The following is a 144,179-nucleotide window of genomic DNA, read 5'->3' as shown; positions in this document are numbered from 1 at the left end:
GGGCAAACCCAGCTGCACTCCACACTCTCAGCTATAACACACGCTGCTGTCCCTGTGCCACATACCTGGCAGGATTTCAAGATGCTCTGAACTTGTATGACCCCCAAGAGACCTGTGGAGAAACTGTAAGAAGTCAAAAGAGGGACTGAAAATATCAAATGCCTTCCTACCTGATGAGCTGCTGTTTAACAGATGTAATTTAAAATGAAAATCAAAGGACGTTTTCTCCAATGGACAAGCTCTAGGGAAATTCTTAAATAGAAAACATGAAGCAAACTCACGTAAACAGTCTAAGATTAGAAAAAAAGCTGGGGAGTGGGGCATATTAGAAGAAGGATTGTTTTAAAAACCTTGGTTGTCTCTTTATATTATAAATATTTATTAAACACACACCAGGTGCCGAGCATTTTGCTAGGAGTCCTTGAAGAACTTGCCTTGTGGCAGAGATGGAAAACAGGCAATCATAAAACAGTGAGGGAAATTTGTGCTGGGGAAGTGAAAATGGGATGATGCAATAAGAGTTGAGGAGGGGCACTCAGCTCTATGGTGTCAGAGGAGGAGAAAGAAGATTGACCCAAGAGTAGGGGTGTAGCTCAGGGGTAGAGGGCTTGCCTAACATTTTCAAGGGCCTAGCTTTGCAAGGCCCTGGGTTCAACTCCAAGTATCTTAAAAAAAAAAAATCTTAAAAAAAAAAAGATTAACCCAAATGACCAAAAATGTAAAAGGGAGATACAGCTGTGCCTCCTAGATTGCACCCCCAAAGTGCATCCTCCTCTTGCTACCAAAACCTGGAATAAGCCATTCTTCTCTGTACCTCCCTTCTCCAAAGAAGGCTCTTGGGCTGAGCGATCAGCCTAGGAATCCCGTGAACCCTATGGGCAGACAGTGGTCCTTGAGTCCTCTCATTCTTGATTCTTCCCCTGCAGACTATTAGAATTGCCCATTGGCACCACCTTCAAAGTATATATCCAGACTCTGTCCTCCTCACTCTCCCTCTTCCATCTATCACAACCACCATGATATGGCCTGAACCAACATCACCTCCCATCTGGATCAATACGGTAGCCCCCTAACAAGTCTGCCTCTGCTCTCCATGCTTCAGGATGCCCAAAAAGCCTAAAAGACTTAATATCTAGCCCTTTGCTGATAAAATTTGCCACCTCTGTGCTAGACAACCAGAACATAAGACCCAGAAAAGCAAAGACTTTATTTCATTCATCGCCATCTCCCCAGGACCTATAATTGTGTCTGGCACATAGTAGGTATTCAAAAAGTATTGGAGTAACTCAGAGGTTTTCAAGTTGCTCCACTGAGCCCTTGAGTAGGTCATATAACAGTTTCAGTAGCTGAGAGAAAGTATACATGCAAGATACTATCCTGCGTGCTGACCTTACAGTTTCCTTTCTCTAATCCTCACGATAACCCTATGAGGTAGGATCTGTTCTTATCATCCCTACCTCATAAATGGAGAGACTAAAGCACAAAATGGCTAAGTAACTTGTTCATCCAGTAAGTGGGAAAGCTTGGGATCTGAACCCACAGTTCATCCACTTAACGACTGCTCCACGCTGCCTCTCAGCTGGTCAGAGGGGCTAGGGCAGCTGCTGTTTGTCACAGAAAGGCTTCTACATAGGTCTTTCTGTAAAGAAGGTATCTGTGGATTTTTAAAACTTTGAAAACCACTGAACTCATCTGATTAATAGTCTAAAGTCTAAAATCTACTTCCAGCAAGAAGTACTCTAAAGAAAAAAAAAAAAGTTTAAAGATTGCAACCTGCCACCCTGACCTCCTCCTCACAAGCCAAAGATAACCTTGCTCAGGTCCACTACAGGATTCGCCAAAACTGCAGGAAATGGAGAAGGATAATGGCTTCTGAAAGAAAGAGTAACTCAAAAAAAAAAAAAAAAGAATCAATTATATTTACATCCATTGCACTCCCCAAAAAAAAATACAGGAAAGAAATTGAAGGGACTCAAAAATCTAATTTAACTTTTAATTGTTTCACTGATGGCAAAAGCAGAAAGGATGAGCTGGAAAGGTGAAAAATACATGCAGAATCCCAAAGACCAAATCTGCAACTAATATAACCATGGAGTGGCATGAAATTTCACTCCAAATTCCATGGCTACTGCTCTCATCCCTAAACCGCTCTTAGTTGTCAGCATGTGAGCACATATTTTTCCAACACAGAGACATCAATAAGTCAGGCCAAGGATAATTTCTAGGTCATTAATTAAACCCTGTGTACAGGCATGCACACGATATCATCGTACATAGCATACGGAGCCATAAACACTGCGTGGAACCAGCAACTATAAATTATGAGCATATAATTCCCTTGAGCTTCATAAACCATAAAAATGAAGCTCAAGTGGTTTGTGTAGTCATTTGAATCCCAGAAGGAAATAGAGCGCTGTGATTCAAAAGTTGCTTATTGTTTATTTTTATATAATGGATGGATCCTACTTCTCAATTCACGTGTATCCTCCTCCCAGTGGGGCCGTCCATCCACACACTGACTGACGCTCCCTTTCAGACATCCCTCCCCACCTGATTCCCCCAAAACTCTCCCCTCTTACCAAAAAAGGTCCCTCCGTGGCAGGGGCAGAAACAGCAGCCTGATGGGAGTTCCAGTCTGCTTCTCATCTCATTAGCAAATTTTAATAATTCACGAGAGCAATGTAATTCTTGTGAATAATCAGTGGGGACTTTTTTTTTGCATTTCATGCAGCATATTTAACACTGCATTCCGTGTATTATAACATACTTTTAGATTCTAAAAAACAATGGTACTTGAGCACTGATTTATTTGTTAAAGTATTATTTAACTTATTGCTTTCTATCCCACATTCTCAAACTCAAATCCCCCTGTCATTTCCTTGAATCCCATATATTCATTCCCTGATGGACCTAACAATGAAAGATCAAGTAGATAGAGACCACTTTGTGCTTAGAAATTTGCAGTAATCAGAAGGAAGTTTTCTTCCTCAAGAATATGTGATCTAGTAAAAAGGTAAAATAAAACAGAATACGCTATACAATGTAAACAGCATGGGAATTGGAGCCGGGTAAACCAAGGTTTCATTTAAACTCAGCTGCTTCTTAACTGTGTGATATTAGATATACCATGTGATATCTCTGAACAATAATTTTCTCATCTGAATAACTTAAGATGATAATATCTGCTTTTCTGGGTTGCTGGGAGAGTTAATAATATGCACCTCTTACTAGCTGGGTGTTCTTGGGTGCGTGACATAACTGCTCAATGCCTTCATCTCTTCATCTGTAAAATGGAGCTATTAAAGATCCTTTTCATGAGGTTATTCTAGGGATTAGATGTGTTACCATATGTAAAGATTGCAAAATAGTGCCTAGCATATAGTAAGTGCTCAATAAGTGTTAATGGTTATGGTTGTTGCTAGACATGAATTTCCTGTCTCACATCACATTGTGGATGTTCAAACATATTATGAATAATATCAGCAAGACAGAGGACAATAAATGACTTCATACCAAATTGTGTAACATAAATTTAAGTCCTAAGTTTAAGGACTTAAACAGGTATTTCTTAAAGTCCTTAAACTTTCAGTACTAAGTGTACATTCATGTTCACAGCAGCATTATTCTCAAAATAGGTGGAAGAGACCCAAGCATTCATCAACAAATGAATGGATTAATAAGAGGTAATACATATATACTAGAGGATATTATTCAACCCCCCCAAAAAAGGAAATTTTGACAAATATTACAACATGGATAGAATTTGAAAACTTTATACTAAATGAAAAAAGCAAGTCACAAGAGGGTAAATATGATTCCACCTATATTAGACACTTAGAGTAGTCCAGTTGTTAAAGACAGAAAGCAGAATGATGGTTACTGGGGGCTGAGGGAGGTGAACCAAGGAGTTAGTGTTTAATGGGCACAGGGCTTCTGCAGGGGAAGGTGAAAAGCTTCTGAGATTGATGGTGGTGGTGATGGCACAATTTGTAAATGAACTCAATGCCACTGGACTGTACATTTAACATGGCTAAAATGACTGGGCTGCGACTGTAGCTCAGTGGCAGAGTGCTTGCCTAGCATGTGTGAGGCACTGGGTTCCATCCTCAGCACCACATAAAATTAACAAATAAAATAAAGGCATCCTATCCATCTACAACTACAAAAAAATTTTAAATGGCTAAAATGATAGTTTCTCTTGTGTATATTCTACTTTTTTCAAAAAGGTCAGAAACAGAGCACTGTGAAGAGGGTAAAAGAAGTCTAGGAAGACTCTTAGAGCAGATGATATTAAAATTGAAAACTAAAGTCAGGAAGGTCTAGGGAAATGGCATAATCCAAGTGAGGGAAACCTGTGAGTGAGGGTCCAGTACAAGAAGAAACCAGAAGGCAGGAGGTGGGCGTGAGGCCCTCTGCTGAGAAGCTGCCAACCACTGTCTGCCTCTTTCCTACCCATCAAGTCTTACTTATAGCCACTCCTACTCACGTGATCCAGAAAGACTTGAGAATTCATGCCAATTCTCAACAGGTGGCTCTTTCATCTCTCTTTACACACTTACTTCTTGAAAATCCCTTTCATATGTTAAATTCTACTTCCACAAGACCAGGTTCTAAGATTACCTCCTTCATAAAGCCTTCCCCAACTCCAGAACTTCCTTGTACGCTCTGTATCTTCTCTTCTACAATAATCGATGGTCACTGAAGGTAGAGCTTGTGTCATTTTCTTATAACCAAGCTCTAGCACCAGGGTGGATGCATTGCTGATACTCAATAAGCACATGTAGAGTAGATGAGTTGTAGAATTGAGACTTCATGTATTGGATACTTTTTGTAAGTCCTAGACTGGAAGGGCTAAGAGACTGAGGTCAAGGAAGCAAGCTAGGAGGACCATGCTAAAGCCCAGGCAGGAAGTAATAGGGGCCTTTATTAATTATGCTGAGAATGGAGAAAAACTTTTGAAAAGAAAAATCTATTACAGTTGCTTAATGATTGAGAGTGAAAAGTCAAGAGCATAGACAGATTTTTTTTTTAATGGTTTAAAGTTTTTGCTGTGGGTGACTTATATGATTTCATCAATTGAGACCTAGAATTGATAAGACAAAGATGCATAATTGGCAGTTCTCATGAATCCAACCTTTGGTTCATAGGAAGAAAGAAGAACACAGTAAGAGGAGAGGGTGGAACTCCCTGCTGGATAAACTCACAGCAGTTTCCTAGGCTGCTACTTTACCACTCTTTAGTGAACCCTTTCCATTGTTTTCCCCAGCTGGAAGGGTCCTGTCTTCACAAAATGAAGAGGCTATTTTTCAAAGCCACTCCATTATCAGGACAGGACTTTCAAAAGAGAAAAAGACAAGAAGTTCAATTATTCATTCAGAAGAAATAACTAGAATGAAATTTCCACATAATGAATTTACCATGCCTCTTTGAGGGGAAAAAGTAACCTGGTATAAACATCAGAGGACTGCCTTTTAAGGTCCCTGTGTGACTTTAAACAAAGGGAGACATGTCCCTAACCCAACCTTTTCTCGCTGTGGTGTACCTTCGGGCCAAGACTAACATTGGCCTCTTGCCTCACAAAATGGACTGACAAGGAAAAACCCAAAGCTTAGAGGATTCGCATGTGCTAAAAGGAATAATGTAAGGTGCTTTCTAGTTTCCTCTTAAGGGACATTTATTATTATGCCACTCTATGCATTACAACTCTGCATAAAAAATTATGGTTTCAGCTAATGGAAGCTCATACTGTAAATATACATTGCTACTGAGCCCAATTACATTTGAGAATCATGATAGGGCAGAAGGAGGCTCTTATCTATCCCTCCAGGAGGTAACTGTGGTTGTTATCATCCTCCCAAACACAAAGCAGAAAACTGAGTCCCAGAAAACAGGCTTTCACACTCAAGTGCAGACTGATTCACATAGGCAGCCCTAAGCCTGCTGGCTCCATGTCACTGAGCACTCTCAGAACACAGAAAGGCTAAGCGTGGTCAAAAAGCTATGAAAATAAATAAATAAATAAATAAATAAGCCGAATTGTTTAACAATTAAATCAGTGCTATGTCATTGCTGGACTTCCTCCGGGGAAAAATTATTTCTCAGACAATCAACAAATAATTTTAGATGGGTGGACTACCCGCCGACTGATAATAGAGATTTTCACAAAACTCAAGTCATAAAACTCCAGGAAGTGAAATTAAAAAGCAAGGTAAATCACCACCAGTTTATTTATGTTATTCATACCATTCTAATTGTAAAACTCAATCTAGAGATGATATTCTCAGCAGGGTGATGAAGGTTCCATCCCAGTGCTCCCCACTGTTTGCAAAGGCACATGCGCTCTTTCATGCTCTCTCTCCAGCCACGCAGGGCAGCTCAGCCAGCCTTCTGGAAAGACAGTAAGGAGCTGTTCTTCCCCTTGAGCCCTGAATCCACAGCACCATTTGACGTGAGGCTCTCAGAATATCAAGCAAGCTCAGGAGAGTACTGACCTAACAGTTCTCGCCCAGAAAATATAAACAAGAATCATAGAAGGTAATTCTGGAAAAGATTCACTGGTTTCTAAATGCCAGTCCTGGGACCTGAGACCACCGGAGATGATGTTTTATTTTTTTGTTTTTAATCAACCCAAAGAAACGTGAAAAAAATAAGAACAATGAGATGAGAGTTCCACATAGTAAACTCGTTGCATTTTTAAAAGAACTCATTTTTGATAATGTATGCTTTTTATACTTTATGCATTCGAATGTCATTTTATTCATAAAATACTTGATCTTAAAATGTCCTTAATAAATATAACTTGTCGATTCCCAAACCTTGTTTGTGCTACGTAACTAGTTGATGAAGTTAAAAAGATGGGGACCATTTGCTTGGTCCTGCTCTCTGTTTCTGTTTCTTTGTTGTAATTTGGGGGGGTCTCAGGTGAAGAGAGTTGATAACCCTCCTCACTCACAATGCATGATTATCCTCAGTCCTCAGTGTCCCCTCTATTCTATTCACTTCCCCTCATCCCTGAGCCACACTCCATTCCACTCCCCTGCATAAGTAGGTACCTCCTAGTGATAAGTAGAAAAATAATAGTCTATGTTCAACAAAAGTCTATTTACACACATGCAGCATAGTGTATTTTATGTATATCCCTACAAATCCAAGTTCCTCTACCAGTTCTCTCATTCTACAGAAGAAGTCATCAAGAATTGGAGAAGTGAAGTGACTTGCCCACAGCCACAAAAAGGCTACGTCAGAACTGAGCTAAAATCCAATACATCTTATGCATTTTCTGTTTTTCAGGGAGGTTGTTGGCTGTCTCCTAAAAGACAATACACATGTACATTCTGGAAAAAAAATTTTGGAAGAAAATAAAATGAATCACATATAAAAATAATCATAAGATCTCAAAACAAAAATTCTCTGAGTGTAGCTATTTCTAGAAGATTCTATTGGATCAAAAGCTCTTCTAGTCTTGAGCAATCTCGGACATTAAGAATTAGAAGACAATTCATCCATCATATTTGAAAGAACATGAACCCCTGCTCCACTGTATGATCTACACAAATTCCCTTGGGGATCCTCACAGGTGATTTTGTTAAGAACAGGGAGCCTATTAACCAAAATAATCTAAAAACTTGTATGGGATACCTTTTATTATTTTTAGATATACATGACAGTAGAGTGTATTTTGACATATTATTACATACATGGAATATAACTTCCAATTCTCATGGTTGTTCATAATGTGGAGTTACACTGGCTATAAATTCATATATAAACATAGAAAAGTTACATCCAATTCATTCTACTGTCTTTCCTATTCCTATACCCACTCCCTTCCCTTTATTCCCCTTTGTCTAATCCCATGAACTTCTATTCTTCCCTCCTCCTGCCTTATTATGTGTTAGCATCTGCATATCAGAGAGAACATTCAGGCTTTGCTTTTGGGGGGACTGGATTATTTCACTTAGCATGACAGTCTCCAGTTCTATCCATTTACAGGCAAATGCCATAATTTCATTCTTCTTTGTGGTGAGAAATATTCCATTGTATATATTTGTATAGGATACTTCTGCACTCACCCTTCCCTTCCAATTCTCAAGCCCTATATTCCCTAATTGCTTCTTTCCAGATCCCAAAGGGAGCACAATTTCCTCAAGTTCCTTTACTCACAGTCTGTTTTTGCCTTCAAGGTTGATAGGGGTAAGTGTCTCTTTTGTGTGAAGCAGCATCTATCAGAGCCTAGGCAGACCCTCTTGTGGAAATGTCCTGCAGAAGCCATAAACTGGGGTACGGCACAGTTATTTTAATCAATATTAGTATCATAAAGTGACTGATTCTAGTATATGCCTTCAAAATATTTTGTTACTTCCAAGTATAGTCATAGGGCAGTTTCATCTATTTAACAAAATACTGTAAAATAGTATCCTATTATAACATGTATTTCTTCCAAAAGAAACACGGCCTTCACGGAAGGTCACTCTGGCCCTGAAGACTCTTAACACTGGAGGCTTATGTATTTCTTACTGAACGGTGGGAATAGTGTCACACTCTTGGCTTGGAGATTCCAAATTCAAACGGAAATGCCTCCAGAGCCAGTAACCAATTCTATTACCTAACAGAGCCCAGCAATATATCATTATAAGTCTGTAAAGCCAAGGGCTGCCTTGAACAGCCACACTATCTGAAAAGCTTTAGTACTCCTTGGTTGAGAAGTGTCCCAAGAATTATGTTCTCCAATCACCAACTTGAGACTGACATTGTATAGTTTATTTCAGCACAAATGATATTTGCACAGCTAGGATGGCTTTCACTGCTGTATGAAATAAGACTTCCTTGCATCTAACTATTTGCATCCAGCACTAATTATAGCTCTCCTACTTCTTTCTATGAACCACTGTGATCTCAGTGGGACTATCCATCTACTTAAATGCCTATTTCTTAGATTCCTCCTTCTTTGAATTTTCTTAAACCTTACTCTAATGAAGTCTGTGTTAGTTTCTCACACATTGCTTTCACTGTACTTGAATAAGATATATCTTCAGATATAGCACTTTTATGTTTTAAAAGACAAAACAGCCTTAAAATAACAATTCACAACTTTCTCATAGAACTTAATAGTTTACTAAAATCACATAATCACTGGTCTGGTCCCTGTACTAATTACAAAGAGTGTTTCTCTGTCTATCAGCTTTGACAATTTATTAGAAGGGAGGACAGAAGGAAGGAGAGAAGGAGGGAGGAAGGACAACACTAAGTCATAAAGAGAAAGGTCAAACTCAAATAATAAAAAAAAAGAACGAGTTTAAAATGTATTCTGTGGATAGAATTAAATATATCAAAATTAATGATCAGTTTCCTTCCTTCTAGATTATCACAAAATAGCTGCACACAAAATGTATATGTCTCTATACACACACTTATGTATGAGTATATATATTTTGCTTTATACATTCCAGTATGCCTGTCACAGCACAGGCACAATTCAAAGCAAGGCACTGGAGTCATCCTTCACATTTCCTACACACTGAGATCCACTAGCTCTGAGACCCTGAGAAAGCTACTTGTGACCTTGACAATAACTTAAATGTCTCTGAACCTCAGTTTCCTCATCTATTAAAGGATAATAATTATTCCTAGCTACTAGGGTTGTTGTGACGATCACATGAGATAATGTTTGTAAGTTCTTTAAGTGCTAATCATCCCAACACTACTACTATCATCATCGTCTTTCTCATTATTAAGTTTTACTACAGTTGGAAGCAGAACTATCAAAAGGAGTGATGTGTTTGAGAAAATCCTCCAAGGAAATTCTTTCTCATAGCTTCTTGCTCTCTGTTTCCATCTTTTGTGGCAGGTAAATTCTCCCAAGTACATAATTTGCTTCAGTCTCCTGGAGAAGTGCTGAATCCTTCTGAGAAAGCCTGTAGACATTACATAGTGATCTATAGAGGGCTCCCTACGAATATCACTAGGGGAGTTGCTCAATTTCGAAGGTCAGCAGGCCACTCCAGTTATCAATGGAAAAATCTCTGACAAGTGTGGCTCATGTACAATTCACCATATCAGATTTAACAGCATACCCAAAAAAGATAAAATCTATGTTCTATGCTCTCAAAGACTTTAAAAACTATCTTGACTAGTTAAAGATATAAAAGATAAACTTAATCAGTAGTGTATAGCAATATATAAAAAGTATGCACCACATTGTGGGCATGGTTAGTCAGGGAGGGTTTCCAAATAGATAGAATTCAAGATTCATCTTGAAGGAGACAGGAAAAGGTATTGGCAAGAACTTCACAATTATCATCTCATTTAATCCTCACGGCAACATGGAGAGTGATATGATCATCCATACTTTATACACAAGAAACTGAACACCATAGATATAAAATCTATAGATATAAAATCTCCTACTTACCGAGACACTAATGAGAATGAGAGTTGTGCTTTAAAGCTCAAATTTAGGGTTTTCACCCCAGCCTACACCCTGGTCACCTTTGGATGGTTTAGTCATCCAAATTAGTAATTTACCTTGAGTCAATTACACCAACTCTAATAATGAAAATTACTATTTCCACATGGGCTTTCTTTCCTTCCTAAAATTTGTTCTTGACTTTTGAAAAATTAGACTGGCATTAATTGTAGTGACTAAAAAGTACCAAAAGAATTAAGTGGGGTAACTGTATAGGAGGCCATAGAGAAATATTGAGTGTTTAGGAAATAGTTATGATTGAAGTCCCTTGAAATATTTTTTATAGCCCACCTCAACCTCCTGGGGCGCGAAGGTGGGTGTAATATCTCCATTTGAGCTACCTGGCACTCTTCCCCCATGCCCAATTGAACCTCAGTACACTTGCCAGGGAAGGAAACCATAGGCCCAATACATATCTGGAGCTCCAGAGAGGCACCTGGGGGTCCAGAGAGGTCTGCAGGTTCGTGGTTCCTGACTTCTCTGCCTCTGCATCCACAACTTTCCCAGTATGCACAAAGCTGCAACATCAGGAATGGTTGTCTTTGCTTTGCAGGCTGCTGCCAGGCTTGAGAATCAGTGAGCCAGAGAACAGAAGGGAAAGGAACAGAATGGCATAGGATAGGATAGGATAGGATAGGATAGGATAGGATAGGATAGGATAGGATAGGATAATACAGGACTTGACCCCTCTTTGATTAAATAGAAAAAAAATTATTAAAACAGTGCCTCACAACCTTATTATTCTTCCCTCCTCCCCACTCCCTTTTCTCTTGTCCTTCAAGTTACAAACAACATGGATACACCTTTAGCCTAAAATGACATGTGACTTCAGAGAAGGTAAAATGCCACCTGATTCTCCCTAAGATAAATGATTGTGAAAAACAGATAGGCGTGGATACTGAGGAAATGTAATTTTCTTCCTAAAAAAAAAAAAAAAAGGAGAGCGAGAGAGAGGGAGAGAGGGAGAGGGAAGGGAGAGAAACAAAGAAACATTGCCGGAGTCCTCAGTGACCCACACATATCAAATTATACAGGATGGGGTAATATGATTGCCCATTCTCAAATCAGCCAGCAGATGTGCTGCTGCATTCTGCATGAGCAGCAAGTGACAGAAAAGCCCTGCTGGAAGTCCTACTAAAAGAGAATTACAATAATCAAGCCTGTGCTCCATCAGGGCATGTGTTACTGCAGCAAATTAAATACAGAAGCACACCCTGCCTCAGGCCTAAGAAGCACGAGACCATTGTCTTCACCTTCCAAACATTTCATTGAGAGAAAGGGTATAGTTTTTTAAATTTAAAAAAAAATGAGATCAAGCAGGGCAACATAATTTATTTTCATTTTAGCCCCAATAAATCATTGGCTCTCTCCACCTTGCTCTGTCTTGCTCCTGATGTCCTTTTCCCTTGTTGTATTGTCCCCTCCATCTTGACTTTCAATCATGAAATGCCAATCATGAGATTGAAAGTCAAGGATTTAGAAATTATTTCCTCCATAGTACACTTTAAATAAAACATGTGGCAAACAGTTTTATCTACCTTGATAAACACACTTCCATCATCCAAAATTGTCTTATGAATGTGATCAATTCAGCCAAATCATTGTTTTGTGTCCGAAAATTTCAGTCCAATTCTTTCCTACCCTCTGTAGATTAGTGATTTCTGATCACTGTTGAACCAGGTATCAGTACGGCAGAGGGCTCCCCAGAAATGCGGGTAAGGACAAGAAGAGAACAGCTCCTACACTCAGCCCTGCCAGTTCCTGGGGCTCAGTCCACCCCAACCCCACCTACTGCTCCTCTGTCAGCACCTGGCACAGCCACTGTCTTTCACCCAGACCAGAGCAGAAACCTCTTTCCCACTCACTCTCCTTGCTTCTCCTGCCCTTGTTCCTCATACAGCAGCCCCAGAATTCTGTTCAAAACATATAATAGCTTCTATTTCTCACCTGCCCAAGTTCCTTGAAGGGCTTCCCACTTCATTTCAAATAAAACCCAGACTCCTTGCCTCACCTTAAAAGAACCTGCATAGCATCACATGCACCTCCCCATCCTCCCGGTTTGTGACATTCTCTGCCTTGCTCCCAAAAGCTCCAGCCATGAAAGAAAATCTTTTTCTTTCTGTGCCTTGAAATACCAAGATCCTTTGCATCTCGAAGAGTTCAGACCTCAAGGTCTTTGCTAATGCTCTTTCCTTTGCTTGATTTTCTGCTCCATCTCTGAATGGCTGGTTTTTCCACATCTTCAGTCTGAACTTTGACATTCCCTCCTCAAAGCTGCTGTCCCTGAACATCCTAAGTAGTTTTCTCCTTGGCACAATGTCTATCATTGTACCCTGTTCACTTCCTGCATAGCAGTTGTTCAATGTTTAATAATAAAGTTAGGGGTTTTTTTAATTTACTAATAGACTGACTCTATCCCCCATTATATTGAATTCCACAAGACGTGTATGTTAACTTCCATTCACATGTCCCTTGTGGGCTAAGACACTGCCTTATTTCATCATTAGCTCATAGCAAAATGATAATGCAAATTAATGTTTGACAGCTAAAGAAAGGAAGAGAGGAAGGGAGGGAAGGAGGAGGAAAGGGATGAAAAACTCAACCCATGTGTAATGAACACTAAAAAACAGAATGACATGTAACAGATTCCTAACCATGCAATCATGTCATTAAGGTCTGAACTAAGTTGAATTGAATACTGCACAATCTGAACTGCTTCCTTGCATGCCTTTTCCAACATCCTCAGGGAAGCAGACGAGGAAGGAATTAGGAATAAGTTTTGGACCTGGTTCTCCCCACCCCAATGAGCCTTGCCTCCTGTTTGATGGTGTAAACTAATGCAAGCATCTGGAGGCTCCTGGGCCTCCCCTTCCAGTAACTTTGTGTGTGCTTGATTTATACAGCAATCCGACCTATTGGCTCACAGTCCCTCCTCGTCAGTGGCTCAGGCAGCATATTCCACACTTCCTACCCTATTCTGCAAGGTCTCCTGGAGCACATATAACATCTGGCAGCATCCCGAAAGCACACATCTGAATGCTGCAAAGGTATCTCCATATATTACCTTCCTGCTCTGCAGGGAGAAACATTATTTTTGGTTGAAATCACTTTTTCATTTATCCCAGGTCAAAGGAAGTTCATCCTTCCCATTGTTCAATTTACCTGATTCAAATTTTTAAATTTTGTCTCATTTTAAAATAAACTATGTTTAAATGTAGTATTTTGTATAGATATGTATCTAAAGGCAAAAACGTATGATTGAGTATAATTTTATACACACACACACATACATATATATATAATACAACACGACAATAAAGTCTTATTTTAAATTGTAATTCACCATGTATAGTCAATGATTTTTTCCCCAAACACAGTTTACCAATATACTTATCAATTTTTCAATGTCAAAGATAATTGATTCAATTTGTCCCTCATATTGGACAGAAACTCAACTACCAGAAAGTTAACTCAGTACTAAAAAGAAAAAAAATTTATTGTAAAAATTCTAGCACCAAGTCACAGAACAACTTTCACAAATTATTTATTTTAATTTTAATTTTATTTTTAAATTATTATTTTAGTTATACAAATTTATGGTGTATATTATGATAATTTAATATATGTGTGCAGTATGTGGTGATTAAATCTGAATAGTTAATACTTCCATTTCCTTAAACATATTTACAATTTTCTGATTAACAAGTAGTACATATTATGGGACATAGTGTGGTATGTCAGTAAAGATATACAATATATATACTGATCAAATCAAGGCAATTAATGTTTTCATCTCCTATCATTACTTTGCGTTTGGAGCCTTCAAGTTCCTCTCTTCCAATTATTCATAAAATATATGTAGTCATCCCACTACTCTGTAGAACATTTGAATTTATTACATCTATCTAACTAGTTTTGAGGACTAGTTATCTAACCTTACACTATCCTCTCCCCAGATCCGCCCAGCCTTTAGTGTTCATTATTATATGTTCCAATCAACCTTAACACCCACTACTAAGTTCACTTAACATAATGTCCTCCAGCTCTGTCCATTTTGCCACAAATGATAGAATCGCATTCTTTTATGGTTAAATAATACTCCATTGTGTGTGTGTGTTTGTACATATTTTCTCTATCCATCTGTTGAACATCTAGGTTGATTTCATATCTTAGCTATTGTGAATAATGCAGCAAAAAACATGGGCATGCAGGTGGCTCTTTGATATGTGGATTTCATTTCCTTTGGCTATATATATATACCCATTAGTGGACAATGGGATCATTTGATTTTTTAAAGAACTGCCATACTGCTCTCCATAATGACTACTAATTTACATTCTCCCCAACAGAGTAGGAGAGTTCCCTTTTCTGTGCATACTCACTAGTATTTGTTGTTTTTTGTCTTTTTGATAATAGCCATTCTAACTGGAATGAGATGACGTCTCACTGCAATTTTGACTTGAACTTGCCTAAAAAACTAATAAAGCATTTTTTCATAAATTGGTTGACTCTTTGAATTTCTTCTTTTGAGAAGTATCTGTTCTTATCCTTTGCCCATTTTTATTGGATTGTTTGGGATACATTGTTAGTGCATGTTGTAAGTTTTTCATGTATCCTGGATTTAACCCTTTGTCAGAGGAACAATTTGAAAAAGAAACACCACTCTATGTCTCCACTCTTTTGGTTCCTTTGCTGTATAGAAGCTTGTTAGTTGGATATAATCTCATTGGTCTATTTTGCTTTTATTTCCTATGCCTTTGGGTTCTTATCCAAAAAATCATTGCCTATACCAGTGTTTCCCTTATGTTTTCTTCTAGTGACTTCATAGTTTTGGGTTTTATATTTAGGTCTGTGATCCATTTTGAGTTGATTTTTGTACAGAATGAGAGATAAGGGTCAAGTTTCTCTCAAGTTTGGTGTGTGAATATTGTTTTCCCAGTCCCATTTGTTGAAGAGGTTGTCCTTTCTCGATGTTTTTTGTTTGTTTGTTGCTTTTTTTTTTTTTTTGGTGGAAGTGGTTTTGGCAAGAATCAATTGGTTGTCAATGCATTGTATTCTGTTCCATCGGTCTGTGTGTGTCTGCTCTTACGCCAATGCTGTTTTATTATTAAAGCTTTGTAGTACATTTTGAAGTCAGGTAGTGTGATACATCCAACTTTGTTCTTTCCCCTCAAGATTGCTTTGGCTATTTGAGGTCTTTTATGCTTCCATATGAATTTTAGAATTGTTATTTCTAGTTCTGCAAAGGCCATTGTAATTTTGATGGGGATTGCATTGAATCTGTAAATCATTTTGGGTACTATGGACATTGAAAAAATATCATTAAAATCCAGGAAAATGGGAGGTCTTTCCATTTTTAATGGTCTCAATTTCTTCCATCAGAGTTCTGTAATTTTCATTATAGAGGTCTTTCACTGCCTTGCTTAAATCTATTTGTTGGGTTGCTTTTGTCTTGCTTCGTTTTGTAGATATGGTGAACAGGATACCTTTTATACTTTCTCAGCAGTCTCATTATTGGTATGTAAAAATGCTACTGATTTTTCTCTATTTGTTTTGTATCCTACAACTTTACTGAACTTATCAGCTTTGATAGTCTTAGTGGAATCAATAGGTTTTTCTATATGTAGAATCATGACATTTGCAAACAGGGACAATGAATTCCTTCCTTTTTATTTGTATGCCATGTAGTTCTTTCTCTTGTCTAATTGCTCTGGCTAAGACTCCCAGGACTATGTTGAATAAGAGTGAGAGGGCATCTTTATATTGTTCCAGATCTCAGAATGTGACCTCAGTATGATGTTGGCAGCTGGATTGTTACATATTTCCTTTATTATGTTGAAATATCTGCCTTCTAGACCAACCTTGTTCAGAATTTTTATCATGAAGAAATGTTGAATTTTTTTGAATATTTGTTCTGTATCTATTGAGATAACTACATAATTTTGCCTTTTTGTTGATATTATGCATGTTGAACCATTCTTACATGTTGGCATAAATCCTGCTTGTCTATGAGGACTGATCTTCTTCATTCAATTTGCTAGTGTTTTATTAAGAATTTTTGCATCTATGTTCATTAGAGATATTGTTACATTTTTTGTTTATGTTGTATCTTTGTCTGGTTTTGGTATCAAGGTAATGCTGGTCCCATAGAAAGTGTTTGGAAGAATTTTTGTCCTTTTAAAATTTTTGGCCAATTTGAGAAGAATTGGCATTATTTTGAAAGTTGGATATAATTCAGCAATGTAGCCATCCAGCCATGGACTTTTCATTATTGGGAGACATTTTGTGCTAATTCAATCATTACTTGTTGTTGTCTTCCTGGGTTTCCTATGTCTTTATGATTCTCTTTCATTGGGTTCTGTGTTCCGAAATTTATCCATTTCTTCTAGGTTTTCTAATTTGTTAGCATGTACTGTTGAAAATAATCTCTAATGATTCCTTTTCTTATTTCTGTGGTATCAGTTGTAAGCTCTCCTTTTTAAGCTCCAATTTTATAAGAGTCTTTTATTAGCCTAATCAAAAGTTTGTAAATTTTATATTTCAAAAAAACTCTTTGTTTCATTGATCCTTTTGTATTTTTAAAATCTCTATTGTTTTTTCTTTGCTTCTATTAAATTTGGGGATGGGTTAGTCTCACTTTTCTAGGTCTTTAGATGCATTACTTATTTGAAATCTTTCTGTGTTTTTATGCAATTGTCTACTGCTATGTATTTCCCTCTTAATACTGCTTTTGCTATATCCCATAAGTTTTAATATGCTGTGCTCCCACATTCATTTGTTTCAAGAAATATTTTAATTTTCCTTTTTATTTCTTCAGTTACCCGTTACTTGTTCAGTAGCATGTAGTATGTTGTTCAGTATCTTTGAATTTGTAAAATTTATGAAGATTCTTCTGTTGTCTATTTCTATTTTTGTTCCATTGTGGTTAGAAAAGAAAAAAGTGATAAAATTTCAAATGTTTTGGATTTGATAAGGTATGTTTTGTGGTCTACTCTAGAGAGTGTTCCACGTGTTGATGAAAAGAAAGTGCATTCTTTAGGTATTGGATGGAAAGTCCTGTAAGTGTTTGTTAAATCCATTCAATCCAAAGTATACTTTAACTCTGATATTTCTTTGTTGACTTATTGTCTAGATGATCTGTCCATTGATGAAAGTGGTATATTGAAGTCTCCCACTATTATTGTATTGGATTCTACTCTCCCTTTATATTTAATAATGTTTGTTTGATAAAATTGGGTGCTCTGGCATTAAGTATATATACATTTACAGTTGTTATATTTTCTTGTCTAATTGATCCTTTGATACTTATACAAGTATCTCTTTTTACATGTTTTTCTTTGGGGCTATTTTATCTGGTGTAAGAATAGTTATTCTTGCCTGCTCTTAGTTTGTATTTGCAGTTAATATCATTTTCCATCCCTTCACTTTCAGTCTCTGTGCTTACTAGTAAAGTGAGTTTCTTGCAGGCAGAATTATCGCCATGTCTTGTTTTGGTATCCGTATTTCAGCCAGTTCATATCTTTGAGTTGGGAACTTAGTGGTTTTACAATCAAGGTTATTATTGATCTAAGAACTTACTCCTGTCACTTTGTTAAATTTCCTGTATTTGTTTTGAATATCCTTTGTTCTATTCTTTCTCTTGTACATTTTTGTGGTTTGGTGGTTTACTATATTAATAAGATTCAATTTTCTTCCTATTTCTCTTTTGTGTATCTACCTTCCCAGTAAGTTTTATCTATGCTTTCATACTGATAATTATCTTTCTTTCCCTCTGGATAAGGAACCTCTTTAGCATCTTTTGTAAAGCCCATCCACTGGTGATGAATTCCATCAGATTTTTCTTGTCTTAAAAATCTTTATTTGTTCTTCATTTGTGTAGAATGGCTTTGAGGTACATATTCTTGATTGACAGATATTTTCTTTCAGGAATTGTAATTTGTCATTCCATTCCCTCGAGTTTCTGTTAATGTTAATCTTAAAGGTTAGTCTGTTAATGGTAATCTTAAAGGTTACCCAAAGGCCAGTGTTGAAGGCTTTGTCATTGGCCTATGGCACTATTGGGAGTCAGTAGAACTCTTAGGAGGTGGAGCCTAATAGGAGGAAGTTAGGTCATTGGGGGAATGCTCCTGCAGGAGATATTGGCACCCTGGCCCCTCCTCTCTCTTTCTTTGCTTTCAGACCCCCCATGAGGTGAGCACTTTGTTTCACCACACACTCCTGCCCATGATATGCTGCCTTGCCAAAGGCTCCAAATCAACAGGACCAAGTAACCATGGACTGAAACCTCTAAAACCATGAGCCAAAATAAACCATTCTTCCATGTAAGTTGTTTATCTCACAGATCTTGTCAGTGACAGAAATCCAACTAACATATCTGAGAACACTGCTGTTTAATGGAAGTGCCCTTAAATGTAATTTTGTGTTTTCTCTTAAAATTTATAGAATTCTTTGTCTTATACTTTTGACAGTTTAACTATAATACAACATGGTAAATATACTTTCTGGTCATGTCTATTTGGGTGTTATGGGCCTCCCGTATCTGGATGTCCTTATCACTCCCAATATTTGGGAAGTTTTTAGATGTTATTTCATTTAATAGGTTTTCTATACCTTTCCCCTTTCCTTCCCCTTTGGGAATAACAAAAATGAAACTATTTTTTTTTTATTTAGTGATGCTCCAAAGGTCTCAAGTTCTGTATTCATTCTTTCATGTTTTTCTTCCTTTTTCTTTCTTTCTTTCTCTTTCTTTCTTTTAATCTGACTAGGATATTTCAAAAGGTCTGTCTTCAAATTCAGATTTGTTTCTTTTGCTTGATCTAGTCAGTCACCCAGATTTTCAATTTTATTTTTATTTCACTTATTGCACTTATTTTTCCAAGATTTCTATTTCATTCTATTTCAAGCTCTGTCTTTGCTGAATTCCTCATTCATATATGCATTGGTTTCCTAATTTGGTTCAACTCTGTATATTCTCATGAAAACTTTCCTTCAGAATTGAAGATGAAGTAAAAAACCTTCCATGATAAGCAGAAAATAAAAGAATTCATAACCACTAAGCCTGCACTACAAAACATACAAAATTATTTCATGCAGAGGAGATGAAAAATAAAAATAAAGCCAGCATAGGAATGAATCACACTAGAAGAACAGTCAATTAAAGGAAAAGCAACTCTGAATTAAGCATCAGAAATAAATCAAAATGGCAGGGAAAAAACCCATCTCTCTATAATAACACTGAATGTAAATTGTCTAAATTCTCTAATCAAAAGACTCAGATTGGCAGATTGGATGAAAAAACTAGGACCCAACCATGTACTGTTTATAAAAGTTTCACCTCACAGGCAAAGACAGCTACAGACTGAAGGTGAAAGAATGGGAAATGATATACCATGAAAAGGAAACCAAAAGTAAGCAGGGATAGTCACTCTTATATGATACAAAATAGACTTTGAGTCAAAATTAATCAAAAGAAACAAAGAAGGTCACTTCATACTGGTTAGGGGAACCATCAAACAATATATAATGATTGTAAACATTCATGCCCCAAACAGTGGGGCATCTATGTACCTAAAATAAACTCTGCTAGTATGTTATTATTAATAGAAAATAAACCTCAAAAAAACTCATAAAGTATAAAAAAGAATGATAATTGCAGATCTCTTAAATATTTAAGTTAGAATCAACATAAATAAGTTTTGTTGTAAATAGTGAATATTTAATTTAAGCCCCCAAACAGTCTACTTAGGAGACTATCTGGTGATCAGTCTCAGCTCCATTATAATTATTTCTTAATTCTTTCTCTTTATTTTTTTCTAACCTATGCATATTTTTCCTTAATTTCTTTAATTTTAATTGCATATGTCCTTTCTCTATTTTTCCACTTTTTTATTGCTTCCTGCGGATAAGGTGTTTAGCTTAGAGCAAGGGAAGGGTTCCTCTGGGCAGAGTTTTCTTAGCTCATATGATGAATAGTAAGTGCCAAAATATTTACTGTTACAATCAGGCACTGGCAAAACTGGGGTCTGGGTATGCTTCCTTGAGCAGACTCTCATCTCCCTTTTTCCAGTGTTCTCTATAGTTTTAGGACACCTCCCCCAGAACACCCACTCCATATGCCAACCTTGACCTATTACTTCAAGAATTGTCCTTTTCTTTCCAAGTGCTGCTCAAATATTGCTTGATCACTCTCTACCTCCTTACTCACAATTATTTTGCAGCTCAATCTTCCAGAAATTGCTTCTCCAGGAGACATTGAGCCTAAGTGGAAAGTACAAGGGCTTTGGAGCTCAAAAATGTTGAATTTGACGTATGAAAAAACATTCAACATCTCTAGTAATTTGAGAAATGCAAATCAAAAGTACTGTAAGATTTCATCTCATGCCAGTCAGAATGGGAGTTATCAAGAATACAGACAACAATAAATATTGGCGAGGATATGGGTGAAAAGGCACACTCATACGTTGCTGGTGGGACTGCAAATTAGTGCAACCAATCTGGAAAGCAGTATGGGGATTCCCTAGAAAACTTGGAATGGAACCACCATTTGACCCAGCTATCCCACTCCTCAGTCTATACCCAAAGGACTTAAAAACAGCATACACATAGTAACACAGTCACATCAATGTTCATGGCAGTTTAATTCACAATAGCTAAATTATGGAAACAACCTAAATGCCCTTCAATAGATGAATGAATAGAAACTGTGGTATATATACACAATGGACCATTACTCAGCATTAAAAGAGAATAAAATTATGGTATTTGCAGGTATGAATGGATGGCATTAGAGAATATCATGCTAAGCAAAGTAAGCCAATCCCAAAAAACCAAAGGCCAAATGTTCTCTCTGATAAGTGGATGTGGATTCATAATGGGGGAAGCATGGGGAAAATGGAGTAATTTTGATAGGGCAAATTGGAGGGAGTGGTGGGAGGGGTCATGGGGGCAGAAAAGATGGTGGAATGAAATGGACATCATTACCCTAGGTAGAAGAAAAGTCCTTCACCTAATCTACAATAAAGGAAAGATCTGAAGAAGACAACACCTGAGCTACTTTTAAAAAATGAATCAAAATTATCTATGCAAAGAAACACTGAAGGATAAATATCACAAGAAAAATTAACTACTTGAAGAGAAGCATGAAAAATTAGGGTGTACCAAGCACTATCCAGCAGGAAAGTGTTATTCAAACATCAAATGTGCAGGAAGATTGACAGGAAATGTGAACAGTGTATAAACTGAGGCCAGAATATGGAGGGTTTTGTCTATTGTGCTAAGAAGTGTAGCCTTGGTTCACCTCCTTGGAGAGCATATTGAGAGCGACTGAACTGATGTGGATGGATCTGGTTTCAAAGAATCATGCTGGCTGTGGTGTGGAGTTAGTGGGGAAGGAACTCAAGAGTGGAAGCGGAAATACAAGTTAAGATTGTACTGAAAAATCTAAGAGGACAACAAAGGCTTGAGCTGGGCAATGATATAAGAGGGCAAATTCAAGAAATGTGTAGAGGGTAAAAACAAAAGCCTGCTCATAAAACCATGAAGAAGTAATGAACAAATAAAGAAATATCAAGATGTCAGCCTCTCACTAATGGTTTGCAAATACTGAAAGTAGTCAGTAATGCATAAAGTACCTAGATTAACTGTTGCTCCTGATTTGTCATCTATGAATTGATATCTTTACTTGCTAAACCAGGTTCACCTGTTTAATAAAATATTTTAAATGACTAATGTCAATATTTAAGCAGAACATTAAACTTTGGAGCTAGACACATTGCTAGGTACCAAAGTGATGCTCCCTTCAAGTTCTTTGTTACATTAGGTATTATTTCTTTGCCAATAATTTTTTAATTAATCAGTGCAAGTATAAAACTATTATTTGACAATCTTAAATGAAATGGACACGGGGCGTGGTGGCACTTGCCTGTAATCCCAGTAGCTCAGGAGGCTAAGGAAGGAGGATGGAGAGTTCAAAGCCAGCCTCATCAATTTAGCAAGTCCCTGAACAAGTCAGCAAAATTCTGTCTCTAAATGAAATATTTAAAAGGGCTGGGGCTGTGAGTCAGTGGTAAATAGCTCCTGGGTTCAATCCCTGGAGAAAAGAAAGAAAGAAAGAAAGAAAGAAAGAAAGAAAGAAAGAAAGAAAGAAAGAAAGAAAGAAAGAAAGAAAGAAAGAAAGAAAGAAAGAAAGAAAGAAAGAAAGAAAGAAAGAAAGAAAGAAAGAAAGAAAGAAAGAAAGAAAGAAAGAAAGAAAGAAAGAAAGAAAGAAAGAAAGAAAGAAAGAAAGAAAGAAAGAAAGAAAGAAAAATGTTTTTGATCAAATAATTATTTTTACCAGTGTTGTTAAAAATTGACTAGATTCATCTATCCAAGCAAGATAGTTTAATTAGTTGTCCTATTGATATATTTCTCACTTAAAAAATGATCTGTAATTTATAATTAGCAAATGCTTTTATACATTAGAGTTTGTTGCATTTAAAAAAATCCAAAGCTATAGTGCCTAACCAAGTAGCTTTAAATGTTAATGAGTGGTGGTAAATTTTATAATAAGTTAAATTCCATCAAAAATTGGTTAATAGCATTCTCTGACATCAACATTCACACCAATGGATGGAGATGTTCTATAGTATTCACTATTTTAAAATACTGGAGTGCTGAGTGCCAGCCAATAGGTGAGTAATAGAAAATGGGTACAAAGATTCTTTGGGAGGTAATGGAAATATTCCACAATTAGAATGTGGTAGAGTTTACACAACTGTAGATACAATGAATGGCATTGATTTGTACATTTAAAACAAGTAAATTTTATGGTACATAAATTACATTCTCAATAAAGCTGCTCAGGAATGCCAACAGTAAAAGCACTGTGTTAAAACACAAGCCTGTCCTCTCTCTGAATTAGGGAAGAGGGAGGAGCCCCCAAGTAAACAACCACATGGTGTTCCCCCACCCACCCGAACCCACCCCCCACCCCACCCCCGTCTCTGAAAGGAGCAGTCATCAGAATTCTCAGGGAGATGACAAAGCCATCAACAGCAACAACACCATGATGGGTGATCTGCAGAAGGTGATCGACATCCTCCTCAGCCTTCGTGAGTGTGAAATGTTCTTGCAGACATAGCAGTAGGTCACATTAGGCCAAAGAATACAAGAAAAGTCACAGAATATTCTTTAGAGATGCCAGCAAAGAACTTCTATCAGGAAAAGGGCCACATGGCTGCTTTGAGGGGAAGCACTGGGGACTTGCCTCATGCAACTGCGCAAAGTGAATTTGTGTAGGCACAAACAAAACTAGGGCAGAGATGGCATGAACAAAGGCCAAGAGATGGAATGACCACAGAAGGAGGTAGGAGTCGAGAGGAGGTGTGATGCCCTGAAACAGCCCTGTCATTGCAGCAATGATTGGGCCAGCTGCATCAGGTTTTTATAAACTACCAGCAAATTCTGTATTTGCTCTTACTAGCAACAGGGTCTAAGATCTATGTTCTAGACAAGAAAAAATAAAAATAAGAGTTGTAGATGGACTAATTTAAAGTTGACCTGCCTGATCCCTTGTAAGGGTGAGATATTTACAGCATTTATTTTAATGACCCCAAAGAAGAAACATTTCAGAGGAAGAATTTAGTAACCATAGAGGTTGAAGAGAAGAACAAACGAGGGGGAAGTTTCCAAATGTCCACTGATTTTTTAGCCTACAGGAAGAAGCAGAAATAAAATTAAGACATTTCATAGTCTGGAAGAGAGAAGATTGGTTTATGTCTGAGATGTTAAAACTGAAGACAGAACATCTGAATAAAACTGTTCCATCAAATAATGAGTGCTTATGAAAAAAAAATGAAAGGAAGGGGAAAAAAAGAGGAAATATTGCCTGTATCCTTAGCTTTCCTGTCTCATTCTTAGGTATAAGAAACTCAGTCTGGCTCCCAGAAAAGTCTCTAAGTTCTCATAACTATAGCTTTTAAGGATATCTGTTTTCTTCAAGGATGTTGAGTTATAAAACAGTTAAAGTATGAATTAACAAGAATTCCAATGTCTTGAACATATAATTCAACAACTACATGTTATTGCTAGTTAGAGTGATTTTCAAGGCGTGCAGTATTAGTTCTGCAGGAAGATTTGCTTCATGTGTTTTTCTTCTAGAAAAATTAATAATTCTGGCAATGTGTTTGTGATGTTCTTTCTAACATGTGTTGTAGAAGGATATTGTTGCAACTGCTGCTTTGTGTATTCTGGCTCACAAAGATGATTTCTCACTTACTAAGTTTGAAATCTAAATCATAGGTTTACTGTTGCCAGACAGAAATATAGTAAAGGTAAGATGAAGTTAAGAAATTCATGTTGTCGTTTTGAATTTTTAACTTTATGCAGAATAAAAAGCCTGTGCAATGTCAAAATTGCAGGCATGTGAGGTGTAGACTCATAGATTGCCTCAGATGAACAGTTTTTGCTAGTTCTGAAAGATCTGCAGGGCCTGTGCTACTGAAACAGCTCATTTCCAAACAAAGCAATAAATCTAGGATTGACAGTTACACAAATCCATCATCAAGTCAGGGAGGTATTGTGCACAATGCGAAGGCATTCAGGTAATTGGAGAATAAGAAGGAAACGGTGGAATGACAGGACCATCCTGTTGCGATAGATGGCAGAGATCATTTCTAGATTATAACCTGCACAAAATCACCAGATCTGAGACTATATGAGAAATCTTCGAGTGTTTTTAATGCTAATCACAGAAATCATTAAAAATTTAACCTATTTCCTAAAACATACGTTAGCCTCTTAAATAACAGCCCCAAGAACTGATGGATTTTTTTTCCAAGTAAAGACATTTCCAAGAAAAGCCAATGTGATTTACAGTTTTGTGAAAAGCTCTGAGTTTTAAAAACCTTTTAATGAAAGTTAAAACCCTCTTTATTCCAATTTATACATTAAGGTTTTTGGCTTTAAATGGCATTTGCTCAGATACTATCCCCCCACCCACTCCAGTTTATTTTTTTTAAATCTATATTTAGTAAAATAGATGAAACTGGATATTGGGAACATCAGTCACTAGAATTGAAAAATATTATTAGTGACAAGACAAATTTCTTTTCAATTCTTCATAATTTTGTTTTCCATAAAAATTCTTAAGACACCACTCATGAAGGCACCTTTTTTACATTTTTACAAAAAGGCAGGCAGATATTTCTGATGACAGTATATTTTGTATGTCTACAACAGAAATGTGTATATCTGCTATATAATGTTCCCTTTGGCTTATTGGCACAATAGCACTAGGGAAAAACTGGAAAACTGTTTTCAGAAAACTGACTCTCAGTCATATCCTTTCAGATTAAAGGCTGTCTCCTGACTTAAAGAGAGGGAAATATACAAAGGCAAAAAAATCAAATGGGTGAGACAATTTGAAAAGTTTTCTTTAAAACCTATGTTTGTATGAGAACTGGAAAAGTTTAGCTGGAAGATATTGTTAATTATACAAACTTTTTTAAAAAAATTCCCTTTTCCAAAAGGTGTCATCTCAATACTTCATGGAGGATGACATGATTGAATGAAGATCTCTTAAGGCAAGGAGCTAGTTCCTCCCACCAGCAGCATCAAAATCAGAAAATGACTCTTTTACAGAAATACATAAAATGGGGAAGCACTGTTTGCATTTTTTACATAAATTTGTGAAATTACTGCCTAGAAGATGTGATTACAAACAAGTCAAAATCAAACGTATCCAACTCGAAGGTGGTTCAACATAGAATTTGATATATGAAACCTGAAAACACTGATAAATGGACTATAGGAAAGAGCTTTTAAATGGTAAAACAGCAACATCTACTGTCTGGAAATGAAACAGCAAGGGAAGCCATTTCATCCACTACGTGCAAAGCCCCCGGGAAGGTGGGGAGGCTGTGCACAGGTGCAGCTCAGCCTGCAAACTAGAAGGAGGCTTGCCTGGTGAGACCCGGAGCACTTTGCAGAGACTGAGGAGGAGGAAGGGAAGAAAAAGCAGAAACGGGGAGAGCCCCCAAGCACAGCAGTGAACCTGTAAAACTACCAGGCAAAGAATGAGGAAGGCTGGAGACTAGGGAAAGGGTCATGAGCAAGAATGATTTTTCCCCTGAGCACTTAGGGCTCTTTGCAGAGAAACTGTTGTTCCTATGCCATTTACTTTCTTTCTCTTCTCTCTATCCTGTTGTCCTCCCTAATTAGACCCCCTACAAATCTTTCTGAACTGGAAATCATCTACAAATGTAGAAACACCTCTCTGTATTTTTTTTAAATATTTTTTAGTTGTCAGTGGGCCTTTATTTTATTCATTTATAAGTGGTGCTGAGAATCGAACCCAGTGCCTCATACACGCCAGGCAAACACTCTGTCACTGAGCCACAACCCCAGCCCCCACTTCTCTGTATCTTTATGCAACTCTCTGCCCTTGTTGATGATCCAGTATTTTTTCAGTTCCTTTATAAATCAAGAGATTTCTGGGAGAATAGATGAACTCTAGATAGGGCAGAGGGCTGGGAGGGGAAGGGAGGGGACAGGGGGTTGGCAATGATGGTGGAATGTGATGGACATCATTATCCAAAGTACATGTATGAAGACCATGAATTGGTGTGAACATACTTTGTGTACAATCAGAGATGTGAAAAATTGTGCTGCATATGTGTAATAAGAATTGTAATGCATTCCGCTGTCATTTATTTTTAAAAAAATAATTAAAATTTTTTTAAATAAAAATATAAAAAATTAAGAGATTTCTGGCTTTGAGAAAATACAATTAATACTTAAAATACAATTAATATTCACTAAAGTGATCCTTACAGCCCATCTAGTCTCTACATAAACAGAGGAGGAAACTGAAGGAGGAAAATTGCTGTGTCCTTGAGGTCACCCAGCCTGTGAGTGACAAAACCCAGATGGTGTAATAGGTTTCCTCACAGATAGGGCTCAGTGAGAATAAATTTATCCTGTGAGGTAGTTACACCTACCAAGCACTCCTCACAAGTTTCCTTAACTCAAGTCTGTTTTTGTTTTGCATCTCTTTAGAATTTCAGCAGCTTTAATAAAATTCTACATTTTCCTCATTTTGAATCATTTTGAGGAAAATTAGAATTTAATAGGACTACGTAGCTAAAAGAGAAAATAAAATGAACAATTATCTCTAAGTCAAAGTATCTAGCACAGTACATTTCTGAAAAAAAAACCCAACTCATTGTAAATTTTATATTTCATGGTCTCTTAACACAATATAAGCAAATAAAACACCTTTTAACTCTCTTTTTGTGCAATTTTCTGCTGTAACACTGTCATTCATTGTAGAATGAAATTTTTAGAAGATCAATAAGCAGTCTTTAATTTTCCTATAATGCAAGTTACTTAGGATGTGTTGAATGCTTACCTTTATGGTAAACTTTCTAAACATTAATTTTCATAATCAATGTTCTAAAGATCTTCTTCTATACTTCATATTTTTTGCAACTATGCAATGCCTCTGCAAGTCAGCTACCATACAAACCAGCAAATTGTATCCCCCAGAATGTACTTTATCTGCATATATAAATTTCCAAAACACCTTTTTAGTTTCACTTTTTAATTTGAATTAAATACTTTACATAGTCTCCTTTTTTTCCAGAAATATCCTGGAAAAGGATATTTCAAATGCCAAAATTAACAGCCATCTGAATGTTTCATGTTAATCCTTCTATTAAAAAAAAAAAAGAAAGAAAGAACAAAGCCACAGTGTTTTCCAAATCCTTTTAAGATTTAGAAACTAATAATGTGAGATTTTACCTGAGCCCTCTGCTGGAAGACACAAGGGTTAAAATGATCCTTCCACCAAGTTTGTGCAAAATGGCTCACTACAAAGAATCACCCTTTCTGTAGGACTTGGATAAGACTTATGTAAGCCCCGTGTTTACCTATGACAAGGTCAAAGGCAGACCCTTCAAATTACCATTCTTTGGCACATAAATAATTAGTTGAATCCCTTGTTCTCTTGATCAATGGAAACAATTGTTAACCAAACCTTGGTCAAGCTTCTCTCCTCCTCTATCTTATGTGCCACGCCTTCATCTTACTTCTCTACCCCAGTTCTTTCTAGCCTCATTCTCTCCTCTTATAAAGGAAACATCCTTTCCCCTTACACCTGAGATGCTCCAAGCTCTTATGGTCACAGCATTCTCCCTACTGCAATAATTTTTTGAATAAAGTTTCTCATTACCATTTGTTTTTTATTTGACAAAATCAAGAATTCTAATTAAAGTGGAGGGAAATAGACTAAATAAAAGAGATCAGAATTAAAAGATAAAATATTCTTGCTTTAGAAGCAAAATCAGGTAAAGAATATGCATATTTTTCTTATTTTATTTACTCCAAAATAAAAATGCAAACCCTTTACAAAAGCAGGACTATTCAAAAGAATGAAAGGTAAAATTATTCTATTTCATATTTTTACAAATTTTTCCAAAAATCCCAGTGTTTTCCACATTTTGTCTGGTTTCCAAGTTCTCCAAATTTTGTCCAGATCCAATCTTTCAATGAGTAAAAGAAATACTGTTTTCATATTCACTTACTAAGTCTCCTTACAACTCACTATTTTGCAGCAGGATAAGAAATCTAAGTATCTTTATTCAAAATTCTTGTCAGGGCTGGGGTTGTGGCTCAGAGGTAGAGTTGTCACCTAGCATGCGTGAGGCACTGGGTTTGATCCTCAGCACCACATAAAGTAAAATAAAGACATTATGTCCACCTATAACTAAAAAAATAAATATTTTTAAAAAATTCTTGCTAACATGCTCAGTACTCAGTTGTTTTCCAGAAAAGGAATCTGATTTTTTAATGACAAAAACCACAATGTGAGGGCCAATGCTACAGCAAATCTTAAGGACATTGCTATGGCCAGAACTGACCAATACCATATGCCACATTATGTAAACAAATATGTACCAATGGGCTCAACTGTATAAGCCACAGGAGGAAACAAAAATGATGAGCTGAACAGATGTCTTTGAAGCATAATCATTTCTCTGGCAACCCAGGAGACAAAGACCCTTGGCTATGTGGAAACAGGTTGGAAATCTTTATAGACCCTCGTTTTATTTTTTAAAAATATATATAGGTAAACACCAATTAAACAATTAGTTGGCTTTCATAAACATAGCAGATCCAGGTAAATGTGAATTAATTTAGCAAGTGCCTTTCCACACATGTTGGGGAAAAACACTCATTTCCCTTGACATTAGTGCTAGGCTCAGATCCAGTGCCTATATACTCTGATTCATTTCTGCTATGTTTTTTGAATGCTGTTATCTATTTGTTTCTTAACAATATTTAAAGTCATTAAATATTTATTGGTCTCCTACTGTGTGCTAAGCACTAGGGACAATCATGACAAAAGAGACAAAAATCTCTGTCCTCATGGAACTTACAGTCTAGGCAGAAAATAAACCAGATAAATGAGTAAAAACTATAGAATGCTAGATGAATTTTGTGCTAAGGAGAAAAACATAAAGCAGGAAAAGGGGCTCTGAAATGTCTGTGGGACAGGAGTGTTTCAGACAATGAAAACGTGATTTTTGAGTGAAGATCTCAAGAGAATGAGGGAGCCAGCCATGCAGAAGTGTGGGAAGAAAACACTCCCTGAAAATCAAACAGCAAGTGCAAAGGCCAAGCGGTGGGAATCCTGCCACGTGCAAAGCTAAGCACGCAAAGGATGTAAAGCTGTAGAAGCTCAAAAGAGTTTAAAATCTGGTAAAGAGGCTTTGAATACAGATTTTTCTAAAACAAATACCAAATAGACTGTTTTAAAAGTTGGAAGAGAGGCAGAAGCATCATCTCACAGCAATTCAGAAAAGGAAATGAAAGTAAAATTGGTCAGCCTCAGCAAGCAAAGTGAGGCAGAACGACCTCAAATTTGAGAGCCATCTGTACAAAGTATGTGCACCAATGCAGCAGTACCCAGGGGACCAACTTAGGTTAGGACCAAAAAAGGGGGAAATGTGCAAATATCAAAACTTTTATAGATACATATAAATATATGAAAGATGGATATATAAATTATAGAAATATTTATAGCATAAAAAGTGTTTGGACAAATGCTGAATATATACTTCACTGTGCAGAGGGATTTCCTTGGTATATGTAATATGGACTTCTTCACATATTTGTTAGTTGAAAAAAAAAAGAAATTTTTTTTTTTTGTCAAATATTAATGCCCTACTAATAGGTGCGGGAAGAGTAAGAGAAATGGCATCAGAAGAGAATCCACAAGAGTCAGGTTATTATTTTCTCTCACTTTGGCAAAAGACAACCATTGTGCAATATCATGAGATGTATCCCTCTCTTTGTGGGTCCCTCCTTGCCAGCTCCAGGCCTCTGATTTTACCATAGTCACCCTCTCTTCCAGAATCCATGCCTGCCTCCCCTTCCCCAGAAGCAAACATCTCTCATCCTCTTTGCCCTCAAGGACTCCCTTTATTTCAGGAAATCTATACCAGGCATGTGCTAGGGTCTGGGAGATTCAATGATGAACAGGACACGGTCCTTGCCTCAACATGGGGGCTAAGACAAGTAATCAGGCAATCACTAGACATAGGAGGACAGCTATTCAATGACACCCCTGGGGCTGCAGGAGCCGACAGAGAAGGGAAGGGCCCAAAGGAAGGGGTTTATAAGACCTGGAGGATGAGCCCTAAGAGAAAGGCTGAATCCTCTCTTTTCTCAAGAAACTTCACCAAGAAAAGAAGTTATCCCAAAGCATAAATAAAGTTTGCTGGTATAATTCCTTCAAGCCTATTTCCTTTTCTGTGTCTTTCTTCCCTCGTGGCTGCTTAGAGTTCTTTTCCACTTGGTGCAAAGCAAATGGTTTCCAGGTGTTAGGAGAGCACGCATGGCTTCTGTGGCAGAGTGATGTCCTCTAGACTTCCTTCCTACTCTTTTGTGTACTTCCGGGTTTTATAGCATGTGGCTCCTCTTTTAAAATCACGAAAAATGGCTTGCAAGAGAATTGTTCTAAATAAAAGAAAACGATCCCAGATGGTAGTCACATGAAAAGACATGCTTTGGAGCAGGGTCATTTTAGGGATCACCATAAGACCCCCTGGAAGGGGTGAGCCCCTGCAGCACATAACCCAACCTGAAGAAGGGCTGAACGGGAGCTGGGGCTTCTGCAATCGCCCGTAGCCCAGGGTGTGCAGTTTACCCTGGGTTCTGCCCCCACCTCCCCTGGGCACCCGCTGCCCTGGCATAGTCACCCTCAGTCCTCTCCAAGGGGAATGCTTATCCTCGATGCTTTGGATTAGTATCTGCAAGACAGCAAATAAAGAATTATGAATCTCCTCACCTTTAAACTCATAGTTGCCAGGATGCTAGGGATGTTGTCACAATTCCAGTTCTTTCTATTTGATTTAAAGAAATTAGATCTAAGCCTTTCCCACTAAATTTGTAAGAATTAATAAGTTTCTATTTATTAACATTCCTTAAAGACCAAATGCCCCACTCTCTATCCTATGTATTACCCCTTTCAAATGTTCTAATGCTATCCCCCAAATCTCTATTTAAAGTATGTAATTCATATACCCTTTTTTATAGCTTAGAAAACATAAAATAAAATGTAAGTTGGTGGCCATTGTTTTCATACCACTTTCTTCCTTTTTTAAATATTTGTAAAAGTATTATATATACTTGAATTTTAAGTTCTATTATTAATTAAAAATATATTAGCATCAATACCCATTTTATTACATTTTCTAGTTTCAAAAAGAGATTTTAAAATATTTCTAAGGAACACACATATTCCAGCATCTTAAAATATTGTAAAATCAAAGTGGAAAGATATCAGTGATTGATATTTAGATCAACATTCAGATCAAGATGATATTAGTCTATAAATTTATTATTTTAAAGTGATTTTTAATACTTTTATTTTATTTATTTATATGTGGTGCTGAGGATCGAACCTAGAGCCTCTCATGTGCTAGGCAAGTGTTCTACCATTGAGCCAAAATCCCAGCCCCTTAAAGTGATATTTTTAAATAACATCAGCACAAAAGTAATTAATTTTATTCGAAAATAATAAATAAAATATCTGGTAAGACTTCCATTGTCTTATTTTGGTTCCTGTTAACTACAATTAAACAGAAAAGCTATCACTGACTTTTTTTTTCCCATTTGCTAGATGCATAGTTGAAAAGCAATCATTTGCTGCCCCCTGGCTGTAAGGAGATTCCTTATCAGTAACACTGTCTAAATTCTGAGCATTCATACAGTGGTGAATTTGGAGGATTTATTTCCTCCCATAGATATCAGGATACTAATTAATATTGATTTATTTCCTCCCATAGATATCTGGGTACTTATTAATATTGATTAAGATCCTGAACTTTTAAATCAGAATGCCTAGATTCAAATCCCAGCCCTACAACAGACTAGTTCATACCCAGCTTAACTGAACCCCTATCATCTTCATTTCCTAATATGTATGAGAATAATGAGAATAATACCTATTTCATGTGGTTGGTATGAGAATTAAATGAGCTCAAAAGTGCCTAGACAGTTTGACTCAGATGTCAGATATTAAAAAATCCTATGCTTAAAAGCGACAACAAGGGGACTGGAATATTCAATCGTGAATAAGCACTCTTGGTCTCTGAACTTGCTCTGTTTCTCTCTTTTGTTGAGCACTTATTGCCTTCTAACATACTAAAGAACTGTGGCTTTATTATGTCTGTTATCCTTTGCTTGTATCTTATCACTAAAAAGAATCTAGGGATCTTTGTTTTGCTCACTGATACATGCCCAGCACCCTGTCAAATCTCCACCATAGTAGACAATAAATATTTGCTAGTGAATGAATTCTCTGCCCATTAATTTCCTTAATATTCATAAAACCTTAAATTCATAAGGCTGCCATGAATTTTAAAGGACAGCACAAACCCTTTTTGTGTTTGCAACTGTGAGAAGAAAAAAAATAAGGGAGACGCTTCAACATTATATAGGCACAGGCGAAGACTTCCCGAATAAGAACAGGAATCAGTAAATGAAAATGGTAAAAAATTTAAAAGCTTCTGCACAGCAATGGAGTCAACAGAATGAAGAGAAAACCTAATGAGTGGGAGAAAATTTTTGCCAGGTATTCTTCTGATAGAGGATTAATATTCAAAATATATAAAGAACTCAACTTGACATTTAAAAAAATAACCCAATCAATAAATGGGTAAATCAACTCAAAACACACTTCTCAATGGCCAAGAACTTTATGGGAAAAAATCACCATTTTTAAGCCACTAGGGAAATGTAAATTAAAACTACATTGAGGTTCTATTTCACTCCAGTTAGAATGGCAATCATTGAGAATATAAATAACAAGGATATGGAAAAAGAATTCTCATACACTGTTGGTGGGAATGTAAATTAATATAGCCACTGTGAAAATCAGTATGGAGGGTTCTTAAAAAGCTAAATATAAAACTACCATATGATCCAGCTATACCATTCTTGGTATTTATGCAAAACAATAAAATAGGCACACTTTAGAGATATATGAATACCCATGTTTATCACAGCACAGTTCACAATAGCCAAGTTATGGAATTAGCCTAGGTGTTCATCAATAGATGGGTGGATAAAGAAAATGTGGTATAATATACACAATGGACTATTATTCAACCATAAAAAAGAAGGAAATTATGGCATTTTCAGGAAAATGGATGGAATTGGAGACCATCATTTTGAGCATAATAAGTCAGACTCAGAAATAAAAGTAGTGTATGTTTTCTCTGATATGAAGAAGTTAGAGTGTGGGAAAAAGGATGCCATGAAAGTAGAAGCAAGACCATAAAGGTGGAGGAAGGGAGCCGGGGGAGAGAGGAGGAAAGGGTGGGGAAGATACTGGGAAGTGAACTTGATCAAATTACATTTTTATGCATATGTAAATATGACACAATAAAACCTGTCTCTATATAATTAGTATGAACCAATTTTTTCAAAATTTTTAAACCTTTTAAACCTTGTAGACTCACTCTGTGGATGATGTCCAAGGCACATGGTACACAAAATGATTAATGCGCAATTTGTGATCAAGGAGTAAGTGGAAGGACAAAAACATATCATTTCAATACAAGAAACAGTAAAAGATTTCAATAAGATGTTAGGAATTGAAAACAAGACAGTGTGCATCTCTCCAGGGAGAGAGAGAAAAAAGAGGTAAGAAGAGAGGCACTTATTGCCTTCTAACATACTATAGAACTTTCTGGGCAGAAGTGCAGGGTATGTTCAAGTTCAGGAACAGCTTGAAACAGAGCCACAAAAGAACAAACTGTCTGGAGGACATAGAAGAACCTAGGGGCTTCTCACAGGGAAGATTTATTGCTGTAATTATTGGAAGAGACACCCTTAGATAGATACAGTCCCTATTTTTTAATATGGTTGTTATTCAGTTTTGTTTTGGCTTTAAGCAGGCGTGGCTGAACACTGAGAAGTTAGGATATCCAGAGGGACTGGAACCAAGCAAGGGAGGCCAAGATATAACCAACAGACACCAGAATCAGGCAAGCAAGGAGTCAGTAAATACAAAACACAGTCAGAGAAAATCATGAGCAAGATGTCAAGGAGATAACCATGGATCTCTCCTGAGTGAGACTTCAAAGTAGCATAAAGTCTTCTGTGAAATTAAAAAGAAAAGTTGTTATGCATCAGTGTGTCAGAACAACCAGTACCAGAAATAGATGGAGACCAGCCAGAGATGTGATGACAGAAGAAAAGGGCTCAGTCGTGGGCCAGAAGAAAGCATATATAAAAACCCATATAGGGTAAATGATAAATTCTCCTGGGAGAAGCTGTGTTACAATAAAAGATGCTTTACAAAAAAAAAAAAAACAGGAAGCAAGTTGCATTGTTTTCCAGCCCCTAATCTAGAGGGTGGTTTTCTCTCTTGACTTACCTTAGAGTGAATTTTAAAATATATTAGCACATTATATATCAGCCTAATTTTTAAGGAAATATATATTAATCTACTATATAGATATATTATAATTTTGCTATTATAAATAGCAACAGTGAATTATATTTTACATATTTCTTCATGCAAATGTATGAACATATATGTTAGATAAATGTCTAAAAGTGAAAATATGCAGTTTAAATTGATATTGCCAAAATGCCCTCTAATTTTGCCCCCCACCAACAATGTATGAGACAAAATGTTCTAGCTCCACATGGCATTATATGGGTATAGTAGTAAATTGTGATCCACTCTTATTATTTTATAGTTCTACAGATGGGTGTTCAGTTGTCCTAAGATCATTTATTACATTATCTTTACCCACTAATTTGAAATGTTATCTGATTAAAACCTTCTGCCTTTAATACCAGCCAAGAAAAATGTTCCCTATTGACTTACCAAATTAAGAAGTTAAATTTGAATGATGTTTTTATCAAAGCTGCCTCTTTTCCTTTCCTATTCAAATCTAAGAAGAAGCAATTTTACTTTTTATTTTTTTTAATCAATCTATAAAAGAAGTACAGAGATCAATATAGATATACCCATCATCTATGGTCTCATATTGAAAATAACACAACTAACTCTTGATACAGTAAGCATGAGAAGCAAATAGTTACATGTGTATGTTTTCTACTAAAAGGTTACTGTATTTTCTCATCCATCTTAAAATTCTGCAATTCTATGTAAAAAGTATATAAAGATCTGAGGTTATGTCAAAGTCAAGTCTTATGGAGAGAAGAAACCCTTTTCTGGGGTATTTGCTCTATGGCAACTGACATTGAGTAATTCAAAGCATAAAGATAGATTATCTACATTATCATTCTAGATCTTCACTGCCCAAAATACACACATTATTTTGAGTACTAGACCATATGATAGCCATTAGCCCCATGTAGCTCTAGGGCATCTGAAACTTGGATAGTTGAAATTAAAATGGACTATTAAATACACAGCAGATTTCTAAGACATAATAAAATGTAAAATATCTCAATAATTTTTATATTATTTACAATTTGGAGCTGGTGGAGCATGCCTGTAATCCCAGCAACGTGGGAGACTGAGGCAGGAAGATCACAAATTCAAAGCCAGCATCAGCAATTTAGCAAGGCCATAGCAACTTATTGAGATTCTGTCTCAAAATAAAAAATAAAAAGGACTGGGAATGTGGCTCAGTAGTAAAGCAACCCTGGATTCAATCCCTTGTACCAGAGAGAGAGAGAGAGAGACTCATTGAAGACGTGGTATAGGACTATTACTATCACTAATAAGAGAGAGATGGGCCTAGAGTTGTGACTTGGTTGTGGAGCACTTGCCCAGCACATGTGAGGCACTGGGTTCAATCCTCAGCACCACATAAAAATAAAGAAATAAAGGTATTGTGTCCATCTACAACTAAAAAATTTTTAAAAAGAGAGTGATGGCCAACATAAACCTCCAGACATGATATTTTGAAAATGAAAACCATCAGCTATGCACTTCATTGTTCCATCTCTTTCAAGAAAACAATGGACAAGTACAAAATGATGAATACTCTATGAAAAAAGTGGGACAGGAAGAGTGGGAACTAGATATTCTCAAAGAAGGCAGCTGAGGAATTATTCCATTCTGAAATGGACTGGAGAAGAAAGATAATTGAGTGCAATAACTTATCCTAGATTGGAGTTTTTACTGAAGGGGAATAAATGCCACCAAAGACATTTTTAGGTCAACAGACAAAACTGGAATACTAATGGTACATACAAGTATTATACCAATGTAAATTTGTGGAATTGAGATTATTTAAGAGCATTTATATTCTTATCAAATATACACAGAAATATTTAAGAGTAAAAGGCTATAATAGATGTAATCCTCAAATATTTGGTAAAAAAAATTGTGTACACACACACAGACATGTATACATATATGATGGGAACAAATGATAATGTAAATGGATAAGATGTTAGCAACAGAGAACCTGGGTATTCTTTTTATATCTGTAGCTTTGGGCAAGCTTGAAATTTTTTTCCAAATAAAATATTTTAAAATATCCCAAAAACTTGGGGCCCTTAAAAAGATGCTCAATTTCACTAATATTTTAAAAAATTTAATGTAAATAGTGAGAGAATTATTCACTATTGGCAACAATTTAAAAGATAGTTAATATTCACTAATGGTAAAAAGATAAACTAATATTCTCTCTCAAACAAGTGCTGAGGAGAATGCACATCTTTTTTGAAGGACAGTTTGGCCTTACTAATCTGTACTTTAAACCTAACAATTATAATGTCTTGGAATTTGTCTTATAGAAATGAACACATTTGTATACATTGATAAGTTATGATACTTCAGCGTTATTATAATAGCAAAAATTGGTAAACAGCCTAAATGTCCAATGATAAGTTAATGACTAAATCCATAGTGGAAAGATCACACCACTGCATACTATATCGTCATTAGACAGAGTAAGATAGATGTAGGTGTTCCGTCATAGAAGAATTTCCAAGATACATTATCAATTTTTTATTTTTCATTTTTTAAATTTGTTCTAATTAGTTATATATGACAGTAGAATGCATTTTGATGCACTGACATTATCAATTTTTTAAAATTTACAAGACACTCTGTGTAGAGCAATCCCATTAAAAAAATAATTGTGTTATCATATGTTTTTATGTTCATAGAAAAGAGTGTGTGTGTGTGTGTGTGTGTGTGTGTGTGTAGAGAGAGAGAGAGAGAGAGAGAGAGAGACAGACAGAGAAAAATCTTTTTCACAGGTATACATATAACATGTATGAATATATAACTATGCATCTGTGGTAATTATTCCATCCAAAATTCTAGCAGAAAAGAAATATTTACCAAAAGAAAATTTTGAGACCAAATAAGAAAAATGACCAACATAACACAGAGGCTGTTTGTGTTAATCAGATTTTTACCCTGTGACCCAAATATCTGGCAGGAACAACTTAGAGGAGTAGAAGTTTCTTTTGGCTCATGGTTTCAGAGGTTTCAGTCCATGGAGGGCCCAGTCTACTGTTCTGAGCCCAAGGTGAAGCAGAACATCATGGTGGAAGGGTAGTGGCAAAGGAGCACTGCTCTGCTCATAATGACCAGGAAGAAGATAGAAAGGGGAAGAGGCAGTAGTGAAGATGAACCCCTTTAAGACATGCCCCCAGTAGCCCACCTTCTCTAGTCATATCCCTATTTGCCTTCAGTTACCACCCAGTTACTCCATTCAAACTAGGATGGACTAATGAGGTTGAGCTCCAATAGTCTAATCATTTCACCTCTAAATATTCCTGCATCCAACACAGAATCTCTTGGGGGACACCTAATATCCAAACCATAACAATGGTAGAGTAGCCAAGTTGTATAACTTGGCACTCAGTTCTCAGAGGACCTTTATGCAGAAGAGAACTTAACAAGGCATACTAAGAAACAAGCATTGGGAAGCCACATGGCAGTGGCATACAGAAATACTCATAAAGATGTCACCAGGACCATGAAGTCCAGAATATCAGGGTGGAACTTGGACAGCAAGGCAACTTTGGGGAAGCCAAATAGAGCTTCCAACGTTGTGAGAGGGAGAGATGATGGTAGAAATCATCACCTGTTAATCTTTCTAAAAAGGATCTCAAATAAAATTTTGTTCAATAGTTTTTTAAAAAAACAAGTCCCCAGGACTGGGGTTGTAGCTCAGTGGTAGAGCACTTGCCTTGCAAGTGTGAGGCACTGGGTTCAATCCTCAGCACCACATAAAAATAAAGACATTGTGTCCATCTACAACTAAAATATATATATATATATATATATATATATATATATATATATATATATATATATATATATATAAAATAAGTCCCCAAGGACTCTGACCTACCTCATTGTTCACTAATGGATTTTGTGGCCATTTTAAGAAAAGTCATAGAAACGTAAATTCAGAATCCACCAAAGTCTACTATACAAACAGGAAGGTATACAAACTTCCTAGATATTTTCCATTATCAAATAATAGCAATGATAGTGTGAGAGACTCCATTCCAGAGTGGCTGAATCCAAGCCTATATAAGAAAGATTCTTGGATAATTTGCACACAATGAAGGATATAAAGAATTCAACAACCTACTAGCTGACAGCAGACTTACTGATTTACCATAGCTTTCAGTTTAACTACTCTTAGTTACATGCCATCTTTCTATGCCCTCCCTCCTGGCACTTAACTCACTTCAGTCTAATTATCTGTCAATCTATTTGTAGCACCACTAGAATACAAGCTCTCAGATGTTCATTATTATCATGTGTCTCCATTGCCTAGCTCAGTGCATAGGACATTAGATCCTTATAAATATTTGCTGAATAAATGAATGAACCTTGAGAGGAACAATATAACCATTCAGTTCTGGGGATACTTAAGACCCAAATGACCAGGCATTTCTGCAGAGAGGTGCAATTTACTCATATCCTTGATAACTAGCCACCCATAAGAATTTCTTTTTTTAATTTTTTTTTTATTTTTTTTATTGGTTGTTCACAACATTACAAAGCTCTTAACATATCATATTTCATACATTAGATTGAAGTGGGTTATGAACTCCCAATTTTTACCCCAAATGCAGATTGCAGAATCATGTGGGTTACACATCCACAATTTTACATAATGCCCTATTAGTAACTGTTGTATTCTGCTACCTTTCCTATCCCCTACTATCCCCCTTCCCCTTCCCTCACATCTTCTCTCTCTACCCCATCTACTGTCATTCATTTCTCTCCTTGTTTATTTTCCCATTCCCCTCACAACCTCTTATATGTAATTTTGTATAGCAATGAGGGTCTCCCTTCATTTCCATGCAATTTCCCTTTTCTCTCCCTTTCCCTCCCATCTCATGACTCTGTTTAATGTTAATCTTTTCTTGATGCTCTTCCTCCCTGCTCTGTTCATAGTTGCTCTCATTATATCAAAGAAGACATTTGGTATTTGTTTTTTAGGGATTGGCTAGCTTCACTAAGCATAATCTGCTCTAGTGCCATCCATTTCCCTGCAAATTCCATAATTTTGTCATTTTTAATGCTCCATAATATTCCATGGTGTATAAATGCCACATTTTTTTATCCATTCATCTATTGAAGGGCATCTGGGTTGGTTCCACAGTCCAGCTATTGTGAATTGTGCTGCTATGAACATCGATGTGGCAGTATCCCTGTAGTATGCTCTTTTAAGGTCTTCAGGGCAATATTCATATTGCCAAGAGTCATGCAACCCTTTGAAGGAGAATGGTGAGAGTTCATCTCCAAAAGAGGTTGAAATAGCAACCCTAAAGCTATAATGGGCTGACTACGACAGTTAGAACTGATATAGTTAAAGAGTGGTGCATTAACAGTCTTGCTTCATAAGAGACTCCCCAAAAAATCACAGCAGGAAAATATGAGTATAGAGACTGTAGACAAATTAATGCAAGTCTAGAAACAAGAGACCAGTTGAGTATAGGCCAATACCCTAGGGGATACATGCAGAAATGCCCAGAAACATGAACAAGAAAAAACAGATCTTACTTCTAAAACTCCAAGTTAAGAGTATGAGTTAAATCATTAGCTCAAACTCAGGATGGAGAAGTCTTCCCCAAGTGGGGTTTGCTCAGCTAAAGAACTGGGGAAGAAACTAGAAGTCTTCTAATCTCATAATGAAGAATAATAGATACTGAATCAAGGAGGATATTAGTTTAAAAGAGTCAACCAGCCATTGCTATGTGAGACTATCCCAAGTGATGTGGCTGTCTGTACTTGGAGTAAAGACAGCAGCTTCATTCTGGAATATGCTAACAGCCCAGTGGCCTGGACCTGGCCAGTAACGCTCTCACAATCATATCTTACCTGGAATGGAAGGTAAAACCTACATCATAGGAACCACTTTAAATGATCTTTAGGAACTCCTGATGCTTTTGAAAAAGAATTCCAAGTAAATACAAACTCCCCAAATAACAGAAAAGTCCATGAAGCAGAAAGTCATACAAAGAATCTGAAAATTAGTAGGAGAAGCAGAAAACACTGTTGTTCTGGCCAGACTCATTGCCCCCTCTTTATTAATAGAATCCCAGTGTTTCCACACAAGCAAGGTTCTCTGCTAGACCACATTTTATCCAGATAAACAATGTTTTGCACGACAAAAGGATAGGGTCAAGAAGCAATTTTAAGTTCTGGTGTTCTATTGCATGGTAAGCTGACCACAGTTAACCATATTGAATTATATATTTCAAAATAACTAGAAGAGAAGAAAATGACTAGAAAGAAATTATCAAGTCTGAGAAGATGGATATGTTAAATAACTTGATTTGATTATATACAATGTATACATGTATCAAAACATCACCCTGTACCACATAAGTATGTACAACTATGTATCCATCAGAAACAAAACTAAAATAAATAAATAAAAGTCTATAGTTAAAAATTAAATAAAAAGTTAAAATACCATTTTTTAATTGTAATTTAAGATTCTGCTTCCATTTCTAGACAAACACTTTAGAGAAGTCTCTATGAGACCAATAAAAGGGAAGGAAATACATGGGGTCCCAAATTATAAAGGAAGCTATACATTATTAAACCAAGAGTACTGGGAATGGTAAGTACTTAGAGAAAGTATATAACACTGTTTCAACACAATGTAGAACGAGTAAGTTTTAAATGAGTTAAAAATGATTTGCATCAAATGAGACCTTATAAAGTTATAGGGGAGAAAAGGTAAATGCTTAATTGATCTCAACTTGGGAAAAAGGCTTTCAAAAATATAAAAGCAAATTACAGTGTTAGATACCACTAAAATGGACCACATAAATATGATTGTCTGCTTTTTTGAAAACATAAAGCTAAGAGGCAAATCACAAATTGGGAAAACATATATATGTATTCAGAAAATATTATGCATTCAAGAAAAATAGATTGACCACATATTACATTTGCTCTGTTCACCCTCTGATATATTCACATACAGTCATGGTATCTGCACAGACTCAATCCACAAATCAGCAGGACCCAACCAGATATTTACTTACACTTGTAATCATCACTATGGAAAAGGAGAAGATGTCAGATAGCATCCAACAGTGGATCTACATGTTCCAGTTTATTTTTTAAAAGCAAAAAATATATATGGAAATTTTAAGAAAGTAAGAATTTTAGCCTCCCTCCCTCCCTCACCCCTTCTTTCCCTCTCCCCTCCCCTCTCTCTTGCAGTACTGAGGATTGAACCCAGGAACACTCTACCACTGAGCTTCATCCCCAGCCTATTTTTATATTGAGACATGGTCTTGCTAAGTTGCCCAAGATGGCCTTGAACTTGCAATCCATCTGCCTCAGCCTTGCAAATAGATGGAATTATAGGCATGCACTACCATGCCCAGCATGAAAAAATATATTTGGGCATGAAGAAAATATATATATGGCATGAAAAAATATATTTCTTTTTTCTATAATATTATAACATCATCTGGATAAAAAAGCATGTTTTAAAAATGTTCAGATGTTTCACTTACTTCCAGAATATAGACCTAGACTATAATAAATCTCTGCATTTTTCACTTCATGGCATTTGTCATATAAGCACTGTGTTTATTAGTTTCTGCTATCACAATGAGAAGTATATCTAAAAACTGGTAATCTGAAGAAATATTACTCTTTCTTCCCTTTAGACTAACCCTGTAAATATTATACGTCATAAGTGTCTCCAATACAAGTAAAATGTATTATTTCAAATAGACTAGTCTAGAATTTTAGGCTTTTGGTAAAAAGTATAAAAGCACAAAGAGCTATAATTTAACCCGGATTTTTACTGTGATATTCTGTTGTTAAAAATATAAACATACTGTTTCATTGACCATTGATATGGTGCTTCGACTCTTTATTCAGCAGGCTAACTATTCTCAAAACAATCTCAGAGAGATTGCTTCAATGAGGAACTTTGAATTTTCAGTTTAAAATGGTGCTCACTGTTCCAAGTGTTCAGCAGGGAAGGTACAAAGTGAGCCTGACAACTCAGGTAGAATACAGGTATTCCTGTAACACCAACTTGGTTCATCTTATAAATCTACCAGGTTTCTCTTGGTCTTGAGTCATTTAATCCTTTAGAATATTTTATCTCTAGTTAAAATGATTTAGTATTGGCACAGAAATAGACAAACAGAACAATGGAATAGAATGCCCCCAAACCTACAAACCTATGCAGAGAAACTGAGTTATATGATCAAAGTAGTAATAAAAATCAACTGGGGATGAATAATTCAATAAATTCATTTGGCATAAATGGTTATCCACATGGAAAAAGATAAAATTAGATCCTTACCTCATGGCCTATACAAAAAATAAATTCTAACTTGATCTAACTTAATTAAAATTAATAACTCCTATCCTGCGAAAGTTATTACAAAGAACATGAAAAGACAATCTGTATAGATACTCTAGAGAAAAATCAAGAATATACATACTATAGCATATTTTGTAACAAAAATTGAAAACAAACAACATCAGTACTGTGATTCATTCCTACAATACAAATCTAAACTGTACTAAATGTAAAAATACAGATAAACCTCTAAAACATCATGTTATAGTTAAAAAAAATTCAAAAAGATATGTAAAATATTGTTCCAGTTGCAAAAAGTTTAAAAACAACAACAAAAACCCTGTATCATTAATGCATATAAAGCAAAAATACAAAAACAGGCATGAGAAGAATATACACCAACTTGAAGAAAGAAACTATCATGAGAAAAAGTACTGGTCAGAGGAGTACTTTTTATCCTGAGGGGAAAAAAAGGGGTGGAGCTTTAACTTAATCCGGAATTTGATTATTAAAAGTCTGAAACAAATACAGAAAAATATACCTAGTTTGTATATAAGTCTGTTAACTATTTTCTATATGTTTGACATTCTTCATAATGTAAATAAATCCTGTAATGCCAAAGGAGAAATACATATAAAACCCTACTTTTATAAGACTGACTTTGTGTTTATTATATATTATATATATTTTCTACCTCTTACTTCAGGTAGGTAGATAATACAGATGCAAATAGACAGATCAGCCTACGGCAATCTTTACCTAATATTAACATACCATTTTATTATGATAGCATTGGCATTTTTTTCCTTTTCAGTATTAATAAGATCTATCTATCTATCTATCTATTTATCTATCTCAGCTAAGTACAGTAGATTATTGATGGTATGTGATAAAGTAGAGCTCCCTAAGCTCCTCACCTTTTCTCCTCCAGGGGGTCTGGGATGAAAACTGGAAGGAGGGAAGATTCTGTGAGTTGGGGCAGGGACTCTCCAGCTGCTGAAAGTCCCTCTATTCCTTTCATGGCTTGAGGTGGGTGATCCAGGGCTTTTCCTTGGAGGCCATGCTAAAGTCTACCACCCTGTTGCCATACAACATTTTCATACCAGGAAATGAGCTTGACAAAGTGCTTGTTGAGAGTAATGCCAGCCCCAGCATCAAAAGTAGAAGACTGGGTGTCACTGTTAAAGTCACAGGAGACAACCTAGTTTTAGACGTGGCCCAGGATGCCCTTTGGGGGGCCCTCTGATGCTTGCTTTGCCATCTTCTTGATGTCATCATATTTGGTAGATTTCTCCAGGTGGCACGTCAAATCCTTGACCAACATTTTGTGGGTGGGCCCACAGAAGGCCATGCTAGTGAGCTTTCCAGTCAGCTCAGGAATGACCCTGCCCACAGCTTTGACAGCACCTGTGGATGCAGGCATGATATTCTGGGCATCCATGGCCATCACATCCCAGTTTCCCAGAGGAGCAATTCATGGTCTTCTGGGTGTCAGTGATGGTATTGACTTTGGTCATGAGTCCCTCCATAATGCTCCAAAAGTCCCTCCAAAGTTGTCCTAATGACCTTGGATAAGGGGGCTAGGCAGTTGATGGTGCAGATTATCTTGAGGGAGTTGTCATACTTCTCATGGTTCACACCCATCACAAATATGGGGTCATCAGCAGAAGGGGCTGCCTTCAGGTGAGCTCCAGCAACCTTCTTCATGGCAGTGAAGATGCCAGAGGACTGCACTACATATTCAACATCCAGCATCACCCCATGTGCTGTTGGTGGGATCTCACCCCTAGAAGATGGAGATGGGTTTTCCATTGATGACAACCTTTCTGTTCTCAGCCTTGACTGTGCCATTGAATTTACCATGAGTGGAATCATACTGGAACATGCAAACCATGTAACTGAGGTCAATGATGGGGTCAATGATGGGGTCATTGATAGTGACAGTATCCACTTTGCCAGAGTTGAAAGCAGTCCTGATGACCAAGAGCCCAATATGGCCATTTCTGATCTTCACCAAGGTGAGACATGGTTGGTACTGCATGAGAAGATGTAACTATCTGTCAAACAGGGAGAAGCACAGAGTCTCCACTTCTAATAAACATGTATCGATTTTTTCTAAAAGTTAAAAACATTTGCTTTATTTTTTCATACTTTATTCACATTTCCTTAGTTTTTACCTAATGTCCATTTTGTTTTCCAGGACCTCATCTGAGACACCACATTGCACTTGCTTCTCATTTCTCCTTAAGCTCCTCTTGGGCATGATAGTTTTTCAAACTTTCCTTTGTTTTTTATAATCTTGACAGTTTTGAGGAATACTAGTCAGGTTTTTGTAAAATATCTGTGATTTATTTGATGTTTTTCTCATGATTACACTGAAATTATGGGCTTGGGTGAGGAAGACCACAAGTATAAGATACCATTTTTATCATGTCATAAAACGGTTACACACTGGAAATGATAATTACCACTTTCAGTATTGACCTTGACCATCTGCTTAGTACTGTTTGTCATGTTTCTCCACTATTAAGCTATTTTTTTTTCTTTTTGTCAGTGCTGGGAATAAAACCCAGGGTTCTCCACCTGATAAGCAAGCATTCTACCATGGAAGTATCATCACAGCCACAAAGCTATTCTTTTTTTCCCATTTCCATGCTGTATGTTTTTATTTTTATTTATTTATTTGTTTGTATTTTGTCCACACTTAAGGAATGGGCAGTTTTATTCCATCTCCTTGAGGATACTGTGTCTATATAAATCATTTGGAATTCTTCTGCATAGGAGATTTGTCTCTTTTCCATCTATTTCCTTATTTATTCATTCATTCAATCATTGATTTATCTCAGCAAGGATTCAGGAATATTAACCTTTTGCTCTAGGTTATATTCCTTTACTACTTTATTTTGTGGCTCAATTGTTTCAGCTTTGGCCATAGCTCTTTCAATTGACTTCTGTATCTCTTTGACACAATACCCCCATGTGTGTTTTTATCCTACTCTGTATCAATTTTTCAAATCAATGTGCAAAAAGATTAATATATAAATAATTAGAGAAATGGGTATATTAGTAGTGTTTATACTATGAAAAGCACAAATACCTTAATGATAAATAAAATCGCTAATAAAACTTAGCTAACAATATTAGCTCGACAACATTATTTAAAAGTTCCATCTTATATTTTGAATTTTTCAAATTACAAAACACTGATAACTCTATAATATTAATAGAAAAAACTTTATGGAGTATTTACTATGTCAGGTATCACACTAGGCACTCAATATCTAATATTCCATTTAATCCTCCTAAACCTTGTAAAACTTAGTTTGGTCCCTGAATCATCAGAATCAATATCACCTGAGAAAGTGCTATATGTCCACATTCAAAAGCATTTCTTGGTCCTCACTCCAGCCCCACTGAATCAGAAAATCCAGGGCTTGGGCCAAGAAAGCTGTGTTTTAACATTCACTCCAGATGCTCCAGATGCATTCTAATGCTTCAGAGAGAGACAGCATCAGACCTTAAATCCTGGTACTAGACATCAAAGCCAATCAAATCCCATGTGCTTAATTACTTAGTCATATTCCCTCTCTATTAAAAAGAACCGATTACAGGTGATTTCTACCTAAAAACTTGCCATAAAAGAGACCTCTAGGGCAATTTCATGCTTTCCCTTGGCTTCTAATATTTGACCAAATAAGTTTATGTATGAAATTCACCACTAGAGGGAGTTCCTACATCCAGCCCCTCATATGACAGTCATTAAAAGGCAAAAAAGTGAACAAAACCAAACAAAAAAATTAAAACTTGTTGAAGAAAAGTTTTAGCTCTGTGTATTAATATTAAACAATTGCTCCATTTATTTATCACTGAGAAGCTGCATTTGAAGTTATATTGTTAGGCATGAACTCACTGTTAACATAAATACAATATAGCATATGATTGGTCACTTAACATCTACTTTATGTGTTCACATCTACTTTATGTGTTTGTTTGTGGTGCTGGGATTGAAGACAGAGCCATGGACATGCAAAACAAGTGCTATACCACTGAGCTCCACTCCCAGCTCCCAATTGTTCATTTCTAAAATGGGACTGGGGAGAAGAGAAAGCTCAGAGTATCAAAATAATATTTAAACAAAATAATCTATTTTGAACTGCATCATCACCTCTAAAGTCCCAAAGAAGACAGACTGGGAAAGAATTCAAAAAGGATCCAGTTGTATGTGTTCTCTTCCACCTTTCTCAGAGAACTTGAATTCAGGAATGGTAACTTCAGCACGTGGTACGTGACAAGTGCTCATTAACAAATGCTGAAAAAATGAATCAGTGTAACTCTTTGCCCCCTCTCAAGTCATTCCAAATAAATTGGAATTCATAATGTTACATAAAATAATACATGCTGTTTTCATAATATGCAAATATCATGTAGTAGTGTAAGAAAATTCAAAGCCTATAATGTTTGAAACTTGAAATAATAATTCCATGGATTTTGGAATTCTATATCCAAAAAATGAGTGGAATCTGACATAAAACTTCCTCCTTTTTTCCCATTCAGAGACCAGATCTACCACTGAGCCCTATCCCCAACCTCTCTTCCCTTTTTAAAAAAAAAATTTATTTGTTCTTTTTAGATATAAATGACAGTAGAGTGTATTTTACATATTATACATACATGCAAGTGCCGCAGTCTGGCTGGGCACAATTCAGGAGCCACTTGTCAAAAGAAACGAACTTTATTTTTAGAACCACACAGGCCAAACAAAACAGCTCCTCAGGAAAAACCCTCAGAGCCCAACTGCCACCACAGGCTTCCCACAAGCCTCTCCCTCAACCACCAGCCTCCACCTCCCACAATCCTCCTGCTCTTGAGGCTGATTGGCTGGGTCGTGTGGGTGGAGCCAAAAAAGTCCCCCAATGAGCAGCTCCGTGGTCTGAAAGGGCAGGGAAACAGCCCGATGAGCATCACCGCAGAGGAGCCAATCAGCTAGATGTTGCTGGGGCCGCTGTGAGCCAATCATCAGCTGGCAGTCTGAAAGGGTGGGGAAACAGCTCAATGAGCATCTCCAATGAGCATCACCACAGAGGAGCCAATCAGCTAGATGTTGCTGGGGCCGCTGTGAGCCAATCATCAGCTGGCAGCTGGAAGTTTGCTGGCAGCTGGAAGTTTGCTGGGGCCCCTTCGGCTGTGGCTCTCAACATCTCCCCCATGTTAATGGAGTATAACTTTCCATTCTTGAGGTTGTGCATGATGTGAAGCTATACTGTCATGTATTCATATATGAACATAAGAAAGATATGTCCAATTCATACTACTGTATTTCTTATTCCCATCTCCCCTCCCTTCCCTTTATTCCCCTTTGTCTAATCCAAAGAACTATTCTTCCACACCCCTCTTATTGTATGTTAGCATCCACATATCAGAAAGAACATTCAGCCTTTGGTTTGGGGGGAATTGGCTTATTTCACTTAGCATGATAGTCTCCAGTTCCATACATTTACAAGCACATTCCATAATTTCCTTTTTCTTTATGGCTGAGTAATATTCCATTGTGTATATACCACATTTTCTTTATGCATTCATCTTTGAAGGACATCTAGGTTGGTTCCATGGCTTAGCCATATTGAATTGAGCTGCTATAAACATTGATGTGGCTGCAGCACTATAGTATGCTGATTTTAAGTCCTTTGGGTATAAACCAAGCAGTGGGAAATTATGTCAAATAGTGGTTCCATTCCAACTTTTCTGATGAAGCGTCATACTGCTTTCCAGAGTGGTTGCACCAATTTACAATGCCACCAACAATGTATTAGTGAACCTTCCCCCCCACATCTTAGCCAACATTTATTGTTACTAGTATTCTTGATAATTGCTATTCTGACTAGAGTGAGTTTTGGGAGTTCTTTATATATTCTGGAGATTAATGCTCTATCTGAGGTGCAGATAGCAAAGATTTTCTCCCATTCTGTAGACTCTCTCTTCACATTCTTGATTGTTTTCTTGTTGTAAATAAGCTTTTGAGTTTAATACTATGTCATTTATTGATCCTTGATTTTACTTCTTGAGCTTTAGGAGTCTTGTTGGTTCCTAAGTTGACAAGATGGAGAGTAGGGCCTACTTTTTCTTCTGGTAGGTATGGGGTCTCTGGTCTAATTCCTAGGTCCTTAATCCATGTTTTGAAATATCTGTTGATAAGAAAATAAGATCAAGGAGTCCAGATCTTAGAACTGAGTTCCCGAAGTCTATTCTTTTCATATCTGAGTGGAGACTAATAATGCCTGTTTGTTCAACAATTTCTATACTACACATGAGACATTTGTTAGAAGCTTTATGTTACATGGTGAATAAAATAGCCCTTGCTCTGTCAATACCTTCATACTGATACTAAAATAAGAATTGTGATAATTTTATACATTGCATGACTGGGCCACAGATGCCCAAATGTTTTGCCACAAATTATTCTGAGTATGACTTTGAGGATGTTTCTGAATGATATAATCATTTTAATCTGTAGAATGAGCAAAGCAATTTGCCCTCCCTAATGTGAATAGCTCTCATGCAATTAATTGGAGATCTGAATAGAACAAAAAAGATTGAGTAAAGAGGAATCACTCCTACTGGCTGCATGACATGGGACACCAGCCTTTTCCAAGCTTCTGACTAGGACTGAGGCATAGGCTTTTGGGGGTCTAAGTGCCTCCAGATTTCAGACTAGAACTTACACTATCAGCTCTCTTAGTTCTCAGGCCTTTGGACTCTGAGATTCCACATTGGCTCTCCCGAGTCATCTGTGTTAGGACTGCAGATTTTCTTTAATCACTTGAGCCAACTCCTTATAATAAAACTATGTTATATTAGACACATACGTGTACACACTATTGGTTCTGTTTCTCTGGAGAACCCTGACTCATACAAGAACCAAATTCCAAACTCCTTAGCATGGCCAAAATGGCCTTTATGATCTGAACCCTACCTACCCCTCTCCAACTACATCCCATAGCTGCCCCCTCATTCCAGCTTCAGTGGCTTCCTCTCGTTTTCCCACAAAAGAGAGACTCCCTCTGCAATGGGATTTTTCACCCATTCACTCATTTATTCACTGATAAAGTCAAGTGTTATGGTTTGAATGTGAGGTATCCCCCAAAAGCTCACATGTGAGACAATGCAAGAAGGTTCAGAGAACAAATGATTGGGTTGTAAGAGTCTTATCCGAATCAGTGATTTAATCCCCTGATAGGAATAACTGAGTGGTAACTGAAGTGATAGGGTGTGGCTGGAGGAGGTGGGAATTACGGTGTGGCTTTGGTGAACATCTTTATATATGGCCATTAGAATCTCTACCTCCTGATGACCATGATGTGAGCTGCTTCTCTTTGCAACCCTCTCCCACCATGATGCTCAGCCTCACTTTGAGGCCTGAGGAATGGAACCACCCGTCTATGGACTAAGACCTTTGAAACCGTGAGCCCTCAAATAAACTTTTCTTCCTCTATGGTTTTCTGGTCAGATCATTTAGTCACAGCAGTGAAAAAGTTGATGAAAACATCAAATAATTGTTTAGTTTCTACTATGGGTATTACCAGAAATATAATGGGAACAACATAGGAAAGTACCTAATTTCAAGGGGAATATATCCTAGTCATGGGAACAGAAATAGCATATTAGCATGTAAACAAACAGGTTCATTTCAGAAAGTGATATGTGCTTCAAGAGAAACAAAACTGAGTACTAAGACAACAATTTGATAATCAGAGAAAACCTCACTCTATAGGTGCTTCTGTAGGATGATCCCATGATAAAAAGGGATCATCTGTGTGAAGACCTGAAGAAGAAGTATTGCAGGCAGAGAAAATGACAAACAAAACTGAAATAAGCTTGATCCATGCAAGGAGCAGAGAGGCACAGTGGGGCAGTAAGAAGGTAGGTGGGAATGAGATACAAATTATTTAATGGCCAGAATTAGGATTTAAATTTTTATTTAAAGCATACTGGGAGCTTTGAAGGGTTGACATGATTTGATTTACATGTTTATTATCCACTGCTGTGTGTAATTGTGGATGTAGGGGATTGATAAAGGGGGGGAGGTGTTGCAGTAGGTGAATGATGATAGTAGCTTAGATTATGGGGGTGTACGAGAAATGAAGAAGGAAGGATTCATGATGTTTTGAAGGTGGAACCGATGGGAATCGGCAGTGTGGATGGGGAAGAGAAGGGATGACTCTAGGTTTGTGACCTGAACAATCAGCTGGAAGTTAGTACCATTTTCTGAGATATGGAAATTCTAGGTAGAAATGAGAATGAGTTTGAGGAAGAAGGAGACAATCTGCCTAGGTTGTCCCTCTCATTGGACACTCCCTTATCACCTAGTTAACCCCCCTTCTCATTCTTCAGATCTCAGCTCAAATGTCACTTTCTCAATGAAGTCCTTCTTCAACTAATTCAAACCAAAGCTTTTTGGGATGTATTCCCTTGGTGTCATGTAGTTCCCTGAGTGCCCATGTTAGATTGCAAAAGTGGCACTAATTCTTTCCTTCGCTTAACCAACTACCCTTACCCTTAACAACAGTAGTTCCTACTCACTCTGAATCTGGTCTGGGCCATGTGCCTTGCATCAACCAAAAAGATATCAGCAAATATGACACAGGTAGAGGCTTGAAAGGCACTTGTGCAGTGGGACTTGTACTGTCTTGATGATTTGAAACCCAGAAACCACATGAATAGGCCTGGCTAGCTCCTGCCAATAGGCTGCCTACCCCAAGACACTGTACTAGTCTGGTTTGCATTACTATAATAAAATAACTCGGGCAGCCTAATTTTATTTGAATAATAAAGGTTTATTTAGTTCAGAGTCAGGTTGTGGTTTGGATATAAGGTCCTCCAAAAGTTCTTATGTTAATGCAGGAATGTTAGAAGGTGAAATAATTGGATTGTCAGAGCTGGAACATAATTAACCCATCCTAGCTTAAATGTCTGAGTGGTAACTGGAGGCAGGCGGGACATGGCTGGAGGAAGATGGTCTCTGGGGACAAACCCAGAAAGGATTCATCTTCCCTGTGGAACCTTTCCCCTGTCTCTGCAGCCTGGATGCCTCATTTGGCCAGAGCCAATGGAGTCGGCTCTGAATCTCTGAGAATCTCTGAAACCTTGAGCCCAAATAAGCTTCTCCTTTCAAAAGTTGTTCTTGTCGCAGCAGCAAAAAGCTGGCTAAAACATGCATACCAGGAGGTTTAAGGGTATAGAACCCAATTGCTCCACCTAGGTCATCTAGGGATGATCTCATGGCAGAATGAGTCACAAGAGCACACGTGGGAGGAAAAGATCATATCAGAGTGTGGCCTGACTCTGGCGTTAAAACAATCCTCTTGAGAGAACTAACCAGAATCCCACCAGAAATTCTTTAGTCCCTTCCAAGGGCAGGGCCCCAAAGACTGAAGGTCCTAACCCTAGGCTCCACCTCTTAAAGGTCCACCTCCCACTGCCACACTGAGGTCCAAGCCTCCAACACATGAACCCTTAGGGAACACATACAAACCATACCAAACCAAATCAGCTGACACACCAAGATCAGCTGGCCCAGCACGGGCTTACCAGAACAGAACCCAAGTAGTACCCAGCCCAATCAGAATCCTGAGTTAGCCAAAGGATTTTTGTAGGACACTAAGTTTTGTTGTGACTTATTACACAGCAAAAGCTGATACAAAAATATATACCTTAATTACATATATTTGTTTGTTTGATTAGCATCTATCCCTTCCCCAAGACTATGAGCTTTATAAAAGCAAATACTCTTCTGACTTCAGGTAATCACACCATTCTCAGAGCTTAGTACCTGAAACACAGCAGGCATTCAACAGCTAACTTGCTGACTGAATATAAGGGGGGAAGAGAGATAACACTTTGTAACAAGAGAGTAAGAGAAGTTCTAAAGGTGAGGTAATAAAGGTCTTAGGGACATCCATTTGTGCAAAATACATTTTCATCCTGTCAAATGAGGCCCTGAGAAATACAAGAGCAAAACCACATTTCCACTTCCTCAAAGAGCTTAAAGTCAAGGAACAGTAAAAAATCAGCACAGTGTACTGCTGCAAAGGACCCCCAGACTGCCTGGACGAGCCAAGTGTGGGAGAAGTCCAGAGGGGTTTCTTGAGGCAAATAAAGCTTGAATTTAGACCTCAGGTTTGTTTGGAAGTGCAGCTTAAGCAAATGCCAAGAGGATAGAAAGGACATGGGTGCTCAAAAGGAAAAAAAAAAAAATCTGTTTATTATCTCAGTGTCTTTTTAACAGCTGAAATGTCTGTCTCCACATCAAACTCTCAGGCTCTTCAGGCCAGGGACCCCTGGTTCTCATCTTTGAATTGCTCCCAGCATCTAACACAAGCTTTTCCACACAGTAGGAACTCAATAATTACTTGCTGAGTAAATAAAAGGTTAAAAATTACGTGGTAAGCACTTCTTCCAAAGGCACCTTCCAAGAGTCCACATTTTCATATTCAACACAGAGAAATGCAGACAGACAAGAATGTTAGGAGACTTAATTTCGCATAAGCAGAGCCTGGACTCCATTTGCCTTTAGTTTTAGGTCCCCCTCCTGGTTCCTAGTTGATTGGCGTTTCTCTCCTTTGCTTAAGAACTGGACACAGGGGGTTTGGTAAGAGCAGTGCATAGGTAAGATGAAAGGTCCAGCCTTCCCATCCGCTGCCGGCGCCCGCTGGCCTGCACGGGTGGGCACGTGGTCGCCGTCCCTCCTGGCGTTGCTCTGCTCCCGCTCCGGCTGGGCACTGGCCGCCTCGGGCATTGACCGTGGGGGCGCGCGCCGCGTTTCCATAGAAACGCCCCGGCCGGCGCGGCGGCGCGCGGGGCGGGCTCTCGGGCTCCCGGAGGCAGAGGCTAGCGTTCGGGAGTCTCCGAGCCCCCGTCGTTGGGCTCTAGCCAAGGGTCTCTGGCGGTTCGTGAGGCAAGATGCTGAGGCGCAGCCTGGAAAACCGGTAACAGCCCGGGGCCTAGCTGCCCAGGGCGGCCCTTACGCTAAGGCTGGGGTAGGGAAAGTGGAGCCTCCCCAAGGGGCCCACCGCGCCGAATTCCGACCCTGGGCCGGAGGCTGCACAGCCCTCTCCGCGCCCAGGGGCCTACCTCCGCGGGCTGCAGCGAATGCCGGCGACCCCGGAGAGCCCGGGGCAGGGCTGGCTGCCACCCACCGCTCCTCCCGGCTTCGGTCCCTCACTGCCGCTGGCGGTGCAGAAGCCGGAGAAGCTGCCGGACGCCCAGGCCGCTCGGTGCGAAGCGGCACACGCAGTCGCAACCCCGCTGCAGTGAGGCCCTCGTGGTCCGGGCCTCATTACGGGCCTGCAGGGTCTTGGATAGGGAGGCCGGGATCCGAAGGGGTCCTGGAGGAGCGCAATTCGCCCCGCGCTTCGGAAGACCGTGGGATCGTTGAGGGGGTTTGCGCCTTCACGGCTGCAGAATGCCCCAAGAATGTTTTCATATCAGATTAACGCGAAGCCATCTCATCTTAACGAGAATGTTTTGCTTTTTGTGTCACCTTTTTCTCTAGGGACGCTCAAACCAGACAACTGCAAGATGCTGTCACAAATGTGGAGAAGCATTTTGGAGAGCTGTGCCAAATCTTTGCTGCTTATGTACGGAAAACTGCCAGACTGAGAGACAAAGCAGACCTCCTGGTGAATGAAGTCAACGTGTATGCTTCTACAGAGACCCCAAATTTAAAGCAGGGCCTGAAAAACTTTGCTGATGAGTTTGCTAAACTTCAGGATTATCGGCAAGCAGAGGTATGGAATGAGGTCAGAGCGTCATTGATGAATGAGCCAGGAAGTAGAGGATGAAGGAACCCCTGAAGACTTTGATTATAATCTACCTTACTGCAGTGGCAAACGCACACTTGATGATAAATGCATATTTTCTTGTCTTTAACATTGTGTTAGTCTACTAAAGGGAAGCTTTTTTGTGATTTACCGTTTCAAACTAAAATTTAGGGTGTATTTGAAGTCTTTCCCATTTGCCAGCTTTGGCGAAGGGGAGCCCTTGTACAGAGGGTTTTAAACCTAGTGCTTATGGGGAAAAAAAAATCACGACTTGTGTTTTGTGTGCACTTAAGTACATTTAAAAGTATGATGAAGATGGAAAATGTTGAGAATGGCAATGTGAATGACTGAACTGTTACTAAATGCGCAAGCTATTACTGATGTTTTCATGATCTATAGCCGACCAATGGCAAGGCTATGATTTATAACATAGTGAGACACTGTGAGGTGAGGTTGGTTGGTTTGTTTTGCTTTTCTTTGAGTGACCAGGAACTTGTGATTGTTTTCTTTCTAATTTTTTTATCCCTTTAATATTTCATAAGTGCTTTCACTTGTATTTATTTTGTTTCAAGACTCAAGTTGCCCAGTTAGAACTCCATTGCTTTTTTTCTTCTTTTCATCAGTGCTTTTGGTTCTTTTTTTAAAGCCTAAAAAAAATTTCAGTTACCAAAAAGTAAAACGAACACTAATATCTGAACCCATCATTATTATACATACAAAAATTTGAGTAAAAAACTCTCTCCGGTACCTTTTAGGAAAATGTTGAGTTCTTGTCATAGACATTTCTCAGTTATACATGAATACACAACTGGGCATTTGTTTCAAAACTAATTTACAATCACAGGTAATTATAAAATCTTATTGTAGCCAATAATTTCCCCCTTTTCTAGATTAATGCTATTATCAAATAGCAAAGTGAATTGATTTACATTTGTTCTCCTTTTATTTTCCTTGCTTACCAAATGGTGGAGGTGCTAATGACAAAAGGTAGGCAACAGAAAGGAGAACAGGAAAAAAAAAAACAATATGGTAATCCTTATACTATAGAGTCAGTGTATGAATTATAAGAAATGATATAGACTAAACTCTCCTGATTATTCATGGTTTTGACATTGGGATTCCAAATATTTAAAAGTTAGGTGAGAACTTGATTGTTTTTCTTCATTTTCCTAAAATATTAATATTTCCTAAAATATTAAATGAAACATTTTGTAAAATTTGGTTTTCAAAAACTAAAGGAAAACCAATATGAAATGAAATGAAATGATCTTACATTATATAAATATGTATCAAAAAAAAGCTTTCCCTGCCATAAAAATACGTGTTCATTTTTAGCAATTAAATAAATGTCATTTGCATTACCTGTTCTGACAGAGAAAATTTTAATGTCCAAGAGTTGTTTTTCTTACGCTTTATTTATATATGCACTTGCCTATTTTGAAAAAGTTTCTTCAGTTCCTTCTACTAATTTTATTAGTAAAAAAATCATTTAAATTACTTTGTTATTAAAACCATGTTTAAGGAAAACTGATTAATTCTGGGTAAAAAAAATACAGCAATATACTTTCATCAGCAATACAGACCACTTGTTATCTAGGGTTTGATAATTCACAAATGGTCGTCAGAAAAAAATTGCAGCTAATATTGTAATCCCTAAGCATTTTTGCTTTTGAGGCTTGTTTTCAGTATGCTAGATCTTTCAGCTTCAATTTTCTGGAAAGATCTAATATCTGAATATTTAGTCTAACATTATGCTAAACAACTGAAAATGGTAGCTGTATTAAAATTTGAGATGTCTTGAAAGGTACCTGAAAACTACTACTAAACACTAAGCTCCTTGGAAATCTCAGACTTTTTTTTTTTTTTTTTTTTTGTCTTTCTTTTACTGTTACTGTAGAGCTTTTTAACGTATTTGAGTTTATATTCTGTCTTCTCACCAATTTCTGGTGAGTATCCTTTTACTCAAAAGATGGATTAAAAAGTGACTTTTAATTTAAAATTTTAAAATTAATCTGTACAGTGATTATTTCAAAATAAACAACATTTTATTTCAGCATTTAAAATTTGATATCTTTATATGTTTCTTTTCAGTTATATTTTATAATAATTTTCAATAGGTTGAAAGACTTGAAGCCAAAGTAGTTGAACCTTTGAAAGCTTATGGAACCATTGTAAAAATGAAACGGGTAAGTAAATCTATTTTCTTATCCTATTATTAGGTATTCTGGCAAAGGGCATGAGGTTTCCAACTCTCCTTTTAATATAAAATACAAATTACATGGAATCATTCTGTTTCCATACTCTGAAAGATAATTTTTGGATATTTAAAAATAATGAAATATTTTTAGTGAGCTTACTAAGTATACTACTGTAGCAGCATAAGACATTACTATGGAAGTTTAAACATATTTAATATTTATAGTCATGAAGACTGTATGGACAGAAATTGTTTTATTAGATGAATATGTTTATTTTTGTTTTTATATATTTTTCAAAGCAGATATGACACTTGTATTTTTAAAATGAATGTGACAAAAAGTTCTATTTTTAAAATCTATAATTTACATGTAATAAAATTCCTTCCTTTGTAAGTGTTCAAATATATATGCCTGTGTAACCACCACCACAATCAAAAGTATATATGTAAATATATTGTATGGTTGTAGCTTTGCATTGAGTGTCATTATTTTGAGAGATTTTTAAAGAAACATGCATGCTCTTTCTCTCCCTTTTTCTGATACACCCCCCTGCAATAATGATAACTATGATAATAGTGCCTGAATGAAAATAAAAGCATCTTCCTTTCATAAAACAATGTGTCTTATTTATTAAATCAGAAATTAACAAAAAATGCTTATTTGCAGGATGACCTCAAAGCAACACTAACAGCAAAGAATCGAGAAGCTAAGCAGTTAGGTCAATTAGAAAGAACACGGCAACGAAACCCATCTGATCGACATATAATTGTATCCTTTGAATTCTGGTCTTAAAAAAGTGTTTTGTAAGGTATGCAGTACAAAAGTAAATGTGTATGGAAATTATTCATTTATAGTTTTAAATTGTGGAGACTTTTAATATAATGCTGAAAATGAAAAAAAAAACTGTATTTAGAAGTTCTCACTATAGAAATTAGCTCATTGTAAAGAGATTATACCACCTAACTCAATTCCCTTATATTGTTTCCACAAACAAACAACCCACTCATAAATGCAGATGTTTTCAGAGTAAATTCAAATTTTTGAGTTTTTTTTTCCATGGTGATTACTAAACATTAATTATAAAATTAAAGACCTATCATTACTGCTAATATATCAATGCCTTTCTGTCCCACTTTTGAAAAGAGGAAAGAAAAAATCCTATAATAATTCCCTTCATCCTTTAAAAAGTAACTCATGTGAAACCATAATTATGACTTTCAGCCAAATACCCTCAGGAGTTTCAGAGAGTATACTGAGGTCCACAGATGGACACAAAAGAATCTAAATAGGAGTATCTGCTGAAACAAGGTCCTTATGGTAAACATTACTATTTCCTAACCTAGAATGTACCTTGTTCATTACTAATAAAAACATAAAATAGTTGCTAAGTGCTAGCAATGAGGATAGGTAGGACTGTGTAGAAAACACTAACTTATCCCTGCTGCCTCTCTTTCCCATTCCTTATGTGTCTCCTTCCTACTTCCTTAAGGTTGTTACTACTCAGCTCAGCCAGAAACCACATGAGGAGTGGCTCTTTGGGGGCATTTGAGGTTCCAGAACACCTCCATTCCTGAGGGGAGTCCCTCGAACAGTGATCTGGGGCTGCGCCAGTTGCCTGGTCCTTCTTCCCATGGACCAAAGGTACATAAGCCCAACCTTATACTTAAGAAAAATGGGCAGCCTAAGGGCTGGGAATACCCTTTGGAGGCTCTGATAGGAACATCTAGACAATTGTTGAGGCTTAAGATCTCAAACTAGAGATTATAGAATCCATTTTAAGCAAGTCAAACCAGAGAATGCTGGAAAATTCATGACTGACACCTAGAAATCAAGTCAGAAGCCAGGCAAGAGCACCAGTGTTTAAGAATTAAGCTAGATATCAATATTTTCTTTGTTTTTTTCTTGGCGGGGAGGGCTATATGAAGACAGGTAAAATATAACATCTGGAATCCCAAGCAACTGGCAATTAAAACAGGAATAATAGTATTGATACTCAATACAGAAATGAAAGCATTTCTAGATGAAGATTTTTTCTGACTTAAGTGTTCTGTATGGGAAGAATTAAAAGCAACAATAGAAAAGATTATTGTTATAGGTGAATTGATTTGCTTACTGCTAAGATCTACAACTTATGTATTTTGACAACCTGAGACTAGAAAATTAATGCAATCTACAGATAAATGTATTCAACAAAAATATAAAAATATTCAATCACAGCATCATAGTATTTTTACCAGGATACATCCTTAAAATTCAACTGACTCTTTGTTCAGAAGTATTCTAAAGTTCAATATGTAAAATAAAATGAAGTCCCTCTAATAAAGATAATGAATCCGGGCTACAGATATATATAGCTCAATCAGTAGAATGCTTGCCTCGTAGGCACAAGGCCCTGGGTTCAATCTCCAGTACCACACACACACACACACACACAAAAAAAAAGATAATGAATCCTAGATCTTTGCCAGCTCACTACTAAGGCCAGCCCCAGGTGACTTCGGAACAAGCTTCCTGTAACAAAGTTTGAAAAACACCAATCTGGCTCCCCCTTTTATAATTATCTGAAACTCTTGACTGATTCCTTTAATATAATGATAGCTGTATCTTAATATTTTAATAGCATATTCTACTCAAATTGGTATACTGAAGAATTTTGAAGAATTTTCAGTGAAAGGAAGAAATATTAAAAAATCTATATTCGCTTTCCTAAAACTAGCTGTGAGACTCTGGATGAGTTATTGTGCTCAGACAAATTTATTTCAGACTTTCAAAAATGAATACAAGTTGCTGAAGAATGGTAAGTTAAGATAGAGGTCCCAGCTATGGCTACTGTCCCCAATGCTTTCCTAGTTTAGTGAACTCTACATATACTTACATGTTTTAAGGTGACAATATCAATAATTGGGAATGAAAAAGACATGAATCAAAAGGAAATAGTCACAAGAACTGAATCAGTTATATTTAATAGTATTAGGAATTAATTTGCTTGAATATTCTCAGCAAAACATTGACATCAAATACTGATTTTTTTTCATTATAAATCTCCAAAACAGTTCTATATTACATTTCTGTGACGACAAACTCCTAAGCAAAAAAAATATATATGTATGTGTGTTCATATATATATATATATATATATATATATATATATATATAAAATACCACTTATGATTAAGCTGAGAGTTTCTGTGGTTAGACTTTACATTCCATATGATAAATGTATACACAGATATAAATGAATTCATTATTTAGTGTTTGGTATCTTGAAATTGTGTAGCTAAGTATATAGTTCTATAAGAATACATGAGTTTAGTTTACTGAAAAAAATTGTTCTCTTTGAAATGTATTTTTTCCTTTATGAAAAATTCCAGTCACAGGTGGGTAATAAAGTGGTGTATCAAGAAATGGATCCTTATAGTAAACCCTTTTACTTATTTCAATTTATACATTTCCTTAAAAAAGAAACCAATGGCTAAATGTCACAATATTACATATCATAGAAATTTAATGACAAATGCAAATTTTCCCCAGTTATTAAATGATTACATATGAGACTTTTTAGCAAATATAATTCTAGCATAAGAAACAACTTGATTAGAATTTAATCAGAAAATTGGGCTATGACTTTAAAAATCTCTGTTATTGTTGAAGAAAACAACTTAAATGTGTTTGGGCAACTATTGTCTAAAGAAAGAGATGTTTAAAGAAATAGATATGAAAACTGAACAAACTATGTTATGTACACATACTAATATGTAACAACAAATCTCACTGTTATGTATAATTTTAATGCACCAATTTTAAAAAGAAGTACATGATTAAATTGGAAATATTCAGCATTCAACAGTACTTTGTCACTGCATATGACTGTTGAGTTCTTGAAGTGCAACTAGAATACCCTAGGAACCACTTTCCACATTTGTATTTAAGTTTAATTAATTTAAATGTAAATAGCTATATGCAGCTAGTGGTCACCATATTGACTACACAGCACAGATCAAGATAGTTGTAGTACATTTCAAGCATACATAAAGCAAAGCATTAAATTAGTTATTAGTGTACAAATTTTTTAATATGTTCAAGCATACATAAAGCAAAGCATTAGTTATTAGTGTACAAATTTTTTAATATGTATATGCTACATAGAAATAGTGTAATCTTAGTATCTGAGATATTTGTAGGGTATATACTATTCCACTGGATTAAGAATATTATAAAATTAGAACATTTGAAGAACTATTAAACCTAAGCAAGGTGGTATAGTAAGAGACTTTAGATATATACTTGCTAACCTTAAATATTTCAATTATGATAGATAATTGATAGGGAGGGAGAAAGGGAAGGAGGGAAAGAAAGACAGGAAAAGAAAATTAGACTCTCAGTTGTGGAAGGAAGGAAAGAAAAGAAAAAAATTAGACTCAGTTGTGGAAACTGACCTAACAACAGGTCCTTCTACTGTGTTTCTCTTAGTCCCATAGAAAGACGATTCCATCAAATCCATACAATAAATAGTCCTATGAGATAAACTTTATTGTATTTTATAGATTGAGATAATACTTGAGAGAATTGAAAATACTAATAAATCCCACGTCCTTTCTTAATAAAGTGGTAAGGGGAAGAAAGAGAAAATAAAGGATAAGAATGATAAATGTTATAAGTAGTGAAATACAAGTATTAGAAAACAGAAAATAGTCTCACAGTAAATCTTTCTAGAGTGATAGGAAAAAGATGATTTTTATAGAAGGGAAGGATTTTTGTTTGAAATCATGAATCATGTCACTTAATATTTTCAAAATTCTTTATTCTACATGTCTTATTATATAAATCATTTTATTGTATGTGGTAAAATATAATATTTAACAATTTATACTATTATGTCAAAAGCCAATACTACATTAGTAACACGAATAGACTCAACAGAATGGATATTGATTTGATATTTTATATCTTTGGTTGGGGAATACTTCTACAGGCAGAATCTGAATTACAGAGAGCAACAATGGATGCTACCCGAACAACTCGTCATCTGGAGGAAACTATTGACAATTTTGAAAAACAGAAAATTAAGGATATAAAGGTAATTAAGAATTAAGTTTCAAAAAAAGTTTTCTAACCTTATTTTTTCAAACTTATGAAAAATTACTGATTTTTTTAGACCATACTCTCTATGAAAAAAGATGTTATAGATCAAAACATATAATGTGAAAATAATGGTAGGCAAAGGAGCTGCATTTCAACCAGAGATTAGACATTCAACTTTTTATCCCAAAGACTGTTTCAGGGAAACTAACAGTATGTTTTTATGTATCAAATGGCATTTGATATGTAAATTATCTTTCAATCTTCACAACAGCCCCACAAGAATGGGTGGTGTTATTAAGAAATTAAGCAGAGAGCCTGTAATCACAGTATCTCAGGAGGCTGAGGCAGGAGGATCCCGATTTTGAGGCCAGCCTTAGCAAATTTAACAACTTATTGAGACCCTATCTCAAAATAAAAAAATTTTAAAAGGGCTGGGAATGTAGCCCCAGGGTTCAATCCACAATACAAAAATTTTAAAAAAATAATTAAGCAGAGGTACTACTTCGCCAGAGTACCATAGACAGAAACAAGCTATAAACCAGGTTTTTAAAAAAATCTGTGGTTTCCATTGTAAAACACTATCATTAATATCTATTACACAAGACTTTCTAATAGCTATTATCAAATAATAGGGTAATAGCCAACCATATAAATTTTCATCCACCACCACAATAAGGCGTTTTAGTCAACAAAATCACAATCATTGCCTTATTTCTTGTAACACATCATTAGACAGAAACCTTTTTACGGGATCATGAAATTCAACAGGTCTTTGGTGGCTTTTTGTTTATGTATCTTGGAAAGAAGGACTGATTATAACTACTTTATATACTTGAAAAAAATTCACCTAAGGATGTCTTTTTGGCTCACTGAAAATTTTCCAGTAGCAAGTTTTAAAATTTTTCTTCCCACTTATTACTAGAAAGAAGCTTTCCTGCTTTTATAAGGTATAATCTTATCAATAAAATAAACATTATTTGCCAGTTAATTATATAATGCCTCTCTGAAATCCGTGAAACAATACTCATTTGCATCTTTAATTTCCTATCATAATTTCAAAAGGATTTCAGAACTTTACTTTCTCAATTCAGTCACAGGCTTTGCACTCTGCTGTGTAAGACTTTAAGGAGGCTGCCCTGAGAAAAATGCTTTTACCAAGCTGAGAGAATAAAGGGGCGGGGGGAGGCAAGAAGTTCTACAATTAATATCCTCTCACGGGAACTAGAGGAACAAGGCTTTTTTAGATAGTTATCTTTAACATGAAAAATGAGAATGGACACTTTGGAGGTATGCCTGATTCCACTGCTGCCTAGGGGCTTCCTAGTTAGTAATGCGAATTGAGTTTCTCCCTCCACCACTGACTCTTCCTTGTGCCTGCAAAACATTTTTACACATGGAAATTCATCTCTGATTTTTGAGCTCACTTTGTGTTCCACCTGCATGCTTGCTAACTCTACAAGTGTTAATTCTTTTGAGCATCACTAAGTTAACTATTTGAGGCACAGAGGATGAGTGCAGAATTTCCAGAGAAAATGCCTGCTACTGGGATTTCCTGAAATGGGATATGGAGGGGCTGTACAAAGAGCTTCCAACACCTTCTCCTTGCCTGCAGTATCATGCCCCTAAAAACAGAAAGTCCTCTGATGGTTCTGGGATAGGGTACAGGAAGAAACCTTCACCTTTAAAAAGTTGAGATAAGCCAGACACAGTGGCACATGCCAGTATTTCCAGTGTCTCAGACAAGATCAAAAGTTTGAGATCAGCCTCAAAACTTAGTTGTCTCAAAAAAAAAAAAAAAAAAAAAAAAAAGCGTGAGCGAACAAGCGAGTGTGACCTGGGGACTCAGCTCAGTGGCACAGTGCCTTGCATTCAATCCCAGTTCCAAATTCCAAGTATAAGTTTACTGATTTTGTGTTTGGGGCCATCACCAATTTGAGAATATTTTCATCACCTCAACCTTGGACTGTCAGCTTCTAAATCCCTGCCTACCTCCCACACCTAAGTAGTCCATATCTTATGTGTCTATGGATTGGAATCATGCATAGTATTTTGTGACTATTTCACTTATCATGCTTCCAAGGCTTATCCATGTTGGAGCATGCATCAGTACTTCTTTTATGGCCAAATAACATTCCATTAATTATATGGATATTGTTTTGTTTATCCATTCATCAGTTAGTAAATGTTTGGATTGTTTCTACCCTTTGGCTATTAAGATTATTAATGCTGATGTAAATAAAAATTCATGCCCAGGTTTTTGTGGACATTTTTTTCTTGCATATATACGTAGAGGTGGAACTATCGAATCATATGGTAACTGAGTAGCCAGACTTTTCCAAAGAACCTGCACCACTGTACATCCCCACTAGCAGCATATGTGGTTTCTAATTTCAGTACTTCCTATTCATCAGGCTTCTTGATCGCACTTATACTACTACTGGGTGTAAAAAAATAAATGGCTATTTCGATATTTTGCCCATATTTTAATTTTTTTATAATTGGGTTACATTTTTGAGTTGTAAGGGCTTTTTAGTGTATTCTGGATAAAAGTTCCTTATAAAAATTTGAAATTTTCTCCCATTCAGTAGCTTATTCACTATCTTAATGGTGTCGTGTGAAGCACAAATTTTTAACTTGTGATGAAGTCCAGCTTATTTTGATTTGTTGCTAAGACTTCGTTACTAAATCTGTGATCCTTGTTTTCTTCTAATAGTTTTAATTAGTTCTTAATACAAGAGTATTTGAGTCTTTTATCCATTTAATTCTTGTAATGGTGTGCACTAAAGATTGAATTTCATTCTTTTGCATTAGATTATCCAATTGTCATACTATCATTTGTTGAAGAGATCACTCTTTCGCCATTGAATGGTCATATCCTTGTTGAAAATTAGATGTTTTTACTTCTGGACTCTCTCTCTCATTGATCTGAAATTATCCTATGCAGTACCACACTATCTTAACATTGCTTTGTGGTAAGTTCTAAGATCAGGTTTTGTGAGTCTTCCTATTTTCTTTTTAGATTGATTTATCTATTCTGGAGCTGTATTAATTGTAGAATCAGTTGGTCAATTTTCCCAAAAAGTCAGCGGAAATTTTAATAAATATTGCATCAAATCTATACATCATTTTGGGAATAACATCTTAAGACTGATTCTTCTAAACCATGAATATGGAATAGTTAGACTGTTAAATTTTCCTTTACATCTTTAAACTATATTTGTAGTTTTCCGTATATGGTGAAGTAGTTGATGTGAGCAAGAAACAAATTTTAATAGCTTCCTTTTATTATAAACATAATATCATGATTTTTCCATAAAATTATAGAGACAAACAAGAATCTCAGCATTCAAAAAATAATGCTAGCATTTTGGTTTAGATCTTTCCACACTTGATCCTATGCACATATACCAGAGATATAGTAAATAAGATTTAATAACACACATCTCTTGGGCACTGACTATATAGCAGGTACCATTTTATGTAAATAAACTCATTTATTCCTCACAACATACTTATGAGGGAAGACACTATTATAATATAAAATTTATTGTGGACACATTCATGGTAAAAAGTAGAGATCCGTGTCATTCCTCTTTGATTTACTCAGTATTTTGTAATATGGATATTAATTTAACCAGGCTTAATGAACATCTAGGTTATTTTGCAATTGCAGATGGCTTTTTTCAACCTTTGTTCTGGTCCAGTTATTCTCTTGGGATAAGTTGCCAGAAGCGGAGTTCCTGGTTCAAAGAACACACACACACTAATTGTAATAACAATTTTAAACCTTATGTCTGCAAAGATTGAACAGTTTCTTTTCCTATTAGACTTTGCAAAAGCATACATGCAGCTGATGGGTAAATAAAAAAAAATCAGTATTATAATTTCATTAGTACTGTTAAAACATTAAAGCATTTTTCATGTGTCTTATGATAAACTATTTCTTTAGGGGATGCTGCCCTTTTTTGAAACAACTCTTTACATTAAGAAAATTAACTCTAAAGATATGTGTTTCAAATATATTTCACTTTTACTGCTTATGGCATTTCTGCCACCTTAAACCTTTGTTTCTGTTGATAAGTCTATTGGTGGTTTTGGTTTCTGCCTTGGTGTCATACTAGAATTGTTGCTGTCCCCAACATTACATAAATATTTGCTTATGTTTTCTACTTTTGCGTTTTTAGAATATTGTTTAATATTTTTCTTGTAATTATGAGGTAGATATATAACTTTTTCCTTTTGATAGATCTGTTGTCATCCTTTCTTGAAGAGCATCTACTCTAAGTTTTCATTTCCCCTTGCTTGCCTGTTAATCATACATTTATAGTGTTCAGAAATCAATTTTATTAAACAAAAATATGTAGTGAAATATCTTACTCCACGAAACATCTTGCTGGAAGCTCTAATATTAGTTGGTAAATAATACTTTCTAACTTAGCCGATTTACTTCTTGAACAGGTGATATGGCTTGTCACTTTCACTCTCCGGTTTTCCCTGTAGGAGTTTCCACACTCTTAAAGGCACTTGATTCCTAACTGGTTAGCAATTATCTTAGGGAGATAAGCAATTAAGAAAGTCTCAGTCCTGGTCAGAAGCTATTCCACCTCTAAGGCATCCTTGGGTATCTGGCGAGTCTAAGCATCAAATCCAAAACTTATAACTTAGCATCATGCCGTTTATAAAAGTCAGTTGCTAGGTCAGTATACCAAAGCCCTCTGTGACCTATATAATAAGTGAAATAAGAGTCATTGTTGGTCATAATTAACAATCTCTTATCCCAGAATACAGTTTTTTGTTTTGTTTTGTTTTTTTAACATCAGTTGGAGTTACTAAAATACCAGCTTCAAAACTTAACTGGAATACTTAAAGGCATGTACCAGAGAACTTGCTGGCATACATTTTAGTCAGATCTTTATTTTCATAGCTGTCAATTACCAGGTATAAAGATAACTGATAAAGAGTATGACCAGTAAACATTTTGTATAATTTTAAGGTTCTGCCATAAAAGGTGTTTACAAATATTTCTATTTTGGAGTATCTTTTGTACTTTGTCTTGTAGAAAAACAGGATACGTTTGTCTTTCATAAAATGTAAAGACTGTAGTAGGGAATAAGTACTTTTAACTACATTCATAAAACAATTTAAATGACTAAATACAAATCTTTGTTTTTCTAGAATATATTTTCAGAATTTATCACAATTGAAATGTTATTTCATGGCAAAGCTTTAGAGGTCTATACTGCTGCCTACCAGAATATACAAAAGATTGATGAGGATGAAGATCTAGAGGTAGGACTATGTCTAATATGGTTCTGTTAATATGAAAATGTTTCAAAGAAAATATTAGTTTGTATAAGTAAAAATATCTCAAAAGTTAGAACACTACAATGGTGATTATTATGTGCAGTCCCAGACACATGACTTCTCATTTTTCCATTTATTTATTTTTTAACTTTTCAAATTAACCACAGTAAAGTTCCAAGACAATTTATAGTAAAACATAATCTACATCAAACTATTACATGAAATAAAAATTGTGCATTTTCTCTGGTGATATAAATACTAAAGTGTACTTAACATTGATTTAGCAACATTTTGAATGTTTATGCCATACATGATACCCAAAGCTTTTCATTTATTTTCTTATTCAATCCTCTCACAAACCTATGAGATAGTTGCTGTTTAGTCTCATTTTACAACTACAGAAGCAGGCTTAGAGGCTTTAAGTTCATTATCTGTGACCACTTCGCTATAAATACCAAGATCTGAATTCCAATTGGCTTTGTGTAAATTACTAAGCCATGAAATAAATTTAGGTTTTATGCAGGCTTGCTGACAGGAGTTTTACTTAAATGCAAATAATTCTGACTGTCCAATTAACAATTAACTTTGGCCAATCAGTAAGTGTCAAAGCCTGGACTTCAGTAAGCACACCCAAAGAGCAAATACCCTACCTTATCTTTCCAAAGGAGAAAAAAAAATGGCTTTAAAGTGTTTTTGCTAAATGAGAGAAAATATTCAAGTTAACCAGAATTGTGTATTAATAAATGGCTGATTTGGGAGTGTCTCCCATTTGCAGATTCTGCAGACTACCCTCCCTCCCCATCTTTTAAAAATATTCTTAACTATCCATAAACATATCCTCTAAGCCTTCTTGTCTGATTACTCAACTGTTTCCAGGAAACTAAAATGAAGAAAGGTGCATGTTTATTATGTTTGTTTCTGATTTTATGTCAGTTATGCATATGTGATCATAGTTATATATATCATTTGTTAACAGATGACCTCATAAGTGTAACCTGCTTTAAATACTAAATGTTTTTTTCACTCCTTTTCATGTTGTTTTCAAAGAGATTATTAAGTTTTTATCTGTCATTTATAAAATAGCAAATGTTTCTATAGTGATTACTTTGGGCTGATTTATACATTTTGGCTATGCTAGTTATTTTAATCTTCCTATCTTCATTTCTATGGATGAGAAAACCAAATCACAATGAAGTTAAACTTCCCAGAGATCCCATAGCTTGTTAAGTAGCAGAGCTGGGGGTCAAATTCAGAGGTCTGATTACAAAGCTGTTTTAATCCTCTACACCATACTACCAGAAGTATGATTTTGGGTGAATCACATGAATCATTTCCTGCAAGAAACAACACTGTACTAAGGGGCAGGTTAAAAATGATCCCCTACACTTTCAGTCTTTTTCTAATACCTTTCATATTCCACTTGTGAACTGATTCTAAAGTTCCTTGAAGTCCTTTGTTCCCTAAGACTTTTCCCTCTCATTCAGGGGCTTCCTTTAATTCCTCTTACCACTACTCTTAATCACCTCTTAATCAGTCTATGGGAGACAGACAGATCCATGAAAACTAAAGGTCCCAGGGTGTGTGGTTGATGTGTTTTTAGTGGTACTCACAGATATAATTTATTACAGCAAAAAGCACATAAATAAATAAAGTAAAATCAATATGGGGAGAAGGTGAAAGAGGCAAAACCTGGAGGAAACCAGGGCTAAGCTTCCAAGATCCCTCTCCCAGTTTATTGAGCACCTGTGTTTATTGAGCACCTGTAACAGGCATCATTCTAAGTGCTGAGGATTTAATATTGTGAAAAATGGTCTAACTGATCAAAGCAGGAATTTAAAATATACCAGGAAGTTCAAACATTAAAACAAAACAAAAAAATACTGTGTAGCTGTTTAAGTTTTAAAATTCCATTAAAAAAATGCTGTATATGATAATAGCATTCCAAATAGTCTCCAGAATCAAAGACTTGAGAGATAAGGAGGATGACTGACAAAAAAGTCCTGGGGCAAGCTGCTGTGAATATAGAGCAGTGTATTTTAAATAGTTCACAGTACAGGGGAAAGCACTTCTTCAATAAACCAAAAGCAGTAAGTAGGTCCCAAGAGGATAAGGACCCTATAAATCAAGGATTCTTGGAAATACAGAAAATACACAGGGAGGGACAGAGAAATAATTCACTGTTCTTCCAGGTAGTCCATGTTCTATGAGAACCACTGAGATGATATTTCAGCATCAGTCAACTTTTTGCAGTTAGGCACTCTGATTACATTCAAACTATCTTACCTTATTTGTTCTTCACATAAGTAATGTTGGGCCCCTTCAAATGTTTTCCCCTTCAAAAATCACTTCTATGCAATCATTTCAGATCTTGAGATCCACACCTAGAAGAGATCTTGGATCATGTTGGAAAATGCACTATTACCAATAAATTAATCTTTCTGTTGATCTGTTCAACAGCAGATTTGTTGTTTTGCAAGAGATTAATTGTAATAAATATTTAACTGTTTTAAGCTTATCCTAAAAGTTCCATGTTTTCCATTTTCTGCTTATTTCAATCTTTGCTAGAGATGTTTAAAATGTTCAAATAAAAAATATCAATTGATTAATAAGTCATCCAGTTTTTATATCATACCTGGACACCAGTGTTCTGTCTGGCATCAAAATAGAATTTAGTCCTTAGAAACCTGCTAACCTAATTAGTATCCCAGAATTGCCCTAAAATACAAGTTTTGTCTTCTAAGTTTCCTTTTGTGTCTTGCAGTTCTTAAAGGTTTAAAGGAATGTGTACAGAAATCACTTGATTTGGGTCTCCTTTTTTCTCTCCCCACAAAATGGGGTTTAAGTTCATATTAAATCATTCTTTAGGCAAAAGTGAATTAAATTATCTATTGGGAGGAACTTGCAAAAAGAAAACAGCGTTTCCTACAGTAGTTGTGGCAAAGTTTTAAAGGAATGTGTACAGAAATCACTTGATTTGGGTCTCCTTTCCCCTACAAAATGGGGTTTAAGTTCATAAATTATCTATTGGGAGGACTTGCAAAAAGAAAACATCATTTCCTGCAGTAGTTGTGGCAACAGATACTTAATCCATTAAAAACGGACATAACTATATTCTTGAGAATAAGAACAGTAGGAGCTACTGACCAGAAAACAGGGGAAAGCAAAAGATAGCATTTGACTTGGCTCTTGAAAGATGAATGAGTTTGTCTGGATCCCAAGCTGAGGAATTGCAAAGGCACAGTATAACATTATATATGTTCTCCATATAAGTATGTAGACTACAAGTGATGAATGGTAGGTAAGTTTAGGATGTCACCTAAAGTATTTGGTCTCTGGTACTACCAGAGTCAACCACCACAAAATATTTATTTTTTAATAGAGAAATAATATGGGGCTGGGGTTGTGGTTCAGCGTAGAATGTTTGTCTAGCACATGTGAGGCTCTGGGTTTGATCATCAGCACCATGTATACATAAAGATATTGTGTCCAACATCAACTAAAAAAATATTTAAAAAATAAATAATATACTTTTGGTCTTCAGGCAAATCTATGTAAGCTATAAAGAAAATTCTATAGTTTGTAAAATTAAAAGTACCTCAGGTAACAAATTTAGGGAGAAAGGCTTATAGCTTGGTCTACTAGGTAATATAGATATATAGAAAGGCTAATGCCTTTCACAATAAAATTAAGTCTAGAGCTGCACTGCCCAATATAATAAGCTACTAGGTATAAATGGCTTATTTAAGGTTATATAAGTTAAAGTGTAAATTCAGCTCCTCAGCCACATAAACATATCAGGTGCTTAGCCATCTTTTAGGACAGTACAGAACATCAAATATTTCCATCAAATCAGAAAATTCTATTTGACAGTGCTAGTCAAAAACAAATTTGGGAGAATGAAATGTGGTTATCAAAAGAGTATGTGGAGTACACAGAGAATTAATTGAAGGTGAGATAAGTTCTTTCAGAGAAACATTTTTTAAAAAGAGTAGCCTAAGGGAAAGGGCATAAGCAATAGAAAGGAGATATGAATAAATCTAGCTTTCAAAAATCTAGCCAGCTAGCACAATAAAAGAGGTTTCCAATGCCACGGAAAAGAAAAGTTTCAGGATTGGACAGGGAAGACAAAGACAAAGATTTTGGTGATTTTGGTAAGGGATTTTTGTGGAAAGTGAAAGCCCTATTGTAGTTTGCTAAAAAATGGAGATGAAGTAGAATATTTTAGAAAAATTTAAGAAGTAACACTGTACCTTGAAGTTTAAAAAAATATATATCTGGAGCTCATTTTCTAAAGGAAACCTTTGAAAAATGAACAAAATTTTTGTTTGTACATTTAAAGTTCTAAAGAAAAAATACACATTGGAAAGGATCAGGATGCTTGCTTTTTAAAATAAGGATACATTGAAGAGTTTGAAGAAAAAGGGAAGTTGAAGAAATTCACACTTGTTAGTCTGTATGTTAGAGCTATGGGGAAAGAAAAAACCAGAGATAGGATCCTAAGTTTAGTAGAGTGCTAAGATTTGAAAATACTCTCTTAAGGGAATAAAAACTGACAGGTCATGGCATTCCAGATCCTAATGAGATTGGAATCCATGAATTAATAGTGGCTCCAGTTTACTCTTATGTGATTTTCCATAGCAATGCTGCAATGAAGTTAAATTGATGAGTCAAGAAAAGGCAGAGCAAAAAGAATCAAGGGTATTCGAGCTACAACTGCCTTACTAGCTTGCATACTCTTTGAAGACCAGAACTTTTGCAATTTCCTGGTAAAAGCACTCAAGTTTTTGTTTCATAATTAATTATTGCCTATATCCCCCTTCATTGTACACTGTTCCAGTGGATAAGACTATCGTCTTAAACTCACAATAATTCAAATTTTGTCCATGAAGGGTATGCTTTAAAAAATCTTGATTAACTTGACTGTCTAGATTTTCATTTAGTATCTCCTTTATAAAAATACTGTTTTATCTTTGCAATAGGTTTTCCGAAATTCTCTGTATCCACAAGATTATTCATCTCGTTTAGATATTGTAAGAGCAAATTCAAAATCACCTTTGCAGAGATCACTGTCTACTAAGTGTGTATCTGGAACAGGACAGGTAAGCTAAAAACCATTTGAATCCAAGTTTCTGCCTTTGGAGCTTTTCTGTATTTAAAATGTTTCCATTCAGTCATATACTTTACTCTATCAGGAGCTATTTTCTGTTTTGTAAAGGACAGAAAACTACACTCTGTTATTTCTTATCTTCTATAGTCACACATTATTCTCTGAAACAGAACTCTTTGAGAGCCGAGATGAAAAGACAGAAGAATGCTAATGTAGATTTGTTGTCTGGTATATGAAGAGCATAGATTGTAAATTCAGTTTAAATCTTGCTGTCATTTAGATTTACCCAAAAAATGAATTACAAAATGAATTACACTGAACATTTTCATGACTCCAGCAATGCAGCTCTTTAGAGAAAAAAAAGAGCCAGTTTTCTTTTTTCTTCTAACATCCAGAAAGCCAAGAGTAACTGGACCAAGGATAGCATGCCAACTATAGTCTAGAGAGCTCTGACCTTTCTGTATCTAGCCTTCACAATTTAAAACTGAACAAAATATTTTCCAAGTACAACTTTTAGATGAAAATAGAAATCTGACTAAATACCTTCTATTTTCATTTGATTCTCTTCTAAGCATTCATTTTCTGCTTTATAGTTACATATTTCTTCCCTCAACCAAATTATATTTTACTATCTCAGCATTAATGTGTGCTTTGCACATATATTCCATAAACTTAGTCATTATATTACATATAAAGTTTTGACTATTTGAAACTAGTTAAATATTACCTAAATTAACTTATGTTTGTATAGTACATTATCCTAGGATTTTCAACATTAGCTCTATTGACTTGGGACCACGTAACTTAGGAGAAGGGTTATACTATCCTATCATTGTAAAGATATTAATTAATTAAACAGCATCACTAGCCTCTACCCACAAGATGCACAAAAAATATTAACAGTTGAAACAACCAGAAGTGTCCACTAGGAGTTATAATCACCCTTAGAAAGGGTTAAAAGCACATGCCAAACGTAAGCTGGTGAATTCAGATTCTCAATTCATTCCATTTAAGTCCCATTATTTTTATATCAGTATTTCTGTGACATGCCTAGTTGAAATATCCTTCTGTTTTTGCCATCCTTTTGATGATTTACTAATGCTGTTTTTGCAACCCAAGAATTTTTTTTTATTCATAATATACTGAGTCCATATTTTGTTACTACTTACTGGTAGCTATCTAACCAGAATTAAATGGTTAATTTCATATATATGATAAATTTCTATGTACCCTTGTAAGGGCATATAAAAAGATACCAAGAATGTAAAAATATTTTAATAAGTATCTTTATTTTTAAAATATTAATTTTTAACAGATAGCTACCTGTCGGCTAAGAAAGGATCAACAAGCAGATGATGATGATGAAGATGATGACGACTTAGATGTTACAGAAGAAGAAAATCAATTTTAAGTAAACCTTTTCATCTTAAATGACTTGAAATTCTGGATTACTAAACTGTAAAACTTTATATTCAGTTGATGGGCTTCACCTCAAAATGAAATCCTACTAAAATGGAAAAATAATTAAAGAAATTTATGCTCACCAAAAATGAAGGTTTTAAAAAATGATATACCCTAGTCATTTCAACATTCTACCCTAGTGTTATGTGATTTTTTTTAATATAAGTTCCAGTAAAAAAAAAAAAGGATTATGTATTTCAAAACATTTCAGATTAATTCACTATACCTAGTTGAAGTTGCAACAATAGATAAAAAGAAAAAAAAGATTTTAACAATTCTTCATGGTTTCTTTTTAAGACTCCCTGTTTTCAACACCAGAAAAGGTATGATTACAAATTCTACTTCATAAAGCCTTAAATAAAAAGCTTTTTTTTCCTCTCTTACCTTTATTAAAACTTATGTGTCATTTGATATGTAAATTTACAGTTTTCAACAAGAGTGTAATCAAATACAATAAAGGTACTGAGGCATTATGACAATAGGTTTTACAAGTGTCCATAAAGCTTATATTTTAGTCTTAAACAAAAGTGCTATCATACCAAACAATTATATGCGGTACTGCAATTTGGAAAAAAAAAAAGTAACTTTTTGGAATGTTGCCTTGTCTTGGAACACCATGCATCACTAAAAATCTCTTTAAAATTTTGCCAAGCTATCATCTAGTTAATGAAAGGTCATAAAGTCATTCTTATTCCTAAAAATATAAAAAACTTAATCAGAACCTTTTAGTATATGTACTGCTTTTATTTCTTTTAGGAAGGAATTATTCTTTTGTTATTTCCTGGATCCACAGATATTATAAAAATTATGAAATTTATAAAATCATTCAGGGTAACTGGAAAAAAGCAGTTATTCACAACAGAAAAATAAAAGTTTCTAGAAAGCTTTTTGACTTGTTATTCATGGTTCTGTGTTTAACAAAGTACGACTTCCTAAGACTAGTAATAATAAAATTATTTCAATGTTATTAGAAAATTCTCAAAACACTAAGTTGATATTGTTAGTAAATTTGGTGTTGTGATTCAAAGGAAAAAAACAGGGTTACAGTATTTTACTTGCTGCTTACTAAGAAGTAACTTCTCTTGAGCAACAGGTGCCTCACCTGTATAGCTAAAATGTTTTTTAATGAATCAATCAACAAATACTTCTGGAATAAAACATATACTAGGAATACTGTCAATGAAAATACCTTCATCAGTGTAAAATTAAGTTTCATTGTTTAAACTTAGTTAGGCATACTTACTCTTAAAGGGCCAGATGATAAATATTTCACATTTTGTGGTCCAAGAAACACAAACTAAGGTTATTATACAGTTACTTATGTAACCACTTAAGATATAGCCACATTTAAGAGTGTAAAAACCTTTCTTAGCTTCCCTGCTGCAAGCAACCAACCCAAGTTACTTAGCCTGTAGGTCTTCATCACTTTAGTGATGATCATCCTGATCAAGTGATAGTACTTCATATACAATTATAGATCATAAATATAAATGCAGTATCTAACGCAGTCCACTATTTAATGCATAGACAGAGGCATAGATAGAGTCAACAAGTCTTCAGAACTCTAGTGCTCTTAACTATGATAAAAATCATATTTGGGAATATAATTTCTACCTATCTCTTGATTATGGGATTAAGTTTACTTTCTAAACATGGTTTAATATTTTTCAGATACCTTCTAGACAAAATGTTTGGCTTTCAGACACTGGGTGTCATGATAGAGAATTAATATGCTATTTCCAGTGTATCTAATACATCTCTGGGCAGGACAGAAAGGAAAACTGGTTTTGAAATGACAGTTACAAAGGATGTAACACACTGTCTGAAATTGTGATGTGCTGATAAACTGGTTATCTGGGATGACAAAGGGAGGAGAATGCCCTGATTTGCTACATTTACCAATCTGGTATAAATAACTGCTTCCAAGGCCAATTTCAGTCATCAACGTATCACTGAAAGCTGAGTGGGAAAAAGACAGGCAAAAATGGCTCCCAACCAGTAGAAGCCAGCTATCTATAATTAACTTTTAATAATGTTGAAAAATATTAAGCCCTAAAATGTTACAGAATAAAATATTGACATCATTTAATTTCAAAATTAAAATACAAACTTGTTATTTACCATAGCTAGCCTCTCATCTACCTCTACCATCCCATCCCAGTTTGAAAAACAATCACATATTAGGTGATTTTTCACTTTAAGCTTTATCTTACTTAGCTTAATGCTGAGAGTGGATTCAAGTCTTCCATTCATTACTCAAGAAGGTTTAATAAAAATAAACCATCTATAATCATTAAGCAATTTAAAATATTATTTCTATTTTGTTCATCGTGCTTGGTTTAGATATTCCAGTTTTATGATTCTACCTATAAGCTTACTTACTAGTTTAAAGAGCCACCAGAGGTGCTCTTTGAAAACCAAACTGAGTAGTTTCACTATTAACCATAGAAATTTAAGTAGGCTTCTGTTGAATTTCTTTATATCAATGAAAATTAACCCAAGATATGTATTGTTAGTAACTGAAAAAGTAGTCTACTTCTGCAGTATCCTATAATTAATAATTAAACTACCATGAAACTTTCAATTTTATTCTTTTCTTTACTCAATGTGGAAAAATCCCTGCATCAAAGAATTTAAGAAAATTAACTTTAAATTTTATACAAACTATGAAAGACCAAGCAGTCAAATCGTGTTGGATGAAATGAAAAATTTTGAATTAGAAGCCTATATATAATGTGAGTATCCCAAGAGAAACCCTACATATATAAAAAACTCTTAAAGCTACTTTCTCCTTGTTTAACAATGTCTGAGCACTCTAGTTTTATCATTTTTTAAACTGACAATGAAGGTAAGAAAATAGCATTTACTCTTGAAAATATTTCCAGCATGGTCTTCCTGAAATTAAAAATACCACTTAACAAAGTGAGGCAGTGAAAGTATTAAAGAACATACTCTTGAGTAAGTGGTCTGTTTTGGGTAATTGGCTCCATGGCTTACTGTGACTTCAGGCAAGTTGCTTAACTCTCAAAACTTTATTATCTCATTTGGGATAAAAAATAATATTATCACAGAGGTAAATAATAAATCCTGTACCTTTCAGGGAATACTGAGATCATGCATATAAAACACTTATCATGCCTAACACATAGAAAGTGATCCATAAATGTCAGCCATGGGAATTGCTATGGGTAAAGAAAATCAAATCCAGTATTTGCAAAAATGTCTGCACTAAATGTTAAATATCAAAGTAAAAATTCAGTCTTACAACTCACATGAAGTCAGTCTTTGGATACAAGGTTTGAAGCTAAAATATGAGAACCTAAAAATAAACAAGTTATGTAAATCATCAGTAACTTCTTCCTAGAAAAACTATATCCATTTATCAAATTCTTCCCAGCAAAGACCCGAGAATCCCCCTAGTACCTTATTTTTATTGTCTTTTGACAAGACTATTTCATGTTAATTTCATCAATCTGATTAATAAGAAGTTGCAGAAACCACTGAACTATACATATTTCAGAATGTCTGGTCCCTCCCATCAAAAATGTAGTTTAATAGAGCTGTTGAAAAACCATAATACCCACTGCAATACTTTTATACAAATAAGTTAATTAGTTAAGTCTCTTCAGTTGTAATTTCTTTTATTTTTAAAAATTTTGCAAAGTTATGAACATGGAAACTTTAAGAATCCCCTAAGCTTTTTACACAAATAAATTTCAATTTCACAGTCTGTTCATTTTTAACTATTTATAATTAACAGGAGACCTTAACACAGCAATATCTCAGACCAGAGGGCATGAATTCTGCAGGCAGGTAGTGATGAAAATGCCAAACCTGAAAAATTAGTCACTGACCATTTCCTTATTACAGTTTCAGTAATATATGCTGACTACAGAATGAAATAAAAGTGAATATAAAATTTATTTTTCCCAACTACAACTCCATATAAGTCTGAGATTTACCCATAACATCAACAAAAATTAAACACTGCCCTAGCAAAGAAAAAAAAAAGCATATATAATTTTAAGTTAGAAAAAAAATAAATGGCAATTTGCAAGCAAAAGAAGCAGATTCACATTCAACTATTTACAGTTTTTCTATGCACAGGTCAAAATTAAACTGTTTCACCATATAACTAAAAATAAACACTTTTTTTAAAAAATGCATTTTACTGCATCAATACTGTGGGATTAGAAATGCTCTCTAAAGCAAAATTAGCTTAACTTTGCGGGGGCCAACTGGCCTATCATTTAGATCTTTAATAGCAGCCATGGCTTCATTATAGTTTATCATAGCTACAATGGCTTCCCCTGTAGGCAATCCTTGCTCATTATACTGTATTGAAACTGAATCAGGTATGATTCTATAACCGTGGAAAAAGTCTAAAATTTCATTAACATTAGCTTTAAATGGAAGATTCATTATCTTAACAGGAGTTACTCTACCTGAACCACAGTTTAACTTCTGATCAGGCATAAATCTCCCTTCAGGAAAACCTCCCATATTACGCTTTCCAAAATCAAATTTGCCACCTTCTGGGCGACCAAAATTGACAAAAGGGCGATGACTTCTAAAATCATCAGGTGGGCTCCTAAAATCCTCACCAGGAGGTCTGAAATTGTCAGGAAGTCTAGGATCCTCCTCTGGAACTTCCCTGGGGTCTTCCTCCGGGAGCTGCCTGAAATCCTCATCAGAAGGGGATCTAAAATCTTCCTGGGGACTCCTGAAGTCCTCATCAGGAGGGTGTCTGAAGTCCTCATTTGGAGGGCCCCTGAAGTCTTCATCTGGCATATGTCTGAAATCTTCCTCTCGGGAGCGCCTGAAATGCTCTGGGGGTGGTCGCCTGAAATGCTCTGGGGGTGGTCGCCTGAAGTGCTCTGGGGGTGGCCGCCTGAAGTGCTCCTGGGGTGGCCGCCTGAAATGCTCCTGGGGTGGCCTCCTGAAGTGCTCCTGGGGTGGCCGCCTGAAGTGCTCCTGGGGTGGTCGCCTGAAGTGCTCCTGGGGTGGTCGCCTGAAGTGCTCCAGGGGTGACCGCCTGAAGTCCTCCTCAGGGGAATGCCTGAAGTCCTCCTCAGGGGGTCTCCTAAAGTCCTCCTCAGGGGGCTGCCTGAAGTCCTCCTCCCTAGGGTGCCTGAAGTCCTCCTCCGGGGGGCACCTGAAATCCTCTTCCCAAGGGCGCCTGAAATCCTCCTCTGGTGGCCGCCTGAAGTCCTCCTCGTGGGGCTGTCTGAAGTCCTCCTCCGGTGGCCACCTCCAGTCTTCCTCAAGAGGTCGTCTCCACTCGTCCTCCCGAGGCCGCCTGAAGTCTTCCTCAGGAGGCCGCCTGAAGTGCTCCTCCCGAGGGTGCCTAAAGCCCTCTGGGGAGTGTCTGAAGTCCTCCGGAGGGAATCTGAAGTCTTCCGGAGAGTGCCTGAAGTCTTCTGGAGGGCGCCTATCAGGCTGTCGGAAATATCCCTGGGGATGCTTGAAGTTATCTAGTTGCCTCAAGTCCTCTAGCTGATACCTAAAGTTTTCAGAAGGGCCCACTGAGTAAATCGGTGGGTCTTTTGGATCAAATAAATGGGAACGGTCATCTCTATCATGTGACTCTGAACGGCCTTGTATTCTCTCACTGGACATCAAGGAAAAATTTACACCAAACTCCTGCATTTGTGCCTCAGATATAAGTCTTAACAATACCTCTGTCCCTAAGAATCTTCTTCGGTTTAAACGTTCAGCTTTAATAGCTTGTTCTTCTGATTTAAATTTCACTAGTGCTTCTCCCAAACCAACTCCTTTGTCATCAAAAAGCAAGTAAATATCATCCTCTGAAAGAGAAAAGTCTGCAAAGAACTTTTGCACTTCAACTTTTGTAACATCAAATGGGAAATTCCTTATATATATACACAGTTTCTGGCCAGAATAGCTTTCTTGAGAATATTTTTGTGAAACATGTCCTGGCCTCTCTTTCTCTGGTCTCTTCTTTTCATAACATTCAATGAACTTCAGCATTTGTTTTCTAGAAACTGGATCAATAAGAACTGGACGATACTGTAAAACAGTCTTATGTAAACCAAGAGCAGTATTATAGTCTTTCAGAGTCTTGAACATCACAAAGGCATACCGTGTTCTTCTTTCATCTTTATATAAAAATTTAATCTGTTCATTAGTCAGATCAGTGTCTCTAAAGAAATTTCTTAAATCTCTTTTGTTAATACTTAGTGACAGATTTTTTAAGTGAACATAAAATCCAAGAGGGGAGCGAGAACGTGTTCTTCTGGGAGATTTTGAATGAGACCGTTTTCGAAAATGTCTATCATTAATTCCTCTCGGAGAATGTTCTTCAGATCTTACAGCAACTTCATCCTCCTTAATTGCATTACCACCAAACTCAATCCATTGTTGTTCTGAGCCTTGCATTACTTCTATAAATCTTGAACCCATAAAACTTCTATGGCACTTAAGACCTCCTGAAGCATCGATACACGAAGCAAATTTTACTATGGCATCACCATTATTTCGGCCATCATGATGTTTTAAGAAAATTACTCCATCCACACACAAACCAGAGAAAAAGACACGTACATCATCTTCATTTACTAAGTAAGGCAAACCTCGCAGAAATAAATAAGGATTCTCGGCCTTCAATGGCCTTGTCTTTCTTGGCCTTAAATCATCAAGTCCTGTACCATTAGTATGAAACCCAGCATCTTGATTCATTGAAGAGCCATATCCAGAATTACTTTCTTCTTCCTTCATAGCCTCAATAAAATTTGATAGGCTGCCAACCCCTGATGCCCCAGATCCTGGTCGCCCTCTTCCTACACGATCAGTTCTTTTCATTTCTATAGTCTTCTGCATTTCTGCCTTGCTACTAAGAAAGAGCTCTACAGATGAGTCCTTGATAAACCCTCCTGATCGACTTATGGCACGTCTTGCATCTTCATCTGTTGCAAAAATAATAAAAGCCTCCCCAACTTCCCCTCCAATTATATGCACTCCTCCATCAGGAATAGTCAATCCCGTGAAGAAGTGACGAATATCCACAGGCCCCGCAATAAAAGGAAGCCCCAGTAAACGGATGACTACAGCCATGCTGAGCTCAAACCACAGCAATAATGACCTGCAGACAAAAAGGTACACATAATAGCAAGTCTTATTTTTTAAGTACCTTAGCCTAAACTAAACTTAATAATTACCTGGTTCCCATTTCCTTCAGCATTTATAAATGAAAGCAAGATACAAGTTCACAAAAATATTGATCTTAGCTAATTCTTAAAGAAAACAAAGAATAAATTTTCTCCCATCCATCTAAACATACAAATAAACCAACTATCCTGAAGAAACATATCACCCATCCTATACAATAGGAACATCGAAAATATCAAATCTTCCTTTGTAAGTCTACCAAATTCTACTTCACAACAAGACCAAACTATTTTCAGACTCATTCTGAAACATGTTTCCTAAATGTAAGAGAGATTAAAAGTATTTTACCAACCACAATGAGTTTTATATATTTAGAAAAGCCATCCATGGTCAGTATATAATGTCTTCTCATGATATTATGTTGCCTAACACTATGCTTCGCTGGTTAGACATAAAACAGAACCAATGGTACCAAGATGTACTATTCTATTTTATATGATTTCTGTCAAGCCTGTGTGAAAGCCTTAAACTCTGGGTGTCTTACCTGTTCTTTTTATTTCTTGGAGACCTGTTAATTCTGTAAAAGCAACTTAACTGTGGAAAGAAAATGAAATACAATTAATCTTTGAACCCTGTAATTGATCTCAGTGCCCGATTAGGATATCCATTTCAGAATTACCTATCAAAAGTGAAACAAGGAACTGCAATTATGGGCATTCTAAGGCAAAATTAATTATCCCTCTGCAAAAAGTGCAAAACCCAAGTGTAGACAGACATCTACAAATTATTAAACATAAAAATGTGCTGAAAGTTATACTACTCCTTGATTGGAAGCAGAATGAGGGAATGTTCAGTGATGGTTACATGGGTATGTATATTTATCAAAGCTTGATGAATTAAGGTCTATGCATTTTGATGTATAGAAGGTTTACATTCACTCTTCCCCCATACTGGGGATCAAACCCTGGGTCACACTACCACTGAGCTACACCCCTACTCTTTCTTGTGGTTTACATCCACTTAAAACAACAACAACCAACAAAACCCTGTTATCCAAATATCAATTTTAAAACAACACACATTCCAACAAAAGACCTTCTATCACTTCCCCCAATGAAAATCCAAGCTTCTAGTTCATATTTATGTCCAACTCTCTTGCCATTCTCTTCTACCTCAAAAGGTTAAGACCAAATCAAATTAATGGACCATTCAAAATGATACAATGAATACCAAATAATACAACACCAAAGCCTGAAATTCAAAAATCCAATTTTTAAAGCAATAAATCAAAACCAATGAAAGTGACTATCTGGATACAATTTTAAGTTCTTCACATTCCAAACATAGAACCAAATTTCATGATCCCATAATCAAAGAAAATACCCCTAAAATTAAAAAAAAAAAAACTCCTTATGCAATAATCCTAGAACTATTAAAACTCATCTGAATGTTGATTAATATAAAATCTTATCACACCAATATCAGTCCACTTTGAATCATTATCCTGTACTCTATTAAGGAAACCCTGACAACAATGTATAAATATTTAGAATATTGGGATTACCAATATTAACAAGTGAAAAATCCAATTTAGCATTTTTGTAGAAAACTTGCATCTAATTATTTAATGCATATCCAAGCTAAGCTAACAATATTTGATGAAGTCTTGCCAAAAATATTTAAGACCTGCCAAATCATTCACTGTAACCAACATGTCTTTAATATATAAATATATGTTGGCTTCACATATTACTTAAGTACCATTTGAATACCATTACTTAAGCACCACTGTCCACAAAGTGAAATCTAAAGACATATTCCTTGAGAACTGAAAGATGGTTTTCCTTTAAAAAGGATCCACAGATTAAACTTTTTAAACTATAAACTGAGCAAAGATAACAAACTACCTGGCATAAGCTATGTCTGAAAAATATTGGTGAGGTTTACTATAAATTATCTGCATAATACAACTTTTTTTTTCCAGTATAAGCCTAGTTTCTTCAACAAACTAATATCCACAGCAAACACTTCAACAAAATCTATAAATGGCTTCTGGAAAACTTGTCCATGTTAATATTTCAAGACTCCTTATATTAACTGGCTTAGCTACTTTTTATTTTTTTAATTTTACAAAGCATCATTAAATAAGCATCATTTTCTCTGTGCCCAGCTTTCTTTTTAATTTACAAGGGATTTACCCTGAGAACATAAATTCATTTGCAAGCAAACAAATTAAAGACACTACAAGGAACAGAGTCAAATTCAAGAAATCTCTAATAATATATCCTAATTTGCTATCTTACCTAAATATCTTAACTAAAACAATCTTAGCTAAGTAGTTTCATGAGCACCAATCCCAAGAATTCCAATTCAAGCAAACTATTTAAAAAGTTTATTCTAATTTGCCACTGTTAAATAAAACTAATAATTAAACTTCCTTGTCCTTGAGATACTAGGGTAATGAGATACTAGGTAATCCCTCTACAGTAACAAATCTAGGAGACAACCTATAAAAGACCAGCTTTCAAAATGAGTTGTTTTCATGTAGTTCCAATATGCTGTTTTCTTAAGCAAATTCTCCAGAAAATTCAACACAGTACACAAAAAGCAACACACACAAATTATCCTGCTCCTAAAATTTTCCTAATTATGAATGCAAAAGTATTTTTGTGTTAAGGACACAGTGATTTTTTAGAACTTCTATGAAAAGGAAATGAACCCCTAAAAGCTCATTTGAGGGCAAGCGCATTTTAAATAATTGCTTATTTGATCCAGTGCTACATCCCACTTAATCATCATTTTAGCTAAATAATATAAAATGTGCATCTTTTAATCAAGACTGAAAGGAAAACAGGAGGGGCGACTGAATTTAAGAGGTATTATGTCAGATCCGTTTGATTTTAACTGGCAAATAAAAAGTCATCTTCCAGACATGGTGAGGGAAAGAAAATTCTTTTGCTTTGCCTGTTGACTACTTCTTAAAACCCAAAGTTATGATGAAGCATATTCAAATTCTAAATATGAACTTCAAGAAAAAATAATCTACCCATTCCACAATTATTTTTTCTGATGACCTGCCTTTTGTAATGCAGATAGTTAAAATAAAAACCAAAAGCCATGGTCCCCAAGAGGAACTGTAAATGAAGTTGAATCCACATGGCACAGGAATTCCCATAATATCCATCATCGTCAAACGGCAATCCTCCGAAGGCATCGATTCTAAGCCCAAAGCCTTTGTCCACACTCCCAGGGGTCAGAGCTTCCTTCTTTTACGCCAGGCCAAAGTTGCTACGTGGGATCCGATGCTGTCGCCAAGACCTTCAGCCAAAATCAGCCTTCCAATTAACCAGGACCGCCCAACCTCCGTGCCTTTCCTTTACGCTGTCCCAAGGGCGAACATTCCACCCTAAATCACCACTGGGTGAACTGCCCTCAAATCTAACTGAAACGCTTTTGCCCCTCTCAAGCCTAAGGAGCAGGGCCTTCAGAGCTTCCCTGCCACCACTGACTACGATGACATAGCAAAGAAAAAAATACCTATGAGATCCTTCGCGATCTTCAGTGTCAAGATCACTGGGAAGCGCACACACACCGCCACAAGGAGGCTGACAGGAGAGGGAGAGTCGGTGTTTAGCTAGAAGAGGGTGCCCTAACGGCACAGGCTACGCTAGATCCTGGCGCGGCCGCCGGCCCCGCCTTTCCCTGTTCCTCCGGCTCGGTCGCCAACCCTGCCCACCCCGACGCCCCACGGGTGACTGCTTCGCACTTGGCAGTAAACACACACCACTGCTCCGACTCGGACACACAGGCCAGGGGCTGGGGCACTCTTCGCAGCAGCCTCCACTGAACAGGCAGAACCCTCAGTGAGCCCGAACAAGATGGCGCCCACTCTCCCCTCCCGTCTGGACAAACGGACGTACAGTATGTCTGCCCATGCGCTCGCCAGGCGTAACCCCCTACCCCGGCGCCTCGGCTGCGCCTGCGCCTGCGCCTTGCTCACCGGCTTCCCGTTGTTAGGGGCAGGGAGGAGGTGCCCTGGGCTTGTGGAGCTTCTGCGCTTGCCCAGCTTCTAGCCAACCAGAGACCCTAGACCTGGAGAAAGCAAAATTGAGACAAAATTAGGAGTAAACTGCAGTAGGTTACTGTGGAAATGGAGATCAAACGTTTGAATTTTCCAGGAGCTATGAAAAAAGACGCAAGGGAGAAAAGTTCTTGATTTATTTGTCTTCCAGTGCTGTAGTTGCGGTGTTAACTTTTGAAAGCATTTTGAAATGCTCTTGTAAACTCTAAAAAGCCACAGAATAACTTATTTCACTGCCTTCAACGTTTGCCAGGTATAGTTCACACCTAGAGGTTTAAAAAAAATGCATGCTTACTCAATATTATAGGTATTAATAACCTAGTGAAGTACCTTTATAAATTTGTTGATCCCATCATCTGGATTTTTGAAATAAGAATAGATGAACCAGTCCTGAAAATTGAGAAATGAAAAATTCAGTTATAGACATTTTCTATTGATGGCTGGTACTTAATAGCTAGTGAACAACCTAGGGTTTGTTTTTATTTTATCGTTTGTAAATAAAGCAATCCACCTTGTTGTATAACTACAAAATGCATGTATGGGTGGATCAAAACTCCCCATGAAAGCAGAAACTACATTTTAAAGACATTGTTACAGATACAAATAGTTTTGAATCTCTCTTGCTGCAGATTACCTATTCTTAAACTTAATAATGACTTGGAAAGAAGCAGCAATTTAAGTGAGTGAAATATGGTTTAAGAGCCATCTTTTACTCACTTGGGCAAATCAGCCTCTCTGCCTCAGTTTCTTCATTTAAAATGGTAATGATAATAGTACCTACCTCTTAAGATTGTGAAAAGTGTCAACGACACCTGAAACTATTACAATTACCAGTGTCTTGTGTCAAATGCCAAGGTGATCCATAGAGAAGCACAAGATGTCACCTTGGGAAGGTAGGCTCATTGACTAGATATCTTATACCTTGTTAATTCAGGATTTGGTTCTGGCCTTTTAGACTCAGGAGCCTTAAAAGCTAATATTTATTGAGGGTTATAATATTTATAATATTTAATTTAATATACTATTTATTAATGCCAGGCCGTGTGAATTGTCTTCTTTTAATTTTAAAATTACTTTCAGAGATAGTATCTATTATTTTTTATTTTACAGATAAAGGAAACTGAGGCATAGAGGATTACATAGCTTGCTCAAGGTCACAAAGATAGTACAAGGTAAATCCAGGAATTAAACCTTGGTGGTTTGTTTTCAGGAACCATTACTCTGTATTAGGAGAGGATTCTGAATCCTGAAGGAGAGTCCCTTAAAGCAAACATGAGCAATATTATCAATATCCATTTACAAGAACAACACTTGACATCAACTCAGACTGACCAGCACCTTTGTCTGTATATGCTTTCTATATGAAGTCAAATTATTAGAGAATTGTTTGCTAAGCATAAAAATAGAACATCAGTAGCTACCTAATCTTAAAAATTAAAGCTATATTCATATGTATTCTTGTCCATTAAAACAAAAGTAATAGCTATCATTTAATGAGACCTACTATAGGACTTACCTGGAAAAGTATATTCAGACCAGACTCTCCTCTGAATAGGCTTATAAAGGCATTGTTCTGGAATGACCATCCTTTCTATTCACAAACATTTTCTCCAAAAAGGTTACTAGTGAATTCCTGTCTTTTCTAGTGTGCCTCCTGCCTTTCTCAGATGATTTCACTATTGTAAAAAAAAAAAAAAAAATCAGCTGAAGGTAATTTGGGTATAAGCAGGGTATACATCCAAATTACCTTCAGCTGATTTTTTTTGACAGGGTATTTTATAACTTTAATGTATCAATGTCAAAATCTTAATCATTTGGGGGAGGAGAGAAAAAGTTTCTGGAACTGCACAATGGTAGACCCTGAAACAGTGATCACACTGAGCTATGACAATTCTGTGGTTCTGCCTAAACAGCTTTTCAGCCTCCCCAGATATTTTGCCACCATTGCAGCATCACCTGCCCTCCTCTGAATGATTCTGGTATCATAGTTTTCAGCTACCTTTCATGGCTCTTCAACAGCCACACGAACAGCCTTGCTTCACTTGGTCTCAGAGTTACTTAGAAATTTCTCTACACTTTTTCTCTAGGATGCATTCTAAAGTATAAATCTGGTCTTGTATTCCTTAGCTTGAAATCCTAAGCTTGAAACCATGGTGGGCAAATGTGGCATTCATAAGCTTTCATTTTTATTCCTTTCTACATTTCCAACCTCGTCTTCTATCACTGACCATACATAACATTGTATTAGTCAGGGTTCTCTAGAGGAACAGAATCACAGGAAGTATAATTATAAAAAGGGGATTTATTAGCTGGATAGTCTACGATGGCTGTCTGCAGGGAAGAGAGCTGGAGAACCAATAGCTGCGCAGTTGAAGAGGCTGAAGCCCCAAAACAAATGGGATCAGCGTGCTACCCTAGTCAGAACTCACAGCCTTCAGGAAACTCCCTGGAGAATCAATGGCAGAGTCAGATATCTTCAGACGATAATAGCAGCAATCAGGAACCCGTTCAAGAAAACTAAGCTTGCATCTGCTGCTGCTTCCTCATTCTTCCAACTTTTATTCCATCCAGCCATTACTCTATTGGAGTGTGCGGCCCATTTCAGTTGGCTATCCCACAGGCCAGTCATCCCTAGACACACCCTCACTGACACACCCAGAAGCCTGTTAATCACCTGTATCTCTTAATCCAATCAAGTTGATAATTCAAATTAACCATTACAAACTCAAGAATACTGTCACTCCCCAGTGTGTCTGCCCTCTTACACCTCTGAGTCTTTCCTGCTGGTCCTTCTGCCTGTCTTGCCCATAATATTTTCTCTTTACACTGATCTTTCACATCTACAATCTCAATAAGGGCAGTTATCCATATCTACTTCTCTATTATACTTTGAGGGCCCAGATGGAAAGTGCCTTTCTTTCTGACGACTGTCTATCTCACAGAAGAGCTCAATAATGTCTCAAAACTTACTGAACTCCCCACCAAAGATAAACCACTGAGTTCTCACATAGACTCTCTTTCCTAGTCCTAAACCAAAGGCTTCAGGAAACTCCCTGGAGAATCAATGGCAGAGTTTAATATCTTCAGATGATCATAGCAGCAATCTGGAACTCCTTCAAGAAGAATCAAGCTTGCATATGCTGCTGCTCTTTCATCTTCTAGTTCAGTTTAATTTAGTTCAGTTAAGGATCCATTGGGTATTTTTCATCTCCCAGTGAGCTGCCTCCCAATTACCCACTATGTCTTCAAAATATTTCCTATTTTACCCATGTTCATTACACAGAAAACAGATCTTATTTGACTTCTCTGCTATTTACCCTGGGGTTTCACTCATCCTCTTTTCTTTCAGACTCTAAGAATGATTCCCCCTCCTCCCATTCTTCTATCCTAGTTCTTGAACCCTTCTTTCTCCAGAGAAAATCACTTATTTCCCAAATTACTTTAAATCTCTCCTTTTCTAATTATTTCCTCTCCACTTACATATTGCCCTTGTCCTTAAAAATTGTTTTGTAACTATTTTGCTCACTGCCTTCTTGTGTTTTCATTTCAATGCCAAGTCTCTCAAGACGGTTTTTATCTGGTTTCTGCTCTTTCTCACTACTGCTCTATGGTTTTCTTCTACTTCAATTGCTATAATTAAGCTGCAACCCCAAAAGTAATTAATAATCATGGCCTTGCCAAATCCAAAGATCCTTTCTCTATTTTCCTCATTCTTCACCTTTGTGCAGCACATTTATACTGTTAGAACAGTATACTGTATACTGTTATACTGTTAGAACACAGAGCACTGTTTAAGCAGCCTCTAAAGCTAAACTGACAGAATTCCAACTTTGATCTTGCAAATTCTGAGCTAAGTATTTAAGTAAGTTTTTAATCTCTAATTTTTGCCTCCATTTAATCATCTATAGAAAGGAGATAAAAACAGTATATATTTCATAGTTATTGGGTAGATTAATTTTGATATTGCAGGTAAGGCATGGCTCAGTGCTTGTCTAATACTAGGTATACTATAAGCAGGAGCTATCCTCTTTGAACTCCTCCTCTTACTTTCTTTAGTACACTTCTTTCTAAGCTGTCATAAACTATATTCAGCTAGTCTCTTCCATTTGTCAAAAATAACTCATTTTCATATCTTCACTGGGTAATATTAGGCATGTCTACAATCCTGATAAATGGAGATAGTTTTACTTCCTGCTCAAATGGTTGTTAAGAAGACTGAAATGATGCATGAAGAAGTTTAGGACAATACACAGTATAGAGAACATATTTGTTTTCTCAATTAAGGAGAGAGAGAATGTCTCTGATCCAGCTCTTTTTCTTCTCTTAAATTTGAATTTTGATATCTGGTATGTAAAAGTCACACTGCAATTAAGAGAGAAGAGACAAAAGAACTGCAGGGATGACTATCTGACATTATTAGGCAAACATTAGCAGCCAGATTTCTGTTTGTTTTTGATTATGCTATTATGAACTGGCTTAACTACCTGATCTTCAGTTATTTGCAAAAACAAATCTCCAATTATATACTCTCTCAAATTTATGCTTAACAGTTATACCCAACAATCTTTTCTGTTGTCCTTGTGGGTAGTTTACATAGATAAACCTACAGTACTTATAGTTATCACAAATTTAACTGTGTTTGTCTATTTCAAGTTCTACGCAGAGAACTTCTTACTTGACTACTCTCTAGATCTTTTGTTAGGTATAGTGTCCATAGGTCTTAGACAATTATAATTCCACTGTATGTGGGCTACAATGGCAATATCATCTCATTACATAAAGATAAAGCATGAGAATATGCCAAAATGTGTCTAAATATATGCTACACAGGAGTTACTTAAAACACCAAAAAGATGACAATTTTTGAAGTTATCCAGGTAAAGATAAATTCTACTTTCTTCACTTCCCCACACTTAACTTTTTTGATACTCCATTTCTATTTTTCCGAAATAGAGATAGTACTTTCTCAAGAGATTGTTATGAGTTGGCAACTTAGTGAGACCCTGTCTCAAAATAAAAAAAAATTAATTAAGGACTGATGTAACTCAGTGGTAAAGTATCCCCAGATTTGATCCCCAATAATGAAAAACAGGGTTCTTATGAAGAGTTAAGATTAGGGCTGGGGTTGTGGCTCAGTGATAGAGCACTCGCCTAGCACACGTGATACACTGGGTTCAATTCTCAGCACCACATAAAAATGAAATAAAGATATTGTGTATCCACTTACAACTTAAAAAATTAAGAAAAAGTTAAGACTAATGTTGTTAGGTGCCTGGCACAGTGCAGAGTGTGGGGCACAAAGAAACCCATCATGAATGGAAACTCTTTTTATTACTTTAATTACACAGCAGGCAAGAACTACATATTATTGCCCTAATCCGCTCCATAGAACATATAACCATATGTACTTTATCAAGGAAGACTAGAATTAAAACTCATCCAGAGGAAGCATATGCACGTTAATTCCAACTCTTCGATCATACCTTTTCTTAGTCTTCATTAGTATCTATATGTTCACAAATTTCTTAAAATATGTATTCAGATAAGTGATTTCCAGTTTAAATGTCTACTGAAGTAACAGTAATTACTCAAAAACATTTAGAATTTATCTTTATTTTTTAAAAAATAAAATAAAAACTTTTATTGATGGGACACACAACCATAAAATTTGAATACCTAAACAATAAACTATTACATAAAAGAAATTTTAAAAGAGATAATAGTACCCAACCCACATTACTAAGAGTGTATTTTCACAGGAAAAGTATTGCAAAAATGAATATACTAGAATTTAGGGACTTACTGGAAAGTTCCTTATCAAGATATCTTTTTAAAATATTTTTAACATTCCACCTTAAATAATTACATTAGGTCATTGTTTTAGTTAAACTGACATGTGTGGTACTTAAAATTTTAGTGTGTCTCTTTTGCATAAATCTATTTTCAGAGCAAATATTCTGAGGATTTTGTTTTTTTATTAACACTTCTGTAAAAGTTGCAATATCTGGTGCAGAGGCACCTGCCTGCAATCCCAGAGACTAGGGAACCTAAGGCAGGTGGATTTCAAGTTTGAGGCTAGTCTCAGCAATTTAGCAAAGTCCTGTCTCAAAATTTAAAAGTAAAAATGGACAGGAAAATGAAATTATGGCATTTGGTAGTAAATGGATGAAACTGGAGACTATCATTTTAAAGGAAAAGCTGAGATTTTAAAAAAAGAATTTTTTTTCTCTTTTTTCTTTTCTTTTCTTTTTTTTTTATGGTGCTAGGGCTTGAATCCAGGCTTTGTACATGTGAGGCGAGCACTCTACCAACTGAGCTACATCCCCAGCACAAAAGGAATGATTTTATAAGACAACATTGGTCATCAAAATATTCCTTTACCAACTTTATCACTTAGAGTATTTGTCCTCCATTCAACTTCTACTTCCCATATGGTCATGTCTACTTGAAATTCTCATATTAGGCTCACCAAGGCCAACACAATGAGATCCTGTGAAATGTAACAAGCACAGTGAAAGGAGAACCAGTGTTAGGAACTGCTCAGGTTCAAAAATGAATAATATTTGGTCCCAGCTCCTAAGCGACCTACAGTCATAAAAGGGAACTTAACAGTTATATAACCAACCACCAACTCCATACTTCCACATGTAATGTAGTAAGTGTCTTAAAAGAAATAAATGAAAATCAAATAGTGTTCCTTAGATGTGTAAGCTCATTTTTAAAAGCAAATTTGGCCAAAATAAAACACTAATTGCTAACTTATTGTAACTTACTACCCACCAGGTACTGTAATTTGCATGCACTATCTTATTTAAATATTTAATCCTTAAAATAACCCAATGAGGTTGTTTATATTGCACTATTTTAAAGAGGAAACTGGGGAAAGCAGGTAGAGACATTTGAGAAACAAAAGATGTTCCTTTCTCAATGAAGAACAGAATTTGGAGGGTGGAAAAGAGGCCGGGAGAATAAGTTCCCATACAGTATCTGTCTGTGTTGTCCACTATGGCAGCCTGAGCCACAGTGGGGCTACTGAGTACATGGAATGTGGCTGGTCTTAATGGAGATGTGCCAGCATAGGCCTGGAGGATCCATACCTAGATGAGAAATTGTACAGAAGCCTGGAGGTCCAAAGAGACTGATGGTGCAGATGAAATCTGAAAAGAGGGCCAAACATTGTAGAGCAGTCCTGTAGCCCCAGCAAGTCCAGAACTTGAGGCAGGAGGATCACATCTTGAAGGCCAGCCTCAGCAACTTAATGAGACCCTCTACTTAAGTCCTCCCCTTAATTAAAGTCCCTGCAGGCGACTTCAGGCTTCCACTTATCCTCGCTCTGGAAGGGCCTTAAAGAGCTTTTTGGGAGGTCTCCTGTAGGGACACTTTCCCAACAGCACCAGCTACATGGCACATAGAATTTCTCTTTAAGGAACTTCTTTCAGAATATAAATTTCTTGTGTCAGAGATAATAGTAATTGGATAAACGCTGTTCTTTTGAGCAAGGACTAATGGATAACTAATGGTTACAGTTATGGAACTTCCTTAGATGCATTTTCCACATGCACTAAGACTATATATACACTCCTTAATAGAGACAACTCATTCTTACAAAAAGTGCACTTTTTTGAAAAAGCAAAGTGTTACCTAATAAATAAGGTGCCTTAAAAATATATCCCATGACTCTACTGGGGAGAAAGAAAGAGAGAGACAAAATACAACAATCTTACAAAATAAAATAAAACAGAAGTTAGATTTAAATGTTAAGAAGTAAGTTTTTCCTAAAGGCCTGTAAACTGGCTATGAAGGCAATTTCAAAATATTCAGGAGCTAACAGTCTCCAAGTATGTTTATTTATTCACTTATTTATTGGATCGGGGATTGAACCCAAGGTTGTGCTTAGCCACTGAGCCACATCCCAAGGCATGCATTCATTCATTCATTCATTCATTCATTTTAAAATTTTAAGACAGAATCTCCCCAAGTTGCTGAGTCTGGCTTTGACTTGCAATCCTCCTGCCTCAGCCTCCTTAGCAGCTGGGATTAGAGGCGTGGGCCACTGCACCTGGCCAACTAGGAAATATTTAGAAAGAAAGTTGTTTTCCTCCAATTTTGAGCCATAGTAAACCTCCAAAATTGCATATTTTAAGTCAGTGGAGGTTGGGGGTTCTTTGTTTCTCAGAGCTAAGGATTGAACTAACAGGATCTCACACATGCTAGGCACTCCACCACTGACCTACACCCCTAGTCCTCAGTGAGAATTTTTGAAGATTACTATAATACACACCATGTCTCCTTTATCGTGAAAATTACATAGACTGGATAAACTCTGACGTAAATATCATTTAAGAGTTTCATGAAACAATACTTACTTTATGTTATACAACAGGATGTATTCTTTGCTTAGGTATTCTGTTTCCCCAACCCGAACATTGTCTCTCTAAAGTATCGCGTGGCAGAGTTTGAAATGCGCATTTTAAATAGCCTCCTGACTCTGTGGACAGTCCTCCTCTAATCGGTCTTTTCTTGGACCAGCCACCTACCTGCGGTTTTGGTAACCTAGCAACCAAACCGCGCAGAATGAGAGTTCCAGAACCTGGGATGTCCAATCAGCTCAGCGGAATCGCCGCAGAGGCTCATGGGGTGTTGGAGACTGCGCCGTCGCTGGCGTCGGTGTCATGGAGACGCGCGGAGGCGCTTGGGTGGTGATGGCGGGCTGGTGTGTCTTCTCCTCGGGAGCTGTGACTGCTTTCCTCCTGTGGGTCCTTCCTCGAGTCTCCCAGGCCCAGGGCTACTTCTTGCCTTTCCGGCAGCCGGAAACGTGTGACCACAACCAGTACTTCGATATCTCGGCGCTCACCTGTGTCCCGTGCGGGGACAACCAGAAGCAGGATGCCCAAGGTAAGACGGTTTCGGGAGGACCCAGGCAAAAGTAACACTCCCGCCTTGGTGCTGTCCCTGGTCCCCTACCTTTTTGTCTGTAGGAGGAATGTTTCAGAAAACTGAGCTGCCGATTCAGGAGGAAAAGGTTACATGGGAGGATTGCAGTTTGCACAGAATGAGATTGGGGATCCCTGAGTCCAGGGAACCGTTGCCAGTAATTCTCGGCTTCAGTTCCCCACCCCTTTGGATCAGACAGGGGCTTTTACAGCAGCACCTAGAAAGCGTGTGCTGAAGGTAGAAAAGAAACTGTAGAAAAGTAGTTGAGGTGAAGAGGTGCCGGTGACCGGAAAGATTAGGAAGTGTCAACTTGAATAGATACCCCTTTTACCTCGCTTCTCAAACCGCAGAAATTTAGAGATCCGTCTTTTTATTTTACACATAAGGAGACTGAAGCCCAGATGAGATTGTGACATCTTTTGTGTGACCTAAATTTGAAAATTGGGAGAACGCATGACTATACCGCCAGTATCGAACTATAAATTTCCAAAACATCGTTTTGTCTTCATTTTCCCCAAAAATGCATCATTTGGACCTAGTTCCCACTCCAGCTTCTTGAAATATGTTGTCCTCTATTAAAAATAGGATTAAAGTGTTTTCAATTTCAGTTTCATTACCAGCGGTGTTAATTTTCTGCATCTTCAGATTTGATGTATCCTTATTTAAGTCATCGAACAGGATAGATCAGGCTACTCATGCAGGGAAATAAGAGTGAGAAAGCATTCGGGCTTTAAAATGTAAGGCGATCCTCAGGGTTATACAAAATGACATATAAGAGGAAAGGAGGGGTAAGACAAGATAATACAAATCGAAGAAATGATTTACAGTAGAAGGGGTAGAGAGAGAAAAGGGGAGGGGAGGGGAGGGGAGGGGGGATAGTAGAGAATAGGACAGACAGCAGAATACATCAGACACTAGAAAGGCAATTTGTCAATCAATGGAAGGGTAACTGATGTGATACAGCAATCTGTATACGGGGTAAAATTGGGAGTTCATAACCCACTTGAATCAAACTGTGAAATATGATGTATTAAGAACTATGTAATGTTTTGAACGACCAACAATAAAAAAAATGTAAGGTATTAGTTTCATAATTATAAACACAGATAATGTATGTGTTGTACCACATAGACTCCTATTGGTGATTATTTCACATAATGACTCCTTAGAGAATGCTAAACTTCTGTATCCAACAAGTTGAATAGTAATCATGACATTTATTGTCTTTCCAGAGGAAACTTATTTATTTGAGTGAAGGTAATTTTCTCAATAAGGTTTTGGCAAATTAAATTTAAATTCAATGAATGTATGTATGTGATTTAGTGACATAGAAATGTAACATTTCTTATAGCAGGTAAATAGTTTTAATAGTTCAACAGTTTAATAGTTATGCTTGCAATTAAAATATTAGGAACACAATGCCAGCTGTGTGTCAGACTCTTTTACAACTCTTACATATAACTAATTGAATACTCATACTAACCCTAAGAGATTGGTACTGTTATTTTCTCCATTTTATTGAAGAAGGCAAGGCACAGAGAGAGGTTCAGTAACTTGCTGAATGCCATATAGCTAAGTAGGAGAACTGAGATTGAAACCTGGGAGCATGTTTCTAAATTTGATCTCAAACAGTACTAGCTCAAGACTCTTGCTATTAACCACTGTACAGTACTGATTACTCAAGATCTTAAGAATTATTGAGTTTTCCTATTCCTGGAGTTGTATTTTCTAAGGACAAAATTGGCTTTTTTTGTTTTAGGAACTTCATGTGTGTGTCTACCAGGATTTCAGATGATCTCTAGTAATGGAGGACCTGACATTATTTGTAAAAAGTGCCCAGACAATATGGTATGGAGAACTTAAAATAACTTTCCTGTAAAAAGTAATAAATGTCTTTATTTTTAAAACTTCAATATAATGTTTAATATTCCCCCACAAACTTTAAAATTATTAAGCTATCTTTATTTTTACTAGAGTAAATTTGGGGAGATCAATGAAATTTTATGCAAATTTAGAAAAGACAGAAATGCACTTCTTCGCTTTTTAAATTTGTATTTTTATTTTTCCTCTTAGAGTAACTCAGTAATAAAAATAGATGAATAATACATATATCAAGCATTTGGGGATATATATATCCTTTGGTACAGATTGAGTTCGGCGTCTTAGACCTACTGGGTCAACAGTTTTATATGATGATTGATGTTTGTAATGGTAACTAAGATGTAAAAAAATTGTATAATATCAATTATATCAAAAATAGTTAACAAGGCCCTGGATTCAATCCCCAACACCACACACACAAAAAAATAATAATAAATAAATAAATAAATAAATAAATAGCTAAATAATGTCTTGAATTTTTGTTAGCTTGGTATATAAGATAATTCTCAATAAGCAGAAATACGTTTTCCCATTATTTTAGATACTATGAGTCTCTGTGACAGTTCTGATTTTTATAATACTGTTTTTTCACATATTCATTTAAAAAATTAAATCTGATAATGTGATATTAAGTTACCAGTTATTCTAATTAAACTATTTATTACCATTAAATTTACCATTTTGATATTTATTTTATTAGTCCTGAGTTACTGATGATAAAAAGCTGATAACAAAAAATTATACCAGAGCAGATTTATTATTCAGTGACATTAGTTAAGCTATTGTAATTTTTAAATACTCCTATATAAATGCATTGTTAACTATAAGAACATTTATTGATAAATCCACTTTTTCATCCAAACTTTAAAGTAATTTGTGGCATTAAGTTACTTTTAGCATTGTTCTCTATTAATTTAGGGTACATCAGTATTTATAATTACTGATGTATATTATATAACCTATCTTATATTAATACAAATTAATTATGTTAATATGTATTATATGTTTTTCCTAAACCATACAATAAGCCCAGTTTTTATATAATCATTGATGGGTAAAAGGAAGTATTGTCATAAACCAATTTTAGCAATTTATGTATCTTATATGCCATTAAAATTCACCCATTGTAAATCATAACTTATATGTTTATGGTATCTCTACCCCTTTTTATATTTTATTTTGAGACAGGGTCTTGCTAAGTTGCTTAGATCCTTGCTAAGTTGCTGAGGCTGGCTTTGAATTATCGATCTTCCTGCCTTGGCCTTCCAAGCCCCTAGAATTATAGGCATGTGCTACCATGCTCAGCTTTTCCAAGGAATTTTTAATTGGATCATATTCGTATGATTTCTTTGTCCATTGCAAATTACATATTGTTGTAACTGAACTTATATGACTAATTAAGAAGAAAGTTAATTTAAAAGGAGTTTTTGGTGTTTGTTTATTTGTTTAATTTAAAAGGGTGTTACTGAAGATGGTTGGAACTGCATTTCTTGCCCTAGTGGCTTAACTGCAGAAGGAAAATGCCACTGTCCCACTGGCCATATTTTAGGTAAGAATTAACTTCTTTATAAAACACTAGTGATAAATTTTTATTTGTGTTTATTTTGTAAATGATGTAAGATAACTTAATGATTACTTAATAGTATTTTTAAAATTTATATTTGTACAAAAAAATTTTAATATATTTTTATTTGTTCTAATTAGTTATACATGACAATAGAATGCATTTTGACACATCATACATAAATGGAGAATAAGTTATTATTCGTCTGGTTGCAAATGATGTAGAGTTACACAGGTCATTTAATCATATATGCACATAGAGTAGTAATGTCTGATTCATTCTACCATCATTCTTACCCCTATGCCCTGCTTTTCCTTTACTCCCCTCTGTCTAGTCCAAAATACCTCTATTCTCTACCCCTCCCCTTATTGTGAATTAGCATCTGCATATCAGAGAAAATATTCAGCCTTTTATTCTTTTGGATTGGCTTATTTTGCTTAGGATAATATTCTCCAGTTCTATCATTTACTGGCAAATGCCATAATTTCTATTTCTTTTTTAAAGAATATTACAAGAATATTATAAAGAATATCAAAATATTCCATTGTGTATATATACCACAGTTTCTTTATCCATTCATCTGTTGAAGGGCATCTAGGTTGTTTTCATAGTTTAGCTATCGTGAATTGAGCTGCTATAAACATTGATATGGCTGTGTCACTGTAGTATGCTGATTTTAAGTCTTTTGGATATAAACTGAGGAGTGGGATAGCTGGTCAAATGGTGGTTCCATTCCAAGTTTTCTAAGAATCTCCATACTGCTTTGCACAGTGGTTGCATATAGTCCCACTGGCAATATGAGTGTACCTTTTCCTCTACATCCTAACCAACATTTATTGTTGCTTGTATTCTTAATGATTGCCGTTCTGACTGGAGTGAGATGGAATCTCAGAGTAGTTTTGATTTGCATTTCTTTAGTTTTTCATGCAAAATTTAATGGTGCCTTAGACATCAGCAGGCATTGAGAAGAAAATATAAGGCCCCTGCCTGATTTTTAAAAAGATTCTTACTAATGTAGGATTAGATGAATACTTCCTTAGTATAATTTTCTGAATGCTACTGAAGGATACAAAAGCAGGCTTTAATAAATGAAAAATACTTTTATCATTTTTGAATGGAAAGATTAAACATTAGAAAGATGTTAGCTTTCCCATCAATCGATATATTTAAGGAAATACTAATAAATTCTACCCAGATTTATTTGTTTGGGGAATATATAAACTGATTCTAAAGTTTATCAGGACAAATATATAAAAAAACAAGAAAATTCTGAAGGAAAAAAGAAGCTATCCCATCTGATGTTATGCATATTTTATGGCTATTGTATGTATGGCTGGCATGTGAGGACAAGGACTGATTGATCTGATCAATCAGGACAGGTTGAAGTGGAGCATGCTTATAATCCTAGCAGCTCAGGAGGCTGAAGCAGGAGAACTGCAAGTCTGGGGCCAGACTTGGCAACATAGCAAGATTCTGTCAAAGAGTTGGGAATGTAGCTCAGTAGTAAAGTGCCTCTGGGTTCCGTCTCTAGTATTGGGGTGGGTGGGGTGAGAGAAAATAGATCTAATTCATATGGAAATTTGGTATGTAAAAAAGTGATATTTTGTATCATTGAGGATAAGACTGATTAATAAATGATACTGAGACAAATTCCAAGTTATATAACGAGAAGGTACAAGCTAGGTGTGGGGCACATGCCTGTAAATCTCAGTGACTTGAGAGATTAAGGCAGAATCCCAAGTTTGAGGCCAGCCTCAGCAACTAAGGCCCTAAGTAACTACGTGAGACCCTGTCTCAAAAATAAAAAATGAAAAGGACCTGGAATATAACTCAGTTGTAAAGTATTTCTGGGTTCAATCCCTCATACTGAAAAAACAAAGAGAAGGTATTGAGTGTCAGCCATATTTGTAAGCAAGTTAATCACTGGACAGCTGAAATATTTGAAAATATTATGTTGGGCTGGGGATGTGGCTCAAGTGGTAGCTCGCTCGCCTGGCATGCGTGCGGCCCGGGTTCGATCCTCAGCACCACATACCAACAAAGATGTTGTGTCGGCCGAGAACTAAAAAATAAATATTAAAAATTCTCTCTCTCTCTCTCTTCTCTCTCTTTAAAAAAAAGAAAATATTATGTAACTAAAATATTTTGATAATAGTGAAGTACTATTATCAAAAGCTCTCCAAGTTATAGAAACTACAATTTTAAGTGGGTTTTATTAATTATTTTCTAAGTATTAAAGAAGCTTATCTGTTCATTAGTTATATCTTAATTTTTCTTCTAAATTGTTTAGTGGAAAGAAATGTTAATGGAACATTGTTGCCTCAAGCAAATTGTGAGCTTTGTGATGATACTGAAAACTCTTTTACAAAAGCAAATGCTTTAGAAAACAGGTAAGTAGTATAATAGGGGTTGGCTTTATTAATATCATATTTATGTGTAATTTTCAGTTTTTAGAAAGTGCTCTCATTTCATTTAATTTTTACAATAACTCAAGAAGGATAGAAGTAGACATGAATAATTAAAGGAACTGAGGACTAGAGCACAAGACAAAATAGGGTTAAAATCTTTGCTCAATCTATTAGATTTTTTACTTTAGATAACTTAGAAAGTCCTTTATCTTTAGAATGGGACTATATCACTCACTTAATAGGCTATAATGGCTCAAAAATGAATATGTAAAGTTCTTAGCGTAGTACTATATAATAACTGCTAAGCAAAAGGTGGCTATTTTGTTTGTTATTTTATAATTTGGACATAGTCTATAATTAAGTACCAAGTATGGTATGAAAGCCTTTGTTATAATGTTATTTAGGAAAACATTAATAGATATTACAATTATAATAACACAGGTACCCTGATTTACAGCCCTATTCTCTATTTCTTCTTCCCCCTTTATGCATATGTGTACCACACACACTTCCCTCTAACTTAAACACATTATTGCAATTTCAGCTTTTTCGGGTTTTTCTTTTCTTCTTCTTCTTTTTTTTTTTTTTTTTAAGAGGCATTCATATTGACTTCCCTCTAAGCACAGTTTTTCTTTTCATTTCCCAATGTTTATATAGAAAATAGTTAAACGGTTTCTCCTAATGATACTTAACATTGGATCATCTTTTCTCTCAGACTGACCTGAGTTGCAACATCTGAAACTGACTACTGGGCTGATCCTCAAGTTGGCCCCTTAAAAATCTCCCCAGACTTGGAGTTTATGTCATGCCCCAGCCCTATTTCCTGCCTGTTTTTTCTTATAAGTAATAGTTCATATAAACTCATCAGAGTCCTCAGTAGTCCTTCATCTCATTCTTTTTTTTTTTTTTTTTAGAGAGAGAGAGAGAGAGAGAGAATTTTTTTTTAATATTTATTTTTTAGTTCTCGGCGGACACAACATCTTTGTTTGTATGTGGTGCTGAGGATCGAACCCGGGCCGCACGCATGCCAGGCGAGTGCACTACCACTTGAGCCACATCTGCAGCCCACTTTATCTCATTCTTTAATATATATTAATATATATAGGAAAATATATTTTCCTAAAATAAATAGATGGTGAATAGACTTTATCTTAAAGTATTGGTTATGAGTTTGATGAAGGGATAGATATACTCATCTTTTAGGCTTATGCCACCTTTTTGCTTTGTGGCAGATAAACTAAGGAAAGTATATTTGATATAACTACTTGTAAATATTGATTTAGTTTCATTATATGAGTTTTTTGGGATTCTTGTTAGTTGAGTGACTTTGCCATCTTTGCTATTCAGTATATTCATTCTATGCATTCCTATGTATAGGTAAGAAAATAGTCTTCTATTATTGGTTAATTTTATTTGTTTATACTTGCCTTAAAACACAAAGAGGGGTATAAGACTATTTAAAGTGTTAATATTTTTAATTTGTTTATTTAAGTAATTGCTTAGTTGAATGAATCTGTTCTGATCCAGCATTTTAATTCTCTGGGTGTCTCCCATGTATATATGAAGTATATATGTTAATAAACTTGTTTTTCTCTTTTAAAAAAGTTTCCAATTAAATGAGGTTTAGTGTAATTCATGAACATTTTTAAAAGTGTTTTTTTTTTTTTTTTTGTATGTTGAACAGGTGTATCCGATGTGAACCAACATTCATTAATGCCAGCAGGTCCTGTGCATGTTCAGAACCTAACATTTTAGTAAGAATAATTAAATTAATAAAGTATGAGTTTTTAATTCAATTGCTTATAACTTTCCATAAACTAGGTCTTTTCCCCCCTTATTTATTTATGAAGACAGGAGGATTATGTATCAGTAACAAAGGGAGTTTTCCTTCACATTTACTTTCAACTGCACGTCTTGGAGAGCTTGTGAGTATGTTTCACTTTTTTTCTTGATTGTGAAGGATCTTTCTTCATTTCTCCTTTGGTAGTTAATTTCAGACAAAAATTAGAAACATTTAAGTTTTTAAATCACTTTGAAACAAATTATCAATCTAAGAACCCTCAGTCTAACAACTGAGCATCATAGTTTAGCTCATTGCTTTTTCAAGGAAATCACAAAATGTTTAAACTGAAAATATCTGATATAGGTTCTATAAAGGATTCAGTATAATGCAATAAAGAGCATCATGGACTCTAGATTTGAACCCTGGTCATTAATTTTTTATTCTTGATTCTTTGGGAAATTTACTTAATATTTCTACACTTCAGTTTTTTGTAAGTTGGACATAATAATAGTAATACCTACATTGCAGTGCCTGTACATAGGCATTGGAAAAACAAGGATTGTTTTATGTCCAGCCAGATTCTTTGTTTTATAGACGAGAACACTGAGAACTGGGGTTAGAGATTTTGCATCACATGCTGGTGATAATAAGGTCTGGGGTGTAAAATGAGAGAAGAGGGTGAGTTAGAACAAGAATAGAGGTTATGTTACTGACTGGGAGTTAGTTAGGATAGGAGCTGGTAAACACTGAAAATATCCAGTATGCCAGCAGAGCTTATGGAAGATAGGTTGTGATCTGCATGTTAAGTAAGTAGAAGTGATTGGGAGGGACATGAAGATAATGACAAGGGTGGATTCTGGTATCTTGAAAAAGGCAAAATTCCTTTCGTCCAGAATAATATTGTGGGGGTGACAGGCAAGTATCAAATAGTTTCAGAATGGCAAATTAAATGCTAAAATAGAAATATATGTAGGAAATTCTGAGATTATCCTCAAACTGGCTCATCTGCAACAAAATGTGTATCTTCTGGGGAATTCTTTCTCAGTCTGATTATCAAATTTGCAGGCCTTTATTTTATTCTATTTTTTCCTTTTTCAAATAATTCAAGTTGAAATAATTTTGTCAAAAGACCCAATAATGTCTGTCTTGCCTAAGATCCCAAATCCTTTAGAAGTCATGTTCCTTTTATCTTTTCAGTCTCATTCTTTCCCTGACTTTCTTGAACTTGACAGTTTTGAAGCTTGTAGGGATTACCATCTGTAGGATGACCCTTCAACCTGGGTCTGCATAGTGTTTCCTTATACTCAGTTCCTGCTTGGCAGAAAGCCACAAAAATGATGCACTTTTCTTAATACATTGCATTATATCAGGAGGTATTCAGGGTCCCACCTCTGATGATATTAACCTTGATCACCTGCCATAAAGTTACCATGACTACTATAAAGTTACCATTTTCCACTTATTTTGTCAGGGGAATTTCTAAGATTATACTTTCTCTTTCTCACTAAGCTTATTAGCTTTCATCTCCATTAATGACACTTGCCTTTATCAGCCACTGCTGTAATGATTACCAAAAGTTAATTTTTGGTTTTCACCATTTCTTCCACATTTACTAATAGAATCTACTATATACCATTTATATACATGTATACATTTATTGATAATGTCAGTATGGATTTACTGGTCCCTGTTTTTTCAATTGATTATAATCTAAATACATTATTTGTTTTGATGCTTAGATTACACTAGATTTGGCCAATAGAAGCCTCTTCCATTTGTCTCCTGTGTCTTTGTGACATGTCCCCATTATTTCCTTATTTTCTGGCACATGATTTCCAGACTTACCTTGTACTTTTCCTGTCCCAGCCCTGGAATCAGTCATTTCTTTATTTTTATTATCATTTATTTATTATTTGTTCTCCTGAGTTTACATGACAGCAGAATGCATTTCAATTCATCGCACACAAATGGAGTGCAACTGGTAGTGCTGGGGATTGAACCAAGGGCTTTGTGCATGTGAGGCCAGCACTCTACTGACTGAGCTATCTCCCCAGCCCCATATCAGTCATTTCTTTATAAATTTGGGAGGGTAATATTTAGTAACAAAGATTATCATCCTTAATATGTCCTCATGCCCAGACAAGGCCAGAAACACATGTACACATACTTATACACATACATGCATCTATAACTATTTCTACATCTATCTCTGCATACATAATAAAAGAAATGAGTTCATACTGATATCTTTAAGGTTCCTTCTACCCATTCCTTTTGGCAGGTTTCAAGTACCTACTCTAATAATAAGAACTCTGGGGCTCATTATCCTCAATTTTTTTTCATCACTGACATTTTTAATATCATGTAAAATCCTGGATCCCAAGAAGTCTTAGCTAAAACTTCCTTTTCTTCATAACAGTTTCATCTCTCACTTGGAATCCCACTTTTTCTTCAATTTATTCATGTGTTCAGTGCATCGAGTCTTCCCACCATGTCACTTTCTCTTGCACCAGCTCCTCCACATCCCCCCTTCCTCGGAGGAAAGGAAGGGCCATTCCCTTAGGAAAGGAGGGATTATTTTTAAAGTTAATTCTGATCCAGTAAATATATTTCATTTAAACATACCATCCCTGAAAATAAGCTTTCACAACAAGTTTGGAATCCCCACATCTAAACATGAAATTAACTTAATTGATAAAACAATGCATGTTTACTAACTTATGTTGAGACTTGAATTGCTAGTTAGACTTAAATACTTGTATTGATTGATTCTACAACACAACACTCTTTCTGATTAGAAAAGTCTATTTTGAATATTAAAGTCAAAAAGTTTTCTTGGGGCACAAACTCTGAATGTAGTTACTTTTGTATAATTTTATACAAGGGCTTTGAATCCTATTCTGGGAATATTCCTGCCAATCAGTAAAGAATTTCCATACATATGGTCAGTGTTTTCTCATTCCCTTTTCACAAAGACAGTAATAGTGAGCTAGCATCTTGTGTAAGTGTTTATCTCAAAAATTTTTATTTTGAAATATTTTAAAATTGCAGAAAAATTGAAAGAATGACTGTGCATACTTTTTCACCTAGTTTAGCCAATTATTAATATTTTGCCACAATTAATTTATTTCACTTTATGTAAGTAAATATTGTTTACATACTGTAATGGTATTTAATACTGTATCTATAGGTTCTGCATCCACAAATTCAAACAATTGCAGATTGATTGTATTAGGAAAAAAATAGCATGTGTACTGAATATGACAACTTTTTTTTGTCATTGATCCACAAACAGCAGTATAACGACTATTTATGTAACATTTACATTGTATTAGGTATTATCTAAGTAATCTAGAGATGATTTAATGTATATAGGAGAATATAGCTTAGGTTAATTGCAAATACCATGTAATTTTGAATAAGAGATTTGAACATTTGTGCATTTGAATATCTGTGGGGGTCCTAGAACCAGTTGCCCCAGAAACAAGAGACTGTTATATGTAGATATACATACATATATACACATTTTTTTTCCTAAGCATTTGAAAAAAAGATGTAGACATAATGACAGTTTATTCCAAATACTTTAATGTATATCCACCAAGAAAAAAGGCATCTTCTTAGCATCATATCCTGAAAATTTAAAATTAATACAATAGAATTATCTAATATCTGTTCAGATTTTCTCAGTTCTTCTAATAATATCCTTTTTTCCTTTCTTCTTTTTTTGAAGGAGAGTATCTAGGATCCAATCAAGAAACCCACACTGCAACTAATCTTTTTAGTTTTTTAAATCTACAGCAGATGCTTGTCTCATTTTGCATTTGTTTGTGTATGTGTTTTCCTGGATTTTTCTGATTGTTTTCTCATGAAGCATCATTGTTTACTCAGTGAAGAATCTTTTTTGGGGAAAAGACAGTTCTATAGGTTGTATATAGTCTCTTGCACTGAAACAAGAAAAAACAGTTCAAGTCATCCAGTTATTGGTAACACTAATTTGGTTGTTTGGTCACAGTTGCATTGGCCACTATCTCTATTATAAAAGCAATGTGATTGATAAACTAGTCTGAGATTTTAATTTGTGATTTTTCTATGTAAATATCCATTTTAGTATCTATTGATGAACTTTCTCATTATTTTTAATTTCTTTTATGCCATTTTATTTTTTGTATCAACAAAACAGGTACATGTATTTTCTGGATTATTGACAGATTTTGTTTCATGTTCTTTGCCCAAGTTTCATTATATTGCATGCAATATACATTATTAAATTGGCCATTTCTAATGATTTCACAATTCTGCTATTCTATATTAGTTAGCTAATAATCTTCTACAAGGAAGATTATTCTCTTTGTGCTTTCTTTTTTCTCTTAATCTTTACCATGAACTCATGCAATCTTTGTTCTCTCAGTTTGTAATCTTTTTTTATAATCTTTTAGTTATTCTTCTTTTCAAAGCTTAAGTTGTCCCAAATTTGGATTTTCCTTCAAGATAGCTCCTGTGTTCTTGACATGACTCTATTATTCTGTAGGCACCTCCTTGATTTCTCTGTATTGTTTCAGTCTTACCTTGCATGGTTATAATTTTTAATATTAAAATAATACTTTAGTTCGTGCACTCAAAGTTATATAATCATATCAACTGGTGCCATGTTCTACATAATTTTCTGTATCTTCTCTGTTCATGACCTGTTTACTCTGAATGGTGCTTCTCTGTGTTTCGTTTTTTAGCAGAATATTCAGATAAACTTTAAAACAGTGGTTCTTAGTAGTTTATATCCAGAGCTTTCAAAACCCTGGTCTCATCCTGGAGCTTCTCATTGATTTTGTTTGGAATGAAACTAGTCATTTTCTATTTTTAGGATGTTCTCAAATTAATTCTGAGTTTGGGAAGCGTGATCACCTTAGAGATTTTAAATGTTAGTTATTCTGTATATCCCAAATCTATTGCTGAGAAATCATGCCCCTAATTTTGTAATACTTGTCAATTTAATACAGTATTTATCCTAAATCAACAGAAGTTAACCACTCAATTCTCAGGATTTATTATTTTTCTTTTCTTTTATGCCATTTTATTTTTTGTATCAACAAAACAGGCACATGTATTTTCTGGACTATTGACGGATTTCGTTTTATGTTCTTTGCCCAAGTTATATTATATTGCATGCAATCTTATTTGTGATAACTGACATTGGTTAGAATTAAATTTTGAATTGCTATTAAAATCTGTCTTTCCACTAACATTAAGAAAGTAATAGTAGTAATTTCTCACTTAACAGTATACATACTAATGTCTTCCTAATAGTGTGGGATTAAGCAGTCTTCCTTTGAACTTAAAACTAAACTTCATCTTTTTGCTTACAGGGTATGTCTTCAGCTTCAGAATGGTTTGCAAAGTATTTGCAGTCAACAGCAATTGCATGTTGGGTAAGTTTGAATTTTTTTTTTAAAGTTTTATTTCACTTTGAAGAATCGTGGTACCATTTTCTTATCCTAATAAATGTTTTTTTCTCAAAGTACCTATCTCCTTGGTCATATTCTATAAGAAGAATAAACCCTTTCCAATGAATTGAAAGAGAACACCTAAAGAAAACATTATTCTGTATATACAAATTGAATATCTCCAAGCTGATTTGGCAACAATTGAGTGTTCATGAAACTGACCATCATTTAGTAGATGTTAATTAATGACCTAGTGTGTGTCAGGCCTTCTTCTCAATCTGCTTAGTTATTTCAGAAAAAGAAAAAAATCCCTTCACTGAGTTTATAGACTCAGTAAATGTTAGGCATACTAAGTGCTACAAAGGCAATAAACTAGGGTAAAGAACATGGGAGGGAAGGTGCTTTGTTACATAGAGTGGTTAGCACAACATTTCTGAGGGTGGTTAGCACAACATTTCATTTCTCACCTGAAAGAAGTGAGAGTGATCCCTGCAAATAGCTACCAGAGACCACAACAAAAGCAGAGATCAAAAAGCATGAGTTCACTGACTTGTTCATGTTTAAGAAACTAGAAGAGAACTAACGTGACTGGGACAGAGTGAGCAGGGAATATGGAGACTCAAGAGGTGTAGGAAGTGGCTCTAACAAGGACCCAGGGAGATAGAAGGATTGTTTGCAAAGGAAAACATGACCTAACTTCAGGATTTGAAAGTATTGCTGTAGCATAGAGATAGATTTTCTTGTGGCAAGGACAGAAGTCTTGTCCTAAGGGAGAATTTAGGACAATATTATAGTAATCTGAGTGAGAAAAAGGGAAACAGTGGACAAGGAAGATATGGAAATGGAGAGAGGTGTTTACCTTCTGGCTCTTCTTTGAAGACAGAACCAATAGGATTTACTGAGGAGTTGGATATGGGAAGGAAGAGAAATGAATGCACTTCAAAGTTTTTGACGTGAATAACTGAAAATGGAGCACCCTTTTCCTAATAAGAAAAATTGAGGAAAAAAAAGTTTGAGAAGTAAACTAAAAAATGATTTTATTTTATTGTTCATAAACAGATTACTTAAACAAAATGGACTAGATTTATATGATCAGATCTAATTTACAAGCACATTATTCTTCTTTCAAATGTATTTTACGTAATAGTTTTTTTAAAATATCATGCTATATGTTTTTACTTTCTCTTCAGTTGATTGTCTTTATATTTTGGCCGAAAATTATAATTAAAATATAACTTCTTATTCTTCTTCCCACATGGAAAGTTTCTACTTAAGCTAGAGGAAAGGCATTTATGAGCAAAAGAATTAATAGAATAGATAAAATGAAGCAAAATTTTTAAATCAATTTCTGTTTGGGCTAATAGTGTCATGTTAAATTTCTTTGCCATTGTTGTTTTGTAGATGTATGCCAACCTAACGTCTTGCCAAGCTCTTGGAAATATATGTGTGATGAACATGAATTCTCTTGACACTGTCACATTTGATGCATGTCGACTATTTCAGTCAGTCTTTGAAAAGACTGCTGGACTGAGCACTGTTCATTCTATTTCATTTTGGTATGGACATTTTAATTGATGAAATTTAGTTTTGACCGAATTCAGTGCAGTTATTTTCATAAATATTAATAATCAGAAATGTTTCTTGTTTTTATTAAAACAATTATAATTAATTATAGGAGACAGAATCTTCCATGGCTATTTTATGGAGAACAGGCTGGATTGGCACCTCAAATACTCAGTACTGCTCCTCTTCCAGCAAATTTTAGTTTTACAGGACAAAACCAGGTACAAATTACTACATCATTTTATGATAACTGCATTTTTATCTGCAACTTTAAGTGGTAATAAGAAAGTTAACTGCTCACAATTCTTAATTTTTTAAGATTATTTTTTAAAGTTTAGTAACTAAAATATAAATATCAGTTACTTATAGAAACTAAACAGTGTAGAGCTTAGCTGTCTTACTCGAGTATATGGATACTTCTAGAATATGTGGTTATAGCATTACACATACTTGTGAAATTGTGAAGAGTAGTTTGTGCAAAACATTCTCTGTTCTCATGTGTCTCCACAGTTTTGAGAAGTGTTTCCCAAGATTGATTGGGGTCTGTGATATTTCCCAGCACTTCACAGGTCCTAATTCTCACTTCAATTTTCTTCCCAGAAGGAAAGAAGGATACCTTTCCCCTATGTTCATCCCCCATTTAACAGGTTTGAAAGGAGATTATCACTAACCTCGCTCTCAATTCTACAATAATTTTTATGTAAAAAATAAATTCAGTTTTTTGCATGTATTTAATTATAGATATACTTAGATTAACCTAGATTCAAAATGAAATTTGAATTTAAGTTTTAACTATCAACAGTGAAAAAGGATTAGTTAACGGTGAAAATTGCTTTATAGGATATTATATTGGCTTCAGAGTATTAAACATTATTTTATTGTTTTTCTTTAAGCAGAATACAAAACTGAAGTTTGTTGCTGCTTCCTATGATATAAGAGGAAATTTTCTCAAGTGGCAAACTTTAGAAGGAGGTGTTTTACAGGTGAGCATGATTCTAGCTAAAGAATTACAAATGTTTTTCATTTTTGCCTAAAGAAAAGACTGAATTATTGCTTGAAGAGTGGCAGCTATATACCAAGCTAATTTGTTTTCTGATGCTTTAAGCTAGAATTTCTTAAAACTGTTTTTAAAATAATGACTATAATTTATGATGAATATACTCCCTTAATTTTTCATTCCCTTATGATGAATATACTCCCTTAATTTTTCATTCCCTTGTACATTAAGTAAGTTTTATAGCAAGCTTATGTCCAAGTGGTAGCTAAGAACTATGGAAAACACTTGTGAAAGATATTTATCAGTTATATTCTTTTGCTGTAGCTTTGTCCAGACACTGAGACAAGACTAAATGCTGCTTATTCTTTTGGAACAACCTATCAACAAAGTGTAAGTTTGAACTATATTAGTCTAAGTTTCAGCTTTATCTTTCAAACTGTCACAACAGCAATAATTGGAATAATATGTCAATATTTGAAATTGAAAATGTTTGAATAGTAAGGAGTAATTTTATTAAGCATTATAACTTTTATCATTTGGACACAGAAAATGTTAATTTAATTAGTATGAAGAGAATACCTTGGCATCTATAGAATCTTAAACATCCCGTAATGTTAAATTTTCATAATCTCGCTCTATGTTGATTTTAAGATATAATGCTAAAAAAAAATTTAAATTAAAAAAAAAAAAATTTTTAAAGATATAATACTATTTCCAATCATTTTGGAATAAAGTTGAAATGCAACTTCATTTTTTGGTGACTTGCACAAAGTTACTTCTTTACTCGACTTCCCCATTACATGTAAGAAAATATCCTTGCCGGGTGCAATGGCACATGCCTATAATCCAAGCAACTCGGGAGACTAAGGCAAGAGGATCGTGAGTTCAAAGCCAGCCTCTTTAAAAGCAAAGTGCTAAGCAATTCAGTGAGACCCTGTCTCTAGATAAAATACAAAATAGAGCTGGGGATATGGTTCCATGGTCAAGTGCCCCTGAGTTCACACCTACCCTCAAAAAATATCCTTTTCTCTCTCCTTGGTTCCCTTTTCTCTCCACATCTTTGTTTCTCCTTCTTGTCCTTATTGTTAATTTTGAAATTATAGTATGGTACAAAGAAATATTGTGAGCTATTAAACATTTGAAAGACATTCAGTGGTCTCCAAAATGCTTCTTATTAAAATATATATGCACCTACATAGAACAAAATCATAATGAAAAATATCAGTATGAGAATAGGTTGGAAGAAAATATTCATTTTGGAGTGGTTACCTTTGGATGGTTGGATTAGAGATGATTTTTTTCCTTATATTTTCCAAGTTTTCTACAGTGAACACAAATTTACTTTTATTCTCAGAATTTATTTATTGTTGTTTTCTAAAAAGAATGTTATTGTGTACCTACCATGGGCTAGGAGAATCAATATTTGTTAAGCACCTGCTGCTATATGCTCAGTATTTTATCATTCTTACCCCATCTGATCCATAAAATAAGTATTTGATGTTCTTATTACATGTGCTTTACAGTTGAGGAAATGGTGCTTAATACAATGAGATAATTTACTCAAAGTCTTATATCAGGTGAACTGTGGAGTCAGTGTTCTTTAGGATTAAAACCATGCTTATTCCACTGACCCTTGCTCCCACTCAAGTAGTTCACAGCCCAGGAGGCAAAGCAAGCTATATAGACAGAGAACTACAGAGAATGTAATGAAGTGTTACATTATAAATATGCATAAGGTACCAGTTCCCAGGGAAATACAAAAAGGCTTCACAGAGGGAGTGATACATAGGTTTATATAATGAATATGAGCTAGACAGGAGAACACAGTGGGAAAGGAAATTCGGGCAGAATCCATATTAATACATCAAAAATTATATGGCATGGCATAGTTAGAAACAGCAGTAGATTCATATGGATGGAAAACCATAAACTAGTATGAAGATAAACTTAGCTGTATTAGGGGGAGCCAAATCACAGATCACTGAACATAAGGAGGAAGAATTGGGACTTCATCCCATAGGACAGTAGTTTCAAAATCCTTTCACTTAATATTGTACACTTAATATTGAGAATGTAGGCATACCTTCTCTGTGTGTGTTGTAGATCAAGAACAGAGCAGTTAATGTTAGATTTTTGGGGGCGCCCTTATAAAAGAATCATATTTGTGAATTCACATTTTGTAAATCATATGGAAATGCATGTAAACAAGATAGTTTAAAAATATTTATTTTGCAAAACTAAAACAAAACATTGTCTTAAGAGTAACAAATATGCTTTCTAAATTTTCAATTGTGATGTTTTTATTTTTATTTTTCAGTGTGAGATTTCTATCTCTAAAATATTAGCTGACTTTCCTACTCCTGTATTTTATGATATTTACCTTGAATATACTGATAAAAATCAACACCAAAATATTTGGGCTGTGCCTGTATTAAACCTAAATCTTCAACATAATAAAATGTTTGTGAACCAAGGTAAGACATCCATACATATCATTCTTTCTCTGAGCTGAAATAATTAAATAAGTTACCCAACATAGTAATTTAATAAACCACTGATTTTAAGAAAGGTTATGGATTCTTTTTTTTTTTCATAGCTAGGTTTTTTTTCTTATTTTTTATTAATGGAATTCTATATAATATGGCAAAATATAAAACAATAAAATCACTTATATATTTACTAATCCTGTTTTCAGGCATATTTTTAAAAAATTTATTCTATTGCTGAGAATGTACACTGAGAAAAATTATTAGAACGATAAATTGCTTTTTCCTTAAACTGCCCTTGATCTGCTTTTTTAGACAAATTAATTCTCTTGTTGTTACCTATGCTATAAAATCTGACTTTTTCAGGTAATTTCCATCCATATTAATGAAACATTCAATCAGATGACATCGATTGAGCTGAGAAAAACAGTAATCAGACATTTCTTATAGCAGTAGCTCTTTATGGCCACCTTGTCTAAAACAAAATAATAATTTTGCATTTTAAATTTGTTTAGTAAACATTTTGAGAATCATTTTGAACAACTTGATTTTTTTTAATGTTATCTTGTTTTTGTTTTTCTTTTTATAATAAAAGACAGTAACCCTAGCAAGTGGATTCTGACTCGCCGCATTTTCTTAGTAGATGCAATAAGTGGACGAGAAAATGACTTAGAAAGTCAGCCAAAAGTAATTAGAATTGCGACCCAAATATCACTGAGGTAAACAAATATCTAATGACTAAATTAGACTTGGAGTATATGAGAAAATGAAAGTATTTACCAGTTAATTATCCAGTAAAGACAACTGAACTGGAATAATACATAGGTTTTCTCAGGTAGCTGGGTAGATTAACACAGACCAATAAAGCTGAAGAGCCAAGGAGAGGATTATGTTAGGGGAGCCTGAGGAGTTTGGTCAAAACTCATAGTCTAGGCCCCACTCTAGACCTGAATTAAAATGTGTTCAAAGAGTAAGGGAAGGTAAATACTGAGCTGAAATGGATATTTTAAAAAGAGCCTGAATGATTGGTAGTTCAGCGACACCCATCCTCATTTCCTTAATGGCTATGGTTCTAGGTCAACCCATACTAATTAGCAACACCAGAATTGTACATGTAGCTCACATTTTTTGTCTTCAGTGTGAAATTCCTGTCTCTCCTGAAACCCACTTTAATATTTTATGATATGTGCATTGTACATATGGATGCATTTTATGTTAGTACTTTAAAGCACTTTAATATACACTATTTTTTCACTCTTATTTTACTTTGATTCTGTTAGTGATTCTATGAGGTGGCAATATGGAAGCTTTGTCATATATCTTGCTGAAATCCAAATGTACAGGTTTTTTTGTTTTGTTTTGTTTTAAAGAAAGAGTGAGAGAGAGTGAGAGAGAGAGAATTTTTAAATATTTATTTTGTTTAGTTTTTGGCGAACACAACATCTTTCTTTGTATGTGGTGCTGAGGATCGAACCCAGGCCGCATGCATGCCAGGCGAACGCGCTACCGCTTGAGCCACATTCCCAGCCCCAAATGTGCTGTTTTTAACCTTTCTTTAATCTGCTAGTATAGCATCCCTAGTAAAAATGAAATCAGACCAAGTCAGTCTTGACTTGTTCTTGATGAAACCATGCTGGCACTTTCCTTTTTGTATTCACAAGCTATACAGTACTAATGCATAATGTATCCTATTTGAGCAAAATGTAGCCTACTTTGTGCCTTAAACAGTACTTGATTTTTTTAAAATATTTTTTTAGTAGTTGATAGACCTTTATTTTATTTATTTATATATGATGCTGAGAATCGAACCTAGTGCCTCACACATGCCAGGCAAGTGCACTACCACTGAGCCACAGATACAGCAATGTGACACATATTTTGTTAAGAATTATTTTTTCGATAATCAGAATATTATCTGACTTTCTATAGTCATCATGTAGCACTGCTCTTTTGATAATTCCTTAAAGATGGTTTTAAAATGCTTTCAGTGATTTCAGTGATTTCATTTGTAAACTTCATAGGACCTGCATCATAAGAGTTTCTAATTTTTTCTGAGCATATACTCTACACTAAGTTTTCAACCACTTAAGATTAGCTTGTTGTTACTGTTTATGTTTAATCTTCCTTAGAACTTATTAACAGTTTGGTTCTGAGATCATCATGATAACCTATTTTAAATTCAAATATAATAATAAGTGTATGTTTAAGTCCCTATGTGTATTCATAACTACAAATGCATTTTCTTTTAAATAGCATCAGCCTTGTGCCAAATACAAAAAATGGAAACATATATCCTCCCTTAATCACTATTGCCTACAATGATATTGATATCAAAGATCCCAAGAGCCAGTCTGTTAAGGCAAGTACTTTACTGATCAGTGCCCTTATATGTATAAATGTATAACTGATGTAGTTTACTTAATGGTCAAAGACAAACTTTTTTTTTCAAGTTTTTAGATAAGCTTTTCTCTTTATATAATCAAGTCTTAATTTGTTTTAACTAATAATGGTAGGAGTTGAATTTTTATGGATCCTGAGTATAAAAAAAAAAGAATGGATAAAATTCTTTAGTGGAAGAGTCATTGGCAGTCAGATATCAGACATCACTGTGGGGGATCTGGGGTAGGCTGAGATAGGAAGCATCTAATTGCTCCTGTCCTTTTTGGCCACTTTGCTTCTCATTTCCTTGCCTGATTAAACCAGGAACTCAGAAGTCATAGTGGGCATATACATGCTCACCACTCTGATCCCCTGAATAGACATACTTTAGTAGGCAAAAAGAGATTAAAGTAATCAGCTTTATAACTAGTAATGCTAAAGTGAACTGGATTTTTTTCATGAAAACCTCTCATAAAGGTCAGCAGTGAATTCTACTTGACATTTATGCATCTAACACTGACCTCTTGGCCCCTTCTTTCTTGAAATGCCCCATTCTGTGACTGTGGTAAGACTTAAGTAGTTGACTCTCACCATCTTCTTCTCTTATTCTTTACTAGTTTTGTTTTTCCTCTTGCTTCTTCATATAGTGGCATCCCTATGATTCTTGTTCAGAATATTGAGTAACCTTGATATACAAGTTCATTCACATTTCTTAATTACAGAAACCTACCAGAAAATGAAAATGCTTAGTTTGACTTGAGCTGCAGTTAATAAACCTAACTAAACTCCTAATGAACCCCTCTTTCTTTCATGTGTCTAAAAAAGAAATATTTAAAGCAGCAGAAATAATTCTCAAAAAGCATATCTATTTATGTGTAAGGAAGGGTCAACTCTAGTAATATGGACAGTTAAAAAATATGGCATTTATGGTGAAATCCAACTATAAATGTATTTTTATAATAAAAGTAGGTTTATATTATAGAATTTAGTATGACTCATTTGTTTTAAATATCAGGTTTCTTTCTCAGTCAAATATGAAATGAATCAAGGAGAAGCATTTGTCCAGACAAATGTGAGTATATTTTAACCTGTTAAAATATTTATTACATCTTTGGGGCTGGGGTTGTTGCTCAGTTGCCACAGTCTGGCTGGGCACGATTCAGGAGCCACTTGTCAAAAGAAACGAACTTTATTTTTAGAACTACAAACGCCAAACAAAACAGCTCCTCAGGAAAAACCCTCAGAGCCCAAATGCCACCACTGGCTTCCCACAAGCCTCTCACACCAACCCAAGCCTCTCACCCTCCCACAATCCTCCTGCTCTTGGGGCCGATTGGCTGGGTCATGTGGGCGGAGCCAAAGAAGTCCCCCAATGAGCAGCTCCGTGGTCTGAAAGGGCAGGGAAACAGCCCAGTGAGCATCACCACAGAGGAGCCAATCAGCTAGATGTTGCTGGGGCCGCTGTGAGCCAATCATCAGCTGGCAGTCTGAAGGGCAGGGAAACAGCCCAATGAACATCACCGCAGAGGAGCCAATCAGCTAGATGTTGCTGGGGCCGCTGTGAGCCAATCATCAGCTGACAGTCTGAAAGTTTGCTGAGGCCCCTTCGGCTGTGGCTCTCAACACTCAGTGGTAGAGCACTTGCCTAGCATGTGTGAAGCATTACGTTCGATTCTTATCACTGCATATAAAATAAATAAAATAAAGGTCCATCACAAATATTTATTACATTTTTTAAATCTAAATAATTAATTTCAGATATACAACAAAGGTGTCAAAATAGACTTACCACAAACTCTTATCTGACTTCCATTAATATTAACATCTTAAATAACCATAATACAGTGATCATAATCAGGAAAAGAATATTAATGTAATCCTGGTAACTATCTGCTTTCATGGATTTCACAGGGTCGTTTTTTTTTTTTTTTTCACCACCCTTCTCTGTTTTAAGACCCAGTTTATATCCCAGATTGCTTATAGCTGTCATGTCTTCTTATTGTCCTCCAGTCTGTGACACTTATTATTTCTTTGTCTTTCATGACCATAATACTTTAAAAGAATGCATTTTAATTATTTGGCCCTCAATTTTTTGTTTGTCTGGTATCTTTGTATGATTAATTTATTTCATTTAGTTTTATCAAAGATGCCATGGAAATGATGTGTTCTTCTCAATTCATATCAGAAGGCACATGATGTTAGTATAGTATGTCTTATTACTGGTGATATTAATTTTGTTCATGTGGCAAAGATTGTTTCTGCAGTGTTCTCATCTATATTTTTCCATTTGTAATTAGTAAGTATTTCATGAAGAGATTCTTTAAAACTATTCACATATTCTGCTTCTCCTCATTCTTTTGCCCTCCAATTTTAGCATCCATTGATGATCCTTGCTGGCAGAAAGTATCATTAAGATATTTACCTGATGGTGATATTTTTTTCTATTCCCTTCATTCCTTTTGTATTTACAAATTGGAATTTTATTACAAGAAGTTTTCCCTTTGTTAGTAATTCAATTATAATCCATTATTATTTATTTTGTGTCACAGACTGGAGGCCGTGTCTGTGACACTTATTATTTCTTTGTCTTTCATGACCATAATACTTTAAAAGAATGCATGGCCATTGGAACCTCCTTCAGTTTGGTTTCAGTGTCATTTAACCATGTCGGCCCCCAGCCCTGCGCCATTTTTTGAGTACTTTTCCCTTTCTAGTTATAGTGTATTTGAATATTGATGAAAGGAATCATATAAATTCTAAAATTTTTCTTGGTTTTTTTTTTTTTTTTTTTTTTTTTTTTTAGATTGCTCTGGGTGTGTTGGGTGGACTAGCCGTTTTATCATCTCTCTTGAAGACAGCAGGGTGGAAGAGACGCATTGGAAGTCCCATGATTGATTTACAGGTATAATCGAAGTGTACTTTTTCTCTTTTAACTGTTCTGGATCCTTCTCATAAGACAAACTATGGGATGAGTAAGGAAGTTGCCTTGAACTTTTCTGGAGTATAAATTAGGATAGGTAACATACAAAATAAATCAAAATGAAACTGGAAAAAAAGATTAGGATAAGTATTGCTGGGTCATAGGGCATATTTACCTCATTTTCCTCCCACAATGCTTTTATATCAGTCTGTATTCCCATCAGCAGTGCCATTCTTGTTTCTGCCCATTCTCACTAACATTTGATACTTTTTCCAACTTTTCCATTTTTTATCAGTATGATGGTATACATTAGTATGTCGTTATTGATTTTATTTTCACTTTTGATTCTGTATTTCTTTTTTTTTGGTACTGGGGATTGAACTCAGGGGCACCTGACCACTGAGCCACATCTCCAGCCTCATTTTGTATTTTATTTAGAGACAGGCCTCACTGAGTTGCTTAACTCCTTGCTTTTGTTGAGGTTCACTTTGAACTTGCAATCCTCTTGTCTCAGCCTCCAGAGCTGCTGGGATTACAGGCATGCCACTGATCCTGGCTCTGCATATTTTTTTTTTTTAATCATTTGGATTTCCCTTTCTGTAAATTGCCTATTTACAATCCTTACCCATTTTTCTATTAGATTTCCCACTTGAAGTCTTTTGTATTTTCCCAAATATTAACTCCTTTTTGGTTTTTGATGCTGAAATATTTTCTCTGAATATATGAGCTATTTGTTATTCTTATCAATGAGGCCCTTTGCTTAAAAAATTTAATTTTGATATTATTACATCTGAATAGTTTTGATGTCACATTTTGCATTGGAAAACCTTCCCATCTCAACATCAAAAAGATGACCACCCTCATTTAATTGTGTTAACATAGTTTTAATATTAATATTAAATTTAATATTTAATATTAAATACTCTGCATTTAATATTTTTAAATTTGTTTTTTTAATTTAGTAAATATTTTCTGTGTGCCAGGCACTTTTTCAAGCTTTATGTGTATAATTCTTTTAAACTTCACAATATAGAGATATTAGTTAGGTATTATTATTATTCTACCCATTTTCTACATGATGAAACTGAGACAGAAGTTTTCTACTCAATTTTTACAGCATTTTAGCAAAAAACTATTGTTGATTTTGCTGGTGAAGATTCTGAGAAAGGCTACATGGCAACTTGTTTAACCAGTATGTCTTAACTCCAAAGCCAGTATGCTAAGGAATAAGAGCAGGAAGACATGATTTACTAATAGTCAAGAAAAGCTTCCTACAGAAGTGGATATTAAGCTAGACTGTCTGGGCTTAATATCTGAGTTTCTGGCACTGTATCAGGCACTGGGAGACAAGGTAGTGATGTGTTTATACCCTAGAACTAAGAAAAGTATTCTAGAGAGAGAAAGGGAAGAATATTTGATAAAACATCTCATTCCACAAAGTATTTGAGATGGAAGTATAGAGTGGATAGTCATTTAGTATATGATTGGAATTGGCAGAAGAAGATAAATAAAAAATTAACTTTGATCCATGTTGGAAGGGAAATTGTGGGTTAACAATTTAAGTTTCAGTGAGCACTCATGTATGTTTTTAAGAAAGGGAGTAACACATCCAAGTTACATTTTAGAAAAGTAACTCTGGTGAAAGTGTACAAGGTATATTGGAATAGAGGTTCCTAACTAAGAGAAAATTTGGAAGCACTCCCTTTTCTTAGTGGAACATGGGAGAGTTGAAAGGAGACAGAGCTTCCAGGAATGAATGAAGACTAAGGATCCAAAAGGTATATGTAGGAGGGGGCTCAGTTGGTCTAAGTAGACATGAATACATGAAATAAGACCTTGGGGCTTGAGAAAATGCATAAATGATATGTTATTATAAATAGTGTGTCATTTGAAGGGCTAAATAGATGGAGTCTTTAACATTTTTAATTCTTTTTAAATTACAGACAGTTATGAAATTCTTGTTGTACTATGCTGGTGATCTGGCCAATGTTTTTTTTATCATCACAGTGGGAACTGGTCTTTACTGGATTATTTTCTTCAAAGTGAGTGAGTTTCTGAATTTAACCTAAATGACAATATCTGAATAACTAGTAATCTCTCTTATAAAGAAACTATTTTTATCTGGGGGTGTTTCTAATCAAGAGTATTGAGGCAAACGCTAAACTCATCATTCCCTTAGTATGCCATTCAGTAAGTGCATCACTATCTCCTTCTTTCACAGTTTCTTTAGTTCATATCTGGTGTGATTTTTTTTGACCAAGTAATTTTTATTATAGGCACAGAAGTCCGTCTCTGTTTTGCTACCAATGCCAGTTCAGGAAGAAGGTTTTGTTACTTATGTAGGATGTGCTTTTGCTCTAAAGGTGAGTTTCAAAGGACCGATAATAAACTAGTAAAAGTCTTCAAAATTAAAATGCTTTCAAAATCTTTGATGTAAAACTTAAACTTTAGTTTTGAAAGAAAGAATGAATTGTTTTATATAGGAAATTTGCTCTTATTTATAATGGCTCATTCCATAGTTTACCTTAAATAAAATATGCTTGGATTATCAAGAATTATGGATAATTTGATAAAATGATATTTTAGTATCTATCTTTCTTCTTTAAAATCTAATGATACATTCACAATGATATAAAATGTTTCAGGCATGAATTTTCTCTTTGTTAATCCAGGATGAAAGGTAATACTCTGGATAAAGTACAGAAATCTTAGAGGTTGTATTCTCTAGTTCTTATTTCTTTCTCTTCTCTTCCCATGGAAACCCCTCCCCAACTTCAGTGTTTTTCATCTATGTAGGTGAAGCTCTTAACATGACTCTTTGGTAGATTCCATTCCATTGTATTGTGATGGTTAGGTGTCTACTTTCTCATTGAAATAGGAGCTTCTTGAGGGGGGAAAAAATCATACTTAAATTTTTATTCTTTGACCAGTATTGCAGCCCCTAAAAACAATACTTTATTTTAAACATATTGATCATAAATGAAAAAGATATTTCAACAAGTTTTTTTTAAATCAATAATCTCAATACTAGAAATAAAGAGACAGAGCATCCTAACATATTAATTAGGATTAGCAAATTACAGTTAAATTTCTTTTCTTATAAAGAAGTCAGATGATTCACAAAATTTTGGGAAAGTCAATTATAATTATGCAAGACACCTATGGGAAGAAGAGATAGGATGTCTTCCTTTTTTTGTTTGTTGGTTTTAAGGAAAGAATTAATAGATGTATGACAATTCTGTGAACTTGGTAATTCTAGGTTATGTGATGAGCTTCTAGTGACTCCCTAATGATATTAGAACTTCATATAAAGTCACTTGCAAAAATTCTATACTCTTGTAATTTCAGTTTGTTTCTTTAAAAATATCAATATTGATTTCATACACAGGCTTAATGCTGATACTTTTCACATGTTTTATTGTATGTTATTTTCAGGCTCTGCAATTTTTGCATAAGATCATATCCCAGATTACCATAGATATATTCTTTATTGATTGGGAGCGACCGAAAGGAAAGGTTCTTAAAGCCGTTGAAGGTAACTGAAATAAACATTTGTACCAAATTTTTTGCAGAGCAAAGAAGATGAATTGCCTTTATTCATTTTATCTTTCCAATCAGGTGAGGGTGATGTACGGAGTGCCACTGTTCCTGTAAGCATATGGAGGACATATTTTGTAGCAAATGAATGGAATGAGATTCAGACTGTAAGAAAAATCAATCCACTTTTTCAAGTACTTACTGTGCTCTTCTTTTTGGAGGTATAAACTGTTTTATGTAATTGTATGTAGCTTACTGGTATCTCACAAATGTTAATATAATTCCAACTAAGTTTTCATAATAGTGGAAGAGATTTTTATAGGTTGAAATATTATTATAAACACATTAAAAAGCAGTTGTCTTAAAACAAATTTGGAGACCTCTGCTTTCATCTTTTCTTCTTACTGTAAAATAGACCAAAAGAAAAAAGTTGTGGTGAAATACTTATAAGAAAGTTTATCCTCTTACCCATTTTTAAGTGTATATAATTCAGTGGTGTTAAGTATATTCACATTGTTATTCAAAACCCTCACCTCCCGCCATCTCCAGAAGTTTTCATTTTAAAAAACCTGAAACTCTATACCCATTAAACAACTCAATACCCATTCCCTTGTCCCAGTGCCCCAAACCCATTCTTCTTTCCACCTCCATGAATTTGAGAACTCTAGGTATAACTTAAGCCATTGGTTTGTGTCAGAATCCGTGGGGGAAGTTGTGTAAAATATCTATGTTCCTTACCTTAGAGATTATATTTCATTAATAGCTCTGAGATAAGCACAGTTATCTATATTTTTAAAAACTCCTCTCTACCATACCATATTGTTACCCCTGCATTAGAATCATTATTATAAGGTTGATATTTTTCAACCAATTATTACTGAATATCTATTTCAGACTGTGTTCTGTGCTAAACACTGGGGCTACAACTGAACAAGATATAACACTCTTAGTGTACATTTATGCTTTTTTCACGGATCTGGTTGAGATTATCAAAAGAAGCATTTAGTGCTGGAATATAAGACCGAAACATGGAAAAAAAAACTATCTTGGAGCTGAGGTTGTGGCTTAGCGGTAGCACGCTTACCTAGCATGTATGATGCACAGAGTTCGATTCTCAGCATCATATACAAATAAATAAAATAAAGATCCATCAAAAACAAAAAAATATTTTAAAAAAAGAAGTTAGATTTAAAAAAAAAAGAACTATCTTTATGAATGACTGGTTTTTCCAGAAATTATCTGCCTTAATGTTGGATATGAATTAATTCTTATACTGTTTTCTTTCTTTTCTTTTTTCTATTTCTTTCCTTTTTTTGGTGTGGCAGGGGTAATTGGTGATTAAATCCAGGGGCACTTCACCACTGAGCTACATCCCCAGTCCTTTTTTATTTTTTATTTTGAGACAGGGTCTCATTAAACTGCTGAGGGTTTTGCTTAAGCTGGCCTCAAACTTGGGATCCTCCTGCCTCAGCCTCTCAAGTTGCTGAGATTACAGGCATATGCCATTATATACAACCCTTCCTTTTCATTTTTAAAAATAATAAAAGAATGCATGTGTCCCTAGAGCTTTGAAATAATATTTAAATAGTTCAAAAACTGAGTTGAAGTAGTGCTTTTTTTTAATTGGCAAGGAAAATGTTATATATATTTATAAGGTACAGTATGTTTTAAATATGAATACATTAATGGTTAAATCTAGCTAATTAGCATATCTATTACTTCACATAATTAGCTATCTTGTTTGGTAATATAGTGGTTTTTGAGAGTATTTGGGGGTGTTGTGTGGTCGAGGGATGTGGTGGCTCACACGTGCAATCCCAGAGAGTAGGGAAACTGAGGCTGGTAGATCACAAGTTCAGAGGCAGCCTCAGCAACTTAGCAAGGCCCTAAGCATAGCAAGATGCTATCTCAAAAATAAATAAATAAATAAATAAAAAGAGCTGGGGTGCAGCTCAGTGGTAAAGCACCTCTGGGTTCAATCCCTATATCAGAAAAAAGAACGTTGCTGGGTGTGGTGGTACATGTTTGTAATTCCAGTGGCTGAGAAAGCAGAGGCAGGAGGATCACAAGTTCAAATCCAGTCTCAACAATTTAGTGAGTTCCTGAGCAGCTTATCGAGACCCTGCCTCCAAATAAAATATTAAAATAAAGTGCTGGGGGTATGGCTCAATGGTTAAGTGCCCCTCTGTTTAATGCCCAGTACCAAAAAATAAATAAATAAAACCCCAAAACAAAGACTGGTGAGCTTTAAAAAGTGTCTCATGATAAAGAAATTTTATGTCAGTTAATCTTGTAAAACACTGAATTCAACAAAATGATTTAGAAATCTTACACTAAAACTTCTCAAAGCCTTTATGCCACAGGAGTGGGAAGCATGGAGGTAAATGTAATTTACAAATCAAACTTATTTGACCCTAGCCTCTTTTCATCAAAGAAGATATATTTAGAAGACATTTTGGAATATACTATTTTAAAGGAGAAAAAGTAGCTAATATATTGCCTGACAAATGTTAAATCCTCATGAACTGCTACTTGTTAGTTTAACTCAATGATAGTTTACTAAAGAGAGTTTATTTTAACAATTTTTTTTTTGTTTCGTCAGTAGATAGGTCAAAGTTATATTTGACCCTTATGTGTAGGAAAACCAAATGAGCTAAAAAATATTGTGGAGTAAATACTTTACAATTAAAATACTGGATTAATAGGGATGGAGATGTGGCTCAATGGTGGAGTGCTTACCTAGCATGCCCTGAGACACTAAGTTCAATCCCTAGCATGACCAAAAAAAAAAAAAAAAATTTAATATACTGAATAATAATTACTTTTAACCTAGACTTTCTACTGTTTACAAACTTGTATATTTAATTCTTTTATGTTGGGGAATAGAAAAAAATATTCCATTTTCAGTCTGGAAGAGTTTTTTTTTATTCATGTCTGTTTAAATTATTATTTTCCCTTTTTATTTCAGGTTGTGGGATTCAAGAACTTAGCATTAATGGACTCATCCTCTAGTCTTTCTAGAATCCCATCTAGCTACATACCTCCTTACAGCCGCATCCTGAGATATGCAGTGACTACTGCTCTTTGGCTAGTCATTGGAATTATACAGGTAATAAGAGATTATACTTTTAGATAACATTGTTTCTCTGTACCTCTGCTTGCATAATAATTATCCTCAAATAGTGACCATATTCTGATTTCAACAGCAGAAGAAAGGTGATAAGAACAATAATAATAGCTAACTCTGTATTGTATTATAATGCAAGCATTGTGTTAATCATTTCATTGCTTTCCATATATTAACTACTTAATCTTTACATTAACCCTCAGAGATAGGTTCTGTTGGATCCTTATTTTGCAGGTGAGGAAACGTGGAGCATGAGAAGATTAAATAACTTAGAGTTATTTAAAAATCATGCAAATTCATAGTTGGCAGAACTAGATTGGAGTCAAGCATCTTGATTTCAAGAGTTCATGTTCTTGTTACTAGTGAGCTCTGAAGGGATCTATAGCTTTCTAGTCATAGGATGGACCCCTTGTCTAGTTTATGTGTACTACAGGACAATTATGCTACCCTAAGTAATCTTTTTTCCTTTGAAATGTAGTTTATTGTTACATTTATTTATATGTCATATACTCAAGCTGCAAATATTTCTTTTGAAATATTTATTGAAATGACCAAAAGTAAAAATAATCCTCTCAGCCTCAGAGTTCCTGTCTTTAGTAGAGTTTTTTTTCCAATGCTTGCTTTCCTTATCCTCTTAAAGTAAAAAGAAAAAGCAGCAACTAAAACACTTAACTCTAATAATCTGTACTTCTCTCTTTTGCTTCCAGCTGCTCCCATGAATAGAAGAGAGTCTTTCTGTTTAATTAAAATGTTCTTTTATAAACAGCAAATGAAGATGAGACCTCTAGAGTGAATAGGTTTAACTTCCTATACTCTGGTTAATAAGTGTATATCTAAAGCAGCCTATTTTAAAGGATATTTTGGGATTAAAGTCGCTTTAATAGAGCATATTCCTACAGAATTGGATCCAGGTGTCATTGTATAACCTGAGAATTGACTTTTTAAATTGATATTTATGGCTGGGCACTGTGGGGCAGGCCTATAATCCCAGCAGCTCAGGAGGCTGAGGCAGGAGGATCTCAAGTTCAAAGCCAGCCTCAGCAAAAGTGAGGGGCTAAGCAACTCAGTGAGACCCTGTCTCTAATAAAATACAAAAAGAGCTGGAGATGTGGCTCAGTGGTTGAGTGCCCCGAAGTTCAATTTCTGGTACCCCAAAATAAATAAGTACAAATAAATTGACACTTATTATAAATTTTTTAAAATTTTTTAAAATTATAAATTGATGAGATTTGGTCAAACTTAAAGCTATAGGGATTAAGCTAATATGGGAAAGTTAATAACCAAAAAGGAAAACAAACAAATTAGAATTTGAAATAAGGTGGATTAAGAATATAGAGTTTAATGTTTATCATCAATATAATAGTAAGGAAATATTTTGTACATGTACCAGTATTTTTGTGAATATATCAGATGTTATCTGATATAGAAAATTTAAAGGAATATTATCTGAAACTTTCCATATTAGGTTGAATGTAACAGAAACAACAAAACAAAATAGGAGTGACTGAAATGAAACAACTTTGTTTTTCCCATGAAAAGGAAGAGCAAAGTTGAGTAGTGCAGGACTAGAATTGTGGCTTACTACTGCCATCAGGATACAGAAAGCTGTGCAGCTCTGTCACCTGGGACATCCATCTCTAAGGTCATATGATGGTCCATAATGACTGGGTTGCAGAAAGGAGATAGGGGCGATTAATTCACCTTCCCATTTTTAAGAGCCTTTCAGAAGTGCCATCCAGCTTCTTGTTGGCTAGAACCTGGTCATTTGGCTATACCTGGCTGCACTGGAGTCTTTTAGCTGGGTATTTGTGTGGGTCTGCTCAAAGGATTAGTCTGTTATTAAGGAGAAAGAGTAAAGAATTGTTGGGACAGCAACATGCCACTACCTAACCTCATTCTTTGCTTCTCATTTCACTGTCAGACTGATGTCTCCCCTTGGCAATATTCTAATATTTCAGTGTTTATTCCTCAAATATCCTTGTGAGTTTCTTAATAACTTGTTATGGCCTCATAAATGTGTATAAATACTTCTGGATTGTAATAATCTGTTAGGCAGTTTTATTGTTCAGTCCTTTTATTTCTCTTAACCTAGCTTCTTCAGCTTTTAAGTGGTATTCTTTAATTTTTAAATTTTGAATGTTGATGTTTTTCATGAGGAGCTTAAAAATATGTATGTGGAGTGTTTCAGAATGTGTTCTTAATAATCAGCTGCTGTAGATTCACTTATTTATTCATTTGCATATTTGAATACATCTTATATAATAGCTACTGTGCTGATTCATGGATATGCTATAACAAGAACTAGTTATGAGTTATAACACTATAGAGATTTGGCAGGAAATAGTCAACAGAGGTGAGGGGAATGGAGATCAGGAATGGGGGACAGTAGTGACAGCTTTAAATAGGATAGTTAGGTTTTGGAGAAAGATAACATTTCCTATCTAAAAAGCTCTACAATGTAAAATTTTTTAATTTATAAAATTTTCCTTTCTAGTGTTATTAAATCTAAGAAAACACTGAAAATCATTCCATTTGCATACTTAACACATTATCTATTGTCAAAATAGAATACTAAGATATATACATTTTATGTGGTATTCTATCAGAGAAAATTAATTTGAAAAGCACAAATTTCTAATGACTTTTGGAATCCAGGAGATGAATAAAATTACAGAACCAAAAATAAATCTGGCCATTAGAACATGGATCCACCCTAAATTTTTTAAAATTTTTTTCTTTCTTCACTCAATTTGTCTTGTTTAGACACAGAAAAGTTTTTAAAATTTAAAATGGGGTCCCTCAAAGACCCTTAACACAAAATCTTTGTTCCTTTGACATACAGTGAGAAATGCCAAGTAGAATCTTATCCTACAGGAAGCATTAGAGACCACTGTGTTCCTGGTTGGAACTTCTTTTTTTTCTTAAAATACTATGGTATGATTATAAAAGAAGATTGAAATCCTAAAAGCTAATAAGCATGAACTTGGCTTAATGTTTCAGATTGTGTTCTTTGCTGCTTTTTATGAGAGATTTGTGGAGGATAAAATTCGACAATTTGTTGATTTATGCTCTATGAGTAATGTAAGTACTTTTTGAATTTATCTTGCAACTGTTATTTTTCTCTTTTTAAAGGTTATGAATAAGCCAGGCACACACCTGTAATCCCAGTGACTCAGGAGGCTGAGTCCTCCTGATCACAAGTTCAAATTCAGCCTCAGCAACTTAGTGAGGCCCTAAACAACTCAGCAAGACCCTGTCTCTAGTAAGACATAAAAAGGCTGGGAATGGCTCAGTGGTTAAGTGCCCATGGGTTCAATCCCTGGTACCAAAAAAAAAAAAAAAAAAAAAAAAAAAAAGGCTATGAATACATTAAGAGAGGCTTTAAAAAGTGATTTGGTATGATTGGATTTCTAGTCTGATTTTCACTGGCTTTTAATTTCAGAGATAGTTATAATGAGCTACAAATTAATACTCACTGCCTTTTTCTTCTTTATTTGCAGTTCCTAATTATGAATTTCTTATGCTGACAAATATTTTATTTATCCTCTTGCCTCTGAAAATTTTTATGTTTCGAAATGGCTTCCTTTCTTAGAAAATATCTTCAAGTCTTCTTTCCATCTACTTTTTAAAAATAACCTCATTATCCTTTATTACTTTGTTATCCCTTTTATATATTTCCCAAGAATTCAATTTTTATTATTTTGGGAGAAAGGAAGTAATTTTAAGAAAAATTAATTTTTAGTGTTTTGCTGGTGAGTTGCTAACTGCTCATTTTCTTCTCTTTTTATAGATATCGGTGTTTCTGTTATCCCACAAATGTTTTGGATATTACATTCATGGTAGATCAGTTCATGGGCATGCAGATACTAATATGGAAGAAATGAATATGAATCTTAAAAGAGAAGCGGTATGAAAATATTTTACATTTTTTGTTTGTAAGTTGAGAGATGGATTCTCTTTTCTTAATCTAGGATTTATAATAATAGTTTTTAAAAATCCTCATTGGTCAGTTTTGAAAGTTGCTAGGCTACCAGCTTATTACCATGAACATTAGTCAAGGAAAAGAACCTAATTTTATCTAGCAGTTCATATATGAATTCTGTGTAATTCCACAACTGAATAATACACAATATAAAAGTTCTTCCTTATAAATTAGACAGAAACCATTTTTTTTAATGACTAATGAATTTATGAGAGTAAGCAGCAGTCATCAGTGGGTGTCAAAACAATTAAGTGAATATTGATGGGAACTTATAATGAGGGATCAGGTTGTCATAATCTGGACACAGTCAATTTTTTAGTAATTAAAATGAAGAAAACTGACATTATACACTTCCTAATATGCTATGGGAGGATGTTCATAACAATACCTGTGAAGTATTCTTGCCTGAAAAAATTGGACCTGAATATAATCAAGCCTTACTGTTTTACAGGAAATACAAGGAATATAATTACAATTTAAATACATTTTAAATAGCACCATAGGAAGTAATTAGCCAGATCCAGAGTATAGGTGCCTCATAGGACAAATGACTCAGTGTCTCCAAACAATCCAGTGACATGTAAAGAAAATGGGGGTGACTGTGGTGGTGAAGGTCTGTTATATGCTAAGAGAGGTATAAGAACCCAAACAATCAAAAACAGTGTATGGACTTTATTTTGAATTCTTATTCAGGCAAACCAACTATAACAAAAATCTTTGGGAAAAATCTGAGATTTATCTGTTAATTTATTTTTATTTCTTTTTAGAGATATGTTTTTAGTAGAGCAAAGAAGACAATATGAAGAGCTATAGGGAAGTATGAACTAGAATAAACTAGAAATCAGTAAAATAGGAAGGAGTGGAAATCTTGAATAATGTTAGAATCTCTTTTCTTCAAATTCTTCAGTAAATTTCACAAGGCTTCTAAATCTTGGAGTATGTGATACCAACTAAAAGTAGAATATGTGTTTTCTTTTTGAGATAGGCAGATTTTTATAATTTCCATCTTAATTTTAATTCTTTTAACTTTTCAGGAAAATTTGTGTAGCCAGAGAGGTTTGGTGCCCAACACAGATAATCAGACTTTTCAGATTGCAGTTTCTAGCCAGATGAGACAACACTATGACAGAATTCATGAGACCTTGACAAGGGTTTGTATAAAGTACTTTTCAGATACATTTTGCCAATAGTTAATGTTACTTCTATACCAAGAACATAAAACATGTTGTATTTATTTATTTCTCTTTTTTTATGTTAGAAAAATGGCCCTGCTAGACTATTGAGTTCATCAGCAAGTACTTTTGAGCAGAGTATAAAAGCATATCATGCGATGAATAAATTTCTTGGCTCTTTCATTGATCATGTATGTATATCAACATTTATATTTAAGCTAGGATCAAATGCAATTTTTATAAAGCTAAGAGCAAATATCAGTTATAATTTGAGTCAACCAAGTGAGTGAATTTTCCTCTTTTGTCTGTCAAATTTAATATGTAGGAATGATATTTTTAAAAAGGTATTTGTAGCTACTCAATTACGATTTAGCAATAATGTTAGGTTATATAAAGAAAAATATGATTTTATGTGTTTATTAACAAGTGAAGAGTCCTATAAAATAATCTATACTAGAATTTTCTTAGCAGGTTACCAAAATATTACTATATTACTGATCATACTGAATAATGCTTATGTTATGCTATAATTGCATTCCAAAAATTCTATAAATTGATTTTCAGTATATCTAACCATAAATGCTACTTGTAGTAGTATTTGAAATTTAAATACAGCATTTAAAATTTAAAACATTCATAAAGAGAATTTTGTTCTAGAATCCAGTATAGTACATTCATTTTGAAGAACAGATTTTCTTTATGTACTATTCATTTTCCCTATTTCTTATTTTGCATTAATTGGAAATCATTTATTTCACTACTATTTTTTATACGACTGTTTTATGTTAGGTTCATAAGGAAATGGATTACTTCATAAAAGACAAGTTGCTTCTTGAAAGAGTTCTTGGAATGGAATTCATGGAGCCAATGGAAAAAAGCATCTTTTACAATGGTATACTTCAAATACCTTTGCTGAACTTGTTTACTATTTTCAAAGTTTAAGGGGAAAAGACTTGTGGTTATTTTTCCTGTGATTTTTATGATTTTATATGAAAACAGGGAGACATCATGAACTCAATTTCATGAAACTATGATAATTTTCTGTGTTATGTAGCAGGAAGCAGATAGATAAAAGATTCTACAAGAAAGCAAAAGAGATGAATTTCAGAATCAACAGTACACACTAAAGATAAAGTAAAACAAATACATAAGATTTACTTTTTATTAGAATGTTCATTCAATAGCAGACTTTTAGAAACATTTAAAGAAAGAGTAACATTTGTGTTTAATCTTCAATATCTGATTCTTTATTTTGTCCAGGTTCTTCAAAATCACTGATGTTTGTGATGGGAATAGTGATTAAACCTAGTTTTTAATTTTTAGAAAGATGGTATATATCTTACTTATAATGTAACTAATAACCTGTTATTATAGATTTGTAAGAATGAAAATAGTATAACTAGCATCCTGGTCTAGATATCCATGTGTATTTCATGCCACATGTTTTCCAGTCCTGAGATATATAGACCCATTAATGATCTGTGGAAGATGGGCATGTGAATGAATAAGTAGAGTGTTCTGGGATAAAAGTCTGTGCGGGTACAAGTTACATCAGGGACAGAAAAGCAATAAAAAAAAAAAATTAACCAGATAGGGTGAATTCAGAAAAGGCAACATGGAGAAGTTTGAACTGGATGCTAAAGTGAAAATAACTGTTTGTCAAACAAGAGTGTTATGGTCTCCCTTAACAGAGAGAGACACACAAATACATTCATGCAGAAGTGAAAGGAGATTTTTTTTTTTAAGAGAGAGAGAGAGAATTTTTTAATATTCATTTTTCAGTTTTTGGTGGACACAACATCTTTATTTTCTTTTTATGTGGTGCTGAGGATTGAACCCAGCGCCCCTTGCATGCCAGGCAAGCACGCTACCGTAACCTTGAGCCACATCCCCAGCCCAAGGAGATTTATTTTTAAAGTCTATAAAATGCGTTCTGTACTTTAGACTTTTAGTAATCTAGTATGAAGTAGGCCACAGTGTAGCAGAGTCTAAAATTTTTGCCCTACCTTCTATAAGTAAGTTGATCCACATATGTGTGAGAAGATAATGTTAAAATGACTATTCATGTATTTGTAATAAATTTCATCATTCTTAATTTATATTTTTAAAAAAATCATCATATAAAAATAATTAATAAAATATATCTACTATGGTAGCATGCTCAGAATTTTTATTCTGATAGGGATATATGACCAAAACAATTTGAAAGCCTCTGCTAATGAACATGGATATCATTGAGGCCTCCTAATCAAATCTGATTTTGTGAATTGGATGAATTACTTTGGCATATGGTACAGGTTGAGACAGAGATGAGCTTAGTCATTAAGAATTTAGCTTTCACAGTCTTCTGGTCTTGATTCAAAATCTGAGGCTACTATTCACTAGCTTTGTGAACTTGAGAAACTTGCTTAACCTTTCTGAATTTTAATGCCCTCTCTATAAAATCAGGTCTGATCCCTCTCAAGGTTTTATGGGATTACCATGTAGAAAGAACCTAGAACAATACCTGTTATGGGTAGACACCTAGGAAAGGGATGTTGTTACCATTTCTAATAACACGGTCATCATTTTTGTACATTCTTTCTTTTTCTTCTTCCTTCTTCCTTTCCCCTTTGTTGTTCTTTGTCCTTCTCCTTCTCTCTTCTTCTATGTGTCTTCCATCTTCAGCAGGAGATTATGAAGACATGGACTAAGGCAGCAGAAATGGGAACTAAGAAAAGGAAACATTGCCAGAGATGTTAAGAGGGAAAAAAACTATAGAAGCAAAAGTGTAGACAAAAGTTATCCAAACTTCTAGCTTACGTGACTAAGTAGATGGTAGTGGTGCCTTTCTCTAAGTCATGGAGGACCAGGTTTTGAGTGAAAGTGTTTGAATTTAGTTTTGACTGTGTTATATCTTGAAGTACTTTGAGACATCAAGGAACAGGTATCCAGTAAGACATTAAATACAAGGGACCAGATCTTAGGAGAAAGTTAAGGGTAATAATAAGCTGGGGAACTGCTGTTGTATGATGTCATTGATGGAGTGATGTGGATCACCAGGGAAAATGTGTAAGACAGATTTTTTACTTAGATATACACAAACATAATATGCATAGAGAAGTGCATGTTTTGTAAGGCTATAGCTGATAGGTCATTGAATTTTCCCAAACTGAATATATTCCCATAACCTAGCACCCAGATCATGACAGAACATTTCCTGTACCCCAATGTCCCTCATATGAAACTGAGGTTCCTCACTGTGTATCCAGAGTGGCATTGGTAGTTCTCTGAACCTCCCAAAAATTGTATGCAGAATTTGTATATTTGTACTTTTTTCCATTTTCTTTTTCCTATTGAAAAGGTCTATAATGTTCATTAAATCTTTTTTAAAGGCTGTTCATATTCCAGAAAGGACAAAACCCACTTGTTGAGTTAGAGATTTTTCTTTTCTTAACTCACTCTACCTTAGAAGATCTTTCTAAAATTAATGTATCCTTTAGTTAGATAAAGAAATACATACTCACATTTTTACATAATGGCATATTAGTGACTGTTGTATTCTGCTACCTTTCCTATCCCCTACTATCCCCCCTCCCCTCCCCTCCCCTCCCATCTTCCCTCTCTACCTCCTCTGCTGTTGTTCAATTCTCTCCCTTTTTTCCCCTCCCCCTTGCCCCTCATAACCTCTTATAATTTTGTGCATCATTGAAGGTCTCCTACCATTTCCATATGCTTTCCCTTCTCTCTCCCTTTCTCTCCCCCCATTCGTCTTTGTTTACTGTTAGTCTTTTCCTAATATGCCATTATGTAAAAATGTGAGTATGTAATAGATGTGATTCTGCAATCTGTATTTGGGGTAAAAATGGGAGTTCAAAACCCAATTGAGTCAAATGTGTGAAAGATGATATATCATGAGCTCTGTAATGTTTTGAACAATCAATAAAAAAAAGGAAAAAAAAAAGAAATACAAAAAGGGATATTCATTTACTGGTCTTTGCAAGATATTGATTATATATTTATACTACTAGCAGTTGCCAACCTTTGTTAAAACTGCTTCTTTGGATTTTTTATGAGTTCTTTGATTAACCTTTTAAATTAGCAAATCTTAATATCTTTTGCTTAATTTTGTGTAAACTATATTGTAATGTAACACTTGCTTTTAATATGCTGTTTTTAAATTTCCAAATTTTATCACCAGAAATTTATCACGGATTTATTTTTTTTAATTTCTCATATACCTTATAAATTGTTTTTTAATAGATGAAAGTTATTCCTTCAGCAGTATGCTATATTATGGAAACGAAGCCACTCTTCTTATTTTTGATCTGTTGTTCTTCTGTGTTGTGGATTTGGCTTGCCAAAATTTCATTTTAGCAGCTTTCCTTACATACCTACAACAAGAGGTAAATTTTACAAATTTTTCTGGGTTTATTTTAAAAGAAATAAATTGGAAGTAGGTATTTATTTGCATTGTAGAGAGTAAGACATCTATAAAGAATATGATTCTTAACAATTCTTTAGAATATAATTAACTTTACCAAAAGAAGGGCTACAGCTGACCACATTCTGCACCATGTCCTTAGGATCAGTGAACTACTAGGGTCTAGTGGAAGGCATAAGTTGCTTCAGAAGCTGTGAAAAAAATCTGGTAGAAAGATACTTAATCGCCGGACTCCTAGATACCAAAAGTCAACAATAATTTAAAAGAGAGTCCCATTCATAACAAAAAAAGCAAGCAGTGGATATCTAGCTCAGGACTCCCCACTGAAAAGCTCCTTTACCTTGTTGTGGATAATAAATAACTATGTAAGTAAAATCTCTGAATAGAGATTTTAAGAAATGATAAATCTGTGCTTCTGTAAATACTGTTAGTAAAAATCACACAAGTATTTTCCACTGTATGAAGGATGTTTATGAGTGATAAGATGTAATTTATTAGTCCTTGTTAGAGATCTAAAATTCTGAAAAAAATTCTGTTCATACTAAATAGATTATTTTGATATTTCTGTGGCTATTAGAGTTAGAAAAGAGTTGACTGTCCAAAATTTAACAGTATATTCCCGTGAACATGAGAGATTTACATTAATTCATAAACATATCATCTAAATAGGAACATGAACAGCTTCAGTATTATGAAGGATGATAATAGCTTTGAAATAATTTTGTGTATCACCATACAACTCAGAAGTCTAATATATGAAATTAATTGAAAGAATTAGCTAATTCAGTTCAGATGTTTGATTTGATGTGCATATTTAATTTTCTTGATAAATATTTCATTCTCAATTGTTTTAATGTTGCAGATTTTTAGATTTATCCGTAATACAGTAGGACAGAAGAATTTGGCAACCAAAACATTGGTGGATCAAAGATTTCTGATTTAACTTATTGATCATATAACTTAAGGACTCAATATAATCATGGCAAAGAAGTCATGATATCAGGTTAGTCTGGCATATTTTTAAAAATCTATATTACATACTATTCTGGTTTTAATTATTTTTTATCTATAGATTTATTTTTATAACTTGTCTATGATCAATATAATGGAAATTATTATTTCCCATTATGTGTGGTATTTAATTCACTAAATAATACTGAAAGGCTAAAAATCTAAATGTTGCTTTCAGAAAAACAATCCTTAACAGTAATCAAAATAATTCATATCATTTGTACTAAAGATCATTTTATAAATTGCTTTACCTACATTTTCTTACATTGACAAAATTATTTGACTCCAAGTTCAAGACTAATTTTCAGTTTAGTATTTATATGTTTTATTTGCACTTATGGTTAAATAAATGTTGAAAGATTTTTAAGTTCATTTAGAAATTTCAAATTGTATTATTTTTGATTCACTTTGCCTCATTCTAATTGTTCACCTATGCCTGTATACAATACTCTTTTCATGAATTGTATTGATATCTCTAATGTGATTTACATTTATTGTTATAATATCTGGCATATTTCCCAATATAGTTTTTTATACATTTTCAATTAGTTTTTAAGAATACTTCTGCATTTTGTCTTTTTAATTTTGTTAAAGATAATAAATAACAAACTGTAAGTTTATCATATTATGTTGCCAAGGAGATTTATTAAAAGCAAATTTATGCTTCATAAGTCAGTAAACTTTTAAGAAGAAAAAATAAACTAGGATTCAAAATATAAATAAAATAAGTTCTGAAACATATCGCTGGTAATTTTCCATATTTTCCCTCAACATACCCTTTAATAATTCTTCTCATGGTATACCATATACTTGAAAGGTCCTCATGGTCAAGTATAATAGTCATTAACCCCTAAACCAACATTTTTTACTGCTAACTATGATGCTATGTAAATATGTAAATGTAATTCTATGTAAATATTATTTATGTTTCTGAATTGAAATATGTAATAAAACATTTTGTGTTACTGTTGGATTAATTTATGTTCTGTGAATTAGCATTCAGGAATATAGCACTATTGGGGCAGGATTCCCAGCCACTTCGAAAGGTGATTCTTTCACTTTTCCCTGAATCTCAAGGATCACTGAAACAAAAGAAGGAGAGCTAGTAAGTTGAGTCTTTGAAACTCAAGTCTAACAGTACAGGAATGTCTTCCTAAAAGCTTCTGAGATAAATAAATGTACCAGCATAAATTTCCACTCAGAAGGATATGAAAGAAATTCAGCCTTCATTCCACATATGAAATGTTATTATTAATATGAATGTTTTTAAATGGTAAATTTCAAAATACCAGATTGGGTGACTTCCTTGCTAACAAATTAAGACAGAAAACATTTTAAAATCATTCTAAATTAGTTTTGTACAATATTTTTATTTTGGTTGGATACCTGACAATTTGTTTAGCTTTTCATGCACTGTTGAGTTCTTTGTTCACATTGCCACAATTTTGCACAATAGCACATTATTTTTCCAGTAGGTAAATTACCTTTGTCTCTTTTTATAGCACCTAGAAACATTTACTACATCTCTTCATTGTTTCATAATGAAACAAACCCTAGAGAGGTTCTTTAAAGGATAAATTTTGTATCCTCCTTAAAATACATAGGCTCTCAAAATAAGTGCCTCTGCTATGAGAGATGTATGTGCTTGCAGTCATTGCTGTCCATACAACTTCCTTTTGAGAAGGCCTAGTTAGTCTCATGGAGGAGGAGCATTCACAATGATCGTTAACTCAGTGTTTGCAAGCATGAAGCATATATCTTGGCTCTAAGTACTGATTGATATAAGCTGAGGGTTAATAAATATGTCAGTAGGACACTGACCAATATGGCGTAATAAAAAAACTTCAGATTTATTAACAGAAGCCCTGGATTCAAATTAGAGTTTTGCCCCTATCAGGAGCTTTGGCACTATGAACAAATTTATTTGGCATTATTGGCATTATTAACTTCATTCTGCATCTCTACAATGGAAATAATACCCTTTGCTTACCACTAGGGTTTTTTAAGGATTAGTGTATTAAAATATATCTACAATAAGAGACTGGAGATGTAGCTTAGTAGTAGAGTGCTTACTTTGCATGCAGAAGGCAATGCGTTCTGTCCACAGCACTGCAAAAAGTAAATGTATCAATGAACTGGGTGCACACCTATAATCCCAGTGGCTTGGGAGTCTGAAGCGGGAGGATTGCAAGTTTAAAGCCAACCTCAGCAACTTGACGAGGCCCTAAGCAACTTAGCAAGACTCTCTCAAAATAAAATTAAAAAAATGAAAGGGGATGGAAATGTAGCTCAGTGGTAAAGCACCCCTGAGTTCAATCCTCTGTACTAAATAACAAAAACAGAATAGACTATGAGCACAATTATGGAATTCTTATAATTATTAGCCTAAAATATCTGCCTTGAAACATATTTTCTTTCTTCCTAGCAAATTAATTTCATAATATTAAAATTCAGATTACTCATCTCAGTAATAGATCAATGCAGGCAAATGCTGAGCCATCCTCCTTCTTCAGCCACTCCGGTCTCGCTAGGAAGAGGGCCTGGTGATGGGACAGCCATAAAGGTGAAGAAAGGGTGGCAAGGAAGACGCTATCATCGCCCCATATTGGGACATGGTGGGAAAAAAAGGGGGGAAGAGTGGAATATTGTTTCTGGAAAAGAGGGTTTCTTTTATTTATTCATTCCTTCATTCAAACAGTGTTTCTTATCTCTTCCCAGCTCCTTGGAAGTGTCTTAAAATTAGCAGAGGAAACAGGAATTTTAACCAGTAATTACAGTGATAAGGGCTGCAATCATGAGGATGTGATAATGAAGAAAGCTCTTAACTGTACATCTGGGTCATCAGGGCTTTGGCCTGAGAGAAATGGTATTTAAGATTTAAAGATAAAACAAAAGACAAGTGCATCCAAAGCAAGAAATAGTGTGTGCTCTGAGATCAGGAAACATATGGCAGTTTAGAATACTATAGATAGTCTGAATATAGAGTACACATATTGTTTGCATTTTATAATTTTCTATACATTGCAATGTTTTGACTTTTTTTTTTAAATACTAGGGGATGAATCCAGGGGATGTAGCTTATCTCCAGCCCTTTTTTATTTTTATTTTGAGAGGGGCTCTCACCAATTTGCTTAAGGCCTAAGTTGTTGAGGCTAGCCCAGAACTTGTGATCCTCCTGCCTCAGAGTTCTGAGTCACTGGGATTACAGGCATGCCACCACATCAGGCATGTTTTGATATCTTTAAAAAACTTCCTGCCTTGGGAGAGACTGCCTCTTTGGGGGCTAGCCAGTTCTTAGAAGTTAGCAAAGGCTTTTGTATTTGCTTTTGATATACAGATGAATCAGTCTTGCCCCCACACTCCAGGAAAAATATATTTCTCTGCCTCAATCATCCCAGGGCCAGGAAACAAGCAATCAGGGACTACCCCTGGTTTAGAGCCTGCTGAAATTATTAAAACTAGCCAGTCCTAAACTGTTGACCACCCCACCCTTCGCCTTTTCCCTGCCTTTTCCTTAAATTTCTAATAAAGGCCTAAGCTTCCCTGGTTCCTGCCCCTTGTGTCTCCTGACTGGTGCTTTCCCATGTGGCTCTGCACTGGGTGCTGTGTTCCTATTTCTAGAATCTGTGAGAATGATTTGTAAGTATATTGTTTACCTGTGTTCACCCCCATTATAGCCACACCTGACTGATTATTACATGAAAGAACACAAAATAGTACCCCTGGGAGTTTGGGAAGAAAATGAGATTGGAAAGGGAAACAGGAGTCACATCATTATTAAGCTGCATTATCACATGTATGAAGAGTTCAACCAAGCTAAGTATGCTAGCCTATCTTCAGATGAATGCAGTTGGTCCTCTGTATTTGTAGATTCCACATAGATGGCTTCAGCCAAATGCACATTAGAAATGCTTGAAAAAAAATCTCATCTGTGCTAAACAGACCTTTTGTTATCATTATTCCCAAAACAATATATTATAACAACTATTTACATAGCATTTGCAGTACATTGGGTATCATAAGTAATCTAGAGATGATTTAATGTATGTGTGAAGATATGTGTAGGTTATATGAAGTACTATGCCATTTTAATAAAGGATTTGAGCATCCACAGATTTTGGTTTCCTTGGGTGTCCTGGAATTGTCTGACACATATAGACACCAGTGAGTGAATGGACAGATAGGCAAGAGGGAATCTACTCTAATTGCTCTGGAATAATTAATGGTTCATCAGGTAGGAGACTGGTGCTCCCTTTCCCTGTTGTCTGACTGAATGTTGTGGTTTGCAGGAAAATACACTGCCTAGGTGAGGCACCAGGAGTATAGGTTAAGAGCACAGATTCTGCAGTCAGGTTAACCTGTGTTCCAGACTTGGCTGTACCACTTATTAGTTGGATGATTTGGGCAAGTCATGATTTAATTTTCTCATATTTAAAAGTACCTATCATAGAGTTACTTAAAGTATTAAATGAGTTAATGTGTGTGTACTTTTCTTAGAAGAGTGGCTGGTACATAGTAAATACTATAGAAGTATTAGCTTTATAGGTATAGTAAATCCTATTCATATTTAACTTTGAAAGACACCCAGATTCATCCCACTAGAACCACATTAAGACACTGTCTTGAGCTAGCTATAGTGGTGCACACCTGTAGTCCCAGCTACTCAGGAGGCTGAGGCCGGAGGAGCATGAGATTGAGGCCACCTTGGACATAGCAAAACTTCTTCTTCAAAAAAAAAAATCACATTGCTGTGTGAGTTAGATGTAGTAGTAGACAAACTGCCTACTGCAAGGCAATCCATGGGCTTTAAAATTTAGTTTGTTTTTATTATGGTTATCACAATTTTAAATATCATTTCTTCTGTTATTATTATTACAAAGAAACACAAGGCTATGGTCCAAGAATAAATAAATGACCAGTACAATGAAGTCTAGAAACAGATCCACAGGTGTATAGTTACTTATGACAAGAACAGCATGCAGTGCCATGAGAAAGAGGGGTTTTTTGAATGGTCAATTGAATATCACAATGGGAAAATAAAAGGGAACTTTACCTTTATATCATACTTATCCTTTGGTATAGGCTTTTTCAAACAAGATCAAAAAATAAATCATAAAGGAAAAGTTTGATAAATTGGACATTACCATTTATATTAAATGTAAATTTTAACTTTATAATAAACTTATGAGCACTATTACATCAAAACCTTCTTATTTTTTCTCTTGTTACTTCTCAATATGAGAAAAAAAAATCTGCAAAACAATCTGACAAAGCATTCCTATTCAGAATAAAGAAGTCTTCAAATCACGGGGGAAAGACAGACAGCCTTGTAGAAAAATGAACAAAAAGAAATGTAGCTGTCCCTCAAAAGAGGGTTTCCAAATGACCAATAAGCACCTATGAAAAATGCTCAATCTTAGCCATGAAAATGCAAAATCATAACACTAGAGAACCACCAAAATAGCTAAAATTTAAAAACTTAAAATATCCAGTGTTGTCAGGGATGTGTGGAACACATGAACTTTTATATCATATTTACTATGTAAAGCAAGGTGAGTAGTCTTAATTTATAGCTTACAATTGAAACATTCTGAATCTTAAAAGACAAAAACTAGTCCTTGCAGTTTGTGTTTAATCAAAACCACAGATGACAGCAGGTGGCAGTAGAGCGCACATTAAGTTTTTCAGGACTGGTCTGGGGTTCTGACCCGTGTTTGCAGAGCCAAGAGAAACTCCATTCTCCTCCAGGGTCCACGACCCCATCACCCCTCCTCACTTCTGTTGTCTCTCCCTTTTGCTGCCTAAGAGCATTGTGCAGCTCAAATAGCTAGTGTATTCTATATCTAGTGCTGAGGATTTTAAACCCAGGTTTAGAAGTTGCATACTAAAATTAGAAAAATATGCTTCCATCTCCTAGGAAGAAGGTCATAACACAGGTCCGGTGGGGCAAAGAGAAAATTATCTAATGATTATGAAATCCTCCCCTCATTTTAATGAAATACATATTTACATTAAAATCCTTTTGAAAATTAAGCAATTATTCAGAATAAATAATAATCCTTTTATACATATGGTCTCCCCAAATAAGACTCTATGTAACATTTTCCTTATATACAGGATATATATTATAATGTAATGTAAATACTATGCTGTATGTTAGTATTATGTGTTACATATATAAGTGTTGCAACTTTAAACCTCACCAAAAGGCAATAAAATTTGAATGACTATACAACCTACCTTCTCTTAGATTGTCTTAGTCTATTTAGTTATAAGAGTGAATCTTCTCTATTAAGCAAGATTACAAGAGATAAATCTTTCTACATGTAAAAGCATGTACACATGTGTGTGTTCTCATTTTTTGTTTAACAGTATTTGTACTTTTTATTAAGATTATGCTGTTTTCTCTAGTTTATATCTTTTATTGATTCTTTTATTTAATAGAAACAAAAAGGAAAAAATAATCCTATAAAATATTTTTGTCTGACTCAGAGAGCATGGACAAGCCTATTATCAAGTCTGGTTTCTACTGGTCAGATATCCCTAATTTGTACCTGTTTCTTTTCCGTTGGGAGACAGTGGAATTTACATGTAATGGTCAAAACTGTTGTGGACTGCTGCTTATCCAAGCAACTTCCTAATAACTATTAAAGATATAAACAACTTTCTTAGATATTCCTATTATAAATCTTTTGTTTGTTTGCTTTTACAGATGACATAGCAAACACAAATATGAATTCTAACCAAAGATTTGCACGCTCAATAATTTTGGACACTTTGGCATAATCGCATAACAGAAAAGGATTCTCCTAGGTAGCAGCTGATGGTACCATTTATAAATACTCATTACTGAGAGAAGGGCCAAGTTTTTTTGTTTTTGTTTTTTGTTTTTCAGTGCTGGGATTGTGAACCCGGAACACATGTTAGGCAAGTCTTCTAGCACTGAGTTACATCCTCCTCAGGAAATATTTGAAGGAAAGAATGATTGAACTTGGAATGGATATTTTTGTTGAGTTATTGTCTATCATAAAGAAGAGCCCCAGGGTGGTATCTCGTAATGTGGTTATTTTTTGCTCTTCCAGAGCATAAACAGTTTACAAATATATACCCAGTGCTGACTAATGCCAGCTAAAGTGCTAAGTGCTAAGGATAGAGAGTTGAATAAGACATAGCCTCTATACTTATAGAGCTTATAGTTGAACAGAGAACAAATAAACACAGTAGAATAAGCACTGTGTTAGTTTGCCATGCTTCTGCAACAACTTACCACAATTTTGTGGCTTAAATCACCATCACATTATCTTAGAATGCTGGATATCAGCATTCCAGTATTGTCATGTATTAAATAAATAATTTTTTAAAAAAGAATGCTGGATATCAAAAGTCTGAAATGGTTTTTAGTGGATTAAAATCAAGCTATCAGCAGGGCTGCATTTCTTGTAGAAAACTCAGTAAAGACTACATTTTCTTGTCTTTTCCAGCTTCTAGAGACTGCCTGCATTCCTTGGCTCTTGTCCCATCCTCCATCTGAAAGTTGGCAGCATAGCATCTTCAAATCTCTAACACTCTTGCCTTCCTCTTTCTCTTATAAGATTTCCATGATTACAGTGGACCGGACCGGCTGGATAATTTGAGATAAATTTTCCTATCTCAAGATCCTTAGCTTAATCACATTTGCAGAGTCCCTTTTGCCATGTAAGATAACATATTCACCAACTCTAGGATTAGGATACGAGTCTTTTGGGGAGGGGGCAGCATTTTTCTGCCTACCAGAAATAATCTACCAGGTACAAGAAGAACATAAAACCAGCATTCCCGTAATAGATTGGATAGTCCAAAAAGGTCTATGAGATACTCTGAGATATAGTGGATAAGCAGAAGCCAGCCAAGACTATAGGATGTGAATAGGTTTGAAGGTTTCCAATTAGAAGAATCAACATGTGCAAAGTCCCTGAGGTAGGAGCATCCTCATCTGCAAAGGCTCTGGATTGACCATGAGACAGAACTAACCAACAGCAAGATTTTGTTTTAGCTTGTTCTTTGGGGTTTTGTTTTTTGTTTGTTTGTTTGTTTGTTGTCTGTGTTTTTTTAACCTAGCTAAATGTAGTTCAGTGCACTAAGTAGTTCTCCATTTCTGGAACCTCTCTCAAAGCCAACATTACACACAGTTTCAAGGGATTGTTATCTGGAAAGGGGAGAGACCACATTCAGAACAAAACCAAAGGCAATGATCTAATCCTCTTTAGGAAAGGTCTGCTCCTTGCTGCGGTCAGCTATTATTCCGATCGTGTTTTCATGTTGGCCGATTTCTTTTGCAGCCACTCGTTGTGAGGATCTGAGGGACAGAACTTACACAGCAGGAAGAAACAGCTGGAGGCAGGCAAGGGCATTTTTTAAAAATACTTGCAAAATGAATCATAGAGCTTTGTTTCCTCTTATGTCACTTACTGAGAGCTTTAAAACTCAAGCCAGCCCTGATTGAAAATCCTTGTAGTGAGTTGTTTGCTTGGCACTTTGATTCCAAACATTTTAATAAATATTTGGGTACCTTTCCATGAACCCTTTTTAGCTATCTTATGTCATCTGAGTAAAGCCGTGCCAGCTGCCAGGAAATTCATTAAAGTTGACTT

General features: G+C 35.3%; 3 protein-coding genes and 1 pseudogene across 6 annotated transcripts; 2 read left to right on the top strand and 2 right to left on the bottom strand.

Moving 5' to 3' along the window:
- Positions 1-44,781: 44,781 nt before the first annotated feature.
- LOC113179817 (glyceraldehyde-3-phosphate dehydrogenase pseudogene) lies at positions 44,782-45,751 on the bottom strand (annotated as a pseudogene).
- An 8,954-nt stretch (positions 45,752-54,705) lies between these two features.
- Positions 54,706-75,344, top strand: Cibar1 (CBY1 interacting BAR domain containing 1). 2 transcript variants are annotated; one of them, XM_077800535.1, is made up of 9 exons: positions 54,706-54,746; positions 55,313-55,547; positions 57,698-57,766; positions 58,445-58,546; positions 61,150-61,155; positions 62,751-62,855; positions 68,036-68,149; positions 73,144-73,263; positions 74,587-75,344. In XM_077800535.1, the coding sequence occupies exons 1-9, from the start codon at positions 54,721-54,723 to the stop codon at positions 74,680-74,682; spliced, it is 873 nt and encodes a 290-aa protein (XP_077656661.1). In that variant the 5' UTR covers positions 54,706-54,720; the 3' UTR covers positions 74,683-75,344. The 2 variants fall into 2 exon arrangements, with proteins under 2 accessions (XP_077656661.1, XP_077656662.1); XM_077800536.1 differs by lacking the exon at positions 61,150-61,155.
- On the bottom strand, positions 66,255-85,738 carry Rbm12b (RNA binding motif protein 12B). 3 transcript variants are annotated; one of them, XM_077800534.1, is made up of 5 exons: positions 85,645-85,738; positions 85,398-85,465; positions 78,005-81,834; positions 70,448-70,545; positions 66,255-66,600 (listed from the first exon to the last, which is right to left on the bottom strand). In XM_077800534.1, exon 3 carries the CDS (start codon positions 81,804-81,806, stop codon positions 78,936-78,938), a length of 2,871 nt encoding a protein of 956 aa, XP_077656660.1. In that variant the 5' UTR covers positions 81,807-81,834; positions 85,398-85,465; positions 85,645-85,738; the 3' UTR covers positions 66,255-66,600; positions 70,448-70,545; positions 78,005-78,935. The 3 variants fall into 3 exon arrangements, 1 of the variants encoding a protein (XP_077656660.1); XR_013343904.1 differs by lacking the exon at positions 78,005-81,834; XR_013343903.1 differs by lacking the exon at positions 78,005-81,834 and having other exon boundaries at positions 85,398-85,738.
- An 8,875-nt stretch (positions 85,739-94,613) lies between these two features.
- On the top strand, positions 94,614-135,667 carry Tmem67 (transmembrane protein 67). The gene is made up of 28 exons (XM_026383678.2): positions 94,614-94,836; positions 96,635-96,723; positions 98,215-98,305; positions 100,611-100,710; positions 102,413-102,482; positions 102,579-102,653; positions 107,875-107,937; positions 109,354-109,508; positions 109,628-109,736; positions 110,412-110,498; positions 110,837-110,902; positions 112,830-112,986; positions 113,594-113,717; positions 115,252-115,357; positions 116,393-116,449; positions 118,181-118,279; positions 120,241-120,339; positions 120,574-120,660; positions 121,733-121,832; positions 121,916-122,055; positions 124,803-124,943; positions 127,962-128,042; positions 128,752-128,868; positions 129,978-130,094; positions 130,202-130,306; positions 130,905-131,007; positions 134,358-134,500; positions 135,401-135,667. The coding sequence occupies exons 1-28, from the start codon at positions 94,614-94,616 to the stop codon at positions 135,479-135,481; spliced, it is 2,985 nt and encodes a 994-aa protein (XP_026239463.2). The 3' UTR covers positions 135,482-135,667.
- Positions 135,668-144,179: the final 8,512 nt, after the last annotated feature.

This window comes from Urocitellus parryii, chromosome 7, assembly GCF_045843805.1.
Source record: "Urocitellus parryii isolate mUroPar1 chromosome 7, mUroPar1.hap1, whole genome shotgun sequence".
NCBI classification, from domain to species: domain Eukaryota; kingdom Metazoa; phylum Chordata; class Mammalia; order Rodentia; family Sciuridae; genus Urocitellus; species Urocitellus parryii.
This window is presented reverse-complemented; position numbering and strand designations above follow the sequence as displayed.

Coding starts and splice junctions, on each gene's coding strand:
- Cibar1 (XM_077800535.1), top strand. CDS start 54,721: ATGCTGAGGCGCAGCCTGGAAAACCG. Junction 57,767..58,444: donor CCATTGTAAAAATGAAACGG/GTAAGTAAATCT, acceptor GCTTATTTGCAG/GATGACCTCAAAGCAACACT. Junction 68,150..73,143: donor ATGAGGATGAAGATCTAGAG/GTAGGACTATGT, acceptor TCTTTGCAATAG/GTTTTCCGAAATTCTCTGTA.
- Rbm12b (XM_077800534.1), bottom strand. CDS start 81,806: ATGGCTGTAGTCATCCGTTTACTGGGGCTTCCTTTTATTGCGGGGCCT.
- Tmem67 (XM_026383678.2), top strand. CDS start 94,614: ATGGAGACGCGCGGAGGCGCTTGGGTGGTGATGGCGGGCTGGTGTGTC. Junction 109,737..110,411: donor GTTTTACAGGACAAAACCAG/GTACAAATTACT, acceptor TTCTTTAAGCAG/AATACAAAACTGAAGTTTGT. Junction 120,340..120,573: donor ACTGGATTATTTTCTTCAAA/GTGAGTGAGTTT, acceptor TTTTTATTATAG/GCACAGAAGTCCGTCTCTGT.